Genomic DNA, 144,179 nt, shown 5'->3' on the forward strand with positions numbered 1-144,179 from the left:
GTGGCTTCATATGAGGCTACATATTTTTCCATTTCCAAAACAATTAAAAATATACATTTCACATTTCCAGCTAATTTTCAGTAATTCATCCACTACTCTAAATAGTTAAAACTCCTAGGACTCACAGTTTGTTTGTTTTTAAGTTGCAAAATGAAGGAGATATTTACATTCTTAGAATGTTCCAAGCGATATCTTATTTCTAGAATTCTGGCAATTCTGATACAAAAACACACAACAAAATTTTCTCATGTCTTTGCCACACCTCCAACTTTTGCTTGAACTCCTTTTTATACCATTGTAAACATTATTCCATAATTCAGTAAGCTCAAATTTAATCACGGTCCATTAATTTATTGTCTCCTTTGCTCCTTGGCTTAGTAAGATTTAAAGTAGGTAATAATCTCCAGCAACATCATGTGGCTACTCATATGAATTTATTAAGATTTAAAGTAGGCTATAAACTCCAGCTCTGTCTTTATGATCTGATTTCTTCTGTGAAAGCATGTCCTGCAATCTTTTATTTTAATTGATATAAATCAAATTCATTTTAATGTACGACCCACAATCTTTGATGACACAGTGGTGCAGTGGTTATCATTTCTGCCTTGCAGAGCTGGGGCCCAGGGTTTAATTCTCCTCCTGGGCTGCTACTGTATCTGCATGGTTTGTACATGTGTTCTCCTTGTGTTTGCATGGGTTTTTCCTGGGTGTTCTCATTTACTCCCAACAGTCTGAAGATATACTGTAGGTTAACAGGAGTGAGTGTGTATGTTTGTGTGTGTACTGTGTGGACTGGTGTCCTGTCCAGGATGTATCCTGCTTCCTTCGCAGCCCTGAATATGATGAAGCAGTTAGGAAATACATAGACGGACCTAGAATATTGATTTACTTTACCAGTACCTGAAAACTGGCATAAAGACTGTTGTATATTTTGTCCAAAGAAATCAGCAGGAACCCATTAATCAAGAGCAAAAAGCAGAAACATTATATTGTTCAAAAGTTCTTCATAATGTCATGCAAGGTGTTTTTAATGTGTTTTTAACACTTCTTGCAGCTTGCATAACATCATTCAGAATATCATAAAAAATGCTTCTTTCATGAATGGTTGCTATAAGCTTACAATTCTAAGAATTCTATTTGACTTTCCTAGAAGAACAAACAGAAAATAATATTGTCACTTGAAATGTCCTACAATATACAGTACTTACCAGTGTAATACACTTTATGAGTCCATAATAAATATTTGAAAAGAGGACAAGCTCCAGGTCCTATCAATCAGTCTCTAAGATCAGAAAATGGTCCACTAGACCAATAGTACTGAGCATTCATTGTGGTAACTCCACTTCACCATCTCCAATGGTAACTCACCAGCCAATGTGTATTTGGGGACATTCCAATTTCCTTTTCCATATAGTTAGGTGATTGTCCTTTGGACCAAACAGGATAAAGCCAAAATATCAATAAAACCCCTTCCCACAGATAATTTATTGCACTTTCTTGGGGTGTGTCTATAACTTCAGAATTGAATCTAAAAATTTGGTTGTGAAAGCACTTGCACAGTGCTTTTCAAGGATCACTGCACTATAGCAATGCAAATTGCCTCTACGTTATAGTATGTTAATGCTGAAAGAACATATAGAAGTGAATACAGTTTGACAGACCACAAATTCTTCTGCTTGTTAAGAGACAAAAAAGGTGAGACGAGGGAACAAAATGTGTATTATTCCATTAAAAGCCCTTTGGGTTACATACAGGAAGCCTGCAGGACTTTGGAAGAATTTCAGTAGGACACTGAATTGAGTCCAGCAAGATTGCTATAATTTTGAACATTCTATCATGTAAAAATACAAGATTATTTGGACTATTACATTTAAAAGCAGAACAGTGAATTTGTATCATGTTAATGCAATGTATATTTAAAATTTAGAAATACTAGTGAATGTTAATAAAAGTGTTAAATTACTTTTAACAGATTTACATTGGCAAGATATATTATTTTTCTTAATGCTAAGTGACCATTATATATTATAACCTTCCTTTTTAGCTTCTTTCATGAAGTATTAAAGAATCCTGAGTTATTATTCATAGACTGTAAATAAAAACTTCTTTCACAGTTTTTCAAAACAAGGGTAATAAGCATTGACTGATAAAAATGCTTACAATGCATCAATCTGTAAAAGAGCAACAAAACAGAACTAAGCAATTATAAATCAATGTCTTTCTTGTATCACATGAACAGTTATGGAAGGAATAATTATAACCAAAATGGTGAAGATTAATTGTATGAAAACAGGATTACATAGGACCATTAACATGGATTTAGAAAAGGTAGGTCTTCTAAAAACATTTGAATTCTTTGAAAAAAACAACAGTACAAACAGATATGCAAACCCTCTGCAGTAACAGTGGATTGAGCCTGTCTTTATACAGTAAAATAGTCAATGAGTGTCTATTATGTAAGTATCGTTCACTGTATGCCAGCACCAAGAGACATTAAATCTCATCATTAGGATCATTACCATCAGTGTAGGAAAAATCTATAAATCCCTCTCTTAAGACAAGCTGACAGGGACTAAAGTTTATCAGAGCTTGTATTATGGCAAGGGGTAATTTGTGGACTTTGAAAAGAAGGAATCTGTCAAATGAGGCACCTGAGTTTCTTAAATAAATTTAAGGATCACATTATCTGACTCACTAGACATTGCCCTGTCTCTGTCTTGTTCAGTTAAGTCATCATTAGCAATGGGAAAATCTTCACTTACAGTATATCACCATTCACTAGGCAGCCTACTTTGAAAGTGTACTTCTCCATGTTTTTGAGACTCACACAACTGCTTTCTGGGGTACTGATCATGGTGAAAAAATTAGTCAAGAAAACACATGATGAAACAGTTATTTTATAATGATCCCTTCATTTTCAGCACACTATTTAATGTTGCCTCTTTCTTCAACAGGCATAAATGTATACACTACATCAGCAACACAAGATACGTTGACAACACATATGACATTTTATAGGTAGTATTATCCTTGACTTTGAGAGTCAAGTCAACATGCACTATATGACGACAAATGAATGTACAAAGAATGATTTCCTCTTTGTGACAGAACCCACTCTTAAACAAGATCACTACAGGGATCTGATCCCCAAACTGCTACCTGACTTCCAGCCACCACTAACATTGTGAGCCTTTGATGTACCCCAAAATTCCACCTATTAAACCATTTCAGAATGTGGAATTAGTTACAACCAGTAATTTAACTAGTTATCACCCAGTTTGTCTGTTTACAAAAAACAGAGGCCTTTAATGACCTCTAGTAGCAGGTCAGTCTTTACCTATTTTTAGCTATTTATACTATAGTCTATCCCTAAACTTAGTTTTAACATACTCATAATCTTAGGCTAATCATAACTGAATTGCTATAACCTACAGTACCTTTTACACCTAAAAGCCAATGCACGATACACTGGAGCATGGATGGAAAAAAAACAGACAGACACTTTGCTGTGCTTTAATTTTAATATCTCTATCTCTAGAGGCAGATCTTTATGGTCAGTCCATTCAATTAATTGTTTTCTAAGATGTCACAGTCCTTATATTCATATTACATACATATTAAAGTCAAAGCCACAGCAAAAGGAACTATCTTCATTTACTAAAATGCATAATTTTGCATGCAATCAGTATGCTTTAAGGTTCAAGGATATGTAAATTAATGTTTTTATATTGAAGAAATATAAGTACCGCTCACTACTAATCATCTAAAAAGCAGGTTTTTGAAAGGCCTAAAATTTCTTCGCCTTCCAAGTTTAAACACATATGAGTAGTATAAAATGTAGTTTAAATACTGTCTTAAAAGGCTAAGGAAAGGACAATAAAATATTGAAACAGCAAAACCATTGCATTCACTGATAGATCTTTCAGGTTCTTTTTTCTGTGATTAAAACTCTGGATGAGTTTATGTATTTTTGAATCAGCTGTCTCATTTTTATTTCTATTGGGGTTCGTGGAGAATCACCCATTCACATACATAAATATAATTCATTTTTTGCACGGTACCCTTTTTTTTGTAAAATATCCACATCATGATTCATTATGCTACAATAAAATAATTTCTTCCTAATGAATTAAACAGGCTTGATGATCTAACCACATCATGTGCAATCTTTGTGTCACTTCTAATTAACATTGACATGCCCACTGAAAGTGACCTATGACAAACATGGGTAGCTCAGCGAGTTTTAATGATTGCAGTACAACAGGAGCTTCAGGATGTGGCTGTTTATACTGTATGTACTTATATAAAATCAGCACTATTCATTATCAGGTGCTGATCTTTCAAGGAACTGTTTATTGTATCTTTTTACCGATGTAGAGCAAAGTCCTCTTTATTAATGAAACACTTGTGATTTCAAATGTACAAGACCATTGAGGTAATCACTTAATTGTATGCAGCATACATGTTCATTGACTATGTGTTTTGCTTTTGCTAATACAATACACCGGGCTAAACACTGAGCGTAAAATGTACTAGGCCTACAGAATGAAATATCCAGTACTTTTACTTTTTTAAAGACTTGTAGCATATCAATTAACATCTCTTCTCAAAATGTATATAACCATATTCCTATTATTCCTATATACAATTATCTGAATACCTGAATATTCCTACCTTAAATGTTTTATAAAGGTCAATATGGTTGATTAAACCATGGAAATTAGCACATTCAGAATTTCATAAATACCAGTGAGTTTTTCATTCCATGTGTAGGGGCAAGGCATATTATTGCACTAAAGATTTCTTATAACCTTTGTTTTGCCTTGTCTCTGCACTTACACCAAGCTACATGGTTATTCTAAAGCTCTATCCAATGCTGAACCACCTAATGATATATCGTGCAAATGGGCAACATCAAGTCTATTTCTTCTCAAGACCACGGGTCCAAGATCATTGTTCATCACCCAAAGGAAGATCCACCAATGGGGTATCTGCAGGGTGGGTCCAGATCTATACCTGATAACATCCTGACCAATCAACAACTGTGATGTCACACTTTAAAAGCTAATTTTTTCTTGGTTAACTTACTGGTCCCTCTTCTCCCTACAACTGAACTGGTAATCTGAATTTTCCAACAATGTGACTGCAAGCAGTCTGAGTTTTCTCCAAAATGCCAGGCCAAAGGAGTAAGACAGCAAATAACAGAATTCTGTCCAATATATTGTTCTTCTAAAACAAAATAAATCTTGTATTCCGAAACTTATTGTTATTTTTGCCTGATCAACAAAATAAGACGGTTTGACTCTTTATAAGTCGACACCCTGAATGTCCAGGCATATTCAGCACCAAGCTATAGCTGGAACGAACCAAACCCTGAAACAACTACTGCTACTACTACTACTACTACTACTACATACTGTACATAAATGTAAGCAAACAATATTGAATTTAGACAATAAATCTAAGTTTACAATGTTTCTATTATATAAGAACCTGTAAATGTGGAGTCAGAGGACAATATTTAATAAAATCAAATTAATATTGTTACTTTTTTCATACAGCTGCTGAGCCTGAACTGCAGCTTGGCACTGAGTTGCTGCCAAGTGTTCAAAGCACTCTGAAATGCCACTCCAAAAAGGTCATCTCCACATTTTAATTAACATGGATTTGAGTTGATAACAATGTCATGGGAAAGAAAATTAAGTAAAACCTTGTCAAAAGCCAATATGTTTTGCTACCCAGCTGAGAATATGCTGATTTCCTTCTCAACTGCAAAAAACAGCTCTTTTAATGCCCATCTTCCGCTTCTGATAAGATAACTTTGCTTCCTTCCAGCTACACTACATCTTATTAAAGCTGCTTTGACGTAGATACAATATTGATTAAACAAAACAAAAAGAAAATGTAATTCAAAAAATAAATGCAGCAGGTACTTTAACCTTGAGAATCATAAAGGTAGAGATGCTTTTATATTTATTCAACAGGAGTGAAAACATTGAAAATCGAATGATTTAACTGTGATAGGATGTGCTCATTGTAATGTGGCAGAGCCGTAAGTTACACTGTGCTTCACAAACAACTCTGGAAGCAGCAGTTTTTGCTGGCTCTACCAAATTCTGAAAGAAAATATAGAGTGGATGGCAGACATTCTTTCACTAACTGTAGTAAGGTATTTGTTTAAACAAAGGTCACGTATGCAAACTGAAGGGGTTAAACGGGATAATTGAAAATCTCAGAGGACATAACAACATTCACTTGGCTTGATTGGTTCTCTTGTCTGCTCCTGGCTGCCTGGTAATTTGAGTAATCACCGCTTTCCTCCTGCACAGATTCACATTGATTTTTGTGGCAGGAAAGAGGAGAGCAGACTGATTTTTCCCTCTCTCTTGAGTGTCTGGATTCATGGCTTGCAAGCACCATCACAATATATCTTCTAGTATGATCGAGCATCTGCCGTGGATGCTGAAGCTGCTGGCACTGTCTGCTTTTACCCCGGAGCACGTTACAGATGGCAGTGTCACCAGCAGTAATGAAAGCCTAATATCCTAATGTTAGAAACAAGGGACATCTGCTGCTTTTGTTGACTTTTTTTACTTCTATATCTGTCAAAATCAGAATCTGCCGTGTTTACCTTTTAAAACGTAGGTTAGGGGAAAAAAGATGTGAAAAATACTGTCCACTGGGTGGGGTAGGAGTTTAAAAAAGGATAAGCCTTGAAATTGTTCTTGACTCTTATTTATATCTACAAAAATCAAATACATTTCGTGCTTATGGTTGTTTTGCAGATTAGCAGATTATTGGATTTGCATATGTTGTTTCCTATAATAATATCTATGTTTTTAAAGTATGTAGAATATCCAAAGTGTTCTTTTGAAAAACAATAACTCTGAAAAAAATAATTCAAAATGATTCATTTCAAATGAACATGAAACCTATTAAATGTATTTGTATACATATTTTTAGCTATCACATCATAGCATTTCAAAATACTATTTCTATAATCCTATTGTCTATATTAGACATTTGTAAAGATTTTCCACATCAGTTTTCTTTTCTATGCTTACTTTTAGTGTCTGGTATACTGGACTATGAAACTTATTCAACTGAATTCCTTCTTTATTACATTACTAAAATAACTAAATAATGCAGTGTTTCTACAGGGAAGCAATATTAATCACGCTGATAACACTTTAAAGTGTTTACTTCATTCAGCATTCCATTCAGATGCACATTCAAGTAACTGTCGTATACAACAAGAAAATTACTGTTACCACTAGACACCGAATGATGCCAGAGAAGAATTTTAATATTTAAAACCTTCAAAAATCTGTGCAATGTTAATCAGAAGTCGATTACCAAGCTTATAAACAATAGCTGTTAGTCACACAAGAGGTTTTAATTTGCACTCGAGCTTTAAGCAAAGAACATTTGTTTATACACAATTATTTTAAGCCAACAAGTAGGCTTATTCTGTGACAGAATATTTAGAAAGATTCATCAATTCTTCTGAAGAGGAAAAAAAAATGATACATGGTGGTACAACATTACCAACAGATCCAAAATGAATGTTGCTTGTTGTCTGCATCTTAAATTAGTTATTTTATTATACTTGGAAAACATAATTGTGAAGTAAATGTATTTAGCCTGAGCTTTTAATGCACACTTCAATACATAACTGCTTCATAATAAATAATTCTAATCACTTCACCCGATACAGGGGCGCGGGGGAGGATGGAGGTTATCCCAGTAAACAGCACATGCAAGGCAGAATACACCCTGGATGGGACATCAGTCCATCGCAGGCAAAGTTGAATATATTATAAACTAAAGTTCCAAGGTTTGTTGAAATGTGTACTTGTCAGGCCATCCACCTCTTTTTCACAGTGGCTTCAAAATGAGAAGAACAGCACCGTAAGGAGAATAGATGCTTTAATCAGTTACACTGGAAGCCCACTGATCCCTAGCAATACATAGGGGGTCGATATTGCATGGCAAGACAAGTATAACCGGGTCAATTGTGCATTGTCACTTGAGGAATCTCATTCACTGTTGTAAAATAACATTATCCATATTAGAAATAGTAATACTCTGTAGGACTTAACCTGGGCTACACACACACCTTAAAGATTTACAGTATGCCATTTTGTAGGAAAATTGTAGCTATTTAGGACTATAGTGGTAAAAAAAATGAATTTAAGTAATATTTGCCATTTCTCAAGTACCTTGTGTATCAGTAAAAGCAACACTGTTAATGATGTTTCACTGGGATACATCACATTAGAAAACAAATAAATACCATCCACAGATAATAGCTCTACTGATAAATGAATAAACAAGATAATTGCTTGCATCAGCTTATTGCTTTTGATTCCAAAGGTTTCCAAAACTCTTTGTATATAAGAGGTTCTACAGAAGTACAATGACCACTAAATAAAGTAGGGGTATCAAAATCATTCACCATTGTGGGCCAGATTTGATTTAAATGTATGGCAAAACAGCATACCAGCCTTTAAAATGCAATAAACAACTATTCAATTTCACTAGATGCTGTAAGAGTGTGTAGTGGGAGGCGCTGCAGTGAGCACCGGTAAAAAGTTAATGCCCCAGGAGAGGGGTCAGAAGCACCGGTGTTAGGCTAGCAGGGACCAAAAATACAAAAAAAGCGGAAAAATTAGCAAAAAGCAAAAAGAAAGTATTTCACTGTGCTGCGTTACCTCCAGGCTGGGCTTGCCCTATTTAACGGGGTCCAGCCTGGGAAAAAAGAGAGTTGCTTGCACAGCGGTGACGAGACTGGACTGACCCTATTTAGCGGGGTCCAGTCTAGTCAGCAGGGTGCGGAAGAATAACAAAACAAGAACTTAGTGCGTAACAAAAATGCATATGTACGCCTGCACCAGTGAAAGTGCGTGATGGGACAGGCCAAAAGAAAAAGAAAACCTTAGGCAGCTGCAATCCCCTCCGGGACTGTTAGTGAACCCCCCCCCCATTCCAGGTATGACCTTGCTTATCCCGTTGGAGGGTGACAAGTGTGCCTTTTTAGCACCCACCCAGCTGGGGCTCATCAGCTGGAAGCCAAAACAGCTGAGACTACAAAGGCGAGGCGTCGACCTCTACCAGGGCTCCGCCTCCACACTGGAGATGCCCCCCGCGTAATGCCACAATGCTAATTTAGCAAAACTGACTCATTCTCTTTTCTGAGTATTGGATGTATTTTTTACTTTTATGAACCATGATACATTACAGTATTTTGTACAATGCAGTTCTCTGCTCAATTAAAAATGATATGAACAGGACCTTTCATCCAACAGCTGGTGAAAATAAAGTGCAACTATACATGCCAGGCATATGTTATACAATTTACAATTATACAATTTTTTTTTGCCATTTACAAATTGTTAGTACATCTTCGATACTTCTCTTTGTAGCTGCCTCCCTTTTTGATCTCACTTTGTGATTTTTATTGTTGAACATCCTTCATATTTTAACATCATGTTCATAGAGTGTTACAAAATAAAACAAAATAAGGAATGCATTTTCCCTAGAGGCTATAAAACTTGCAATGCTGTAAAACCTGAAGTTACAGAAACGATTGAAAAAGGCTAAAGGTCAAAAGATATTTGCATTTCCTTGATTTTTGCTGCACTGTGCCATTGTTATACACAGTTTACAATTGTTATACCTCTTATTTGTCTCATTGACTATTGTACTTGTTAAACTAAGGGGGCTAATTATTTGATTGTACATCATTTTGTATACAATTATCTATTAAATGAATAAATGTAAATTACCAGAATCACGCAATAGTTTTCTTTTTGAACAGATCAGTACTTTTAATGGAACTATGAGCAGCATCGGGCAATTTTTAAGACAAAGCTTTTAATTTTGAAGTAATAAGAGTTTAATCTTCACTAAACAAAATGTTTTATCAACAGTTCTGAGGAGCAAATTACCTTTGTAAAATGAAGAATGGGTGAATATGTATTATGTATCAGGATTGAGATGCATGTTATACTTTCTGTGATTAGTGATCAACATCACCTGTAAACTCTGCTTGAGGGAATATTAAGTGCTTACATGATCATTAGTGAGAAATGTTTTCCTTGTTTCAGAATTAGTAAAGTTTTATTTTTTAAACTGGGAAACTGACTCCACAAAATGCAAGGTTAAGTGTTGTTGCCTGACTATACGCTGAAAATGCATAACTCCATTTGGTAGATAACAGCAATATGAAAAAAACATATTCCCTTGTACAGCTATTGCTGTTTCTCTTTGGAAAGTACTGTACCAATCGGCACAAATCAAGTTTGTTCGATGAAGACATACAAACTTTTCCATTTCTCTTGAACCATACAACTTTATTATTTTCTTCTTTTATGAAATTTTTAGACCCTTATTACTATGTTCGAGCATACCTGTAACAAAACAGTTCTTTCCGGACCCTATGCAGATGACACAATCCAGAATTGTGAGGAAACACTAGGAAAAAAGTAATGCCGGAAAACGTGGATGAAAACAGGGGGGGCGTGTCCATGCAGTGCTAGTGATCCAGGGAGGTGTGGCTGAGGCAAACAATCCAGCGAATAAATCCAGGGGAGAATCCAAAAAACAAGCAAGAGTCCATGGCCAGGTAATCAATCAAAAACAAGGAACTAAAAACAGGTGCCGGGTCGGGACCGGTAGGGGGAACAGGAGCAGGAGCAGGAGCAGGAAGCTAAAAACATAACGGAGCCAGGCGCAACCAGGTCCCGGGCTCGCACGATGTGGAAATCAGATGCAGAGCCACGATTGGCGACTGCGTCTGGCTTTTAAAGGGACAGGAAGGAGACTGGAACAAGGAGCAGATGCGGGGAATAATACAAACAAGGAAGAGCCGGAACCCCCTTAAGGAGGAGGGACTACAATCGTGACAATACCCTTTAAAGATCATAAAACACACACTTGATACAGTTTCAGTGAAATCAATTTTAGTATTTGAGTTTACTCCAAAATTAGTAGGAGATAAGAGGAACTGTGCACACAAGTCTTTGTTGTCAATTTCCCCCCCCATTGTTTTCAGGAAAAAAAAAAACATTCAAATTCAATCTACTGTATGAAAACATCAAACAGGGGCACTTCAATTGGATGAAGGTAGAGAACCATAGGGACTGCTGATCTTGTAAGACTTTTGCAGTAAAATGACCAAGGGCACTTGCTTCATGTGTAGGTTAAACAGGCCGAGACAGGACACTAGTTTAACCATGTCTGTTGGCTTTGACAGGACCCTACCATGAGTCATATGTTTGACAACAGTGATACTGAGGATCAAATAGTGAAGTCAGAAATTACTTCACTGATTTAATTCAGGGGGGGTTATAGGCTTGTGAAATTTTGCGAGCCCAAATTTTGCAACTTTAGCCAGAACATATGGATTTACACCCCGTGTATTTTATATAGTGTTTATACACTTTTACAAGCTGTGCCATGGGAATCTTTTATAGCCGAGTCATGACACTGGTTTAATGTCTCATCCAAATGATGAATTTTTTCTACCTTTCTGCCCAGTCTGCCCAGTCCTAATGAGGCACAACCTTGCTTCTCTTCTGAGATCTGATAAGAACAGTCAAGAAGAAGGTCATGCTGCTGGGTTTTATGGCGTCTTCTTAAATGTAACCTTAATCATATTATTAAAAATATATTAACAAATGTTGTGATGTAATGTTCAGTTAAACCATAAAATAAAAATATCATTCTTGCATGAATAATTCTCAAGAGATTATTTGACAGGACAGTGGTTATGAACTGTTAGCTTGAAATATTGGATTTTATATCTTGATATATTTTTTATTATAATTTATTTTATGTTTCTTTTCATTGTATTATTGAATCTGTCTACGTGTTTTGTTACAACATAAGTAGAGAGAATACAACAGACCCTGCGTTATAAACCCCTTCTGTGGTTACAGTACTGTTACCTATAAAAGTGTGATGAACTAAACTGTAGCAGTATCAGTGTCAGTAGTTATTCTCATGTCCAAAATGCGTAAGACACTTTTTGATTTTCTGTGACTAATTGAAAGTGTTATTTACAGTACACACATTGTTATCATGATTTCAGTTTTTGGTTGTAGAATTGTTATTATAATGCCATAGGTTAATTCATCATCATATCTGTACTTAGCTTTTCATCATTCCTGTCACTGTTCACAGCATACTGTAATTTACACAATTTTGTATAGTGTTTATGCAAATACGTAGAATAAAAATAAAACTGCAATATATTTCTGACACTGTTTATGAACATAATGTAAAATATATTGTCTGCTTATTGCGTTTAAAACATTTTAAAAAATACTAATCAATGTAACCTAGTCACAAATCAGCTTCTTGAATCACAGCATTAGACAGAGACCTAGCTTCAGGGAGGTCTTTCATATGAGGCATGTTTGTTTAGCTTCATGGTAATTTTCACATTCTTTTTCATCTTTGTCTTATTAGCCTTACGGTTTTTACGCTTTAATTAGGTGTATCACAGTAATCGCTACACCACCAATACATTTTGCTCTTCCCCTCTGTGTAATATGGCTGAACTTCTTTATGTCCTTACGGCCTACTTTTCAGCAGGAGCATGTCTCCATATTGAGTGTATCAAATCCAATCCTACGCTGTATTGTGGTTAGCCCCGGTTGGTCCTGTTCTAAGATTTTCCCTCCTTTTCTTTTGAAAAAGGCATGTTCTGTTACCCTGCTGGTGGCCTGAATCACCTCAATTTGTTCCAGCAATCAGCCAGCAGCTGCTCAATGTGGGAGGAGTGGGGACCACAAAACAGAGCAGTAAGCCTGACCTCAGTTTGAATGCAACAGTCCAGGCTTTTTCTACATGACCATTCGAGCATGTGCAAACAGATTTTCTGTAGCACAGAGGAGCCTAGTGATTTAAAGCAAGTTTTCGTCTCTCTTTTTCAAAAGAGTATAAAGCCAGAGACAGAAGACAGAACAGCCACAATCTTAGTAACATCTGTTACCTTTCAGACTAGTCTTGATTAAGGACAGTTTTGGAAAAAAAAGGAAGAAAGGGGGAGGTGTCCACAGTATTAGTTGAACAAAAAATACGTTTTTCTCCAGAACAGTAACTTAGGTTCTTGTTTCTTCTAACACATACAGTTGGATTCTTTCTAGTCCTTTTGTCATTCTAAATACTTAAAAAAATAAATAAGTCTTCTTGCTTTAGGAAATTTAAGAGTAACAAATCCTCATCTAATTATAAAGCTTAATAAACTCCATCCAAAGGGAATACTTATTTTTGGTTCCTTTGGGCGTACATTATTTCTGCTTGACAGGCTCAATGGCACATCTAAACAAATCTTTTAACATATTTTCACACTTATTACTTCACAGTACCTTGGGTATTCCTGTTGTTTCAATTTCAGTAGATGTCTGTAAGTGTTTGCCTTATGTGGAATAGTGTTTTCTATAAATTAAGAGTAAAAGTAGGAATCAGATTTTCAATTAATTCTGTAATCATCCAGCACACTATACATTAATTAATACAATTTATTTTTTATGAAATTATACTACAGACTAGTTATTCAGTTCTTTTAAAGGGCCACTATCAACAAAAACTAATTATACCATTTTAATTATTTTCATAAGCTATAACTTGACAATTAAAACGATCATTTTATTTAAGAAATAGTATTTATTAGCATTAGGATGTCAATGGATTGAATGTAACAATGATTGAAAAGACTGTTACTGCCTTAGAGCTAGTACTTTTTGGGCAACAAAGGACATGAATTGTTTCATTTTTTTCTTCTGCTTATTGTTCATGGATTAAGACAGCTCCTTCACAGACAAAAAAAACTAGCTTGAAGAGTCTTAACACTTACTGTCTGTGATATTCCAAGAGGAAAAAAAAACTGCTGTTCTGAAAGAGTCATGTCAGCAATTTGTATAAAGGAGCAATATCCTAAATATAAGCTTCAACACAGAGATCATCATATTAAGTGATAGTAAATGCTGTGCATCATCCTAGAAAAAATGTATAGACATTTTAACTTTTCTATTTAGGCGTTCTGAAGATTTATCTTACAAGACACTGGAATGGAAAAAATAAAATAAAGTATTGAACTCCAATCTGTAAAAATATTGAAAACATTTCTACATGCTTATACTCACTTATTCTTATACGCATATGTATATATATAAATTTAGAATGTTTTAGACATAATGTAAATGTCAAATTCCACTATCATTCCAATGTTATTTGTTGTATAAAAGAATTGTGAAGCAACTTTATTAACATTTCATATTTATATTCTTTAACTTGTGTATGGAGATCAATATTTTGTGGTCTCATGGATAATAGACTTCTCTTTACATAGAAAACTGGAGGTGTATGTTATATATTATTTGTTTTCTATAATAATACTATTTGTTGATTTTAGTCTGCTTGTACCCCATAGACCAAAAATCACTATTTTGGTGTTGGATGAGCTATCATCTGACTCCACTCAAAATTCTGCAAGGTGCAGATTCAACAAGTAGCATTCTAGATACTGCTTGAGATTGGGTGGGCTTGAGTTAATCATTTTACTGTGCAACAGTAAACCTCTGTGCTATAGAGCCCTACATTACACCTCCAATTGATGTTTACTGTTGACGACATGAAAGTTGCAGAGTAGAAAATGGAGAATGGTTCTACAATGTACATTTCAGTGTAATGTATGTACGTTTTTTTCCCGTTTGTACTGTATGTGTTAACCCAAGTGTTCTGGACAAATTTCCCCTTATAATCTCAATTTGTTCTGTTCCCTACTGATAGCTGATATGGGGTCGATGGACTGGCACGATTCGACTGCCATCATCTCTGTGGGTGCTACACAATGGTGGTGGTGGAGGGCAGTCCCCATTAACTGTGAAGTGCTTTGAGCGGAGTGTTGAGAAATGTGCTATATAAGTTTCAAAACACTTAAAATGGTTTGGACTCATTATATTTGAATTATGAGGTGTAAGGTGCTTTTCTAAATTGATGAAATGAATGTTTTTAATTGAAAATTCAAATGCTTTTCCTAACTTATAAACCACAAAAATCAAACTTCACTGAGCATTACTTAATGAGTCTATGACTCATAGGATGCTCAGTATTTCTGTGTTCATTATAATGTAATTATTTTCAGAACAGGAGTTTTCTGAACAGCACTCAGTGTGATTATAGATTACAAACAAAGTTACAGTACATCTACTGTTTAAATACTGTGTTCATGTGTGGGCATATGTGTTTTTTCCTATATTAGGTTTTAAAATACACTATTTGAAAGAAAAATAAGTGTTTTGGTTCTTGCTTTAACATTAGCTGGATGAAAAGTCCCAGACAAGAAACAGCACTAAAAACTTTTAGTTACCTTATTACTAAACAGATTACAAACTAATAAAGGTGATATGTATCCCCTTTCCTTTACATGTTTTGGTACTGTATAGACAAATATCTAAACTGGTATTGTGGCTCTAAGAAGTAATGTTTTATAAATTATTGTCCACTACCATTAGTATAATTTTAAGTTCACAAGGAATAGAAACATGGAATAAGAATATTTATTTAGGAATGCTTAATGAGTTAGGCATAAGAGGATTTGAAGGGGATTAAAGTAAAGAATTCTACCCAGCAGGAATGGTGGTAGAAGTAATTGAGCTTCTGCTTGTGTTATTCATAGAACAATGAGCATAGAGGAATACAAATGGGGAGATGAAGCAGTGAAATTACAGGTTTGATGCTAAGGAATGGGTACTGTATGCCTGTTGTGTTGTATTTGACACAAAGGGACAGGAAGGAGAGTAGAGGTAGAGGAACCTGCTGACTGAGGCGAAGGTGGGACACCAGATAGACCTAGTACCAACTAGGTGGCACCAAGAGCAGCCAAAAGCATAACACAACATGCAACAACTAAGCCAGATTGGCAGACTGGCAGAGGAGAGAGCAACAATTAGATTTCATATTGAGGAAGAGAGTGAAAATAGACTTGGGGCCTGAACTGGAATTTCCAGATCACGAGGGTTTTGAGTAGAACGTTTGTGGATGTGATGGATAGATGAAAGTAGATATTAACTCATACTGGGGACCATGGGTCAGTACAGAGAGAAAAGAGTCCTAGAATACCTGCTGTCTACGCTGAAGGTAAGGTGCTGGACAAGTCAGTGCTAGGAAAGCAGAGAGGAGACCAAAAGAACCAGAGCTGGAGGCATCAACTGTGATGTGATGTCTTTTGGGCCAGTAGGATGCCAGGGATAGAGACAGACAGAAAAAACAGCAGAAATTAACTTTACAGTGTGGAACTGGGGCTTAAGAGTAATTCAATTGAGTGGAGTAAGTTGTGGGCTTTAAATGGAACAAGAAACAAGAAAACACATGTAGAGGTGGGGATAAGAACAGACAACATTAGACATTTGGGTACAAAACATAAATACGACAGAAGAACTGACAGGTAAAGGGATAGGCAGTGCAAGGATCCTTGCAGCAGACTGGTACCCAACAACATCATCAATGACATCTCCAAATTGAATATGTTTTTGTCTGCTACAAAAGGAAATTCTTACAACAGATGCCTATAACAGAAGAGAGCCGATTCCAGTTTTCATTTTCAAGGACATAAAGCAGAACATCAACTAGAATTTTCCAATGCCCCTATTCTATTACGTCTAACAACACCAACTGCAAATGGTAAATTTTCCAACTGTAATCTTCACTTATTTGAATTTCCATGTGTTTACAATGATGAGCAATTAAAGTTCATGTCTAGTATATTAACCTTCCATGTGTTTGACCACACATGTTCTTTGAACTTGTTCTGAGTAAAAAGAAGCCCAGAGAAATCTTTTAGTGTTGGGTAATTAGAATTCCAGTCTTGTGCTGCAGACATGAACTGCTGTGTATTAAGATTCTTTTTTAATGCATTTCATAACAAAACAGCTTAGTTAACGTTTATAATGTGAGTGATGTTTGTTTATTGTTGTCAGTGCTATTTTAGTGCTAAGGTTCAACTAACTTTCGACTAACACAAGGATTACAACAATAATTACATTTACAACATTACTGTTATACATGGTAAAATGTAAATGGTTAAGACAAAGCAGAGCACAGCAGAAAATTCTGTTACATTTATTCCGTAAATTATTAAAAATTATAGAAATTGCAATTCTGAAATTTGTACTGTTTTGCCTTTTTACCTCTGTCTGAGAGTTAGAATATTTACCCCTGTTTAAGGCATGTACTGTAGAATAAGGAAGAGGTATCCTGAATTCTACCTACTCAAACTCCCTCTTCTATTTCCATTAAAGACATTGAACAGAAATCCTGTTGTGTCTTCTTCACCACTAGAAGGTGTAACTCACCACAGTTTCTTTCATCTTTTCTCATTCATTACTTTATTTTTTATATTTTGTGCTATTTTAGTCATCTATGAAGGACTTTAATACTGTATATACATCCTTAAGGATTTAGCTTTATAAATGCTACTATGAATGATCTCAGTGAATGTATACGTATTGTATTTACTCTATTGAAAAAAGGTTTGCCAGCTACAATGTTAACCTAATGACTAGGGTCAGTTCTGGAATTAAGGAAAGGACAGAGGCTCAGGTTATAGAGCTAATAGAACACATCTGTGTTACTATTGTTGTATTTTTCATCCATATAGCAATATTCTGCTTTTTGTAATAAAAAAAGCATTTGCATTAAAAGTTGGCGGTGGTAGGAAGTGGAGCATTTGGTGGTTTTAATAGAATATAAGGCATTTACTCTGACCTCTAGAAATGTCTCCACCATAGCAGGTGCTATTACTTACCTGTCATACAGATTTAATATTCAGTGAGGATTTCAGACATGATTGCTTGACATGCGAGTAGCTGTAATTGAAAATAAACATTTACAATAGTGCCATTATAAAATATTTGAGTAGGGAGCTGTGTCAGTGTGCATTGGCTGCAAATTAGAGCAAGTAGAGGTTAATTCCACACTGAATTATATTCCACTCTGAAATATTCAATTTGTAACATTTATGAAAGCACAAAGTAAACGACTCAATTACAAAGAAATGCCATCAAATTCTGTCGGAATGTTATATATATAATTTAGATTATTTAAAAAATTATAATTTCGTTCAGGATAAAGAATTAATATCTAAATAGGTTATACACTTCTTCATAGATAATGTACTGGGCATGGTGGATTAAAATATGCTGCTCACTGTTCAGAAGTACATACAGCCTGGTTTACAAACCCACAATTGCCTTTGACATATTTTTTACCAAAAAGTGGTGTTTTTATGCTATAGTTGTTTTTTAAAGTATTTTCTTCTATATCTAATAAGATTTTCTTTCACCATTCACGAGCTTGTAGCATCTGACTACTATTTAGATCCTGCTAAATACAGACTGCAGCGATTTGAAGGTATTCCTAAAAATCCCAGAGGTAGCAATGAAACATCATGAAAACCACACAACTACAGTCCCTCGAGGTTTGTGGCACCCAAGAAGAATGTTGTTCCCTGTAACAGGATGCTACAGTATGTGGTCGCTTGCGGTGAGGTGCATTTAGGGCAATATGCTACAGTGTTAATTTGTCCGCCTTATACTGCAGTGGCTATTTTTTTTTTATTTTGTCTAACTTGACAAGCTCGAAGAAAGAAGAGAAAGAGAATGAAAGAAACTTTCATTTTCTCCTAAATCTCCGAGCTTTCAAATGCAAATATCACCTCGCCAAGAGATAGATTGGTTTCAGCCCCACCTCCTTCAAGCCCTTTTCTGATTCCCCCCTTTTTAATTCGTAATATTCATTCTATAGATACTGACAAGTGGGAGTTCTGTTGTGGGTCACTTTGAATAGTACCTAGTCATACTAGAGTGGTAAAAAAGGCTTGTCTCTTTTTTATTATTAGTCTCAGCTGAAGTGGCATTAGGAGTTGAGGCGGCTGAGCATGATTTGCTCACAGCAGTCCGGAGCTCCAGAGACCATCAGTTCACTGCGCTGTGTGCGCTTCGCGTTGAAATCTACTCTCAGCAGCTGTAAGTTCTCAATGGAGTTAATAGCAGCTATCGCACGTATGTAAAAGGACACGGGCATTAGAATCACGCCGGATCGGTCTGTTGCAGCATCCGAGAGAATCAGAGTCTGGAGGTAAGGTTTCCAATGCGTTTCATTTCTTAGCTCGTTGTCTTATGTGCGTGGTTTGGATTCTGCCGCAAAGTGATTTGCGCCACAGAAATAATCCGACATCTGACAGTGGTCTGTACAGTATATAACCTAAATGAAGTGAATTTGGAAGAGCAGAGGAAACAAACCAACTATATACTGTATAAGAAGCGTTCAAGCAGGTACTTTATCATCACTAAGGTTTATCACTACACTCACGCATGTAATGTTAAAAGAAAATAATAATTACAGAACAAAAGTTTTGTTTGTCAAATTCATATAGTTAATTCAATCTGGAAAGTGAATCTAATACAAGAAGAAAGAGGACAAAAGGTATTTTAGAAAAGCCTTTCTCCTAAAACAGGTGTTCCCACTCTATATTTGGATAGTTGATAATGTTAGATTCGAACCTTCTCAACATTTACCACTGCATATCTACAATATCTTATGTTAACATATCTCTAATTCTTTCATTAGTATTCAGTGGAGAAGGTTAGAGCTGCAGTGCCTTTCGATGTTATTGACTCACGTTTATTCCCCCCTCTTTTTTGGGGGGTATGTAGAACATAAGGGGTAGATTCGGAAATAATACCCTTTCTTTTTGGAAAGAGTTTAAAGAGACACTTCTTTCTATATGTATACATTGTTTGAGATTATGGTTCAGGTGAAATAAGGCGCATACAAAATACTGCCAGGTGCTTACAGGCATTATAGTTTATAGGCGATATTTTCTTTTCTTACTCGTGTAAAGGAGCGAAGTACTGGACAGTGTTCTTGATTTTATAGGTACGCAGCCCGAATACAAGTAAGGAGACGGCAAATGGAAGTTCACCTTTAGATTGTTGAATTGTAGTCATCAGTTTCTCTCCTGCTTTATTCACACATGTGTTAAAACTATGGTGGTGCTGCTTTACAGATAGTTGATCGTTTCCCGTCTATTCCGCTACTATGTTGATTTAGTTTGGGAATTTAATATTAATTTTCTTTGCAGGTCTGATGAGATAGTCATGTTTTCAATTTGCTATATTAAGATCTGTTTAGAAATATAATCCTTATTCAAGTAAAAATCATTAACTTAACCTTATTGCTTACTGGTACGATTGCTCGTCGATATTTACGTTCTTGGTCATTCCATGTTAAGGCGTTTAATGTATAAATTTAAACTAATTGTGCAGAAGACGTTTTATCTCCTGTCAGGAGTGAAGTAAATGCCTAAGTCAATGTCAGAACAGCTAGTTCGCCTTCAAAAACCACGCTAGGGTAATAGGAGAGACAAAATGATGCCAGCCTTATTATTTCATTGAGAATTTAAAGATCTTTCTTTAGGGGACAAGAAAAAATTAAAAACAAAAAATACATTTTCTGAAAATATATTAATGGATAGACGCCAAGAGTACATATTATACACCAGCTTAAAAAGTAGCCATATTCCTTAACTTTAATAAGAAAACTATCACAACTTCTTAAATATATATTTTTAACATCAAGAGAGAACAGAAAAAGACAAGCATATTTACATTCTAAATATCTGATTTTATCTTCGCGCTACAAGTTCAAAATTCTCAACATTATAAATGTTGCGTTTCTATAGTGGTTGTTATTATTTTTGCCTTAGAATTTAACCAAAAGCAATTAGCTTTACTTCCACCAGGTGGCGCAAACATTAGATTTTTAGGGTAAAAGATGTTACTATTTATTTCTACTGTTTCTTTTTCTTACAAATCTTTCAACAAGGGGCCGTTAGTAATAAGATGAACACAATAGCTTAGAAAATGAACACAAACACCTGTTTAATCTTAGATTTCTTCAGTTATACAGCTGTCTTCAGCAGCCTGAGGGCAAGTTACTCTGTTTTATTACTATATTAGTTTGTTTTTATTTAATAATGCTATGCCTAAACAAAAAGTACACTAAGTAAGCATAATGTTCCACAATGTTCAAGCAGTGCTGAGATTGTCCTTTCTTAATCTGCATGTAAAATGGTGTACATTAGCAGTGGTTAGGCAACTCGTAAAAAAGCCTGTTTTCATTTCAAAGTTTGATATATCCAGCTGCTAAAATGCAACATACAATAAGAAAAAAAAATATTTTACTTCATTCTTTAAGTCAGATACAAGATATTTAACATTTAGACATTTATACTAGAATACAGATTTTTTTTTACTAGCACTAATTAAGTTTTAGGATGTCAATCATAGGGCATTTTGCCCTGATATTAGAAGATACATCATGTAATTAGGAGCTGCTGCAAGATATCATAACAATATTAAAGAGGATCATGCAAATTTATTCAGCCTTCAGTGTTTTTTTTTTCCAGCTGAGTTAATGAGTTTGAATGTTCATTCTATAGTAAAAAGAAGGAATGCTCATTTGTCCTTAAAGAGTTTTTCAGGGTCAACTGTGAATGTTTTGTTAAATATATTGCATGATACATGCAAAGCTATGCACCATGACTTCTACATTTTCTTGTCCATAGACTATATTTCCAAAATATTTTGCTTATTCTCTATCTTGAGATAAGGGATTTAAAAAAAATGTTTATTAATTATAATATTAGTATATAAAGTATTAAAGAAGTATTAAAATACAAGTATGTGATGGAACCAATAGCATCTGTTGCATTTTAATGCCTCTCCAAATACTGTATATATATATATTAGTCTGAAAATAGCATAATTGATTGTTTCATTTTTATCCTGAATATATCTTGGTCTTAAATATAATAATATATTCAGAATTATAATTTGAAAATTTTTAATTGTGCAAAACTTTTTTTTCACAGAAAAATTTGAATTGATATTCAAGAATAATAGTACTTTTACAAATTAATGTAAATAATTTTAAAAGCACACAATTTGGATGGTCTATTTGGATTATCAGAAAATATACATTGTTGAAACTTCATAGTCTAATTAAGTAGTCTAATAGTCATGACTTGCTTCCACATGCTGCATCCCTGGATTAATGATTAGATAACCAAGTAGTATATTCCGATTTGCTAAAAATATCCGGACAACTGAGTGTTAGCCTAACTCTTCTTCTGTCTTGTCAAGGAATTGCATGCAAGACTTCACGAGGCAATAAGGCCCATCTAGTGCAATGATGCCATATGCTCTGAGTCTTCTCCGTGCCTCCTTTGATATCCAGATGCAAAGTACAGTATGTGTTCTCCATTTACAGAACTCCCTTGTGGATGCTCAGGCCAGTTAGCAGTAGGGAGGGTCTGGTTTTCACTCATTGTGTCATATGGCAGTAGGAACTAATAGGCTTTATCTTCCTGTCGTGGTCTATTTGATTCATACACATGTTCAAAGTTCAGCATTGTGCATTCTGTAGTTAAGAGAGCACATTCAGTAAGATATCAGTAAGGGGTGTTGTGTATATGCAATGAAAGCCAGACACTAATTATTTAAAGTGCTTTTAACTGCCTTTAAGATTGGTAAACATTCAGTCCTTCATCCATAACCTCAGACACCTTCATATCTATATTGCAAAAAGATGTGGGTGGAAAATTCATAATCCTATTTTTTTCATTCTGAAAATGTCACTTTGAAGTAAAACATTGTTTTCATGCTGGAAAGCTAAAAACGAACAGTTAACAAACTAGTTGCCTCTTTAATCATTCTGATGATATTCACATTGGAAAAACACGTAATTAGAGCCTTTATGCACTTCCATATTCAGAAATAAGAGTTTTTGAGGTTTTTTTAATGAGAAGACTGTGAAAAGTTAGAAGGTACATTCATACTGCATTCAACACTTTTTTTCTATTAGACTTTGAACTTTTTTCAAATGCCTCTTAATATTATTCTATGTCCCTAATGCCTGTGATATGCCATATATGTATATTGTCATGGTAGAGTTCACATGCTTAGGATGACAAGGTCTAAGGTAATCTTAGTAATTTAAGGGAATAAAAAAACAATTTGCTTCTAAAAGTGGTGTTAGAGGATCAGCAGGATCAGCAGCCATATCAGCCCATACCCTGCAACTCATACCTGGCAACCCACTGAAGTAAAGCAGGTATGAGCCTGGTCAGTACCTGGATGTGAGACCTCCTGGGAAAAACTAAGGTTGCTGCTGGAAGAGGTATTAGTGGGGCCAATAGGGGCGCTCACCCTGCAGTCTGTGTGGGTCTTAATGCCCCTGTATAATGACAGGACACTGTACTGTAAAAAGGCACTGTCCTTCAGATGACATGTAAAAAGTCCTGACTCTGTGTTCATTTAAAATCCCAGGGTGTTTCAAAAAGAGTAGGGGTGTTACTGTACCCCGGCTTCCTGACCAAATTTCCCATTGGCCTTTACCAATCTTGGCCTCCCAATAATCTCCATCTACAAATTGGCTTTATCACTCTTTTCTCGTCCGTACTGATAGCTGATGTGTGGTGAGCATACTGGCATGCTATGGCTGCCATTGCATCATCCACTATGTGTAACGTGCTTTGAGTGGAGTGTCCAGAAAAGCGCTATATAAGTGTAAGGAATTATTCTTATTATTTATTATCAGTAGGTGGCAGGACATCTCTGTTGTGATAGGAATTTTCCAATGCCATTATATGGTAACATGGATCACTGTGCTGCAGCATGTGCTTTGCTCCAGAGAAGATGTTCAGACGACTTGAAAGCACCTTGAAAACATTTGAAAAAGTAAGCTTAGCCTGGTTCTCTGGATATATGACAATCCAATATTCTTATTTAGGAAACTTTTCCCTTATCAGCTGTTTAGTAACCTGCAAAGTCAATGTTAGCGAGGTTTAATAAGTATTTGTTTATGCCCATTCCACCCTGAGTCTGACCAATCATATCTGATCTCAGAAACTCAGCAGTGTCTGGGTTGATTAATCCATGATGGGAGACAACCGTTGAATATAAGGTGCAATATGCTACAATTTTGGTCAACATCTTATAGAAAGGGGCTGCTCTGGAATCAGTACAGAGAAGACTAAACAGATAAAGCCTTGGGTTAATGGATTGTCCTACACTGACACGCTGAAGAAACTGAACCTTTTTAGTCTTGAAAAAGTCTGTGAGGGGGTTTAAATCATCCAACAATCCATTTGTACTTGTTTCATCCAATTCAGGGTCTCAGGGGAGTATTGGGGCAGCAATATTATTCGTTGCACCACCATGCCACCCTGGACTTAATACAATTATTTAAAAACATTCTCACTGGTATCGACTTTAGAATAAACGAAAAACAAAGGACACAAGCGGAAACTTCATGAAAATGCATCTACCCCTGAAAACAGGAAGCACTTCCTTACCCAAAGGGATGTGAGAGTATGGAACCAGTTAACTCGCCATGTTGTTGAAGCTGATATCCTGGCTTCTTTTAAGAAATAGCTAGGTAAGATCCTTGGATCCTTAAACTACTACCAAAAGTACAAGATGAGCCAAATGGCCTCCTTTCACGAGTAACAGTTCTTACTTTATGTATAACTACAAGCAAGACAATAATCTGCATTACAATGTAAACATGCTAACATGCTCATACTAACCATATGAGAAAGGCATTGCAATATTTTAGACCTGAGAGTCTTAAGTTCAACATTCTTACCAGTAAAATGTTATTTGTTTTCTTAAAAAAATCTTAAAAAACGAAAACACACCTAAAATGTTTGAGGTGTTTTAATATTAACACAGTTTATACTTAAAGAAATTATGCAAATTATCTTACAGTTTACAAAAAAGACTGGTATGTACCCTCATTTATTATGATCATTACCTGTGTAAAACAGGTTCCTGTAAAATTGATATTAAGATAGGCAAGGAACTGGTGATGCCAGTGGAAGTAATACAAAGGCTCCTGATGCAGTGCCAGCATCCTTTTAGTTGCTAGTGGGACCAGCCAAACCAAATCTGTTTATGCCACTGAAAAAGGCTAGGAGAGAACAAGAAAAGTGGCCAAAACAGACATCTGTTTGTAAAACATCATAATTGGACATTCTTAAACAGCTAAAAATGAATCACTGAATTAAGGTATTTGGAAGCTGTACTATACTGTATATTGTTCCAAATTGTTGTCTCATTAACTTGTTTTTTAACTGTAGCATTCAAATCTTAATTCCAAATACTAACATTTGGTTAAAAACTTCAAAATACTCATACACAGAAAAAAGCTAGTCAATTTGATTTTCCTCCAAATGTATTGGGTGCTTAGAGAAACTTGTCCCCCAGGGGAGGTAAGAATTGCAGAATGAAAGCATATGTGGAGAATGATAGAGACGCCAGTTAGCTAGTATTGAAATTACAGGTCCTGGAATAAGTAAAGACCATTAACAATATCTGTTAAAAATGTAATATCTTTATCAAGAGTTTTCCTGCACTTCGAGTCTTACTACAAAATGTCAGTTCATAAATAATTGTACTGTACTGTATAAGGAAAAAACCAACAATGCAATGTCTTAAGGCAGAAAAAAACATGGGATAGACAATAATAAAAAGTTATTTCTGTTTTTTATATGAATTTGAAATTTGGGGTATGTAATTTAGCCTGATACCCTAAAGGAGGAAAAACAGTTGTACAACTGATCAAATGGAAGTGATGTGAACTTGAAAAGAATTATAGAACTAAATCAATCCATCCAAGTCAGTACTCAACCCGTTTTAAAACGTTACAGTAAACCTTCGGTTGAATAGACTTACAGAGTACTACTGATATTCCTGAATTTTAAACCGATGTAGCACTTTTACCTTTTTATTATCTGTGGATTTTACCATTATTGCAGCAAAAGCACAGTACAGTAGTTCTGATTTCACAGACAAATTTATCCTTTAACAGATTTTGTCCTATAAACCCAAAGTCCATTAAAGCAAAGTCTTTTAAACCGAAGATTTACTCTATTAAGATTGTTTACCATCACACCATCTAAGGTACAGGGTACCTTCACTATTTAGTATCTAAATGCTAAGGTTTCTAAATTGTCTGACTAGTGTTACAGTCAGTGATAGATTCCACTGTAGAGTTGAATGGCAATCTGTCTTGATACTTTAAAGGGGGGGAAGGGGGAATAACAGACCTGAAAGAACAAAAGTGAAGAAATGCATTCATTTGTTTTATGGAGGTGCTTTCAAATGAGTGTCTGCCTGTTAATGTTAATAAAGTTATTTCCAGTGAGAGTAACTGCATAACCTTAAACACCCCCCAGTATCTGAGGATTTGAACAGTGGCAAAATCAAAGAGGCTGACATTATCAGTTGCCAATTTAAAGCTAATAGTGCTGAACAATGAGCCAATTTTATACTCTTGTGAAGCATTTCAATTATGAAAAAATAGCTGGTAAATAAGGTGGGGATTGGGAGAGATATAGAGGAATATGCAGTACAGAATACTCTTAACAGAAATAGCCATAGAAATGTAAATTAATAATAATTGCTTACACTTATATAGCACTTTTCTGGGCACTCCACTCAAAGTGGTTTACAGGTAATGGGGACTCCGCTCCACAACCAATGTGCAGCCCCACCTGGATGATTAAGCTTTTTCCCCCATCTCTTCTCTGCTAATACTAATAGGTACTTCGTCTTTTATGAGATCACATCACCCCTATCACCCGTCATATTCATTTATTGTAGTTTATTTGAATGATCATTTTAGTTTTGTAAGGTACTTCCTGATAAATGATAATTACAGAGAAATTTGAAACATCATAATAGTATAGGCATCATAATGAAGAAAATGTCATCAACTGTTATTTATATAATTACTGAATATCTTTCAGGACATCTGGATTCTTATGCTATTAAAAAGTCACATGCATAGACAGCTCTAAAAATATATACAAATGTGAGCTCTCAAATATATTCTGTGTACCACAATCAGGCTGGTGCAAAACCTGTTTTAAAAATGTTTAAGGAGTGCATTATCAGGGGACAAAGCCCCTTGGAGAATAAGGAAATTCAAACAGACAGCATAATAGAATTATAACAGCGTAAACTCCTTCCACATTACATGACTATCTGGAGTCTGCCATGATTCCCCCCTAGGCTTGGTCAGATACTTAAGACTAATAAAAATTGAAGGAAGCAGCATGTCATGTAGCATTAGACAGAGAGAATGAATAATGCAGGAGAATAATCTAAATCCTAAAAATACTCCCATTCTTCCATACAATTTTGTCTCAAGAAAAAAAATGGGACGTAAAAAAACGAACAAAATCACCCTTTTAAGTTTGCCCACTTTATGGAAATAAAGGTCCAATGTACTGTATTCTGTCAGGCATGGGTAAAATTGAAAAAAGACTGAGAATATCTGAAGCTTGGGATTCAAGCAGGCTGAGCTATGTAAATCTCTTTTGAGGTTCACACTTTTAAATTTGTTTCCAATGGCTGAGAGTATGCTGACCAAACTCCCAAATTATCAGTTACTAAGTGCTTGTAATCCTGTTGTAAACCAAGCTTTGCAAATGAGATTAAAGGGATTAGATAAGAAATTGCCATACCATAGTCACCCTGGCTTTCTCATCCATACTAGTGAATTCAAGATCAAATCCTTTGAGAGGGTTGATGTGACTATTCTTCCAAGGTGCGGAAGACATTGTCTGGGGCCCCTGTATTGAGTATGTAGAATACCGAATACCACAACTATGGTAACACCCCTTTTGATGTGTGTTTTCTCTTGAATTGCAGTATTGTCATCTCCAAAAAATCTTCAGGGAATTAAAAACTTTATCTTTTAGAAACTAAAGGATCCGTGCATGGATACAAAGTTACCAACCCTTATTATAGAAAGGAATAAGATCTTCTAAGAAACATAAATCCTTGGATCATTTACTTTGATACAATCTGATAAAGCCCAGTGAGCAGTATGCTTTTCTCTTCTTCATATCATTTTAGGATGGTCTTGTGTTTCTATCAAGATAATGTCTTTAAATTGAACATGAGCAAAGAACACATTTAAAACCTGAGTGTTGACAGATTCAGGACAAAAGATAGAAATGCTTCTTATGAGAAGCAATACTTCTGTACCATTATAAAAGTAAGACAGAAGTAAAATTCTGGTGGTGCTCACTAGCACAGAATATCTGTACTTACTGTATGTTTAAGGTGGCACTGGACTTACTTGAGCTGCTTTTTTCTTAAGTTCAGGCATTTCATTGTTACATCAGAAAGTAGGCTAATCAGAACCTGCAAAACAAAAAGAATCATAAAAAGATCCAATTAAGATCCCTTGATCTCAAAAAGATCACAAGCACTTTTTTGATTTATAAGAGAAATTGGTCATTCTCAACAGGTTGTTTCCTCAACAGTACATGGTGATTTTCTTTTTCTTTTAACAGTGCATTATTTGCCAAAACCAATAAAAAGGAATATGATTTAAATATATGTACTTATACATCTATCTAAAAACAATAAACCAGTTATGAGTAAAATATATAATAAAATATATAATAAAGATATCTGGATTTCACTGGATATATAAATAGCCACTTAAAATATTCTGAGAGGTATTACTTGAAATTTTAGTTCTATTTTGTAGAGTGTGAAAAAAACACTGTTCTAAAACAATGTGACATGACCAGGTCATGCTGTAAATGTGTATTTATGTTTTGCAAAGAGTAAGAAATATTTCAAAGAATTAGGTGAATGTTTTAGAATTTTAAAAGGGTAATTTTGCTTTTTAAAAATTTTACATTTTAGAAGCATTTATTTATGTTTTCACACAGAAACATTTAAGAAATAGAACCGTTGCCCAGCTTCACCAAGATGATTACCTGTACTTTCTGTGTTATGAAGTCTAAAAATATTACACACAAATCTTGATACCAATTCACATGCTATAAACAATTCCACTCCATAAAACATGAGGATAACATGTATTCATACCGCTCTGTATGCATTTCAGAATCAGATCTACAATTAATACACTGCTTTGTAGGTATGCAATAGAAGGCTCTGAAGTTTATTTCCTTGTAAAAGGGGAGGCAACATACAGAAGACATTCTAATACCGTATGCAACATCAGTTTAGAGAGCACTCTAATGACTGTTAGCAAATGGTAATTAACTTCAGTAAGTTGGAGGATGGCTATAAAAAAATCATAAAAAGATGAATTGACCACTTTTCACTGTAGTATTCATTATTAAGAAATTTAAGACTACTGTCACAGCGCCAACACTGCCAGGTAGGGTCTAGATTGCTGTGGGGCTTGCCACCACTCTTCTTATGCCAGCTGGCATAGGTTGTCTAATTGTGATTATCTGCAGTTGATGTTATGGGCACGTTGCTCCTACATATGTTCTATTAACCTCAGGTTAGGAAAGAAAAGCTGACCATGATAAGATCGCAGCATTTTCTTGAAGTCATGCCAATGTGCTTGTACCATCGTGTGGTCTTGCATTGGCCTCCAGGAAAACTGACAATAAGGGATTGGCACATTGGAAAACAAAAACAGGAAAGAACCATTGGCTTGAGGACTTCATCAACATAAGTCTGAGCAGTCTTCCCTCAGTATGTACCAGCTTATGTTAAAGCTGGCTATTCCCTGTATTATCATTAACCACTACATTAGTTGACTTGAACGATGCAACAGTCTAATGACATGAATTGCAGAACAGAGGTGAATGTGAGATTGTCCTACAATGAGTAAAGACCATCCTCATTAAAAAAAAGTTAAAATGTGAAGCCCTTCATCACTACAAATTGAAGCAGAGAAATTACCTTTAAAGGCCTTTTATGATCTGTAACGGACTGGCATGTATCCTGAAACACTCTTGTTCCCATTGATTTGGGAGCCACCCTGTATTGAATAAGTGCTGTAACCCTGTATTGGATACATGGTCAGAAACTGGATGGATGTCCTTATATGATTTTGGGAAGTGGAAAGTGGAAACCGTTTCCTGGAACGTCTTGATGCATTACACTGAATGTCAGTTCAGAAGATATTGTGTAATTCTGGGGAAAAAAAAAACAACCTTCATTGCCCAACACAAGATCCAACTTTCCTTAATGCATCCTGAATATAAATTGAATTCCTGTTCATATATGGATTTATCCTTTATGGTCTCAGCCTTATATAAAGCACTAAAAGTTCTTATTAGTCTATAATTAATTTTTGTTAGTATTATCAAGTCATGCACTACCTCTTGAGGAATAGGCAGAACGCTGCAAAGTGCTACCCTTTTCATTGTGGAAATATTAAAACAATTGTTTCATCCTGGATAACTGTGGCACAACGTCAATTTAAGAAGGTCATGGTTCTCTGAAAGCACTAGGGAAAATCCTCCTAAGTAAAATAATGGAACACAATGTATTGTCACACATCATTCCAAGAGACAAGTTCCTGTTTTAAATATTTCCCTTTTTAATTGGTTATAATAGAAAGTTCATGGATTAAAGAAAACAATACTGCAAATATGCCAAAGCAACAAATGTAGTTTCCTCAAATAGTCCAATTAGTTTTAAACAACCTTTTAGTGTGATATACAGTGCCATAAGTGCCAGTGTATTAAAACCAAAGTACATCCATTGCTTTGAGTTCAATCCTCCAAATTAATTTTAGTTTAGTGATTACTGGTGTCACAGTAAAGTAGATAAAACATTTAAGCTTTAATTTGAAGACTGAAGTGCAAACACCAAATCATTTTCACTATAAATTAATTTCTTCAGATTTGATTAGTTTGAATCTTGCTTAAAGTTTTGATTCTTGCCGTGCAGGAGAAATTCATCAGTTCAGGTCCTGTGAATTCCAAGGCATCAAGAGGTTAATTTTCAAAGCATATCTTTGATGTTTGAAGCATTGACAATTTACTCTAAATCCAACACTAGTCAAAAACAGTACAACTATTGTAACTCATTTGAAAAATAATGTACTTGGTTTTCTTTTACTGCTGCTGGCCAGTTAAACTAAGCATATGCTTTACAAACTATTACCTAATAGCTAAATCCAGAACAAAACACTTTTGCGCACACCATTATGTAGGAAGTCAGTAGCTCCCAACTTCTTTCTGTGACTCACACATCTAATGTACTTTTGATAGTTGAAGGTATATCTGCTCTATTTAGATGGATTGAAAATGGAAGATTCCATTACCCTTTTTTAACATGGTTGAAAATGTTCATAACATTAATTTCAGTTATGATCTTTTGCAGCTAACAGAAAATCTTATCACACTGTTGTTCTGTAATAATGCAGTGCTTCTCATTTCATAGTCTTTAATCAGTATGCTGCTATACATTGAAGATATTGTTTTTTACTATATATTACAAATTCTTAGGTTTTATTGCGCAATATAGTTCAATTCCCTTCTATGAAGAAGTCCATATTTGTTCTCATCTGTGAACCTAATAAATCCTGCAACATTGGTATTTTTCATCATTACTTTAAATGACAATAAGAAAGAAGCAATACTTTGTATACCATGGTTTCTATCCATGTATTAGTATGTTAAATGTTTTGACTTTCTCCATTAGCTGAGTTTGGCACATTAACTAACAAAACCAAATTTTATTTAAAATGCTGCAATCATAACTATTTCTTAATAGCATTTAATAAAACAACATTTTTTTTCTCTCTCTATAGGTGCCTTTTACCCGATTTTCCCCAGTGAAGTTAAATTTGCATCATCCACCCCTCCTCACCCAGTGTGCTACAGATGGTCAACTCTTGAGTCCTGCAGATTTCCTCTGGGTCAGAAAAAAAAGCCTGCTACAACTCCTGCAAATTTTTCCAACGCTCTTGTTCTTTTTGTAGATTTCTTTAATTTCCTTAATACTGTAGCAAATGAAGTCAGTGACAGTAAACATCCAGACATTTCTGGGGATTGTGACCCTTCTCCTTTCCCTGTGGGAGGCAAGCTGTACTGAAAGCTCAAGCTCAGGCTCACATTTACACTCCCAGCACTCAGGTGCGACTCTGCGGAGGGAAAAGCGGAGTTGGGTGTGGAACCAATTCTTTGTACTCGAGGAATATACTGGCAATGATCCACTTTATGTTGGAAAGGTATGTGGACTTTCTTTTTTGTATTTGAGTATCTGAAGTGAGAAAGGGCATTTGTTCATCCAAATTAAGTGGATGTTAAAGCCTAAATAAAACATCTAACTGGAACAGTGCACGTGGCAATATCTATGGAATGTTAGCATATAATCATATGGAGAGGAAATGAAGGTAATGGATTTGCACCTAATGCCAGGGTAACCATTGTCAGCACTGGAATAATACATCTATATAATGTATTAGCCTTCAGATAATTTTATAGATATCATTGCCTTTCCATGCCTGACTGTGTAACTACAAGAATGAACTACTACACATTGGCTTTGGCTCCTGGGTTTCATGTTTCAAGTTATGAAAAGAAAAACCCGCAGATTCATACTGTCCCATGACATGATGCAATAGAGTAGTCTAAAGTAGCACACATGGTTTTATGTCTTACGTAGTAGCTTGGCTCGGTTTTATTTTACGGCAAATGCAGATAGAATATTAAAATTTGTCTTTACTCATAATAGCTGCCATGCCAAATGATTGCCAAACTATATTGTAATGGACTACACTTTTTGAAAGCAAAATGGTTTTGGGATCAGTCCATGTGGTTTAATTTTGATTTCCTACACAAACAGCAGTGTTTTGTTTCAGTTCTAAAAAGTTATTCTAAATCTACTTCAATACCAACATGCAAGCAACAGTAAAATAATCTCAGATGGAAAGCAACCCCAGTTCTGCATCAGTGGAGTTCAATCTGTTTTTCCTGAGGGAATTGCTTCATTCCACAATTCAAAACCAATGACTTGACGTACTTGCACTCATGGAAACAATAAGACGGTTTTCAAATTGTTTGTTTTACCAGTTTAAAACAGGTGGAAAAGAATGTTGATTTTATAGTAGTTTACTTTACACTAGTTAATATTAAATATCCTACTTCTCATTTAGCACTTATACGTTTTGCTTATGATATAGATATACGGCATATACTGTACACTATATACAGGGTTTGTATGAAATTTGAAACATGCCTGTTGTTGAATGGTAAATAGGAACACTAATCCTAACTTGAAAAATAGTGCTCCTGATATGCTCCTAAAATATATATATATAGTTATTCAATGAGGTATGCCACATTTCCTACCAAAAACAAAACATTCAAACTGAACATTGTTGAAATTTTTATTATGAACAAATACCTTCCAAACAGCCTGCCAGAAGAGGTCCCACTATTGTATTCTATCCAAACAGATTACTCTCTAGTGTTAAGAGGTTATTTATAGTTAGACACTTTATTTTAAAAAATGCTCTAAATAACGTCTTATATCAGCACCATGAAGAACTACGTTCATGAATTCAGTTAATGCAATGCTGGTGCATCAAGTAATTTACAATCTAAATTAAGGAACATTATTTATGAAGTCATGATTGTGTACAATTATTTATCAGTCAGCATTTAAAAAATGTTCTAGGGACTTATTAATGCAAGTGCTTAAAGTCTATTCACAATGTGTATGAAACATTATACAATAAGAACTGGTTTTGCACTTGTTGGAAATATTACTGCAGCAATTAAGCTAAACAGCAAGCAGTAAATAGCCTATGGTGTAATTTACATCATACATGCTAAAAAGGGTTCTGGTTGCAATTTATTGTTTTGAAAACGTTTTTGCAGAGTCAGCAAAATTCTGTTAGTTGCATTACTAGCACCAATTCCAAAATAAAAAGGGGTTCATGGTGAGGCACTGAATCACTAGAATTTATGCTATGCATCAAAATGCACTACTCATTATTGCAACATATACACAAAGGTTTGAGGAAAAATGCCAATCTATTTTATAGCAGGTGAAATGACATTTTATTGAACAGTTATGACAGCCAAATTCATTATGTTTAACTTTTGTCAAACATGGTGACCAACAGAGATTTTGTGGGTGGGGTTACCGTGAATCTTCATAAAAGACTAATTGAGTATGGCCACCATCTGAAGCAACACGAACTGTAATGAGCAGCACAATGTTTAGTGTTGTACTGAAGGAATATTGATACATCTGAATGAGTCAGCCAGAACTGAGGTCTCAAAATTTGATTTATATGTGCCATGCAGTCAGGTAGATATCCGTTACTGCAGTGGAGTTCTGGAACAGGATACTCACTCAGACTCCCCATCGATTGGTTTTCTGAACACAATTAGCATATTGGTCTGCATGTCTGTCAAACTCGCAGACATCCATTAAGATGGTCATGATTCATTGCTAAAGAGGACTTGACCCTAATGCTGATGAGCCACCTGACGTGTTCCTCCAACATAATGATGGCATGAAGGCATTGTTCTCTTGAGATACCATGCCCTGTTTATCCTTTGTGTCTTTCTTGATTTTCACCAAGCTTGGCATTCAACAGTTACATCACATCACCAGGACACTCATCACTTTTGCTCCCTCTCAAATGAGGAGATGTTCTGTTAATACAACTATTAAAGTCACTTTAGTGCATCACTGACTGTTATAACAGATTAATCAAAATTCCACGAACACTTAATCGATTTTCAAATCTGTACACTTTTAAAAATATGTGCAAGTAATTTTAAGCGTACATAAAGAGAATAGTATCTGCTCTGCAAAGATTAGTAGTAGGAGGATGAATTACCTTTTTTCAGATATAACATGTCCTCTTCACTTACAGTAATGGGAAGATCTTGCGACCAGTCCCTTTCAAGTCACCTTATCATAAAAATAAAAATCAATCTGAATAGGCTTTACAATTAAAAAAAACAATAGAGTCAACTCATGACTAAACTGAATAATAAAAACTAACATAAACTGACTGGAAAAAGGCCATGCTCAAAGAGATGTGCCTTGGAGGAATACAACCTTAGATGAATAAAAAAGGCTGTGGTGTAATGCCTTATAGTTATAAGAACCCTGTTTTTCTTAAAGAGGGGTATCTAAAGTTGTCAAAACAGAGTATTATATAAATGTGTTTGTCTGGGATTATTAATATTTTATATGCTTTGATATGCCAGTACCATGCTGAACGTAATTGAAAAACATCCTGTTCTCAAGTAACTTGATAAAACAGTGGATCTTAAAACTTATAAAATGACTAGAAATGGGTATAATTTACTGATGTGCAAATGTTATGTACTGTGGTAGTGTTATTTTGAAGAAAATGGATTGTTGAGTGCACTACACCTAAAAAATAGGAACAGAGCTAGATGCTAGGAACTACTGCCACCAATCCACCATACTACCAATCCAACTTCCAGGAGCACTTGGCTAATTGTACAACGCCTTTTTGGAGCTTCTGGTCACATAACTAAATTGGCATAGCCCTGATCAGAAGCATGCACATTTACAATCAGTCACATTGGAGAACAGAATGTTCAGTGATAACAGTAGGAATGTTTTTGGTTAATACTGGACAAGAAGAGAATTACCTATAGCATTTAAATATGTCAGTATGGTTTGAGTTTGATGAGCTTAAGCAAAATAAATTATCAAATACATCATAGCTAAAATACAATACTTTCAATAACACTTTAAGGGAACATCTCTAAGGGAATAAAAAATCTGTCTGATAATACACTGAAATGTGTGTATAAATAGTAGTAATACCACTTGAATTTCAAGAAAGAAACATCCTACTTGTCCTCTATCCTTTTGGCTATGATATAGGTATTCAATCCTATACAATAATATTTCTGACCTTAAAGTTTAAAAATCAAGCCTTCAGTCAAAATGTACATTGAAGTAAGGTACTACAATATGCATGATCAATACCTAGTATAAACAAGCATACAATATTGGAGACTGCAGAGAACAATGTAAAAGGAAAATAGGGATTGTCAATCAATTGTCAGATCAGTGATATTGTTTGGCAGTAATTGACAATGATGTACATTCCTACCCAACTCATTCCATGGATCTTTTTTTTAAAAAGATTTGTACATAAGATTTGTTTAATGCAGGCAATTGATCTGGACTAGTGCATTAGGATTTGATACCTCTGATGTACAGGGGCAGACATTATAAAATTGATAGCAATGCTATTAATGTAATGAAGTAAAGTAATAAAGGAATGCTAACTTAATGATGGCATTGAACATGTATATTTTTCTATCACAAAAGGGCATACAGAACTGACATATCCAAACTAATTCAACTATTTACAGTACGAATGTCAGAGTTTGTACAAGTTTGCAAAAAAGCATTGTAATTAAGAGTGTATGATTCAAGAAATATAATTGTCAGTGTTTCTGAAGGCAGACTTGGGTAATGCGTTGATTCTGACATCAAAGGTACCAGAAAAGATTTATTTCTGAATTGCAGATAATTGTTCATATAATAATACATATTGTACATTGCACATAATGTCAAATAGGAGGCTGGAGCAGGTAGGACCCTGTGTGTAGCAATCTCCCGTGGTGTCTGGTCAGGAGGTAGATAAGGTTCTGAATCAAAAACTAATCGAAAACGAGAGGCAAAGTCGCGGTCGATTATGGTTGCAAGGAGTCAAAAGCCAGCAAGGACAGACGAGAGAAACGCTAGTCTTCAGGAGAAGGAAGTTGTAGAGCAGGTCGGGGAGGAAACCTAAATAGTGAGCGATGTCCAAGAGGAAAGTGAGGGTTTAAATAATAGAGTGTGTGCGGTGCTGCTACGTGGACATTTACGTTTGGAGGAGCACTTGCATTTTTGCATGCGGTTCGTGATACATATTTGGTGCTAAGGTGTCATGGTACACATGCATTGCACACATACCAGCCCAGAAGGTAGTATGTTCTATGATTAATTTGCAAAATATCACAACTGACAAAGAGGAGAGGGAGCAGGTACTTGGGATGTTAAACATTATTGGTGTTTGATGCAGATCTCAATAATAATGTGATAACCATTTTACACTTGTTAACTGTGTTTGGATAACTATTAGTACTAGTTATAATCCATTGCCCTTGTTCCCCATAAGGCACTATAACAAGACAAAATGTATCTAAAACACTTAACACACTGTTCAGTACTTGGTTTGCAGCTAGTTTCAGGTGGTCAGTGCAACAGAAATTATAGTCATAAGGATTTAAACAGTCCAAAGATAACTGCCAGACTATGGTTTGTAAACCTTAAGAACAAATTCCTCAACAATTTGCACTCCAATATTGGGCAGCAAATTGAAGTAACCTTGGTCACAGAGAACAAAAATGCCATTTTCTGTAATTGTTTAATCTATCAATGCCAGAGAGAGCAATTTGCACACAACTGTTGTCGACTGAAATGGTTTAATGGAAGAGGAGCAATTGCTTAGTACTTTCCCATTCCAATCAGAACTCGTTGGACAGGCTAGTCTTGCTATCCAGTGCTTTAGGGACACCATCATCAAGCAATCCTCTATTCAATGTATATACAGCCAGGTAGACAACTCATTTTCCAACAGTTCTTGCCCCAACATTGCCAGGATTACATCAACACATTCTTGTCTGTACACAGTGCTCAAGTACTGGGATTGCCACTCATGACACTAATAAATGATAAATTATTTCATTAGGCTTAACTATGCTTCGGTGTGTATCGGTCCACATTACAAATTGAGTAAAACTCTAGCACCTTACATTTTCTGTTTGTTGTCAACACCTTACACAAAGTTCAAAACCATACAAAGATTTGATCATCTACAGTGTAAAAGTCTAAACACTTGTCTACAAAAGCACAAGGATAAACTATGCAAGCTGAGGTGATTGGGCATTATATTAAAGGTCTGGCTGTGATAATTGATTCATCTAACTGGATAAAGTGATTTGGTTACAACACATAGAAGTGGTAGACCAATGTTTTTCCTTCCCAGGAATTAAGCAATAAAGCATATCATTTTCTCAATAATGTTTAAGAGGGAATGGTTCCTTGTGCTTAAAAAGCTGTGGAGGAATGAGTCCTAGAAAGTGTACTTGCTGTATCTTGCAGCAGATAGAGGTCCCTTGTGCGTGAAGTATTTAAAATTATTGATCTCCCTGCTCTTGGAAAGTACTGTCAATTTGTACAGTGTTTAGATTGTCTGATGTATGCAATGAATGCCATTAAGGGATCTGACCAAGCATTCATTTGAATAAGACCTAATCATGGAATTCTTCCTCTCTCTGATGGTAAAAATCTCATCTGATGTATCATTTCTATGATGTTCTCTCTGAGAGATTTGTGAACCTCAAATCAAGTACTGCAATTCCTTGGACAACAATTTGAAAACAAATTGTGTCTGACTTACGATTTATTAAACATTAGGATACATTCATGACTGGACCATTAAACCTAAAGTACCCCTTTGAAGCTAAGCATGCCAGACCAGCAGCAGTCACTGGGCAGGGGCAATATGCTGCTACTTCCCACCTCTTCCAAGCAAGAAAGATGGAGGTTGAGGAGGGAGAGAAAAAATCCAAAATTAGCAGTAACGCTTCAGGTAGCTTTAAAAAGCAATGAATAAACATAACTAAATTGTTTCCCTTAAAGGCTACACTCTATAACAGAATATACTGGATACTGTATATACATATTTATAACTTTATTTTCCTTGATCTATTTTGCTTATACAAAACCTGGAACAAATTGTGACTAACATCATTTGACAGGGTTCAACTGACATTGTTTTTGGTGGTGTACCTATTAAATTATTGTTGAGCTTTTGAGGCTGTTTAAGCCATTTTTTGAACTGGGAACATTAGTTTCATGGTGACCTGTTACGAAAGCATTAATAAAATACATTTCACTCCAGGACTTTTTCTTTTCTGCTCATGGGTAGACCCATCTCCTTTCATGTGTATTAAATCATTGTTAACTCTCTGAAAATTAAAAGTAAAGTCAACTGCTTAATTGGTAAGGCAGCACCAATATCTTAACCTTTCATGCATTTGATTTAAAATCTCAATCCTTTATCTACCTGCCTTGGTCTCCAAGAACCATTTATATACTTGATGATGGCTGATGATCCAAGTACTATATATAGTAATGTATAAATGTAGCAACGCAGTTGGATGTGTAATGTTTTTTGAAGTTTCAGCAATAAGTTGCTTAAAATCAACCTTCCTGTGGCAATTATTTCTTCAATTGAAGTCTGAGGATAGTTTTATTGCAAAATGGAGCCAGTCTCATTTTAACTCAATTTTGTAGTTTTTTTTCCCCCCCAGTTTATATTTACCAAAATGTAGTTTCAGCTATTGCTTTTTTTAACTGAGGATTTTGTATAAAAGTAATGTATAAGTAAAATGCTTCTAATGATCACAATTTAAAGATTATATAATAAATCCACACTACACTACTTGTGACCAGAGGCAGTAATCCATGTTGGTGATACAATCCTCCAAACATTGCTAAAATAGGCAGATTTTTGCTAGGGTATTGCAATGAAACCTCAATTTCTCAGGTCCCCTCTGGGGACTTCTGGGTTGCTGGCTTCTTGGACAAGTCATTCTATGACTTGAGGTGGATACTTAAGGGCTGTTTTTTGAAAATTATTGTTTTAGCTAGCTACACGTTTGAAAATGTATGAAAATGAAGGTTTTGAAACCTTTTTTTTTTTTAATCACGGTCTTAAAACTTCCTGAACTAGCTAAGTACACGTTGAGTACAGTGACTCTATAAAAAATTTCTAGGAAAAAAACCCAGACTCCAAACCTTCCATCATCTTTCCCCTCTGAAGTCGGCCCTTGCTTATTGGAATTTTTTTTTATTTTATTTTCATTTAGTAGTGAGAGCCCCTCCACAGTTTGAATATTAAGGCTTTGAACATTCAAGAACACAAATAATATTGGGTTGTTGGTCTCGGGTTATGATTTTTTGTTTGGGTGCAACAGGTACAGTACCTAGTTCAAATCCCAGATAAGCCCATTTGTGCTCTTTGCTAAAGGCCAGGACACCTCCATTGCTCACCTAAAATCTCAAACACTGGTCTCAACTAGGAATCCAAAAATAATAATGGTGGTTGCTGGAGACTACATTTTTTGTTTGGTGTCTAGCTGGAGTTAAGGTAACTGTGTTCTACACAGAACAAATTCAAACAACTCAGACAGAAATGTAGAACAGGACTAAGGCTCTGTTTTCTCAGGAATCTTAACAGCAGTGGCAGCAAAAGATGAACAACTAAAAATGTTATTCTGTCAGCACAACACATGAATGTTGTGATGGGCAGAAGAAGGCTTCAGCTTGCTTGCCTACTGGAATCCTTTCCATAGCAAAGACATCTGTATCTGAAAGGCATCTGCATAGAGGTGGCAAATTGCGTATAAATTAGATGTGTACCACTCATCTTGATGAACTGTAAAGAAATCCCAAAACATTTAAACAAGAATGTAACCCAAGTAAATCACAAATAAAGTTGCATTTGGAGTAAAGACCAAAGGAAGAACCAAAGGGAAAAACTGAAGATCAAATAATTTAGTGCTTATACCTAAATACAAAGATTATTAGGGACAGATTAGCTGAGATAGAAAATACCACATTAGCAGGTACTGTAATTCTGATGTTACTGAAGCATGGCTGACCAAATATGATGAAGATGAATAGAACAATAGTGAAAACACTGATTTGATGAGATAGGAAAGAAAGTGAATGAGAAGGTGTGGAGTGCTGTATATCAAAAAGAGTACTCAGGCGCATGAACTAAAGCTAGAGTTATCAATAATTTCTGAATCAATAAAGATCTGATAATTAAAAAACATTCTTAGTGTTGTGTTAGGAGTATGTTATAGGCAGCCAAATGCAGATGTTGATTATAATTATATACTATATAATCAAATGACAAATTTCAGTGCTAAAGAGTTCTTTATGGGAGACTTCATCCCCTCATAGACTGGGAAAATCCCAACTGCTGCAGAAACTAAAATGGTAGACATGACATTGTTAATGCCTGCTTTCTTATCAAGTCTGTCAGAACACCTACTGCATAAGAGAAAATGTTAGAAATCTTGGTTTTTCAAACAATTTAAAATGTCTTTGAGGCAGAGGTGAAAGAACAGTTGAACAGGCAACTTATCATAATGTGGTACATTTTGAAACTGTACAGTTTAATTCAAATTACCAGACAGCAGGAATTAAGTTGGTGAAGGTTTAAGAAAAGGAAAAAAAAGAATGGACATCTGAATGGCAAAAATTTAAACAACTTTCTAACCACTGTCCCAAAAGTGAATAAATCAATATTGAATTTTGTATGCCAGGAGGTTTAACAAATTGATTAGGAAAAATATAATGGAAAAAATGCTTTACACATGATTAAAGAACAAAAACAGCTAATTAAAGAAAAGGAGTACAATGAATTGTAAACACATGTAAAAAGGTTATTCATAAAAGCCAAGACAGAATTTGAACAACATTAAGACAAGATTCTTATTACAATTCCAGCTAAAAACGTTTTCAATCCAAGGTCTTCAGCAATTTCATTAATCATCAATCAGGTAACTTTAAACTTTTTTTGGTAAATAAAGTTACAGTAAATTAATTATATATACACATTATATCTAAAATAAGTATACACAGCCTTCAGGTTTTACCTAAAAGTGGAAGGTCACGCTATGTCATCTTCTAATTGCAGGGTACACCCAACAGACTTAAAGTACAAAAGTCAGCCAGAGATCTCCAGGACTTGCCACTAATGTAAACCAATTAAAAAATCCACTTTATCATTCTCTCTATAGAGAGATACTAACTTTGTTGCATATTCTGGTCTAACTGTCTAGCTTCCTTAAATATTATCAGTATAAAGAAATTAAACATTAAACAAGAGGGTTCAGTCTTCACTTAGTGATTCACTTAAATAAAGTCTTCAATCATTTTTCTGGCTTTTGTCAATGTTTTGTCTGTTCAGTCTAGATCAGTTTCTCCTCCATTCAAAAGCAATTACTCATAATCATTCTGGTCATTTTCCTTTTAGTCTCCTAGGTCTAAGTCTATCTCTGTCCCTGCCTTCACCCCTACCTTTACCCTCCAATTCTTAAAAACAAACCCAGGTGACTGTTTCCAGATTCACTTCCTCTTTCAGGGTACTAAAGATTTGGAGACTTGTAGTTCAGTTGCTCTCTATTTCCATTAAATGCCCTTTGGAAATATATGAATAATGTAATGATAAATTGATAGCCATTTCTTTTTGAAATTATTATTTTCTTTCAGTGACATTTATTACAAGTAATCCAAGGACAAACCAGTTATACAAAGCACTGTCTATTTGACAAAACATTTTTTTACTTTTTACTTTAATGCTTTGAATATGGCATGGGTCAAAAACATATTATACACAATTATGAAATTTGTGTAAGGAATAATATAATTTTTCTGTTCATTTACTGGCTGCTAAAGACACAATTATGTTTAAAGATTTAAAAATATATATTTTCAAAGATGTAGCTGATGTAATTTATGAGCTTCATTTAATTTGTTTAGTTTGATTTTAAAGCAGTTTATGTAAGAAACATTACAATTACTTATAGACTGCACTGAAGCTTGGCTAATTAAAGGCAGTTGAAAATGAATGAATCTAAATTACTGTATCTAAAATAAAAAACTAAAAATAACCAAAAGTAAAAAAAAAATTGTAATGGCAGCAAAAAGCTCTGTTATGATCTTGCTCATTATTGTTTTCATCACTTTCTCCATTCATGGTAGTCCTTGGAGAGCTTCTCGTACAACTTACTCAGCTTTGCCTACAATTTGACAGACATTTGCACAAAGACTTTGGCTGTTATGCCCCTTGTTAATTCACAAAGGTTTTCCTATTATTCTGCTTAATAATAATGTGAAATGACTAACTAAATGACTAATGAAATGATTAACCACATCATCTCCTGTTTATATGCATCTACCTAGTTATCTGGAACATTGCATGACCCATTATAATTCAGAAGTACATTGATCTCATAGTAGTGCAGTAAGGCCTACATTAAAAGTGAAAACATTAATTTAGCTGTGAATAAATGTGAATGTGTTTTGAACGACTTTGACAAGGGGTTGATCATTGCTTTCCAGATGGTTTGTCCTCTGTTATCTGTGCCTTATGATGTGTTATTTTTGCAGTATACACTGTGATGTGTTCAAAACCCATAGGGGCTTAAATTCCCATAGGAAGCTATGGAAACTTCAGCACCTAATTGTTTTGAATATACTGTGTGATCTCTTGCAGTAGATGAAGTGGGATTCATTTAGATTGAATTAAAAATATCATAATTTGGTCTAGAAAAAGGTAAAAAGCAAATTGAGGGAAAAACAAAATGTAAAGACAAAAAGAAAAGAAATCCCTAAGCATGTCCTCCAAACATGCAATTCCTTTTAAAATTAATAATGCAGTATGAATCTCACAACTGTTGGTGAATTACTTTTGATAAAAGGTAAACTGATGTCCCAGAGGCCTTAAAGTTCAAAAAGCTAGGTTTTAGCAACCCTTGAAATATTAAAAGCAAGACCTGAATTTTTCACGTGCAGTTTTGTTGCATACTGTATAAATATAGAAAGTTTTGAAAGATTCATATACAGTATATGTGTGTACATATCTCTTAAGAACTACAGTCAAATGCACAACTACTCAGAAGCACATTTCCAATGTTTTTTTTGAAGTTTCTGTGGGTTAGTATTTGTACTGTCCACCCAACTAATTCTCCTGTCACCATTTGTTCCAAAGAAATTTCAATCTTTTCAAAGACACTTTTGGAACATTCTTACAATTCCTACATTATTGTAATAACCATTTATTCACATTTCTGGTGTTTCAGAATAGCAGAAGTCTGTCGTTCAAAATCCCAAATCAGAAAAGAGTGTAGGATCCATGCCATCTAAAGAATATGCTTATATGAGATTTGGGAAATTTTGCATGAGGCCTAGTTCCACGAGAAATGTAATTTCATTTTTCTTTTTCCGTGTTCCCAATTATTTTTCTTCAGCTGCCTCTTTTGTATGTTGAGTACTTAAGAATAATTCATTCCCATTCATTCCAGAACAAAAACATACCTAAGCCTACAACTGTATTGTCCTGTAAGTGACACTATTGTTTTGAGTGCTACAGTATGTTTGCATGGAAGCTCACGAAGGGGAAATCATAAAATGAAAACACAAACTAAAATGTTATTTTCACAACTTTAATAGGATTTAAGCAATGCAGTACATTATTAAGCATGGAATATCACTGACCGATCTACTTTCTTTTTAATATAAAGATCCTGAGCAAGTATTAGAAATATAAAAATGTTTAAATTCTATGGAGAGCTAATTTAAAATTCCCACAATCGAAGTAGCTCTTATGATGCTATGCATATTTGAACCCTTTGCACCAGAAATTACACTGTCTCTCTCAACATTTATATACTGTATAAGTGATACAGAGATCAGGTGGGGTTTTAAATGCTGCACAGAGGATCAAGAAAATGACATTGCTGAAGAAAACAGGACAATCTACTGTAAATGTGCTTTTTTTAGTCTTCGCAAATATTTCAGATTTTATCATCTCTCAAAGTTGAGCTCCAGGATGTTAAACCAAACAGAAGGTATGGAATATCAATACTTACTATGACATGGAAAAATTATTGTGAATATTTAAAGACTATTTAATATTTATTTAATTCTCACTTGACCTTTGGAAATATAAAATATCAATATGTTCTTCCCAATATAATAAGATAATCTTGCGATATTTTTTCATAGGTTTTGATTTCCAAATAATTTTATAGGGGGAAAATCAGTCTTGTTTCTTTATAAATTTAGCACAACCTTTATTCCTTTTGGTGATTCATCACTGGTTCCTCTAGGACATATTTTAATTTTGATAATAATTCATCAGCTATCCCTTGTGGACAAGAATGATTGTCCTTCTTGAACCTGAAGCTGACTGATAAGAACAACATGGGATCTGCATGCTCTTTGGCAGGTTGAGCAAGGTTCCGATTATAAACTGCACAATCCAGTCTTTATAAGCTCCCTTCAGAGCTTTTACTATATTATTTTAACCTCATCTGGTTGTATTACATATATATTAGGACACTTTCAAAAATATGTTTTAGATTTTTTGGGGGCATAATTGCAGAAAGCTCCTTGTCCAGGTCAGTGTCAAAGCAACCAGATCAAGGGAGATTAGCGAGGAAGACAGGACTGCTAACACATGATTACTCTCACAGGAGTTTTACCTTGATGATTCTGTCATTATGCTTTCTAGTGACTGGCATTTAAAGGAATATATCATAGAATAATATTATACAATGAAGTATATTAATATAATATATCTTATTATATAATTTAAGACTGATTTAGTTGTAAGATGTTATAGCAGAAACATTACTGTATATTTGTAGAAGATGATATTATAGAAAATCATATATTTCACATACTACATTTTCACTTCCCAGTTGCTTAAAGCAACTTTCATATCATAAATGTACAAGCTCGGTTTATTTCAGGTGTCATTAATATGCCGTATGAAATTCGCCAAAGCATACAAACCACAAAAAACACCCACCCACAATTTACCTACCCTATAGGGTGCCATTGATATACTTGAATTTTAAATTTGTGGTATTTAATTTGACCTTGTTTTATTGTTTGTTCATTTTCCCATTATTGCAGGGAAAGTCTAGTACTTCTGATTTTACAGACAAAATTAACTTTTAATAAATTCTGTCCATTAAATCTGAAGTTTAATAAAACTGTATTTGTCTGCTTTTGCTTATTTGAACTACAACTTCCAATCAACACTAGTAATATCTGTGACTCTCATTCCAAACAAGGAGGAGCATAGACTGCATGCAGAAATCTTCCAAAAGTGTCATCATCATGCTTTGCCAGTCCAAAGTTTAAACAGCAGAAATAAGAATAATATGGAGGAAAGATCCAGCTTTTTACAGGCAATAGTGAAAACTCCCAATCTTCCACAGTGACATTTTCATTTAAAATTAAGACCAGGTTGTAATTTTTGATGTTATGTTGTATAGGATGCTGTTAAAACTGATATACAGTATAAGACTTCCTGCTCCAATAAGTACTACCAAATGAGCTATTTGGCCACCTCTCATATTCCTTTGTTCACCGATTCTTATCCAATAGCAAATCAAGGAAACCCATCTAGCTTCTGACAATATTCATATAGCTTCTGATTCCTGTTACATTCCGCTATAATTCAGAATCATAGCAACAATTTATGGAGTATTTGATCCTGTACAGAAGCCTTTATTTTGATGGTAGAAGATATTGCTATGTTGTTAATTTTGTTATATATTTTGTAACATAATCCACCCTTTTCATTTCCATTCTTTCCATTTTATAAAGCAATTCTAGATTTATCAGAAATATTGGTACCTGTCAGTTTAATTAGAAATTTTAATCAAAATTGGCAGGGGCAATCATTTTGTGAATATCCAAGGAGGTTTTATTAATTGTCTAGTTTTCTTTTAGTCATGCAATTTCAATGAGTGTATTACGGAACTTTTAATAAAATAGTTTTGTGAATTTCCCTTTTAAAGTTCAGTCTGCCATTTTCATTATTTTGAAAAAGTGAAATCATGAGACCGAAACCAATTTCAAAAGACAGTGAAAATAGAAATAAATTACTGCAAAAAAAATACAACTCTAATTATTGAATCGCTTTTATAATATTTATGATGTAAATAATTGTCACTAGGCTGGGGCCATTAAAATAATTGTGTGCTCAGAATGTGAATAAACAGAATAATAATCCTTTTAAAAAGTAGTTACTTTTTTATCATAATCATTTGATTGGATTTTATTTAGGAGACTAAAAAGAAGCAGGAAAAGCCTCTTAAGCTTCTACTGCAAAAGATGAAGAATTACTTCTGAAAATTAAAATTAAAGTAAGCCTGGAATGGCAATTATTAAATATGTACAATGATGCTTTTGTGTTGGTAGACACAGTTATCTAAAGTAATATAATGTGGTTAGTTTTCCACAGCATGGCATTGCAGGGTCCCACTGTACTTTGAAGTGAAACAGTTTTGCTTCTTAGGAAACTGCAGTGATAGGCATATAACTCTGTTGTGGGGAATTCACACCTCCACTGATATCTTCATTGGCTTTTTTGTTGTAGAATGGAGAGTTTATCACAATCTATTATGGAAACAATTTACATGCATTAATTTACAAGTGATGTAGTTACCATCTGTAATTTTCATAAATCTACAATACCTTCTAGAAAACAATATAATAGTTTTGACATCAAAAGATTTATTTAGTATATTTATTGGTTATACACTGGTGAATATAAGTAGAAGCCCCTAGCTATGGGGCTCATTATACTCTATATATATAACCTAATATTCCTCCCTTATAAACATCAACTCATGAAATATGTTGATAACGTGATAATTTAGGCTGCCAGCTGAGTAGGAATCAATCAGTAAAGACACTCAATATGAGAGTAGTGTGACCATTATAGGCATGGCATCTACAGTTTATGCCTCAGCTGTCATTATCCATCTGTCACCAGCTTTTCCTTGGTGGTAGTGCCAGGTTTGGGTGGATCAGCCAGTGTACACTCATGTCATGGAACAATAGTCATTGTGACTCGAAGGTCTCCAGTGAGCTTCTGGTGGCAGCAGCAAGAGAAATGTTGTTCAAATGTAAATCAAAATAAAATTGCCTTTGAAAGCACTGTGGAGTCCACGGTTTAGAAAACTAAGAGTAGTTTCTGAAGTGTTTGTGTTGTGCAGTTTCACCTATTCCACTGCCTTTTGTATTGGTCCAAGAGTTGGTGTAGTGAATCAAGTTGAACATCTGGCGATTCCAAATGAAAACACGTAAAGTGACTTTCCCAGCTATGAGTGAATGTTAAGAGGATTTTATTGCAGCTCGAACAGAGAGCATACATGATTTACATCCCAAGAAGTATCTTTTAAAACACCCTGAAACAACTCATTCTACCTTGATATAAATAGAAGATGGAAAAACATGTTTTGTGAGACATGGAAAATTCCAGTATATTATTGTGTAATTCCCTTACTTCATAGGCGTGCCAATGCCTGCAGATCTCTTTGTTATTTTCACATTTCTTTTTGCTGTTTACTGTTTGGGTGTGGGTACTTGCTGTCTGTCAGGATCTGCTTCACTCTAATGCAAGAATATGTGTAAATAGGAGAGCAATAATGCAAGTGTTAATTCTTCAAACAAAATAAATATAAAATCCAACAGCTGCTTCTGCTTTTATGTGCAGTTCTGTAGCTCATAATGTTGTTGTCATTGTCATGGTGTTGTCCAGTCAGAATCTAAAATTACTGACAATACCCATGAGCAATGTTACATCAGTCTTTAGGCATAGCTGATTCTTCTCTATTGTTGACACTGAGTACAAATTATAATATATATATTTTTTTAAACTATGATTAATATCCTCCAAATGAGGTTTATTTTCAAATCAATATTTCATATGAACACTAGAAAAATCTGTCATGTTATGGCTGATACTGAATTACTTCCATTACTCCATCCATTTTCTACCCATGCCTTCCACCCTTGGGTGGCGGGAGCAAGGAGAATACACCCTGGATCAGATGCCAGTCCTTCACAGGGCAGACACACAATCACAGAAATGCACACGTACTTAGAGCTAATTCGGCAGTAAGCCAATTAATCTACCAGTATGTTTTAGGACGATGGGAGGAAACTGGAGCACCTGGAGGAAATCCAAATGAACAAGGGAAGAAGATACAAACTCGACACCCCATTTCCAGTGATGAACCCAGGACCACAGTGCCGCAAGGCAGCTATGCTAACCAGTGCACCACCATGCTACCCATTCAATTATATTTTTAATCTCAATATTTGATACAGTTAAAGACACTATAAAACTGTTTATTAATGCATGCAGTAGATTGTATAATGAATAAATTTTGAGTAAATTTTGTGCATTTCTCATGGATAAACAGTATAACTGGTTACAATACTAATTAAAGTTTTCTGAAAAAAATATTTTATTTGAGAGATTTTTGCCAGCATTACACACCACAGAACATAATTTGCTCCTGATTTTTTTAAAAGAAAGTGTATACTGTATGTTTAAGGGTACACCAAACAGGAGGCATTGTGAGCATGGGAAAGAGAAGTCTCCTTTAAATAATGGATTATTCTGAATCAGACATTTAGATAATATTTGAAGTCTTTAAAAATCACTGTGTTCAATTTTTTATTTCTACTAAAGAGAAGAAAAACAATTAAAATTAAATGTGATAATGTGATGTACATAAAAAACAATATTCTAAATAAAGTTGGAAATATTATTTATAAATGTATATGTATTTCAGTCACATCCCAGCTTACATATTTTTGAATAGATTCAGTGTGATTGAGAAATTAGGGTTCTGTATGTACAGTAAAATATAAATTATAAATGCAACTGTTTCAAGAAACACTCTTGCCAGGACAAGGATCCAATTCTCATTTGTTTGAGGGTTTTGTGGTCAGTAGTAAAAATATAAATTAGCATTACTTTGTTGTTAAGAAATATTCCTTGTTTCATAAGACACAAGATCTTGAAATCATCTGACTGAAATAGCCATTTTCAGAAAACCTCACAGTGATATCAATAGATTGGAAATGTTTCAAAGACACAATTTGCAGTACTACTGCATGTTATCAAGTTAGTTAAAAAATTTTTTAATCTTGCCTGATGTTTATCTTAGTTGGTTAATAGTAGAGAAATGTAGTATAATTAGTGATTTTTTGTTGATCTGTAGGAAAATCAGGATTCGCAACTGGAAATGTATCTATAGAGCTCAAAGAATGAGAGGGTTGCTTAGATTTACAGTATGACATGGAAATATAGCTTAGTGGGGAGATCAAACATAATGCTTCTCTCTTTTATCTTCTTCTACAGAGGGTAGTTTTGCAGTAGTGGAATAAAAGTTTAAATTGGACTTCAATAACTTTTGTGCAGAAACACTGAAAAAGTACTTTGGATCTGTTACGCTTAAAGATGCATGCCAGTTCTAAATTTAGATAATTTAGATAAAAACTATTGAAATACTATTTAACTTTATTAATTGTAGTATTTAATGCTAATTTGGATTAGCTTCTGTAATTATTTATTTTCCTGATATTCATACATGCTTTTAACTAATATTAAATATTGCCTTAAAATAATCATAATTATCAATACTTTCATAACTATTCACTATACAGATACAGATGGTGAGTGATAGTGTACTTTCTTACTCCAGCCAGCAATATACTGATGGCATGACAGATGACAGTATTATCCTGTTGATAATCAGGATCTGAATCCATCGGTTTCCAAAGTCCACCCCCTTGTCCTCTCCATGGAACCTGGACAATGAGTGATATAAGATCAAAATACGTAATAGCGTGAAGTACAGAAGGCCTTCTTTAGTTCTGAAGACACAGCAATTACCTGTTAGAATACAGTAGTTAACATCAGGCCTGTTAAGATTTCTGTATGACAACTAGCTAGTAGTGAGCCTCAGGATAACAGAAGGCAATCATGCTCAACTCTGAGAGATATTCAATAAGTGACTACCTCCTTTATGTACAGTATTTTTCATGCTTGATTTTCACCAGGGTTGATGTTTAACAGGTTAAATCACCTCATCACTTGTTCCCAATCAACTACATATAGTTATCACTAGGTTATTTAGTGATTATACAATAGACGCTCAACTAAAAATGATGCCAAAATATTTAATTAATAACCAGAATATGTATACTTCAGTTTTTCTTAATACATCCATACTGTTCATATATTTAGTGCTATTTTTACTGTATATTTTACATTATATATGATTAACTGTGTGTAGTTCCTCAACTTATTTGCATTGAATACAACACATAATTGTGTTATCTTATCTTATTGCACAGTACACACCAAGGCCGAAACGTTAGAGTGTTGCTGATCTTTAAAAGTAAAAGAAAAAGTCATATTTCTCTCAAAATAACTTTTCACATTTTTATAGATGACTTTTAATATGTAAACTTTTTACACCATATACCTAATCTAGATTATTTTTAGTATTTATTTATTGCTTTTATTTACTGTGATTGTTTCCAAAATTATTTTTAAATATCTGATTAATTCATTTTGATGCATTGTATACTAACTGGGAACAGCTACAATGATTTCTTTATAGTTACTGACATATGGTATATATATATATGTTACACCCCGTCGGGGAATCGAACCCCGGTCTCCCGCGTGACAGGCGGGGATACTTGCCACTATACTAACGAGGAAGACATATATATATATATGTTTGCACTTTTCCATGAATCAAGTAACTTCAATCTATTCTGCTCGAAGGATTGTTAGTCCTTTAAATTATTCATGAAATAGTAGGCCTCTAGGGTTAATTCAGTTATCACCACAATTATTAAAGATGACCAGAATGGCTTCATCACTAGTAGACATCTTCATTATTACCCTCACAAGTGCTAGAGCATGTATTATGCTGATAATAAATGAAAATGTCCGGCAATGTTAATTGAAATGGAGCCTAAAGATTGTTTGAGCTGCTAGGTATCCTGTTTCTCACATCCTCTAGATTTACTTTTCTTGAGTTCCTATTTTGGGTGCTATAGACAAGCCCCACAGAGTCATTGATCGAGGATGCTTGGGAGTTTTACTCTGCCTTTAACCTGGATAGGTGACAATCTGGCCATATGGTTGAAGTGGTCCAATGCTCCTGAGAGAGGGGCTGCTGCCAGGACATTGATGAAAAGGTTGGCAGAGGGTTATTGTTCAACAGAAAATGCAGAAAGGAGAAGGTTAAAAACTGAGGGCTTTCATTGTCAACTCCATTACATGAAAAAATACATTGTCAGTTTCTAATTAGTGAAATATAGTTAACCTTGGCATATCTAAGAATATAATTTATTAAAGGGAATACATCTCTAACACCATAAGTCAGCAGTAATTAATTTATTTTATTGATTGTTTGTGCTTATCTACAAAGAGTTGATTATTGCAGTGATAGACATGGTGAGTCTGCCAGAGGAAAACAGTGGAGCTGTTAAACAGCAATGATAAGTTCTTTAGAAACCTCCTTTAGAAGAATTTCTCTGAATTTCACATTGGCTCATTTTGTCCAGAATAATATTTCAACTTAAAAAATGTGATCAGAATTTCACACTGTATCCTAAAACCATGGATAAGGGTTTAATATTAAAATAACTTCAATTAGTCAGGTTTCCTAGATAAAACTACACGAGACACCAAGTGACTGACCGTGCATTACTACACTATTTTCTTACTGTGGTGCCAAAAACCACTGACTGATTTCATGGTCTTGGATTTGATGAGTGTTTACATGGTCATACATCGTTAGCATTCCTGCCTCACAGCACTGTGGCTCTGGGTTCAATTCCTGGGCTGCTATCCATGTGGAGGTTTTACTGTATGTTCTTTCTGTGTTCACCTGGGTTTTTGCCAGGTGCTCTGGTTTCCTCCCAGTCCAAAGCAATTCTAGTAAGTTAAATGGCTTCTGGGAAAACTAACCATTATGCGAGAGTGTGTGTTTTTGTCTGAGTGCCCTGCAATGGACTGGCATCACATCCAGAGTGTTTCCAACCTTACACCTGTTGCTCCACTATGACCCCATGTTGGATAAAGTGGTTAGCTAATTGATGGATGAATTTAATTTCTTTAAGCTTGTGTTTTTTGTACCCACAAACAAAACATATCCATCAATAAAATAATGAAAGCAGCTTGTCTTCTTTTACATGCATATTCATATCAAATTGTTAGTTCTTTAATTTTTCCTGTCAACACCACTTCTATGAAGTAATTTTTAACATATGTTTGTTAATTAAAATTATGTAAAAGCTAACCCAGGCCTTGCAATTACTCTACTTTGTCAGCCATCATACATGCAAACAAGCTATTTATCTTCAGTTTAATGTCAGCAATATGTCTGGCACCCAGTCTTTTTTGGCTCGTGTAAGATATTTAAAATACTCATTTCAACATGTTTGCCTATATAAGGCAAAACGAATAAACCAAAAGAATTTCAAACAACCTGTGATTACATTTATTAAATCTAAAAAAAGTGTCCAGGAGTTGAAATAGAATTTATCCAAGAAATCTTTGGAAAAAATTAAACATTTTAGTTTTAAAGGCTTTGTGAATTATTTGGTTCTAGTTGTCCAGGAGTGCTCATTAAACCTCTTCTTCCAACACAGAAAATGACTAAGGCTGCTACCAGTTTTATCTTGTTATAAGCCTTCTCCGATTTGTTGGGCCTAATGAAATCCTTTACCTCCAAGTTTTTATAATAAAATACAGGTACGAAAGTTTAAATGCAACTGGAGATGTTAGGGGATACTTCCATGATTTTTAGTATCTTTAGATAAAAAGACAAAAGCTACCTTCAATATCAGGCTGTCCATGATCTTCCTCTCTGCTACGCCACAAGCCTGACCTGGGTGAATAATTTCTCCTAAAACAGATTTAAATCTCAATGTTAAGCATTTGGAAACCAATTTCAGGTCACAAGCCAGAAGTTATCCAATCACTTTTTAAATAAAAATGCTATTCTTTAAAAACAGCTAAAAGATTCCCTGCTAAAATACCTCAAAGATTTGTTAAGCTCAAAGGGCAGATCCAATCTTAACATCTTACTTGTTCTAGTGGTTTTCAAGCTCTCAGTTAGCTCCTCCATTGAGAGGTCTTTTGACAAATGTGTGCTATCAGGATTAAGTTTCTAACCACATGAAATTTCTCTCCTATAAAAGCTCAGTTATCTTCAATATGTCTTCTGTCAATATTCTTTCAACCCAGACATACAGTAAGAGCCTCTCTAGCTCTTTCAATCTGCATTGGAACATAACTTTTTTGCCATCTGTTGAGATCTTTTGTACTGTAGTTCACTTGACTTCCTTAACTTCATTAGAATCCCACCCTTACGCCTTCAATTTAAAATGTCTATGTAATCTTTTTTTGTAAGATTTTTTCCAACTCTCTATGCCTTAATGCTTTTTGTCCCCTTTCCCACTCTTAAAGTCTTAGTGTGCTCCTTTACCTCATCCCACCACTGCACTCTGGTACTAAAAAGGTCATAGGATTGCCATTCTTTATAACTTTCCCTGATCTTACTGGTTACTTCCACATCTTCTAAGAGTGAGGTATTCAATTTCCTTTCATCTTCTAGTACTCCTATCTCACTAAACTGTGAAGATCTATGAAAAGACCTTCTCTGACTGCCCTAGGAACTGCTTTTATAGGGAGCTAGAGTCCAGGTGCAACCAATTTAGTGATTTCCCTGTGAGAATCCAAAGAATGTAGTTCTCCTAAATGGGAATTCACCCATGTCTCGGTCCCCTTCTTTGCTACAGTGACATACAAAATTGTATCAATACTTTGACTACATTTTGTTAAAATATGACTAGCCATGTTTAGCTGAGAATTACCACCTAATATGGATATGTCTCTTAACCCTAATGCTTTTTTCATTTGTTTGGTGCCACATAAAACAAAAAAGAAAGATTCTGTATTATGAATTCAGGTTTCTTTTTGAAGCCAACTGGAATCATTTTATAATCACTTATAAATGGGTAAAGGATAAGTAAATTATCAACAATTACATTTTACTGAGAATAAAAACATTTCTTAATTCTGCACAATTAATCATATTGGAACAAACAACACTGCATGGAAAATAAACTTTTTATCACATTAATTGGAATATTCTTATATTCAGTGTTTATGTGTACAGTATGTGTTGTACTTAGTACTAAAATGGTCATTAATAATTCTCAGTTCTTGGAGATTTTTGCAAACAGATCCTTATGTTAGAAATGATTCCTTTACTTTGAAAAATAAAGATCTTGGCAGTTTCTGCTTCACACAACATTGGTCATTGCTTTAATTTAAAGAAGTCCTGAAGATGAATTAATTTACTATTGTCCATGTGTAATGCAAAATAAAATCTCATCCCCTTTTGTGTCCTTTATTACTGTATTTCTGCATCACATTGTAAAGATGTCTTTTCCAGTTTTGATTGACAGCAGCTCTAGTTTGTGGCATTTCCCCCCTGATTCATTGGGGTGAAAATGATTGATTATATTATGTTCATAGAAAAACAGAATCTACTGTAAAATATGTCTACTGGGTAGTTCCACTGGTAAAGGCAGAGCTCTGTTACAGTATGTGTTTGAACCTTTGTCATGTCACTAGTTGATTTTGACTAGAATTTCCCAAGCTGCAGTGCAATTGGATTAGCACATACAAGTGTGAGTCAGCTAGGGCTGTCTTAATTCTAAGCAACACAGCAGCCCCTGTAGGAATGCAATTGAACCCTTAGTATGATTGCTATGGGTTGCACAACATGGAATGGCATTAAAAACGCATAGTTATTGGCTATTCCAAATTGTGTGTATGTCACAAAAATACTAGTTGTTGATGGGATTTTTTTTTAAATGGCTTTATAAGCTGATTAAAGTTGTTTGCACAAGAGAGCAATTTAATAAGTTCATTGGGTGAGGGCATGTTTTTTTCATTGTCTTTTAGAACCTGTAACCAAATGATGCACCCAATTGCACAGGGCAGTCCTGTTTTTTGTAAAGAACAAGCTCAGTACCGAATGCAATAAGGATTTAAATAACAAGCACATTTTGGGATGTTATAAAGTTCACATTTTAATGTAGTGAGAAGGAACAACATTTATAATGCTCTTTTTAGGTAAGGGCAGGGACAGAAAAATCATATTTTATTTTGTAATCATTCAACTTGGAAACTTTACCCCTACCCAAACCACTACATAGAAAGCAAAAGGAAGAATTCAAGCTTTATTGTTATCCTCTGGGGGAAATTTGTTTTATGGCATAGTGCAATACAACAATACACGAAGGAAGACATACATTACCAACAGAAAAGATAGTACAATAAGAGAGTTAAAATAAAATAGCTCCTTTACATTGTTTGAGCTTGATATTGCAGCAGAGATGAAAGATTTCCTGAGTCTCCTACTTTTACACCCAAGGACACAGAAGTGTCTCCCAGATGGGAGTAGTGTAAATTGACAATGGAGGGGGGTGAGAAACACACTCCGTAATGCTCTTGGCCTTCTTTACAACCCTCTGTTTGTAGAGGATATTTTGCTACTTGTTTTCACTAATTTTCCCAACCTATTCCCAAGTAATGGTACTGATGTTGTCAAACCACAAAGTGAAGACATTATGTTAAGACACTTTCAAAAAGAGTTAAAATAATTCTATCTGCACGACTTTCCTAAGAAAAATGTTTTTTGTTGTCCTTTTTTATAAATGGTGTCACAACATACTGTATGTCCCTTCTCAGAATTTTAATGACCAGTCCCAAGTACTTGCAGTATTTGACAATTTCTGTAGTTTAACTGTTAATTACCATAGATTGGAGGTGTATTTTATTTTTCCTAAAATCAGTGACAAGTTATTTTATTTTATTATTTTGTTTTCAAAACATTCAACTTAAGATAAGATCACTTTATTAGCCATATACAATTTCTTGTGTTAGGAATTTGTCTTTTCACATACCCCAACTTGCTCTCCATGAGACACATAGGCAGGGAGAGAAACTTGGGGTCAGAGCACAGGGTCAGCCATTTATACAGCTGGAGCAGTCGGGGTTAAGGGCTTTGCTCAGGGGCCCAACAGAGTGGGATTCCTCTGCCAGCCACAGGATACAAACCAGCAACCTTCCAGCCACAGGCACAGATCCTTAGCCACAGACCCACTTTGATTTTACAATCATTAGTGTACAAAATGTACAGTAGGGGGACAAGACAGTCCTGTGGTGATCCAATGGAAATGTAGTGTATGTCACATAACCATTTTCCCAATTTGATCTGTTGAGACCTGTTTGCTAAGATGTTTAGTACCCAACTTATCAAGTTGCTATTTAGACGGAATGTCTTTTAGGGTTTCTGTGCAGGCTATGGTGGGTTTATTCTGTTAAAAGCAGAGGAAAAATCACATATTCTTATAGCTTGTTTAAGTTAATTCTATGTGAAAGTGATGATATTTAACTAAGGAAAATGGTCTCTTGAAATATAAAAGTATACTTACTGTACACTGGAAACTAGTTATGGTGTGGCATGATATTGCAGACATTTTGTGAAGAATAGTAAATAAAGTGCACAATTTATATTCTAGAATAAATCTGTCTTTGGTATAAACATTAAGGTATAGATAAAGTTCATACAGTATACCGCACCCAACACCACCAAGAAACCTTCTCTACTTGTAAATGTTAAGTACATTACTGTATATGCTTGATGATTTAATTGGGATGTACAGTATAGAGCCACCTGATGTGATAGAAGATTTGAAATTTACATGGAAAATAGATGGATTGATCATTTGTACAATTAAAGCAAAAACATTGACAGTACCATATTTAATGGGTGTTATTCAGTGAAAATGTGTTACATTATGTGGGATGTGCAGCTTTGGGAGACTGCGAAGGTGTCTGGGTTACAACAGATTGGATCTTGGCCAAAGAAGAGCCACACACTCAACACATAGCTAAATGGATAGTGATACAGTTGTAGAGAAAAGTGGTTCAGGGACGCCAAATATGTAATCATAGTGGCTCTCTGAAGGCACCAGTTCTGTAGGGTTTGGGCATTTACTGAGACAATTATTAATTGTAGCAGTAAATCACAAAGTTGATTCTTTTGATGGCTTTAGAATCCAACCATGCGACATAACTCAAACAACGCGCACACACAGGTACTAATACACGAGGATACATTTATTAATACATAGAATATGCATATAAACCTAACAGATCTTATCGAGAGGGTTATCAGAATACAAAAGATATATATTCAATCAGTTACAAAGAGTTACACATCAAGAGGAAATACGTTCAGTATATCATTCATTAAGACCGTTTCGTAAAGTGAACTTGGTTACAACTTCTACATTAGATACTCAAACAAGTACATAACTCTTAGGAATTAAATTGATATCAACTGGTTGGGATAACAATTGAATTCTCGAGCTGTAATGCATTGAAGTTGAATACTCATCCAATTTCTGGGGATTCAGATCTCCTGCGGGCACAAAGAAACAGTTGCAGGCTGTTGCTGTCCAATCCGCGCTCTCTGGCTCGGTGCCAGGCTGTGCTGTGTGGCTTGCGACGGTGTGCTGCTGATGCTCACTGTTGGCTTTAACCAGCAAAGTTTGTGCACAGGAGAAAAGATGACTGTGGGTCCCAGCAAGTCAGGAAGAGGACCAGTTCATTCCTGATGAAGAGCTAGTTCTGAATAGTGATTCAGCTGTCCACAGTTCCGACCTGTTCACGAGGCCTGCTGCTGGTTACTCTCTGGCAACCTCCACTCTAGACTCTTAGAACAAAGGAAAGTTCTGGCACTCGGACACACTGGCCGTTCCGTGGTTGTCCGGGCTGAGTCTCAGGATGGTCAGGAGGCGCGCTGCGAGAATGTCCTGCCCTTGGGAGCCTTCTGCTCCTGGGCCGTCCTGCCCTGGAATTCTCCTTTGAATTCCCTTTAGAATCTTGTCTGAATCTTGTTGAATCACCCAGGCTCTCTGTGTTGCCTGTTTTTACCTGGAGGAACTTCAGCTCATTGATTGGCTGAAAGTTCCATGGGCATCAGAGTCCCACGTGGGTTACTCGGCCCTACCAGTCCCTGATTGGTTGATCAAGGTGAGATATGAGTCACTTAGTCCTGACACTTAGGAATGCAATCCAGATGTCCAACTCGCACTCCCTAGACAGATAGGCGCCAATGGGTGACCATTGATCATGATAGCCAGGCTTAGCTAAGTGCATCCCCCTTTGGGAGCTGTCCTTGGACCTTATATCACCTTGCATGAATGGTTTCTCTGTGGCTGCACCACAGAGATGAACAGAGAAATGAGGCCTAATTTGGGAAAGCTCAGAAACACTTAATTCTGCATTATTATTAAGCCTCACCGCTACACAGTGTATATATACAGTACAGTACATATACATTTTTAAAGTGAAAATATGGAACAGTTTAAAGATAGCTTTTAATCATGATAGTTACTTTGATGTAATCCATGTGTTTTATAATGAATTTAAATACAGAAAGCAAAAACAGATATTCTGTGATTTTACACAGAAGAGTGATGAAATGAAATCCACTATCTTCAGGCTTAATCATTTATGTTAAACTAACTAGTGTGATTATCACTTGGTAAAACATGTTCCTTTATATGTAACAAGCAACAAACTGATTGTGAAAACAAGTGAAAATATAGGAGGATATAGAACTATTAAGATGTGTGGAAAAAAAGGTTTCCACTTTTATATTTAACTTTAATTGAAGATGGAAAAGTGAAGCAAATATTACAATGGATCAAAATGATGTCCTCCTATAAAATTATTTTACCATGTCCAATGTTGATTATTTTCACATGACAGTGGTAATGTACAGCATCTAGTTTCATGCACTGGAGACAATTATAAAGGAGCCAGTCCTAACGTGCTGTCTGGAGCAAACCAATTTGAACTTAATTATAATAATAGAGTAGAGGAATGAATTACTGTTTTTTTGGCCCTTTTTTAGAATAGCAGGGCAAGTTACTTTCTAAAATATGCAATACTTTCCTATATTATTCTGACCCTTGTATAATATCTCTAAATCTCTAAGACAAACCCCAAATAATTCAGAGTGCCTTCTATTTACTGTAGGTTATTACCAGGTAGTGGTAAGCAAACCAGCACTGTCTTCATAAAAAAATACATTTCTATGAAGCTATCTTATTAAGCGTGTTTCAATATGATGGAAGACAGACAGTTGAACACTAAATTTGTTGAATGCAAAACAAGCAGTATTTGTAATTTGTAACATAATTGGTCTTGGGAGCTGACAAATGACATCATTTTGCAGGAGGGATGTAATGATACACTTAATTCATTTTATGTATCATGTTGCAATATGCTTCTCATGATAAGCTGGATAATTTTCTGGAAGGTGTAATTTGTGAAAATTGCCATACACAAAAGACTGTTCTGTTGAAAAGCAGCACCATAAGGAAAATAGGATGGGGATGTATCCATAATGTAGATGGAAAGTCATATTACGATTAAGACCTTTTTAATACACATGGTCCATCTTAATGGAATTAAAATATGAAGGCTACTCTTTAATTGCACTCGTAAAAGTGGACTATCTAGTTTGTGGTTTGAGTGGAGTACTTTGACACAGATGTATTTCAAACACAGCCTAGCCATTAAGTGTAAATCAAACATATCAGGTTATATTTAAAGTAGTTCAAGTAGGGACTGTAGCTGCATCAGCATGCATAGGCTGCAAAGGAAGAGGTAACGGGCTTATTTAATGCTGAAAAAAAAGAAAGGAAACACAACATTTCCCATTGGCCCTTACCAATGATGGCCTCCTAATAATCCCCATCTATGAATTGGCTTCATTACTCTGCTCTCCTCCCCTCTGATAGCTGATGTGTGGTGAGGGTTCTGGAGCACTATGGCTGCTGTCACATCATCCAGGTGGATGCTGCACATTGGTGGTGGTGGAGGGGAGTCCCCATTACCTGTAAAGCGCTTTGAGTGGAGTGTCCAGAAAAGTGCTATATAAGTGTAAGCAATTATTATTATTATTATTATTATTATTATTAACATTTCGGCTGTGGAGCCTTCTTCAGTTGTGAAGAAGGCTCTTCACACCTGAAGAAGGCTTCACAGCTGAAACGTTGTGTTTCCTTTCTTTTCAGCATGGAATAAACCCATTATCTGTTCCTATATTTAAAGTATATCTTATTTTTCTGCCAAACTAAAGTTGTCACACTTGTTTGAAGAAAAAAGAAATCTAATGTGACAAAATTAGTGTGACACTATTTGAGTCACACTACATTCTTATTCTCAAAAGAAAACTATAGGTTTAACATTAATGTCTTAATGTCATGTCTTAAAATAGAAAATGTTATTGGATGTGGCCTGTTGCTTTTCTCCCCAAAATTGCGGCTTTCTGATGCCATGCAGGGATGAAAGCAAGCTGCTCCATCTGCTACAGTCCACAGAAAATAAAAAAACTTCTTAAACATGTCTTCTGCTTTCATAGACTCTAGCTTCTGTATCCCATATTGTTCAGCATATTGACGTAATGTCATTAACGTGTATTTTTCATTTGTGTCAGAGCACTATAATGGGATTCTATACTTCAGCCACTCTGAGGCTACTGACCTAGGAAAACAAAGCTTCATGTTCAGCAGTGGTGGGCTCCTAATTACAGTATGAATTTTTAAATTCTGTATTTAAGTGAAACTCAGTTATTCGGGAATGTGACCTGTTTTTTCTACAAAACTGCATTTTTCTAGTTAGTGCTATTGTCTCTCCTTGTAAACTATAATTTATACATTTTTGTATTTTTATTTTTTACCTGCTTATCAAGATTTTTTAAAATGCTGGATAATTAAGAACTTAAAATTCAGATCTTTATTTTCAAAAAGTATGCCATTTTAGAAACACAGAGCACTGAGGGGATATGACATCATGCATTCTCCTTCAATTAAATCCCTAGATGTACTAATATCTTTGCATTCCTGATCACATAACTAACACATTGTTCATATATATTAAAATATATACAGGGATAGAGATACAGATGTTCACGGTGATACATCAGTTTTTCCATATTTAATCAGGAAAAAGGGCAAGTGGAAAAGTAAAATATACTGTAGAATCTAGAAGAATATAGTCACTTCTTTTTTTTCTGATGTAAATATTTGCGAATAAAATATACAAAAAACTGTTGACACTTCTAATGCTTATTTTTCACTCTTAATATCTTTGCATACCTGAACAACTTGGTATCCAAATGTGTTTGCTTATATATCTCAGGATATATATCTGAACTGATTGCATTTTGAGTACTACAAAGATGCTACAGATGCTAATAAGAACATATTAATAATGTATGTCTTCAGAGACCACAACTTTTAATTTGTTACTACGGAAAACTGATTTATCAGGAAAACAGTGTACATATATCATTTATCAGGCAACAAAGTGGGCTGTCAACACTCTGATATCAATGTCTATATATTATATATATTATAAAACAGAAGATACCCCTTTACTTACTGTATACAAAGATGCAAGTGAATGTAGAGATCAGATGAAGACTAATGAAAAATATTGTTCTTATGCCCAACCTCTGTAGTGCTGCTATTTTCAAACTTTTGAACAATGCAGTGTGTTGTCCTCATATATTTTGTTTTTTTAAAAATATAAACAATTAATTTTACACAGTAATCTTCTGCTGATGTTATTATGCCTTTCTGCATCATGACATTTTTGAACCTCTTTTAAACTAAGCTTATCAAAAGACACACTGTAAAACTGGCACTCATAGATTGTGCTAGACATTGTACATTGGAAATTGGTGTGAAATGGGAAACTATGAAGCACTATGTTATAACAATTAGCTGTAGAATGACTGTATCACTGTATCATAAACACAAACATTGATATTACATTGGAATCAAGTTCACGTTTCTCCATTATTTGTTTCAGGGTTCAACCACTTAATATTAAAATATATTAAGTACCTGACATGTAAAACATATATCACTTTAACACTGAGTACAAAAGTGTGTTATTGTATAAGTTAATATTGAAAAATAACACATATACTGCATACATTCTCTATTCACAACCATACTGTGTATCATTAAAGTGATTATTGAATAATATGAATGATGAAAAAGAAATGTATACTAAAAGTATAAATTAAATACCCCACATCATCCTTCACCAATATTTTGGTATAACATTACCAGAGGTAATGTAGCATAGCTCATATTATGTAGTATTAGGGAAAAAAAGGCATTCTAAAGCACAGTTTGTGTCATCAACTCTTGACTGCGTTCTGTCTCCGTATAAATGCTGCATAGTTATTTGTTCAGAATGACAATTTTGGTTCCAAGGTGGAATATTTGGCTCTATTTTTTAATTTCCAAAGGCTTAAGTGAAATCCATCAAAACTAAAATAATATAGTGATTTAATCTTAGCCCTGGTTGACAAAGAAGTCTTTGACACAAAAGAAACACATAATTTGGCACAGTCAGGTACCCATTTAAAGATGAGAGGACATGGATTGATGGACATAAAGACTGAAACCTCTCACCACCTAAGTGGCTGCTTCAGGGCATAGTAATTGAGGCAGACTAACAGGAGGGAAAAACTCATTTCAGGCACCATGCTGTGCTTGCTCTTTGGGGAAACAGAGATCTGCAGTCACCAATGCTATCCATCTGGAACCTCTTAGATGCTCTAAAAACTACAGAAAAGAATAAAAACAAAAGCAACAAATACCAAACAATCTATACATATTGAAGGGAATATTGTAGAAGTGGCATGTATACTGTATTTTTCATTCCTTGATCTCCACCAATTAAAAACAGGACAAGAAGAAGCTCCTCTACATATGGAGCAGAATAATCTTTACTGGGATGTTTAAAAGACAATATTGAAATTACATATTTTTTCATTCTCATAAACTACAGGCTGTCATTGCTGTTCCTTTCTGTACAATCTCTTTCCCACAAGCTAACCCTCTTGTTAATATTGCCTCCCATACTTTATTTATAGTTTTTGTAACAAAATCAAAGTCAACCTTGCGATCATTTCTTCTTTTACCTCTTTAAAGCAAGTTGAAGCAACAATATATACTGTATTCTCCCACCCTAATGCAACATTTGGTAGTGTTTACAATGCTTTGAGTGCCCCTCACTGTTGTAACATATACATATAACATATATAGGAGGATAATAGATACAGTATATCCTATTGCCCCTTAAACAACAAATTATCACTCACAACGTATCCTTTCTTGATTTAACACACATCTGTTGTAATTTAATTGTGCAGTTTTGGACTACAATGCACATCTCAGAAACTGTTAAGTGCCATCAATAATAAAAAATAAAGATTAAAGAACATCTTATAGAATTCTTATAAGGAGCTTTTTTGCTATAGGTGACTAATCTAGCCTGTAGGGTGCTTGTGGGTGTAGAATTTTGTTTCAACTTTGATCAACACTGTGTACAAAGTATTTTGAATGAAGGGAAGTATTCTCTTCTTTAGTGCTGAAATGTGAGTTTGATGACTTTCATCAGAGATATTTTAAAAGCCCTTCAGCCTTGTTTTAGTTTTGAAACCACTTGAGACTAATACTAAAAGGAGCATGCCAGCTGGAAAGATATGAGAAAGTGCACAATGCTCCCTCTCAAGAATGGAAATGCAGCAATCTCTTTCAACATACTCAAGAATGCATTATCTTTACTTTTCAGGTAACGTTAGCATGGGATTTTAGCACAATAAAATATAGATTATTGATATTATAATTAGCATATGCATGAAACATGATGGTACAAACAATACTATATACTGTACACATTTAACAGAAATTACATTTTCTTATTTCTAGTTTTTTAAAAAGAAAAATGCAATTTTTAAGTTTTGTGCCTTGTTTCTTCATTTCACATGACAGAAATGGTACAAATGAGTAGACATGGAATGTGAAGCTGTTGTGAAAACAAAGAAAAAGTGAAGATCTTCTTACATTACGTAGAATTCTAATTTTTTAATGTTCTTTTTACAAAACTCCATAATACTACAAAACATCTCCCTATAATTCAGTGTCTTGTTTGCACAATTACTGTTTTCATTTCACAAAACTGAAACAAAAACATTTTCTCTACTGAGAGTTAAAGCCAATCCAGATTATGTTTGAACTTTGAGCATTATGGATACACTGTAGTTACACTCAAACCAGAGAAACATCAGTTGTCAGTAGATTGGATAGGACAACATACGTAAGAAACAAAGGGGAAAGGCAATCGACAGATTACTTACAATTGTATGAAGTTTACGGGTTGGCATAGTGGCACAGTGTTTAGCATTGCTAAAGTGCTGAGGGTTTCAATTCCGGACCTGAGGTACTATCTGTGTGGAGTTTTTATGTTTTCCCGTGTTCGTGTGGCTTTCCTCCAGGTGCTTCTGTCGCCTTCCATAGTCCAAAGACATACTGGTGGGTTAATTGCCTTCTGGGAAAATCGGCCTTGGTATGAGTGTGTGCCTGTCTGTGTGTGTGTCCTTCTGCCCTGACTGCCTCATGAATGCTGGCAGTCAAAACTATGGGGCTTCTAGGAAATTTACTAAAATACTACTAAGAAGAGAAAACTATAGTTCAAAATGTATATCAGCAGATGCATTTTAATGGGATTGTTCCACATTTATACCCCTGAAACATGTACTATTTTGTAAAGGAGGACGCACTTTCCTCTCTGAGATAACTAGGGTAAGAAACATAGGAATAGCAGAAGCGAGAAACTGACTGACTGGGAGGCCTGAACAGAATGAATGCATAGTATGTCAGTTAACACAGTTTGAAGAAAGGATTTAAAATATGATAGCCATGTATCCATTAAGCCACTTCACAAGGAAAGATAATCTGGGAGGAATACTGCAAGATGCTTTGCAGACCACATTTATTTGAATAGTGTTTCAGGAAGAAATGGGTCATCTAAATTTGCATGTAGGCCACAGTTGATGCACTGATTTAATCTTAATTCCATTCAAATGTTATGGAGTGAGCTCAACAGAGGAGTGGGGAAGAAAAGTAAGTGCAACCAATATAAATGTTCTTTTAGTATGTATTTGACCACATTGAATAAACTACAGTGCTCTCATAATGTTGGATGACACAGTAGAATATGCACAGTACAGCTGTGATGCCTTACTAGGGTCGTATTATGCAGTTACATTGTATAAAAGGTTTATTCTTTTGCAATTCCCTTTAATTTGATTCATAAATATTTATATAAATAAATCAAAAACTCATATATTTTTGCTCTAAATAATATTTCATAAATATTCTCATTGTAACACGAGTTTAAATTTAAAAAAGAACTGTGTACATACCCATCAATGATCCCAGTCTTTTAAAAATGCCCTAATAATACTCATGTTTTGTTTTTTGTTTGTCTGTTACGTCTATTGTTTCCTTATACCTTAAAATTCAAACTGAAGTAAAAGTAAGTATATATAGAGATATTTGCTGAACAAACACATGCTATGATTGATTTTGATAAAGCATATAGTAAAGAGCATGTGGTATATCATTACAAAGTTCTAATTATGTAAGTGCCATGTATTGTAGAAATACAGAGGACAGGCAACATGTTATACTTCTAATCAGGGAAATGTTCTTATATTGTACTTTCTGGTATTGAGAATTCACTAATTTATTATTACTATTATATTATTTTGGATACCTTAACTGCAGTGCTTTAGAATTCTTTTTAACTTTTTATTAGCAATCTATTAAGTATCTATAAAACACTGATAAGCAATACCTTGATATTAAGTGTGACCAGCGCACAGGTGCATTCTAACATGCAAAATTAAAGGTAGGTCATGCCTAGTGATGATTACTCATAATCCCATAGACCCACATCCCTGCAGGTTTAATAGGAAAATTCAAATCCTCTGTGGCTAAAAACATGGGTGGGAGTTTAGATCAGTGACATCAATTCATAATGTCATAAAAGTGTTAGCCAAAAAACAGAAGACCATTTGGGTTTTCACAATATATGTTCCACCACCCTGCTTTTCCTAGAAACAGCTGAAATAGACTACTAGCAAACAAATGCCCTCTCCTTGTACAGTACATCTTGTAATCTTTTCATGTTTCTTAACACTACAGGCCTAGCATAATTAAAGCAATAACAGTCAAACTGAATTTGTTGTGCAAAATGAGGTGCTATTTTCCCAATAAAAGTTACTTTATAGACATTCAAACTTTTAAACAATGTCTTGAACTTCCACTTCAAAAGTTAAACGTCTTCAATACCAATTATATTTTACAAGGGAAACTCTGCTTGATGTGACTCATTTCATGCATTTCTTTTTCAAAAAAAGCTTCAAATTCCTTTGCCTCCTCTGCCTTCTGTGTTATCCGAAGAGTCAAATTGCATGCTACAGCACCTGACAAAATAAATTATCCCTACCTACTTTTGATGGGGCTAGCATTTCTCTGTGTTAACCTTGTCTCATATCCATTTTTCAACAGCTCCACTCTGATGTTGACAAAGGAGATGGTAACGTCAAATATGTCCTGTCAGGCGAGGGAGCAACCTCCATTTTCATTATTGATGAAAAAACAGGAGATATTCATGCAACTAAGCGGCTGGATAGAGAAGAACAGGCCTATTACACCCTGAGAGCTCAGGCTGTGGACAGTCTCACAAACAAGCCAGTGGAACCTGAGTCAGAATTCATCATTAAAATTCAGGACATCAATGACAATGAGCCAAAGTTCCTGGATGGACCCTATATGGCTGGAGTTCCAGAAATGTCTCCAGTGGGTAAGTTACAATTCTTTGAAGGTAAAAACCATAGTTACATACAGTATGTGTTTTGTCATCTCTTTTCAAATACCCTTCCTTTTCCTTTTGTAAATATATTTCTTCTGTCTAGGGGTTTGTGGTTATACTGCTTGTGGTACACCTATAACAGAATAGACATAGATAATATTATTTTTCAGATTTCAAAACCGGTTTATGTACAATATTTAAGCCTATTGTCATAACTCATGAACTTGGATTAATTTAGCTGTCAACTATTTTAACTTTGTTTGAGATCATAAGCACACAGTTTCTTAGTAATTGTTATTAAGATCTGTGTTTTAAAGGTGTAACAATTATCAGTTATCATAATACTGGAATTAACATGGAAAATTATAAAGACCTATCCAGCTTTAAGTTATCCAATACTGAAGAATAGAGTCAACCAATTTAACAAAAACAGACAGAAAATAAGTTTTGTACCATACATAATTATTGGAAAAAGAAATACCTTCTCTGAGGGAGAGCACAGCTAAGATAATCTGACAATGTTATAAAAAACACTCTGAAATAACTAGGATAAAAACAGTAGTGTTAGAAGAGGGAAAAACAACAAAAAACAGAAAATAGCATCAGTACCGGAAGTTTAAATCTTGGATTTAAATCTGATTTAACATATGAAGCAGAACATAGAGATTTATTTAAAACAGAAAAATGCAGTGCCTATAAAAAATATTCACTCTCCTTGGACTGTTCCACATTTTATTGTCCTTAATTAAATAGGTGAGAAAATATGGAACAACTGTGAATCTGACAGAACTGGCCGTCCTCCTAAACTGAGTGTCTGAGCATGAAGAATTGTAGTAAGGGAGGCCACCAAGAGGCCTATGGAAACTCTAAAGGAGTTACAGTCCTCCATGACAGAGATGGGAGAAACTGTGCATCAGACAACAATAGCATGCACACTTCATAAATCTGGCTTGTACGGAAGGGTGGCAAAAAGAAAGCCTCTGTTGAAAAAAAAAACATATCACATCTCGGCTGGAATTTGCCCAAAGGCATGTGAGAGACTCAACAATTTGGAAGAAGATACTATGGTCTGATGAGACCAAAATTGAATATTATGTTTGGCGCAAAGCTACACTAACACAGCACATCACACTGAGAGCACCATCCCTACAGTAAAGCATGGTGGTGGCAGCATCATGCTTTTGGGATGCTTCTCTGCAGCAGGGACTGGAAAACTCAAAGATAGAAAGAAAATTGGATGGAGCTGAGTACAGAAAGATCCTGGAGGAAGACGTGCTGCAAGAGGACTGGGATTTGGAAGATGATTCATCTTCCAACAGGACATTGATCCAAAACATACAGCAAAGCCACACTGGAGTGGCTTAAAACCAGAAAGATTAACATCCTGGAGTGTCCCAGTTAAAGCTCAGATCTCAATCCAAATTCGCATCCGTGGAATGACTTAACAATTGCTGTTCACAAACGGTCCCCATCCAACTTGATGGAGCCAGAGCCAATTTACCAAGAAGGTATGGGCAAAACTTCTAGTGTCAAGATGTGCAACGCTGATAGAGGCATACCCAAAGAGATTCACAGCTGTAATTGCTGCCAAAGGTGGTCCTAGCAAGTATTAACTCTGGGGTGGGGTGGTGTAAATACTCATGTATTCAATTATTTTCTGTTTTTTTATTTTTAATTAATTCAGCAAACTTTCTTTCAATTTTTTTCTTCACTTTGACATTATAGAGTTCTTTGTGTTGATGAGTAGCAAAAATTATCAGTAAAATACATCATGGTTCAATTAGTTCTATTAATCATGGTTTTATTTAAACAATATAATGTGAAAAATTACAAGGGGGGTGAATACTTTTTATAGGCACTGTGTGTTTCAGGTCTAAAGCAAATTCTGTTTGAAGGATAGGCTTTCATTTTAAAAGTATATATAATTCTCTGCAAAATGTACTATGCATAAATACACAAAAGTTATAATGTTAACTCAGTGTGTGAACTTTGCATTTAGTATTTAGTGATATTTTTAAAATGTATACATAAAGGGACTAAAACTTTAGGTAGAGTAAAATTCAAGTTATAACACCATCAATTTTCTTGTGAAGATTTACACTGTAGCAATAAATTGGATATGTACAAAATGTGATATTAACACAAGCACTCTTCTACCTGTGAGATTCTTTCCAGCTCTTCATTGAAGAATTTCAGGGAATCAGCTTCAACAACATTGCTAGGTCATCTTTCAGAATTGTAAATACTCTGGATAGATAACTCAGAAATTAATGATAGTAGGGCGATGTATGAAAAACATCCCGAAATGAAAGATCCCGAAGACCAGTCCATTTGAAACAAGACCCAGCAGTGTAGAAGAGTTTTATGAGAATTAAAACTTTAGGATTAATATTTTTTACAAGTTAAAATTTATGGTTAATTAAAGCTGAATATCATGAGACAATATTGTAACGCTTACGGCCGACAAGAACTGTGTGTAAGAGCCGGCGTACCAGAGCAGGTGACGTCACCGCCCTTCCCTGTGATAGCAGGACTACAGCTACTGGGCTGTGGAGAGATCTCTCTTTAGCTCAGGGGGCCAGGTCGCTGCAGAGAGACGCGGAAGTCCCGGGTTCGAGCCTCCAGTCGGGATGGGGCCGACCAGATGCGGCAAGGGCGCCCGCCTGAGCCCCCGTTGCGTTACAGTATTATAGTAATTAACACATTCAAAATGTACTTCAGAGAGTTCATGTAAATCAGAAGAAATATTGTTAATTTGGAAGAAGAATTATGTGATTTGATTTCAAAAGAGAAAAACATACTGAAAAGGGGATTGGGAATGCAAGTATTTATAAATTACAGAGTGAAAACTACAAAACGTTTACAGTAATTAACACCTACTATATTTCTATCATTTAAATAAGAAACAAAGTTTCTTGTTCAAATGGTTAAGTAATGCACTGAAACATGTTGATGGGCAAAATTACTTTAAGCATATGTGCATTGATCAGATGGAAATCTTTTCAGACAAATTAATTATTCAAAACATGTTTTATTTATCTCAAAACCTTATGGCATTATGTATTTTCTAACAAGAGGCAGGTGACAAAATTGTTAGTGGGTTACTACATGCCAACTTTGAAGCATGATTTTAAAACCCTTTCAAACCAACTTCTGAATGTCTCATGGAAAATACTTTTGCAAAGTTCATAGACTCTGATTATTATATAGCTCTTTCTATTTGTACAATGAACCATTGGCTTCTGGGACTTAATGGGTAAAATATTGACACTTTTGGAGGACCTACCATTATTTACAGTTACAAGATATGTGAATACAAATGTAATTACATATTAATGACTTAATCATGACTTATTAATGAATATAAATGTAACTGATGTAATTACAGTAACTGTAGATCCTTTTTCCAGGGTGATGACTTTCTGTCCTCATTGGCAACCCCATTCATGAATTTCTTTATACTTTTGTAGTTGTTGTTTGTAGTGGTTACTTTACAGAATCAGTTTTTTAAAACATCAAAATAAGTCAAACTGAATTTGCAAATACGTGGGCTGTGGCTGAAAATAGTATAATTCATATGTTAGTCACAGTATCAAAAATAAATCTTGAAAGGATAGACATGTGCCTCAACAGATAACAAAGGTGTGGGTTGCAGAAATAATTCCACCAATCTGTCACACATGACAATCCCACCAAGTTGTTGCACAGAACTATATGATTGCACCTCACTGAGAGCATATTTTTATACTACCGTTCAATCATACATCATGTCTTTTTTGACAGTTCCCCTTACTCAATACTATATATCCCCTTTTCTGGCATCACACAAATGACCAAGTGAGTAGTTTCTAAGATGTTACAATAAATGTAACATACTCATCCGAAGCAGTTATTTAGCAAAGTCTAACAAAAAAACAAATGATGATTGCTTAAATCATTACATTTCAGTCACAATCTATGTGATATTTCTGGCACTAGCAGTTGTAAATAATGTAATGAAAAGTAATTATGTCTGCACAATGCCTGCTGTGTATTGCCACATTTGTTTAAAAGAAGGAGTATTTACAGTAGCACATTACAAGAAAATATGTAAAATCAAAAAAATAAAATGTAACCAGAGTTGGGTAATTAACTAAATAACACCTACATGTAAAGTTTTCTGTTTTCTGTTCATAAGAAAGAAATATTTGTGTGGATTAGTCATTACACAGAATGCGCTGTGCCAAATGACAATAATGAATTTAAATCTAAGTCTGTGTAAAACAAGTAAAATATATTTAATCAGTGATAAGCACAAGTAAATGAAGCTTCATTTTATAGAAATTATGTGTATTTTAGCTACATCAATATCCATTGACCTTTAAATCATGGCTATGAATTTTAAGCATTAGGGGCAGATTAAGTACATGGGAAGAATTATATTTTGGAATAATATGAAAACAAAGAGCATTAGTTTAAATAAAAAAAAACAATCTGAAGATTTTAAATCCTGAAATAGTTTCAGGGTGCATACTGTAAATTAAATTAACTAAACTATTAAAAGCTTTGTCGTCATTTGTTCAACCCTCATCGTCTAAGGTCATTAATGCTACAAATGTTAGAAATGATATTGCTTTCAAACTGATATTTTTTTATTTCAGACTAATTTATTTCACTTCACTTGGTTAAATCCAAGTTAACACTCAGTAATGAATATACAACATACAACTTTATTACTTTTATAATGAAAGCATAATATCTTTTCAATACAGCCTATATGCCCTTCCTATAAAAGTATGAATGAAATAAATTATTTAAAGGGTTAATTTCTGCATTAATTAGTGACTGTTTCATAGTTGTCCTTCCATCGGTAAATCTATCAAACAAGCCAATAGACCTATAAGGATGTTAAAAAGCTCAGGAGGAACATAAAATAGAGGATTACAATGGCCATTGTCATGTAGATTTAACTTTCAGAAGTATTCACTCCCTTCCAATGATGTCTCGGTTCGCTAAAATACAAAATGTTGTATAGTATACACATTATTTTAAAGTGCATATATTTAATCAAAAGTTCAATTCACAAATTGAACAGTGTTATGGGTGAAGTGAGCCATTAGGTAGAAAGTGTGTTGTAACACTCAGACTGCCTAGATCAGTCTGTAACTCCAAAGTGAGAAGCTGTGCAAGAATACAGTAAATAGTTAGGCATACCACAATGAGACTGCTGGCAACTTTGAAAAAGGTACAGAGCATGGATGACAGTGGACAACTTTCCATACAACAATATCCTGATTATTCTATAAAACTGGCCTATATGGCAATATATCTGTATTTGCAACTGCAATGACTTGCACCATATTTTAATTTTAATAACAGTTGAATGAAATAGCAAAGTAATTGTAACTTCCGATAACAGTCCAGCTGCAATTAGAATTGACCCGAGGCCTGAAATACATCCACTGTAATGAATAACTGGAATGGCACTGAGTGACCTTACCTTTATGTTTAGGACAGTGAATACAAATCAAGGTTACATCATCCAAAAAAGAATAATGAACAACTGTGGAGGACATTTCACTGTGAGGGTTTTGTTTTTGACAAGATCACCCAGTCTGCAATTCCATAATATAAGAAATGGGCATGCTCTGATGAAATACTGGCTTCGCTGAAGTTGAAGGACATTGCACACATTAAGAATTATATCATGTGAAGTACTTGATGCAGATGTTCTGAAGGGTCATTTGCTTAGGAAATAGTAACCATTGATCTGTGTGACATATTGGATATACTGTAAATCAGTGTTTATTCAATGTATATGCTTCAGTAACTCCAAACTAATGCATTGTCTGATTTTATGAAATGTGCTCATCACCTATGCGAAGACAAGAAACAACTGAATGCTGTAAATGGTATCTCTTATAAAGGTTGTGTCAAAAGCCCATCTTAAACAGAAATAATTAACATATTTAACATGTGATATGCATCTGAGATTCAGCTATTTTAATGTAGAAAACAATTTATTAGGTATCTTATTAGGTATAATTTTAGTAGGTAGTTTCACTTGGCTTCAAATAATCGGAACAGCTTAGGTACCTCCATGTATTGAATAGACTAATATAAATAAGATGGATTACTTTACTGGATTTAAAAGATGAATAGTACTGTATACTAAGATCAATAACGAGGCATGGTAAAATCTCTTAGAATAGAATTGAGGAAAGAATATTTCAAAAGCCATAATGTTCACCTCCTGTAAAGTTACAGTTTTGATTTTGCACATCAAAACACAGTATTTTATGGTAGCACTTTCAGAATATTTTGGAATTGCTTTTCAGGAAACAACAGTCATAAAACATCATATACAAGAACATGTAGTAAATGGTTCTTCAGCAAGGAAAACAGGAAGGGAAGGGGGGTTACATAAACTAGTTCGGAAGACAGGAGAACGTACCCGGTTTTGTTTCACAGTTTTTGTGACAGCACAATTATATCATTTATTTTTTTAAGAAGTATATTTTGTTAATGTGCTTTTCTTCCAGTGTTATTGTCAGATGCACTGATTTGCAGCTGACAACAGTTATGTATAATGACAAAAAACTGATGTTCTACAGAAGGTCACCCTGCAACTCATAACTGGCAACCCACTAAAGCTAAGCAGGTGTAAGCCAGGTCAGTACCTGGATCGGAGACCTCCTGGGAAAGCTAAGGTTGCTTCTGGTCAGGTGTTAGTTGGGCCAGCAGGGGGTGCTCACTCTTTGATCTGTGTGGGTCCTAATGCCCCAGTTTAGTGTTGGGGACACTGTACTGGAAAAAAGCGCCGTCCTTCAGATGAGACGTAAAACCAAGGTCCTGACAAACTGTGGTCATTAAAAATCCCAGGTTGTTTCTCAAAAAGAGTAGGGGTGTCACCATGGCATCCTGGCCAAATTTCCCATTGGCTTTTACCAATGATTGGCCACGTAATATTCCCCATCTATGAATTGGCTTCATCACTCTGTTCTCCTCCCCACCGTAAGCTGATATGTGGTCAGTGTACTGGCACACTATGGCTGCCGTCAAATCATCCAGGTGGATCCTGGATGGATCCTAGCACCTTTGTTAAAACTGGCTGTTTGTTCTCCACTACCTGCTGCAATACTCCTGTCCTGTGCCCTGAGAATACCTTAGAAAATCATATTTTCTGTTTTTTTAGAAGACAATAACAACAACTAGCATTAAGAAGCAACTAAAGAGACTAGTGTATCACAAATATAGACTTCAGTAATATTTGTATGTGTTAACAATTTTGAGGAGAATATCTTTAATATTGCATTTGTATTGGAATGTCTCACATTTTACAATCTGCTTTCAATCATGCTGACCTCCCCAGGCCTTATAATGTATTTTCAGTATCATTAAAATGATATCAAAATGTTTCAAATGGTGCATATCTAAACAGTATAGTGGCAAATTGCAATATTATCAATTTAAATACTGTAAAATGGTCTAAATATACTGCAGACTTGTATCAGTTACAATGCCACTTAGAGTACATGACAAAGCTGTCCAAATCACTACTCCTCAAAACTTTGAATCTGGCCTCTTTGCACACATTAACATTAACATGTATTTGCTTTTAAATACAATATGTTTTTCAAGCAAGTTTGAATATTTTATAATTAAATTCTAAAATAAAATTGTTTATTGTCTAATAACTATACACAACTATTCACAATAACTATACACAATCTAATAACTATACACAATTAAAACATATTTTAATATTTAATATTTTGTATTATTGCATTCAATGAAATAGCGCTAGTATGCATACAGTATGATTAGCACAAGAAAACACTAATGGGTTAATAAACATTTAATAATGTTTCAGAAAAACCACACACAGCTACGGTACCTTAAGGATTCACTGTGCCACCAGGCAGTTTTACGGAGTAGTGCAGTCCTGCATCAAATTATTTAAAAAATGATAACACACTGCAGTCCATGACACCACAGTGCCTACCACAGTATACCCCCTGACACCTTGTGTATTCTAGATGCTTCAGCTGTACCATTGTCTGTCTTGTTACCAAAACAAAATGAATTCCACACATTTGTTTTTTACTGTTTGCAGCAGTTTCTTTACTATAGGAGAACAAATCTTAAATCTAAATTATATGTGCTCCTTTATTTTATTTTCACATACTGTAACATTTTCAAAAACTGATTGAACCTCCTCAAATCCCATATTATCTACCAGACCCGTCAGAAATTCCTGTGAATTGGCCAAACCTTTTAACACAACTTACCACCCATAACTGCATTACAATACTTGAGGTCCTTCCTTCAGTATTTGAGGATGATGTGCCAGCAATATAGCTTTTGCTCTATACATCCGAGAATTTAGCAGATTTCTTCATCCTTATACCTAAATATTTGTGTAATTGTGTTCATGTGCTGAATTTAGGAAAATGAAAGCACCCACATTTTCTTAATGCAGTGTCCTCCTCTTAAAATAATTAGTTTTATATTCTCTGCCTGTGACTCATTGTGTGTTGGATAATAATTTCTATTTCTAGCAAAAAGTATTTATTGTACTTAATTATGGTGATACATAAAATATCTTTTAATACTCAAATCTTACCTTGAAGAACTGATGATTTATTTAAAAAGTTTATAAATGAAACACAAAAATGCACGTTAAATGCGTAAAAATCACAGTTTTAACACATTAAACAAAATAAGAAAATAATAAGGGCAAAATCTGAAATGTAATGCAACTGTAAAAGTATTTTTCCAGTGATGTACCCTCTTTCATAATTATAAGGAGAACGCCTAATACCCTGTTTCCTAAGGACAAGAAACAAATATCAGCGTCCATGGTTGTGATTTAACTGTATGAATATTTGGGGCCTTGTCATTCCAATTATAATTTGCATCTTGTAATTACAGGAACTTCAGTTATTCAAGTGACAGCCACAGATGCTGATGATCCCACATATGGAAATAGTGCCAGAGTTGTCTACAGCATTCTACAGGGACAGCCATACTTCTCTGTGGAATCAAAGACAGGTAAACCATGGGTCATTGAACATCTCTTCATCTTGACTTTATTAACATTAGAGCTAAGGGAGCTGGTATGCAGAATTCCTCCAGGACACCAAAATATGTTTTTTTGTTCCTTTTGTCATTTGCCTTTTATGTGCTGGATTCTGCATAAGTCTATGATGAAAATTTATAAAACACCTATAAAATATATTGAAGAACATGTGTAATAGAAAATAAAATTAGATTATCTATTACAGTGAAACTCTATGATGCATCAGAAGGTTATTTAGATTGAATGAGCGCTGATATCTGCACTTCTTTAGCAATCACAGCAGAACGACGTTAAATTTGCAAAGCCCCACATTCAAAGGCGGCTCTGCATTTTTCTGAGTGTGACAAAAACTTGCATCTGACATTAACTTATACAATTTTCTTTGAGATTGTTCAAATGCTTCATAATTGTAAGTGTTATTGAATTCAAAAGAGTGATAAACAACGGTATATTTATTATAATTTAACTGTCTTACCAAATATGGTTATTTTGCCTTACATTAAACATCTCTCTAATGTAGGTTTGCAGATTTGATTCGCTTTGCAGATTCACACAAAAAGAAACATTGGAAACAAATAGTAGTGGAATGTGAGTGCTTTGGCTATGAGTGGTCACATGTGGTCTGCCAAAAGGAGTATTTATTATTCTATACTTTCTCTATAATCTCCTAGTAAGGTTTCAATATTCTCACACCACCATACGCCATCTGCTCTCACAGTATGGCAAACCTATTATTCCAAAAAGTTCAATGAAGACATGAGTGTGTTTTTAAACCATCTCTGTACTTCTGTTTGGGTAAAAACCCTTACCAAGCAGTGTGTCCTAAAACTACAAGGGACCTGAATGTGGTTGTGTAGAAAAGGAAGGTTGTAAGGTTAGCAGAGAGCAACAACTCTGGATACAGTAAGTTGCATGGAGATATGAACTTCCTCAGCTTTCACCATTCAAAGTACACATTTAATAATATTATACACTATATGTAAATGTCATACACAGTTCAGTATAGATGTGGCCTATGTTATATCATTTGTGTGTAATGATATATGTAAATATTTATTACTTCTTTAGCCTTTTTGACACATCCCTATTTATTAGGAAGGTGTTACATGAAGTTTTTCAAACACAATTCTAGTCAAGATGTACTGTATAAACTTCTGTACCTTATCTTCTTAGTACCGTTAAGCTCTTTTGATAATTCAGAAAGCAAAAATGTTAGACATTGACAATATTCCTTTATTTATACCAATAAGTCAATAAAAAACAAATTTACATTTAAAATGATGATCCGAAGAGAACACTTGTACAGCTGGGATAAATTATTTTGTAGAAAGTTCCAACCTCAGTGCCCCACCTGGGATTTGAAACTTTCTGCTTACAAGCTCAGGGGAGGTGTTGATTATGAAACATTATTATTGTTGTAATGTCTGCATTGTGTATGTTTACTTTAATATACACAATGGTGGCTAACTGCTCCAAAAAAAAAATCACTTCTTTCTGAAAGCAGAGCCATAAAGATATACTTCTAAATATAACAAGGAATTGTGCAACAAAACAGTATGAAATAGGGCAACAAATCTGTATAAATCTACTTAGATACATTTTTGCAATATAGGTTTTTTAAAAATTTGGTGCTGAATTATTCTCTCCTTTCATTTTACCATAAAATTCAATTTTACCATTCTTTGCACTGTTCATATCATCATTAGAATGGGACAGTTTGCTATATTTGCTGGCTGCTTTCAAAATTGTAGTATCATTTTTGCACTTCAAGAAAGAAGTCTTAAGGCCCTTTCACACTTGAAAGCTTCTTTAGATTGCTATTTTCACCCTGAGGCAAACCTCTCAAGATTACAGGGTTGGAAAATCTCAACCTGGGGTGAAAAACAAAATATGAATGCTACAGGGTTTAGTTTACCCCAGATTGGGAATGTGTATGACAGCAGACACAACACAAAAGCAACAATTATCTTTTCTGTGCACCACATGTTCTGTTCATATTTCTAGCTGCCATCAGTATCTTTCCAAATGTCATCATAGATGCATTCTGAAGTAACCTAAAAAAATATGTCTTGTTTTGAGAAAACTGTGTTGCCAGATACTTGAGCCACTTTTACAGGGATAGACTGAATGCAATATAAGAAAGAGCCATGCCGATATCACTACTGTACAATGACCTATTACTTCCCTTTCTGTATTTGATTTGGGAGGAAAATAATAGTATTCATGAATTTTGTCTAAACCTTGGGATTAACTTCATTCATTTTGTAGAGCAAGGTGAATGCAAACAGGCCCAAACAGGTAAACCCTGGCCCAGCCAGAGTAAATTTGACTCGGGATTGGAGAAACTAGTGTAAACTAAATTGCTAATTTCTTAGATGCTACAATTTACGTGCATTACAGATTCAAATGTGTAATATTATACTTTCATGGCAACAACTGTAATTAAGGGCACTTGTTAATATTAAACCCCAGCCCCATGTCAATACAGTACAGGCCTGGTTCAGGGATTGAATTCAAGGTAACCTCTTGGGCATCAAGTCTGAAACACTGGATTTCTTAGGGAGTACACACATCACAAAGAAATATAAAAAACAAAAAAAATTCAATTTCTTTCTTCAAATGTCATTTCTCAAGTAACACATGTAGGGACTCAACATTTTTACTATACCTTATTGCAGTCAGTCCTGTATCATTAATATATTAGTCTATAATGTCTGCGATTAGATATGTCAATTGTTACAGAAAAATAATGGAGAAACTTTGTATTATAAAATTTGTTTTAAAATTTGTTAAAAGCTTAACGTTTCATCTGGAATCATAACATAGTGTGCACAGAAGTATACATCAAAACTTTAAAGGCAAAATCCAAATCACAATGTGCAGTTCCAACAGTCATTCAAGCTGGGGTAGGACCTAAGAACAGGAAATTGTTAAATGGTGCCAATCCATAAATTTGGAGACAAAACATAACCAACTAATTACAGACCAATAAGTCTGATGTCTATTGCATGTACTGTAAGGCAGTGGCAACATTGATAATACCTATACTAGAAAATCACATTTATAGGAATAAAATCCTTGGGGATAGTCCACAAAGTTCATTTAACAGGCTACAAAAGAAATGGACACACAGAACATACAATATGGTGGCTTTTTAAAAGGTGAACTAAAGTTCGTCATTAAGATTAAGACTCAAGTTACAGGCACTAGGCACTACACTACATGGTAAATCTTAGTGTTTTGATTGAGAATTTGTTAATACTGTAGATCAAAGATTACACATAAGAGGTGAATGCTCCCTTTTGAGTAATTAGTGTAGTGCCACAGGTATTTGTACACTACATTTTCTTATTCATAGCAATAATTTGTATTCTGGTATAGTAAACAAATCGAGATCGTAGTTATAAGCAAAGTAAGATGATTAACAAATAATTAAGAACTTTAGAACTTTATACAAGTTAAGAGGCCTACGTCCTGACCACTCAGAAGAACACCAGATTGCTACCAAGTATTCAAACTCTTATATAATACCTTCAAAGTCCATCAAAGTGATAAAGCTGTCTTGCTGTATGAATATTGATACTGAACTACAAAATTAATTGGAAACCTATCTCCCTAAACCTAAAAATACATACAATAACCAAGAGAGGCTGTTTTTAACCAAGGCAGACTTTAAACATGAAATCTGAGTTTCCTAAAAACAACAGAATAGCAGGCTCTCTTAACAAGATTCCACTACTTAACTCATATCTGGTCTTTGTAGATGCTCTGGACAAGGAGCTCTCACCTTCTGTCTCCTGTCCACCTCTGTATATTTCCCATTTCTTTTTGTATGTCTGTTTTATGCTGGACCGATGATTCCTGGACACTTAATCATTTACTCAGGACTTAATTAAGGTAAACCAAGGTAAATGTTACAAATGCTTTGATAACTGAATCTAAAACCCCTATATCTCAGCAGTCAGTATCTAGATTAGGTTTAATAAAGTGATGTTATTATTATTATTATTATTATTATTATTATTATTATTATTATTATTATTATTATTATTATTATCAATACAATACAAAATGGAAAAAAGAGAAGAAAAGAAACACAAAGTTTCAGCTGTGGAGCCTTCTTTGCTTCTTTTCTTCTCTTTTCAGCATGGAATAAACCTTTACTTGTTTCTTTGCAGCCTATATGTGTTGACTCAGCTACCAACCTGTACTACTTAAAAAATTTGATTACATTGGCACATCATTTACATCTTTTTATGCTTTTATATGCATTCTTATATACAATTATAATATACAAATATACAATTAGAAAGGTAAATAACATGTTGAATATACAGTTGAATCAAGAAAAATAGTGTTAACAATTGTATGATACACTAGCAAGACATCATTTTTAATATAGTTTTCAAGTTTGTTCAAGGTATTGCTGGAATTAGTTCAGAGAAGAGCAACTAGATACAGTCTAGGGACGTGGAAATGTCCAACATCAAATCCTGATGAAGGCTTCAAATTTTGACAGGTTAGACAGCTTCTAATAAAAAATAGAGTAGACAGAGTTTGCAGTCTGCAGGTTGCAGATGATGTGACACTTCTTTGTTAAAAGTCAAACTTTTTGATTATTTTCATATTACATTCTAACATTCATTTCATACACATCCATGATACAGTAATTACTGTAAATGAGAACATCATTTAGCACATTTTCATGTAGGAACACCTGCAATGAAAGCAGCTTGTGCTATTTAATATGGAAAAAAAGTTAATGTATCTGTCCATGAAAGAAGCCGCTGGTGGCCAGTAAGATTTGAAGCAAACTGAAACCTGTCCTGGGAGTATAGAGCACAAGACAGAACCACACTCTGAATGGGTACACAAAGGTTATGTGCATACAAGTAGACAGGGAAAATATAGAAACGCCAATTCACTCAACCAGCATGTGTTTGGAAAGTCCTGAAAACTCACATAAACATGGGAAGAAGTGTTGCTGAGAGCATTGCCAACATTTCCATTCCCCAGAAAACAAAATGCATATTAATAAATCATGCAGAATTTCACCACAAAGCTCAGTATTTTACATACATTAGTTTTAAATATAAAAATAATTAAGCGTATTATTGCATAAATAATCACTTTTTCTTCTTTTAGGGTTTGGTGGCAGTACATCCAATTTTCTTTGTAATAATTAATCTCTATTTACTAACAATACAATAGCACATAAGTGTAAATCACAGAAAATATGAATCACTCTAGTAAGAAAAGAAACTGAACATGAGTGAATAATAAGCATATTACAGTTATGTTTCTTTTTTTATGAGTAGCAGTATATTTTTTATTGATACAGTCATAGCTAGAAAAGTACAGTACATGTGTAAAGTTTCCTCAGGTTTATGTGACTTTCTTCCAGGTACTCCGAGTTCGTACAATACTGAACTATCCCACGTGTGAGTGTGAGTGCATTTGTTTCTGTGTGTGCCTTGCAATGTACTGGCATGCCATCCGGGATGCATCACCCACATGTCCATTGCTTGCCAAGATAGGCTCCAGCTCCCCTGCGTCCCTATATTGGATAAAGCACTTGGACCAGGGCTGGATAGAAAGTGAACCCATCCTTCCTGTAAGCAACTTGTTGAACAATGCTCTGAATTGTACAAACAACTGTTTTAAATAACAGTATGTTATACAGTCTGGTTTGTTAGTATACTGTATGTTTCACTGTAGAAGCACTGCTAATACATTTAGCAAAACAACACAGAATAAGACATAGAATTTCATTACTTGCTCCAAGGCCTACAGAAGAGAAAATAAATTATATGTTCCCGTGTTTGTCTCTGTGAATGGTATCACTCCCTTCTCATTCTTTTCTGGGGATTCCTTATGATGACACACATCCGGAAAATAGGTTTAGCAGTGGATTACTGATCCATGCACCACAAAACAGATAAGTACAAAAAATCAACATAGGCATACTGAATATGTTTTTGACAGCTTTTCAATAAAAATCAACTGTTTAGCAGCAAGCGGTGTAATTAAAAAACTCTTCTAAGCTAAGAAAGAGACAAAGGAAAACAATAATATAAAGCAATTTTGGTTTTCCTCTTTAGACCACTTTTATCTTAACCTTTCCTGTTAGTACTTCTAATTAAATTCTGCCTTGACGTTTAATCAAAATCAATTGCTTAATCGTAGATTCAGCTAAGTATTTATTACTTGTACCTATTTTTTTTCTGTGGCATATAAGGTATAAATTAAGATATTATTTATGATATTGTGTTCTTACACATATTTAATATATATTCAACATGTTGAAAAATACAAAAGACATTAGTGCTCATTATTTTAAGCTCTTAAGAGGCTTGGGTTATGGATCAATGTTCTGCCTTCTGATTTATTGCATTATTCTTTTTTTTAACTTATTAACCCATAAAACTGCCTATGTTTTGAATGGCTGCCATCAATAAATGACCAAATAAGGACTCTTCTATAGATGTTATGTAAGATAACATTTAATTTACCAAAATAGGTTAGCAGGTTAGGAAGACTATATGTCACTTACAGCTTGCTAATACAACTTGTCGCTGTTCTGCAAGAATTTCTTTTTGGAGCTCTAAAATCCTGAAAACCTTGAAAATAAAAATAATGCAAATTATCCAATTAAGCACTTTCTGCAACTACTTTAGAGCTTTGATTCATTAATGCAAAAAACACAAATTAAACCAGTTGTCATACAGTAAGGTAAAATGTCTATATACAAAATTATCACTCTCTTTCATGTGCTAATAAAAATTTAGATAAATCTAAAAGAATTTATTACATTTAACATAGATATTTAAGAAAAACATGCTTTCCATTGGACAAACCTGATATTTATTAAGAGGGGAGACATGAAATTACTCATTTATCTTTGCCTCACAGAAAGATTTAATTAATTAGATGAAAAAAGTTCAAAAGACTGAATAAAAGGGATAGATGCCATGCCAACCAAAACTGGGGGCCAAGTTCAAATGGGGTACTGTAATGGTCACATCTTTGCATTGTAAAGCTACTCAAGCAACAGATGCAAAGCTTCCAGTCTTAACCACTGTAATAACAATTCCATCTAAATTACTACATACTGATGCCCTTTAGAATGCTCCAATTGAGAACTGCATTTTCTAATTCATTTAGTTTTAGTGCAGCAATGTGTCAAGAGGCAATTCACATACAGAAATGGAGTGACAGTATCGTGGGAAAGCTGTTATTTGACTGTGTATGGGATGGATTCTGATGAACTAATAAAGCAAGATTACCCTGGCCAAAAATTGTCTTGCATGTTAACCCCAAAGGTGTGAAATTATTGTCATTTATTTTCCCCAAGCAGGAAAAATAATAGAATACTTCTACCAGCTAATTTGGTTGATATGACAGGTTCATGTTTGTGTTCATTTTGGAGAGATTACAAGCAAGTATGTTTAGCATTTTTATTAGGTTCCTTCTCTGGTCCATCTGAAATAAATTACTTCAATAATGTATTGACTGAGTATTTTAGAAGGGCCTGACAGCATACATAGCAATCAAAGGAGTTTAAATGGATACAAATCAAGAATCAGCTATGGGCTGAATAAAAAAAAAACGTTTTGCAGGGTGGAATAAAGCATACTGCCTGTGTTTCAGATTGAACTGATGCACAATACGGGACATAATCAAATTAAAGTTGCTTCCTAATTTAATAAATTATTTAAAGATGCATTACAATATATCATAAAATCGTATTATTATGATATCTAAAGTGACACAAATACATTTAAAAATAATATATTGGAATACCATGCATTACATTCCATTGTTGCTTATTGTCTTCTGCCTTTTCACATTCCCATGTGACTCAGCCTTTGTTTAGAGTGTTGATTAGAGTGTTGTTAAGTAACCAATCACTCCAGTGTAAACAAATTCTTTAAACAGTGCTTAAAGTGGAATTTCTATAGAATTATGCACATTTACATGGATTCACTAATGTTTCCACCACACGATATGAGACATTTTCTTGTTTTGTGCTTTCTTTGAATGTTTTGTGCCCTTTATAAGCTACAAGAAGCACAGAAACTTAACTGAGCTCCTCAGAACCATAGGTTAGTGAGAAACTGACTCTGCAAAACAGTAGCGGTATCATAAATTCACTGTGGCTCAGAAATAATTGCTATTATTGGTTCTCAGACAGTTTGCTTCTGCAGGTTAAGTTATAAAAATCAATCTTGAATGAATGTTTATGCTTATTAACCTCTGTATTTCAACTAAGCTTCAACCCAGGGTTCTTTATTTGTTCAAATACTGTAAGACTTAAAGATAATACTAGAATAAAATCTACAATTAAGAGAAAATAAAATCACAGCTTGACAGAGCATTAATTTGTACCACTCTGTATTTAGATGCCTGGGCTGATTAATGTAAAGAACAGATTAAAATTGTAGAAGTAAAGGAAATTAGACCTCACTTGCAAAACATAGTAAATATACAGTATATCATTCATCAACTGCTTCCTCCAATTCAGGTTTGTGGGGGAGCTGGAGACTATCCTGGCAAGCAACTGGCACAAGGAGAGTGTACTCTGGCCAGGACACCAGTCCATTGGAGGGCAGACACACAAATACACCATGGACATGCATACACTCACAACTAGGTCCAGTTTTTTTCAGAAGCCAATTGACCTAAAGTACCAGTGTGTTTTTGTGCTGTGGGAGGAAACTGGAGCACCCAACAAAAACCCAGGCACACACAGAAAGGACATATAAAACTCCATGTACATACTGTAGCATCCCAGGAATTGAACCCAAGCCCTTAGTGATGCTTACCATGGAGATGCTAACCACTCCACCACTATGTCTCCCATATTGTATATACAGTATACTGTACAGTATGTAAAACACATACAGTATGTACACATGCACGTGCTAACATATATTCAAAATAGTACCCTGACTTATATGTCAGAGGACCTCAAAAAGTATTGTGTGACAGATTTTTATTGATCAAGCAATTTCATGAATATTTTATTTTTATAACATTTTGTTTCAAAAAGAAACAAAAAAATAGGCCTATTCATGCTGGGGTAACAGCTCCATAATTTCACATTTTAAGTACAAACAGTTATGCATCACATGACAAAACTGGTTTTACTTCATGTTAAAGAAAATTTCCTCCTTGCTGTTTGGTCACAAATATATCACCTGCGTTCAGGCATCTCTCCCAAACCGCCTCTTCTAGGCTAGTGTCCCAGATCACTTCCACTATGTGTGCTTCTTCCTCATTGTCTCTATTCTCTTCAGAACTAATGACCTGTCTTTTTTTCTCCCCTTTCCATAACTATCAAATGGATGGCACACCACCAGTTCTCCACTTAACTCTCTCATCCCTCGCTTCTTGACCCCCACCAGTTTGGCATTCACCCAAAACACACTATTGAAACTGCTCTTCTCTTAGTTACCAGTGCCATTCAATCAGCTCATCCTTCTTCCCTATCATCAGTCCTAATCCTCCTTGACCGCTCTGCTGCCTTTGACACTGTGGATCTCACTATCTTTGTGTGAACACTTGCTGACCTGGAAACCCCTGCCACCATTTACACTTTTTTTCTTGGAAAATCATATTTACTGGGTCTCAGTTTCCTCCCCTGCCCTCACACACGTTCCAGTGGTGTCTTCCAAGGCTCTGTGCTGGATTTTTTCTCTCTTTACTCCTGCTCCTTAAGAAGTGTGATCACTGGCTTTTCATTTAAACCTCTTTTAAAAAGAGCAGATGATGCTCAGATCCTCTTCTCTTTTTGAGTCTCTGAGACAATTTTTTCTTCTATATTAATGCTTCTGTCCACTCATCAAGTGCACCTTCCTGGATGTGCTCACATCTCAGACTGACACTTTCTTAACCTGGCGTCCTTTTCTTTCATTTATCTTTTTTCCCCTTCTCCATTCCTCTTGACTCCATTATGTCTTCCCCTTCCTCTTCCAAGTCATTCAGTGACATTCTTGTCTCCTCTTTCTCCTCCATTCCTAAACTTTCCTCTTCTGGTGCACTTCTGGTATTCTTCTCAGGATCTGCCCCTTCTTCCCTAACTTGCCTACACAACTTCTAACTCACACGCTCAGCTGAGTAATACAGCTTTGAACTGCTCCTAGTCAGTGATATCCTAACACTTAACTGGCATATTCTCTACATCTTTTCACTTGTGAGACATACATGAGGTATGTCCCCACTTAATTAACCAACTTTTGACATCTCCTCAAGACAACACCTATGACTTCTCTCACATAGTTGTAAAAGTTTACCACCAACTAACATCACACAATACAATCTACAATCTGCTCAATGACATTTCATCTTTATTGTAATAACCTAATAATAATCATAAATATATATATATTTTAAGTATAATAATTATTTTTCTGTAGAAAAAGTATTGACTCCAATTGTATTTTGCCACATTTTGTGTGTTACAAATGATAAACACAATAGACTTACATTTTTTCCCCTTTCATCCAGACAACATCCTCTACTATATCAATATGTTTAAAACTCTGGAGCTAAAAAATAGTTAAAAATAAAACCCTGAAAAATCATAATTTAAAAAGTATTCACCCCCTTAAAATGAACGCTGCTTAATGAGCTCATTTGCCATTTGCCTTCAGAATTTGTTGATTGCAATCCACCTGTGTGCACGTTAATCAATCAGATTGAACACTTTGTGAAGTTAAATACACTTGTCTGTGTGAGTTCCCAGGACTGGACATTGCATACAAAGCAAAGACAAAAACAAAATAGTTTCCACAACAACTAATAGAGCTGTGGACAGACACAAGTCTGGCGAGGGATATAAAAAGATTTCAAAGGCATAAGTATTCCACAGACTACTGTTAAATTAACTATCAGGAAGTGAGGGATACATAAAACTACTCAGAATCCTCAGCAACCAGTTTGTCCTCCAATATTTAGCAGCCTGGCAAGAAGCACATCGGTCAGAGAAGCAAGCAACAGCCCCAAAACAACCCTCAAAGACCTTCAATGTCACAAAATTGAGATTGGAGAAATTGTGAGTGAGTCAACAACAGCTCACAAACTCCATAAACCTGGGCTATAAGGTAGAGTGCTGAGGAGGAAGCCATATTTGAAAAAAAGCTCTCATGAAGTCCTGTTCTGAATATCCAAAAACTCATGTGGGAGCCTCTGAACTGATGTGGAAAAAAATGTGGTCTGTTGAAACACAAATTGAGTTATTTGGCCTATGTCTGACAAAAGAAGAGCGCTACTTAACACTTAAAAAACACTATTCCCATACTGAAGCATGGCGGTGGCAGCATAATGTTGTGGGGTTGCGTTTCATCAGTAGGGAGTGGTATATTTGTTAAAATAGAAGGCAGAATGGATGGAGCAAAACTTGGAGCAGTCTGCAAAAGATTTGAAACTGGGACGGAAATTCATATTTCAAAAGGACAAGGACCATAAACACAAAGCCAACGCAACCCTAGAGAGGCTTAAAAAGAAGAAGGTGGAAGTCCTTGAGGGGCCCTGCCAAAGACTTACTTTAAATACCATAGAAAATTTATAACAGGAACTGAAGGTTGCTGTACACCACTGCTCCCCCTGTAATCTGCAACAGCTGGAGCAATTTTGCAATGAAGAGTAGGCAAAAATTAAACCTGCAACATGTGAAAAGCTGGTAACAACATACTGTACCACAAAAGCCTTGAGGCTGTAATTGCTGCAATAGGGGAGCAACTAAATATGAAATGTTAAAGGTTTTTCAGTTTTCTATTTTTCACAAAAAAATTTACAATGAAAATGAGTATGGCCCATCAAAATGTTAAGTATGTTTTGTTAATCCTGCTCAAATGTGTTGCAATTTAATGTTTTAACACATTACAATGTGGTGGAGGTCTAAGGGAGGGTCAGTGCTTTCAACACCCTCTGTACTCTGCATGTTGTTTACAGATCAATAGACATTGTCTTCACTGTGCTTTGAGAAGCACAATTATTAGACTCACTATCATGTAGCATATGAATTGTTTTAAATCCTTAAAACAAAACAAACAGAAGGACAAGAATTATATACAGTATATTGATCTCCTATTTAGAAGATTATGCCCTCAACGTGATCACTTTTTATAAATTATGCAATTCATTTTTTTCTTTTTTACAGCTGTAGCTGAAGTCATATTATTTTAGGATATAAAAGCACTGAACATAAAAATGTGGACAGAAGTATATACATGCTGTAGACAAGCGTTTTCAACTAGAATGACCTTCACTGACCATTGCCGTGAAATCTTTTCTGACGGCAGCCTGTAACAATGGCTCACACAGGTGCAAGCCAACTCAATGCTTCTGTGAACAGCCACTTTAATTGGCATTCTGCTCACAAAAAATCAAGAAGGCTGTCCTAAATGTACATGATGAGAAGTATTTTTTTCAACATTTCTGTTTCACTGGCTTTAACTGATGTGTGGTTCTAGGTTGTATGATAGTATTTTAAGTTCAAATCATTATATTTCTTAAAATAAACAAAAGAAGTAAAAGATACAATTACAGAAGAACACAAAATAAACCAAAGATAAGACCAAATTCTGTAAATGTTTAAGACATTAGCAATAAATGAATAGATTCAAATATATTAGCTCCAGCCCAAAAAATGGAATTTCATCTTGTGACCCACATACTGTAAAACAAATACAGTAAACAAGCAGCACAGCACTTTCAAAAAGGCCAGGGGTTATTTCACAACACCTCCTCATGTTACATGATACTTACTATGTTTTAAATCTAAAAGTGTCAGCAACTCATTCTCTGATCCTTACAAAATACTGGCAGCCTGTACTCTAATGAGCAATAAATCAGTACCACAACATTCTAGCGAAGGAAAATGAAAACAACTAAAGTTATTTTATGGACAGAAAACTATAATAAATCCAGGACAATCTCAAGTTTAAAAAGAACTATCAGCGGGACATCCTCTAAAATACTTAGGTGACTTCATCAGCATCTTCATAAGTGTCCAGTGGTGCAGAATTTACCAATAAAGCTAAATCTGACTTTTTATTATGTAATTTAAATGTTAGTAATGTATAATAGTTTTTGGATTGTATTCATGGGACATGTGTTAATATTTTTTTTAATGCTATAGACATAGTTGTATTTTCAGTTAATTTACCAATTGAACAAGAACATCTATAGCGTTTACTGATTAGGATACTCTTTTTAATTTTTATTTTTAAAAAAATCAGTTCATGAAATTTATTTCCTTTAATTTTTCCCCCTGGCCAACAACCTTAACAGTCTTTGTTTTTAACACATACCATCACTGTAATTGCTGCATTGTATTCAGAGAAGTGTATGTGTATGTTATAAACAGTCAATATATAATATTACAGGTACTTTTATTTAATTAAAAACAATTGCTGATCGATAAACTATATAGGGTCAGGAAGTTGAATACAATGCATTAAAGGTGGACACATAAAGTATAATGGAATTACAGGAATTATCTCAAATAAGTGCTTTTACTGATTAATGGATCCTTGATTATTATTGGTTGAATTAAAAGGGATATCAGGATGTAGAATAAAGGGAATATATTATTTAATATATAAAACCTTTTAAGCATCATTTGTTTATAAAATGTGTTTAAATTTTCACTTTTTGTTTTTTACAGGAATTATTAGGACTGCTCTTCCCAGTATGGACAGGGAGCTGAAGGATCAGTATCTTTTGGTAATTCAAGCCAAGGACATGGTAGGACAAATGGGAGGATTATCTGGAACAACCTCTGTCACTGTCACTCTCACAGATGTTAATGACAATCCACCACGCTTCTCACACAGTAAGGATACTGAATTTTACTATTGCCCCTTTACTGATGCTCGTTAAAATTCTAAATCAATACATTTTATTTTGTTTATTTGTTCTATGTTTCATTAAGGGAAGTTTAATTCTGAGATGTTTTTGAATCCCAGAAAAGAGGCTGTGTTCTTTACATTGTCCTCTTTTGCTCAAACTTTTTAAGTGATGTACCTGTAGCTCTTTTATAATCTTAAAAAGTTAAAAATCTATAGCACTCAGTTCAAGTTAGCTTATACTGTATGTAGTGCAGGAATGTATTCTTATGGCTGATGTGAATCCAGTATTCCTATTAGATACTGGATACATGCCATTACATGTAACATCTGTAGCAGTGTTTGGTGATGTCAAATGAACTGCAGACAGAAAGACTCTGAATTTAATTGTCCTTGTGAAGGTGAGTGTAGTTTGATTTTTTTAAAAAACTTATGAGGATGCATATAATAAAACTTTTGTAATAATACTACATTAACCTTTGTTTGCAGAATGATGCCTTTATCCTTTTAGACATCATGTTTTCATGGGTATCAAGGGATATTAAAAAGGAGATTATGAAATTTAAGTTTTTTTTATGATTTTGTTTCCAGGTGACCATAACATTTTTATGTTACAATTCATCACAGTATGGACTATAGAACGTATGGCAAAAAAATGTAAATGAGGTATATGATGCTGTGAGTGCAGCTTTAAACACTGAAAAACAGATCTGTGCTGATGCATAACAGTGTCGTATCTTGACGCAAAAGTAAAAAGTTAAAATAAACTACTGGGTTAATCTAGGTAATACTGCTGAGTAGGGGGCTCTTTTAAACTGTAATAGCAAGGTCATTGGACAGAATCAATATTTTATTATCACCCACCATGTACACTAGTGATTGCTAACTCAGTTTGCTACTTTCCATTTGAGATCCCAGCAGGCTCAGGATCAAGGGATTGAAAAAAGGGAAGCAATTTTGCCATTTAAGGTGCAGCCATTCCACGGTGTATTAAAAAGCCATCAAAAAAGATTATGCGCTGGCAAACAACGTTAAGTAAATTAGCATTTTGAAACAAAATGGCTAATCAAAACACTGCATAATATCAGGCTGCTGAAGTGGAGAAAAAAAGCTTTAATAAATGTCTGCAGTTGTGTTTGTGGATTGTGATTATGACTTTCTGAGTGGGGAAAAAGCATGTAATTAGGTTTTATAGGTAAGGAAGAAGACTCATCAGACAATTTGTTGAATCAAGGAGAAAAATATGCCTTATCAAAATATTCACTTTGGTTCTTGTTTAAAGGATTTATTTCTTTATGAAGCTTATCTAATTTTAACTTTACATCTGAAAAATCCTGATTCTTTGGAATTAGCTCTATGTTATCAGTTATAGGTATTCTGTATAGTACTGGATCTGCTCTATCACCTGGCAATTGTTCTCCCAACGGTATCTATTGTACTCTTTCTTTTGTAATCCCCATTATTAAAAAAACATTAAGAACTGTGAGAAGGAGAAATAAATTGTACAGTATTTTTAAATTTCGAGGCCAAACATAATTCCTCCAACGATACTGAAGTATTTAATGACTTTTTTAATACTTCAATTTCATAGTAAATTGTATATACTGTGTACGCACAATTATCTTGTGAAATGGATCTAATTAAGAATAGGCATTGAAAAAGCTTTTCTAATAATGGTGCTCATTTATTTCAGAAACATTATTTTCAATGGCAGAAGTGCCCAGCTTGTTTAAACCTGTTTGTTGTGACATCTAAACAGACATTTGAAGAAAGCCACTTGGAGACAAAATCAGTTCAATCAGCAAAGTAAAAACTAAACAGCCTAGCTGTTTAGAAAACGGTTGATAAGAGCAAGAAAATTGCCTCATCAATAACCATGTTGGGTTTTGCAGAAATCTATCGATATAAGGTGCCTGAGTCTTTGCCTGTAGCATCCATGGTAGCAAAGATAAAAGCTGCTGATGCTGATGTGGGACCAAATGCTGAAATGGAATACAGGATTATAGATGGGGATGGCCTTGGGATGTTCAAAGTTTCTGCCAACAAAGAAACTCAGGAGGGAGTCATAACTCTTCAAAAGGTAGTGTACCCTAAAGATGTATGAATTCAGAGCATTTTGTAAACTGTTTTTTTTCTTTTCATAAAATAACTGTTAACGTAAATCATTTTCATTTCTTAATTTCAAAATAAGTTCATAAATAAGTTTGATCTCTGTTTATTTAACAGTTACCCCTTTCAAATTATCTAGACAACAGTTGTCCTTTACCATAGTTTTAAAGAATGTCTTATAGTCTTTTTGTTTGTTACCGATGTTCATATTAATTTTATGTAATTTTTCAGAATGGTCACTAAACATAAGAAATTCACTACAGGAGGGGGATATGTTAGTGAAATTGAAAATTTCTATAACAAATTCTGTACAAGGGTGTTGGGAAAACAACACTTAAAAACAAACCTGGTAGTTTGAGAATATTTTTCTTTAAATGTTAATACTGAACATAAATATCAAAATTGCACTTCTTTGAAGTTGTAGCCATTAAAATAGGCTACAAACTCTTACATTATAACTGGTTTAAAAACATTATTCAATATATAATAATTATTTGGAAGTTGGAAGGTAGAGTCCAATTTAGAACAAGCATGCTGACTGAACTAGGAAATTGCTAGGTTTTTTATTACTCATTTTACAGAAATACACTTTCTCTCGAGTTGTTTGTAATGTGAGATTTTAGAATTTAACATGTTAACTCTTCACACTGAACTTAGAAGCTTAAAAGTGGAAGGAATTGAAGCAATAGCAGTGATATTTCAAGAGATTGACTACTGTATATTAATGTGCTCAGTTAAGATAATGTATCAATGCTTTTGTGATTGCCTGACCAATTAGCACATGGCCTGATCACTTCCCTGTGGAAACACTTGAAAAACATTATGTCACATATATTCCTAAATTGAGAATTAATAATACATCTAAAAACTGACAATCTCAAAAAGAGTAATGATGATGATATGTGCAGGACATCATATTCTTCAGAATATGTACAAGTATTCAGTATAAAAATGGCTATTAACTACTGAAAGAAGAAACATAATGCATTGTTTTTATTAACAATGTGGAGAGTAGCTAAGGATTGTGCAGCTTTTATGACTTTGAAAATGTGTGATTGATATTTAGAAGCATATTTTTCGCTTGTATTTTTTACAGGGGCTTGATTTCGAAACGAAAGAAAATTACACTTTGAGAATTGAAGCTACAAACAAAAACATTGACCCTCAGTTTCTGAGCCTGGGGCCCTTCAGTGACATAACAACAGTCAATATCACTGTTGAGGATGTGGATGAACCACCAATCTTTACATCTCCACTGAACAAAATGATTGTTTCTGAGGCGGCAAAGGTTGGCACTATCATTGGAACAGTATCGGCACATGACCCAGATGCCTCTAACAGTCCAATTAGGTATGCTAGAGAAAATAACCTTTTATTCCATTTTTCTTAATGTATTAAGTAATGTGATCATTTAACATGAGCAGCTCTCAGGTGAAGGGAAAACATCTTCATAAAACATAGATAGATCATTAAAAGATATTTCATCCTTCTTACATTGATTCTTACATCTATATTTTCTTACAGTAGATATAATCTTTGTGTTATTACAGTTGGTCACTCCTTGATATGATTATACAGCCGTCTTCAAAACTGGTCTTTAAAATAAGACAGTCTGAGTATTCTGGAAGAATCAGGGGACTCAACTAGACATTTTTTACACAAATATTTTTCAAAATACCTTTGTATTCTCCATCCATTCAAAATTATTAAGTGATTTTCAAGTTTGATTTCCTTTGAATTTTTTTAAGAAAAATGTAGATTTAAGATTTTAAATCATGCAGTAGATAATGTGCAGCAGAGGTGGTGATGAGAATAACAATAAGCACTTTTTGTAGTTAACCGTATTTTTTTAAATGGCATTGGCATTTCATTTGGAGAATGGAAAAAAGTGGAATACATCAGAACACAGGAACACTTACAAACAAGAGGAGGCCATTTGTCCATCTAAGTTTGGTCGTTAGAAGATAAGTATTCTCAGTATCTCATCCAGCCATTTATTGAAAGAAGCCAAGATATAAGCTTTCAGCAACATAACTGAGTAGCTACAAGCCTTAAAGAGTGAAAGTGGGAGAAGTGAAGCAAATTATACATCAGCGTAAAAACTCTGAAAATTGGCAGCTTTTTTTAAGTATCTGGATTTTAAATTGCCTGTTTAAAACTATTTTGTTATAAAGTAGATTGCACTGGGTTTGTTGTTTATTTTGCGACATTTAAATTTAATTCAGTTAATAGGAAGAAAATTGACTCTCCTCAAAATACTGTATGTTCCACTCTTTTTGCAACGCGGTTACCCCACTGCCAAACTGTTTTCTCTCTTTTGTCTTACCTGAGCAATTCACTTCTGTCTCTTTTTTCATATTGCAACCATCCCGGATGTCTGGTGCTTTGTGATCATTTGTGCATTCAGGGTCCATATGTCAAATCAATATGTTAGTGCAATCTAGCAAAATAGTTAATCTTCCAAAAGCACCCAAGCTTCATCCCTGTATTTTGGACATATGGTTCACTAAATTATATTAATTCACTAAAGTATCCACAGAAAAAAAAATCATCACTTGGCAATATTAGTTAGACATACAATAATTACGAAGAGGAAGAATGAGAAAATTAAGCTCTGTATAAAACAAATACAGAGCCATATTACTTAAAACCACATGGAATAATCACTTTAAATAAATCAACAGCAGCTTCTGTAGACTTCCTAGATTTCTAAAGCACCAGCACCTGAAGAGCTTAATTCAATCCAATTAAACTGATAATGAGCAGATTAAGGTTCTTAAGAGCTGGATTTGAATGAAAAACTGTGGACAACAAGTGACCTTAGACCAGGATTTGATATTTATAATATTACAGAAAGTCTCTTAAGTGTCACAGTAGATTTTGTTTCCTCAGAATAATCTTAGATGCCATCAAAGGATATGTAACCATGAAATTAAAAAAAAGTACTCCAGACAACTAGATTTTCATTTGTATGTATAATTTGGCTACTTTCAACTACTGTTTGTTTACAAATTGAGACACAAATACAATTCATCACCTAGACTTCAAATTGAAAACCTTGACAAAAAGCTGGATTTTATTAAATTACATTTTTTCTCATCATTCCAGATATTCAATAGATCGTAATACAGACCTTGAGAGGTTCTTTAATATTGATGCCATGACGGGAGTCATTAGTATAGCGAAACAGCTGGATAGAGAAATGAATGCAGTCCACAATATTACCATTTTTGCAATGGAAAGTCGTAAGTATTACAAAACAAAGATTTCATTTGTTTTATATTCTTTTCTTTTTAATACTTAAATAATCAATGAATAAATCATTTTTAATCTGCTCATTTTGAATTAGCACTATTTGGTCTAAGAAGTGATACCGTATGTATGTCACATGTTTGTCTTTAATTCATTCAGTGTACTGTAATTCAATAAAAATATAAAATTATATACTGAACATAAAAAGAAACATATTACACATTGCCTGTATGTTTATAAAAAAATAAACTTCACAGATTTGGATACCGAAGAAATGTTTTTGCTGTTGTATGCATTGATAATTCTTGGCAGATCTTGATACTCTTGGGAAATTTTGTCTATTGCATAAGCTTTAAATAATTATTGAGAAATTATTTGGTAGAGGTGATGAGGTGGTATAATCTGTTGAATGTTAAGACTTGTGAAAATAAAAACACAAAAAGGAACAGTGCCTTGAAAAAGTATTCAGACCCTTGCAATGTTTTTTTGCATTTATTTGTTTTGAAACTTGCTGTCATAACACTTTTAAGCACCAATTAATATTTGTTATACACTCAATGTACTCCACACATCTGGAAAAAATAAACTAAAAGAAATAAGTAAATAAATTGTTAACATGAAATAAAAATGCAAAAGTAATTGTTGCATAAGTATTCAAACCCTTTGCTGTGCACAAAACTACATTGATGAGCCACAGTTAGTTGACTGGCATCTGTCTTTGAGCAATAGTAGTAGTTCATATTATTATTTCAGAATAAAGTAAACCCGTGTTTTTAAAGTCCCCCAGTCAGGTAGAGAATGTCATACAAAAAGTCAACAATGAAGACCACGAAGCTTTCAGAAAAATTCAGAGATATAATAAAGGCAAGGATTAGGTGAAGGTTCTGTATTTAGGTGAAGACCTTCAATATTTATTTGAGCATAGTGAAGTCATTAAGAAGTGGAAGACAGTCAGACACCTCCTTCACCAAACTGAGCAGCTGGGAAAGAGGAAGACTGGTTAGCGATCCCACAGTGAGTTTAAAGGCTATTTACAGAGTTACAGAGTAATGATGAGTTTTGTGGCTGAAATTAAAGAAAATGTTCATGGGTCAACAATATCTTAGTCATAAAAAGGGCCTTCTATGGAACCTGAGATGGAAACATCCCAAGACCTGCCTGGGGTTTTCAACAAAGACCTAATTGATACTGCAAATATGCGGCAAAAGGTGTTGTCAGACAAGACTTTTTGGTTTAAATGCAGAGTGTTGTATCTGGCACAAACACATAATGACTGAGTGCATCACTCTGTCAACACCATTCTTACTATTAAGAATTGGGTTGTAGTTCTGCTTCTCATCAGCAATGATTGGGAAGATTGATGGGAACATACTGTAGGTGAACAAAATACTGGCAAGTCTTGGTGTGGTCCTAGTCAAAATCTTAACTTGAAATTTATTGAGATACTGCAGCAATCCCCAAGTAACTTCAGAGATTTTGAACAAATAATTATTGGAAAATAGCCTTAAATTGCACCAAGCTAGTGTGCACAAATTATAGACACTTGCCAAAAAGGCTCTCAGCTTTGAATTGACAATATGTACTTCCACCAAATATTCATGGGTCAGTTCTGATTATTTATGCAGCATAATACCTGTATTTTTTACATTTGTGGTGATAATTACTGTAACTTATCTTAAATATTAAGGAAATATTTGGTTTAAGGATATAGGTATTGAATAAAATATTAAGTTTAAAAATGTGTATGCCTCATTTTGTAATTGCATAAAATGGAACACCATAGGAAGAGTTTGCAAAACATTGCATGCTTGGCTTAACAAAAGATCATGTCATCTAGCCACCTTTATGTTGGTGATGGAAATCCTCTTGAAAACAAGATTTTGTATACACTATTGTGGTGCAGACATGCAAGAGAAGACACTAATTCTTGTGTACAGCAGGCCAATTAATGAAGTAATGGTCTGAGCTATAGATGTCTGCTGCAGAGCTCAATTTGATGGCAACATGATTGCATGACACTACAATGATCATGGTACAGTACCTCTGTTCCTGCAGGTTCATTCTGACATGTCATGGACTAGGGCAGTGTCCCATTAGATAGCATCAGAAGTCTTTTGCATAGCATATATCACAGATATTTCTACTGATGATGGCCACTCATGCCACTAGCCTGTCACTTTCAGAGTAGGCCCCCTGTTGATGAATCCTGTTGATGACATATGCTACTCACCATAATGAATTCATTTATTTAATGTACAGTATGTTCAACAGAATGTCAGTGCACTTGTGGCAACAAGATCTTGTTTTTTTCCTGTTAATGAAATTATTGCAGTTAGAAAAAAAATCTTTTCAATCTCAGTATATTAAAAAAATTGTCTGTTTGAAAACGGTTCTACTAAATGTGAAAATGAGTTGGTTTAATGACAAGATGCCACAAAGACAAAGACACACACTCACACATTCGGCCAGAAGCCAATAAACCTAAATGGACCCTAAGTGTAACCAGAGTATGGTTACATATCTATCTAGTTATAGTACACTGTACAATTGAACTTTTTATAAAAATTACATTATTTTGTTCAAGGGTCCTTTAAAAGATGCCAATATATTTTGAAAATGGAACACAAGTAAAACCAGGAAAAGAACTGCATATCCAGATGTCTGTGAATGTGTTACTTTATGTGGCCTCTAGCAACTGAGTAAATGATTTTCTTTGTTCTCTGTAGCATTAAACAATCACTTTAATGTCTCAGACAGCATGCAGTTTAGTGCTATCTCCAATGATACTCTGGAAAGAACAAATTATAATTACAGATGCATTTCTCCTCCTCTTTCACCCTACTAAATCAACAGCAGGTGTGCTACTATTACATCCAGATGTACAAAATTAATTTATTTGAAATCTTTTCTGAAAGCAGTATTATAATGTTTCTCTTTTATTTTAACAATCGATTACGGTAGTAGTTGGTGTGTCTCAATCCTTGTTGCTGAAATGTCATAATAAGCTGTATACAGTATATACAGTATATCTAGATCTACACATGTACTGTATAAGCATCTCTTTAAACAGCTGCATTTAATTTGCATTTAATTAATATTTGCTCCTTAATGAAGGTTTAAGGTGGCATAATTACAATAGGATTTTCATACTCTTTTTTGTTTCATCATCGGTTTTCTTGATTCCTATAATTTCACTATGCCTTATTAAACTGCACCATTAAAATACTACACTGTAGTGTTTAGTTTTAGTTGAACAAAATAGTAAATTTACCCCAGTTTTATTTCAGCGTTTTCTTACCTTTGTTGCTCAAAAAGGATTTTTAAAGTATGCCTTGTTCATTTTAGGATTTAGCTATTATAACATATTAAGCCATAAGCATATATTGTGAGTATGTTGCATACAATCTTATATTATTTTTTATGCACTTTACAGAAGATCCAACACAAGTTGGAAGAGGGGTTGCAATCATCATAGTAATGGATATCAATGACAATGCACCAGTATTTGCCATAGAATATGAAACGTTTCTATGTGAAAATGCTCGACCTGGACAGGTACTTTTTAAAACTATTTTCTACACTATTGTAATATTACTGGATTTGAATAATTAGGCTAAGTTACAATGATAACGGCTACTGTTTTTCATTGCATTTGCAGGTTTGCTAAATGTAGAAATCCTGGGTTCTGTTATAAAACTAATGCTTTATCCCTTTCTCTCTGGTCAAGGTGGGTTTTTGTCTTTACATAACTCTACATTTAATCACAAGTGAAGATCACCTTTGGTTCAAGTGCTGAACAAAATTACGCTAGTCCAGTGCCACACAGCAATTAATGCAACTAATACCACCATCATAGGTCAACAATGATGATTTACTAGGAGTAAGAGTGGTAAAAGCACTCTTAACATAATGGTAGATTCAGTGCTATGATGCTGTATTTTTAGGTCCTTATCTGAGAATGCATATTTGAAGAATATAAGACAGATATTTCCAAATGATTAGTGATTTAGGTCAATTAAATTAAAATGCCAACTTTTTACTCATTCATGTAGGAAATGTAGTATCATTCAACTGACTGCAACATGAAAATGAAGTTGGATATACTACCATATAAACTAAACACATCCTTTGAACATTGGATTTTCCATACATATTATTTCCATGCTGGATATTTTTGTGGTAAAGTAGAGGAGTTAATTATGTAATATTAGCACCACAGTACCACAAAATTATATTACAAAAATATCATTTAAAAATAATTTTTAAAAGCTGAAACTTGAAATTCACCTTTTCCATGTTTGAATTCCACATTACTGTGTGTAAGGTCACCGTTAATTTCTTTGTGTACAAAAAAGTTAAAAAACAGCAAATGTATTTGTTTTGCAAATGTCTAATAGACATTACAGTATGTCTAATAGATCTCTGATAGTCTCTGTGATTACTCCAGTTTACCAGTTTGATGTCCAACCCCCGATTCATTGATTTCTTTTTCTGATAATGTAAAATCCTTAAGGTTAAATGTTAAATTAACTTAGATCCAGAGTTTTCAGGATTTTACTTTGGCATGTTTGTACAGTATACAGTATAATTGCAAATAAAACCTTTATCACCACTCCTCTCTGAAATAATTTGTTATTGTTTCTACAGGAGGTAAATGTGCCATTTCTTAATTTGCTGTTTCAAATTTCATGTTTTCTTTTCACAGAAAAGTATTACTAATTCTGGTCATATTTTAAACACTGTAACATTTATGAAAACGCTGTTTCTAGGAGTGATCATCAACAATAATCGGACAAGGGGACAAGAGACTGATCATGCCTTCCTGACACTGATTTAAATTGTGCTTGAATTCAATAACCTGTTTTTTTTTTCCTAATTAAGTCACTCATATTAAAACATCCTTTTCAGGAGACATAACTTTTACGGATTGTTAGTGATTCTTCCTTGGCTGCAATATTAATTTATTTTCCCTACAGTATAATATAGTGCAGTAGTTTCCAACACTCTTGCCAATACATAGATGCATGAAACGGATAAGTGAGTCACTGCTAAAACTAAAAGTTTGAAATTGTGTTATAATAGTTCTGTATTACACAAAAAGTCACTTTCACTGTTTCTCTTATAGTCATGAATGCACAGAATCACAGCCCTGCAGTATTTCTTTTACAAGAAAATAGTTAACAAAATAGGAGCAGAAAGTGTGCCTATCATTGCATAGCCTCTAGTTTCTCTGATCCATTATATACCGTACTTGGATATTCACAAGCAAGCAATAGGAACACCATATTGTGTGCTTATTGCTTATACAGTGTGTGTTTGTGCCCTATGACAGACAGGCATCCCATTCAGGTAGTAATCCTACCTTTTACCAGCACTTTCAAGATTGTCCCTGGATTGCTGTGACTTTTATCAGGAAAAGCAACTTTCTGATAATGGGTTGAATTATAGTACCCAATTTTCACTATCTTCATTATTCTTTTTTTGTAGATTCTTTTGACAATATTAAAGAACTATGCCTTGAATGACAGCTCTGCACTATTGTGAAGATTTCAAAATAGCATATAAGAGTGTAGAAATAATAAAAGTAACATTTTTATAATGCTAAACCCACACATACTGTACAAGAGATAAGAAGATTTTCAGGAAGAAGATTTAAAAATTAAAGAAGATTATGTAAACACTTTCTTTTAGGTCTTTTAGGAACTAACCTAAGACCCCAAAATTCTATTACTAGTGACACAGAGATGACCCAGGGCAATGCATCAATTAATTGCCTAATGAATTTTTACTCTTTGCAATCTAACCTTCTTAATTAGATGTCTATGCAATTCAATGCAGGCACTAAATGTACCAAGATCCATCAAACCATCCTCAATGCCCTCCCTCTCCTCCAACTTTGAACTGCTTGCTGCAGATCCACAAAATATTTTAATTGGGTAAAAAGGTCCATTTAAAAAATAAACAGCTTGGTTTTCTAGCCTGATTGGAAAGCAGTGGAGTGGATGAGATTTGAAGATGTAAAATGGTTTCTAAGCAGGGCTCTTGTCTTAGGTGGAAAGCTCCCTAAGCAATAAAACTGTCTGTGCAATAATAATTACTAAAGCTTTTAGGCCCTGGTCACAGCAAATCTGTATTTACTTTTGAAACTGGAAAGCAGAGGTCCCTGGGTTATCTGTAGGTACTCTTTTTTTCTTGTCTGGCAGAATCAACAAAGTTCTCAAACACAAGGATGGACAAATACTTCCAATTGATTCCCCACTTGCATCTTGGGTAGCTACAATCCATCTCTGTGTATTTATATAATCTAATGAATACATTTCCCTATTCTTTGTTGTTAAGGTCATTTTACTAAACATCAGTACTGAATAACTACTTCCGTGCTGAAAACTCTGTAAGGTAACCTAAGTGAAAGAAAGTCTGTGGTAGTATTAATAAAATCTACTGATAATTTATTAGCTATGAAATGATAATTCCTTGTTTTTCACTGATTAATGAAACTATATCCCATGAAAGCTGTGAAAAAGACTAGAAGAGCAATTGAACATTAAATAAGTGACATACATTTATATTGTGTCAGTGATTTTAAGATGAGGATGCGTAAAATAAATCTGTGTTCAGATTTAACTAGAGATCCACTCTGATGAACACTTTCTTGCTTGAGAGCTGCAGCAATAAAATGTGTAAAAACTGCAGCTTTCACCACTCATTATGACAATTTTTAGCACAGCAGAAAAACAGGAGTCTCTATGGTTACAGTTACAATTCCTGTATGTCACGTGTTTTTAGTTTTTACTGTTATTTTATTTTTCACAAGAATATCAGACTCACAGACTCTGAGAATTGAAATACTCAGAACTGATGTTGATTACAAAAAGAAAAAAAGAACGTTTGCACTTTTAAAACTGTTGTTCAGTTGATTTTGTAATATGCTGATTTGATTAAAATGACGCCACCATTATTTAACAGTTATGGTCTCTTACTCGTTATTGTGATAGTAAAATATCTGTTTAAAAAAAGGAGCACAAACACTGAAAAAAAAAGATACAATAGATCCAAATTACATAATTTACTTACCACTGGTATTATATAAGATTAGACTGAAGCAGTTCTGTATAAAATGTATAATATGTATTAAAATACAAAAATAAAATAGTACTCTTTATTTAAAAATGTATAGTATTTAACTTCACAATCTGCAGTTTACAATAAAAGCAGGTTTAATGTTTTTGTTATCAATAAGGTATCTCAAAATCTGTGTTTATCCCAATGACCCAGAATGTCCCTCAGTAAATCCCATAGTTCTTCAAAAATTTGTCCATGTCCTGTGATCTTCAAAACTGTATTATTTTTCCACTTGAATAGTGTGGATAAACAACCATGCATTTTCAATAACTGTCTTGTGCATTACAGTGTTGTGTTGAAAGGATAGGCATGACTAAGGGATTTTGTATTGTGAATTACAGCACCGTGTATCTGCATAGCTTGTGAAAAAAATACTAACCAGGTATAAAGAAATATTTGTTTAGTGTTCAAATTGGTCAAGGAAACTAATCCCCTTTTAAATATATTTTTGTTTAAATACACCAATTATTTAAAAGAATGCAATCTTACCATTTTTCTAAAATAATTTCGAACTAATTATTAAATGATACAAATTAAAACCTTCAAAACGCACAGATCAGAAACACTTTCCTTTTGGTTATGAGAAACGTATAAGTCAGTAATTGCTAGTGTTGTCATCACTTTTGTCATCACATGTGTCTCCAAACAAAGATACATTTCAAATTGAATGTACTGTAGGTTTGTCTTTTTCTATATTTTGGAGCGCTATGGGATACACATTTCTGTTGATAAAAAATCTGGAAGAATAAACATCCAAATAAAAATAATTATATATATACAATATAACTGTTTGTTATGATTAGCATACATTTAATGTTTTTCAAAAATCCATTAGAGTGTATTTGTTCTGCACTAGTTTCTGTAGGGATACTGGGTCTTTATGATGGATTAAGCTACTGTAAGCTTAAAATAAAATATTTCAAATATTTTGTCAAATATTTTGTCATTTGCAAAATATGTATTGAAAAGGATAAAATGCTGATAAAATTGAATTAAGAATAAAAAATGAGGCATTATTACTAATATAATATAATTATTACTAATATTATTACCAAAAAGAAATAATTCCATTGATAATACCTGTACTTTAAATTGGTCTGCAAACCTCTTAAATTGAGGTACATTTTTCTAAAAAAAAATCACCTTCTGTAGCTCACACTGCTTTGCTGACACCATCTAACTTTTGTGTATTTTAAAAATAAGACAACCACTTTTGACTTTTTTTGTATTGTTCAAACGCCCAATCGATTTTTCTGAGCTGTGACAGAGGAATTGAAATTTGGAAAAGAAACGCTTTGATCACCTCTGATATTTGCATACCTCAGACACAGATATGCAAAGCAGTCGTTTGTCTGAAATGAAAATGCCATCATGACTTTAATTTGAAATTAGATGCTTTCAATGTGTGCTGTCTATTGGTTAATGATGTAGAGAGGGCTTATCTGCCAGGGCTACAAACTCCTGTTCTTTACTAAGAACAAGAAATAAACTCTTTCTTAATTAAAAAAGCTTAAACACAATTCAGTTTGCTTAGATCAATAGGAGTCAGCTTAAGATCATTTAGGAGGTGCAATATGCATTGAAGAGACATGCAGGGCTTAAATGGTAGTAAGCCTAGATCCAAATGTTCTGTAGGTTTTTTAATCAAACTTCTTATTTGTATCAAGGGCAAGCTTAAGGTATTTCAAGTGGAAACCGTGAGAAGTAAAACATCATTCAGTGTCATTGTTTAGTGATCTTATTTTATAATAATGATCTAGATTATAGTATGATTAGTAAGATCCAGAAGCATCAAATTAAATTCAAAAAGATTTACATGGAATTCTGGATGGGGATCTGGAAGATGGAGTTTATTGTAGTCATGCAGAGTATTATTGCACATAGAAAAAAAACAGAGACTACAAATACAAAGTGAGAAACATTGGGCTTATGTTTACCTATGAAAAAGTGTTTATACATCATTTACTGTATGTATTCTGGACAATGGGGGAAAACAAACTGCTAAAATACAAGTTAAAAGCACAGATTTTAAAAATTGAACTGTTATGTTAAGTTTGTGCAGTGTAATACATCAATAAAAATAATGTGTGCAATTTTGGTCATTGTGTTGCAAAAAAGTTATTGCTCCTGTGAAATCAATCCAAATACTAGCAGGTGGATACTTTCTCTGACTTAAATAGATGTCTTACACTGACAGGCTAAAAGAATTTAACTTTTTAGTCTTGAGAGTAGGGGACCTGACCTGGGTATTCATAACACTCAAGGCATTGACAGTGTCAACCAATGGACTTCTTCTGAATTACCAGTGAAACAAGAACCAGGAGGAAAAAGTGCAATATGGAATTACATTTAAATCCGAGCACAAGAGGCCCTTTGTTACACAATGAGTTGGAGTAGTATGGAACAAACTAAGCAGTCATATAGTTAGAGATGATACCATAGCTGTGGTAATTGCTGCATCGCTGAAATAGATCTGCATATCAATTAGGCATGCAGCCTAACAAGCTAATAATGTCAATTGTTTTTCAGCCATTTGTAAGCTTTTTAACGTTTTTTTAATGGATGGGGACTTGTAGATTTGATTCTATATAATACAATTGAAATGCTGTAAACAGAGATTTACTTAATCCATAAATATGAGGTCTTCACAGCCTTAGAATGAGCTATTCTTCAACAATAATACCTCTTAACATGAAGTAAAAGTTTTTATGGCTTCGCTCTGCAAAACCTAAATTCATAAAATTCCTTGAGATTCAGATTTATTATTTAACTGAATTAAAATATCCATATAAATCTCTTCAAAGTTAAAGGATTGTGCCTTGCAAATCATAGATCATTTATTGTATATTATTAAATGTTTCTGTTTGCTCACTCTGAGTCTGGACTTTATGCTGTCAGAGAGCAAGCAAGCCATGCCATAAGTTACTGTTTGCTTTGCAAGACATTTTCCAAGAGATGCTTAGAGAAGATCTTATTTACTGTACATACTGTATTTATAACACATTCAGAATTGTGCTTCAAAATGCAATGAAGTGCACAAGCAAAATAGAACATAATCATGGGAATGTGACATAAGTGATAATGTTTTAATTTATGAGCTGGGGTATGCAAAGGTATATTATGATGCGTATAATAGGATACATGAAAGACAACAAGATATAGGCACACAGAAAAGAGTGTTTTGTTAATGCACTCATGAATATGTGTCTAAGCAGGCAAAAGGACGGGCAATGTATGCAAAAATCCCAACAAAACTTCTTTCTGTCATAAGTGATTTTGCCTCATTTGCCTTACTGAGAGACAAAAATCAGCATTGTTCCTTATGGTGCCAGTGGTATTTATTTGAATCTCATTCAAAACCAACACAATGAGGCTACTACAATGCTGTAACAGAGTTAATCATGTCATGTCTTCCTCCCACAGCCATTTAAATTAATCATATCCTCTACCTTTTTCCCAGGTGCTACAGCTCAGACTTTGCTCCCTGATTTAGTTTGATTTCTGACATACAGTATGCTGTATATTTCTTGTTTTTCAGGTTATCCAGACTATCAGTGCTGTTGACAAAGATGAACCACCCAATGGTCACAGGTTTTTCTTTGCCCTGACTCCAGAGGTAGCAAGCAATTTAAACTTCACCCTGAGAGACAACAAAGGTGTGACTTTAAATATTCATTTCAATAACACAACTGCCATGATGCCTTTTTTATACACAGAAGGGGTCCTCATTTCACAGCCATTTACTGCTGATTCTAAACAAAGTTCTTTTGCTGGCTGGACATTAATTAAGGTCTAATCAGTGCCAAAGTCATTTTTATTCTCAAATTAGCTGTCATGGCTGTAAAACCATTCTTTAAATCACTGGGACACCTAGAGGAAAACAGAAGGGGCTCCAATCATTTCTTAGTGAAGCTTTTCACATTCTGCATTTGAACCACTTTATCTGAATTAGATTGAATGGCAGACACAGGCTGAAATTTTCATAAGCCTCATGTTGTGCAAACACAGTCTGTGCTTTGAAAAATGAGGCCGTGCACAGTTCAGAAGTGTAGCTCTTGTGTTTGATAAAGGTGACCCCGTGACAGTATAAGTTTATGCAATAAAAGAGAGATGATAATGGAAGAAATGATGCATGAATGCCACAAATCAGTCTATGTAAAATACAACATTTATGTTTTGCAAAGGTTCTCCATCAACAAACACACTTATTAAAAACTGATGAAAATAGATTAAAATCAGTTTGCTGTATCTCAACACAAAGCCATGACATTCTGATTTTCATTTTTAAGCAAAAATTGCACTTCCATACTGGGATTTTGAAAATCTAGTTTTATAAATGACTATTGCTTAAGTAAAATATCACTTATTTGTAGACTTCCAAGTCATGGGAGCCTATAACGATTGTTTAGATTTTGTTACAACTGATTTGAAGCAACTCATATTTGAAGACAAGCAATGAGAAATTAATTGTCTTTAAATGTATTACACAAATTGAGGTCCTACATCAAACCAATATGGGAGCATTCCAGTATTTTCACAAACCCTTCCAAAATCATTGAGCCTTTTCAAAACATTTTTTTAAATGTTTACACCTGAAAACTTGCTATGCCTGCAAATAGTTCATCATGCAAACTGCTCTTGCTCAAAAACTGGCTATTGAACTATGAAATGAAATAAGCATAAATTTAATAATGATACAGAAGTATTTGAAAATTCCTGCATACAGCAAGATAACTGCATGACCACCTTTTCTTTTTTACATTGTTAATATGTGACTTGTAAGATATTCCTATTGTTAAAAAAAATATTTTCAAAAATGGTAAGGATCATTCTACAAAACATGCCATCAACATGTAAAATGGCATGATTGTTTTATTCCAAGAATACTTCACAATCCCCATTTTGTTTTCAAACCTCAAGCTGCTGCTGTCATGAGAGTCCCTGCACTGATTAAAACTAGACTAGTATTGTAAGCAATCAATACACCATCTGATTTGCACCTCACAAATTGCTGTTATAATGTCTCACCTATAGCAGGTCTACAGATGATCTCTATCTATGAAGTGGCATTGCAATTTAAACTCAAAATTAAACTTTGCTCACTTAGGCCTTTGTCAGGGGTTCTGGGAGTGCTAACCTTACTTTCAAGGTATCAAACCTTTCTAACCCAAAGTGGTCAACTGACAATCTCCTTTTTTGTCTCAAGCCGTCTTGTCTATCAATACCTAAACAAGCTAAACACCTTGTAAACAAACAGAACCAGGTATCTAACCCTGTATGAAATTATTCAAACAATTTACACAAATGAAATACTGAAAATAATTTTCTCAGTTCCAGTTTTGTCATGGTCTTGTGTCCATTATCATTAAAAGACCTTTCATGGAGTACTCTGCTATGTTTACTACTTAGCAAAATGTGGCCTCTTGTACAAACTGTTACAAAAGTCCAGTTAACTCAAAACATGGTACTGATCACTCTAATGAGAATGGAATTACTATACAACAAAATATGATTCCGGCTTAAATTAGGGTAAACTCCAGACAGCCATTTTTCTTCTATTTTTGGAACACATTTAATACCAGAAATGTTTCCCTAACAAAAAAAAGATGTGTTCAAAAATTCAACTACAGACGTGGACATTCTAGTAACGATGCAGTTAATATATAGCAAAACTGGTTTTCTTCATAACCCGTAATAACCTCATAAATGAAACTATCACTTGTGAATTGTTGTAAGATGGAGATCAGACCCAGATCAGCTTTAGAACTGCACCTCACAAGTCACAGTAATATTTGATATCCCTGGATCTTCATCTACTTCATGAAATGTTCCCCATAATTCTATCAGTTCTTCTAGAAAGTCTGTTAGATCTATACACTCCCAAACTAGCCAGGAATAATTCAAGTAACAATATAATTAACATACATAACAGCCTCCGGTTTACAACAAGTTGGCTGCCTGCTTACCATTTCATTTTCAAACCTCAAACTACCACTATCTTAATAACTTCGACATCGGTTGACCTACAAGGTTTCATCACACTAAATATTACTTCAGATTGTAACCCACATGAGGAAATCACACTTTCTATGCCCGTAACAGCTCAACACTTTCTTGGTGAAGCATGCCTTATTCTTCTAACTACACTTCTTCAAAAATAGTTTGGCCTTCAAAAATATTTTGGATGGAACTTTCTCAGAAGTCTTTAAAATTGCATACAATTTCCTAGTTCTTTTAATTGTTTGTGCTCCCATGTTTATTTAAACATGTAAATGTACAATGATAACTTTCATTATACTCTATCAGATCTCAATAAATGCACCAGGAATGTGCATTCAAAGCTGTTGTCTATCTGATGTCATTAAAAAAATAACACTGGTTAGAGTTTCTATCGCAATACACTTGAGGAAGATCTTTTTTAGCACCTTCATGTTATGTTAGAAACTTCATTACAAACAATACTACCTTATGGCCTGTAAGTTTAAAAGCTGATTAGCATATACGGCTGATGATGTATGACACAGCATTTATTAAATGCTCTTTATTTGATCATCAAGTGTATTTTTGGTGTTATTTCAGGAAAATAATAAAGACCCATAAGTAAGAGTGTAACAATTTGCTAGCTAATACACAAATAACTGGATTTGGAAATTTTGTACTTAAAAAGGCATTTACAAATAATAAATGTGATGTAAATTGCATATAAAAACAACACATATAGTCTGTAAGATGACAATATTATGCATTGAAAATGTGCTATAAAATTAACTTAGGTGAATTCTATTTGAGCTGAACAATGTTCTGAGAATTCATCTTCTGAAAAGTGACAGAATATGCTGGGAAAATTGAGCTATGGGTCAGATCATTGAGCTTTTCTCTATGTAAGATTTAAACACTTATTTGAAACTGATTCAAAAGTGAAGGGGAGTATACATTTTACAAATATTTTTCCTTCTTTCCAAGTTTATAAATGGAAAATTCAAACATAGCCTATATTGATGAACCATTACCTCACCTCAGAATTCACACTTACAAACTCAGCTGTTCTCTTTATGACATGCATGGAACAATATTTTAACACACCTACTGTACATCTGCTTGTGTTAGGTCTCTTGGAACTAGACATGCCTCTTGTCTTCATAGGAGATAGACTTCCTCATTGTGTCAGGATTGGTATTTGCAATTTATTTGACAGTATGTAAAATAGTACAGTACAGTATAAGAGTTTGTTTTGACATGTTTGAATCTGTGTGGTGTGATTGTAATCCCTTGATATACAAAAATGTTATGATGTTTTGCAGTACAATGATGTTGAACTTTTTCAGTGTGCATTTTTAACAGATTGAAAAGAAGATAAATTAGGAGATAGAGATAAATGCAATTACAATTTAGTGTCATGGAAAAGTTGCAGTAGTTGGCAAAGGCAAGCAAAGCCTTTATTTATAAAGCTGCTAAACAAATAATAATCATATTATGTAGATGGTAAAGCCTATCAGTTTACCCGCTAAAAAGGAGGAAAACTGAAATAATAAAAATGATTGAAACATTACCTGAAGCAAGTACAGTATAGTACTTGCTGCTTGGACATTCCCATATTTATTGACTTTTCTTTCTCTTTATTTAGACAATACAGCATCCATTCTGACAAAACGAAATGGCTTCAGGAGACAAGAACAGTCACTCTACAAGCTACCTATCCTGATTGTGGACAGTGGAAGTCCTTCACTAAGTAGCACTAACACCCTGACGATAAAAGTTTGTGACTGCGATCAGGAGGGCATAGCACAGTCTTGCAATGCAGAAGCATACATGTTGTCAGCTGGACTTAGTACTGGGGCCCTCATAGCAATCCTGGCTTGTGTATTAACATTGCTAGGTAAGCTCTCTTTCTTTGATTCTACTACTGTACTGTATATCTAAGTTTTCGTACTGCTTTATGATCATAAAGCATGGCAAATAAATGTTCTTGCTTAATTTATGTCTGTACATAAAGATGGAATAAAATGTATTTTTTGAGTAGAAGAAATTATAGTACATAACTTTTGTAACTAAATCATCTGCCTGCTCTGAGACCGAGACTGAGAGTTCTGAACCCTGATGTCTATCTTCTCTCACATTCACATTCACAGGCGTGCAGGATATATGGATTATATTTTTACACTGACAAATTGCAAGGAGTTATTTTAGGCCAGTAAATCCGACCCTGGGGCCAAGTCAGCCATGGTGCAGAAATTGCTGAGTCCAATGGCTGCAGAATCAGTGGGGGATATAGAGAGCATATCTTTTTAATACAGATTTCTGATAATCATATTGCCTATTTTTGATTCCTCTGAGCAGTGATTGATAATGCACTGTCTATTCAAATACAATTAGATCAAACCTAGTAGGCTTTGAAGGTTAACAGTGATGCGGTTAAAATAGTTAAAGGGCCTTGTTTTAGAACTCCCTTAAATATTTTGGGGTCTCTTTTAAGAACTTGATTGTTCAGATACTAATTTATTATATTGCTGTATCTATTATTGCAAAATAAATAGTGTATGCTGCTTCCTATCTTTGCTCAACCTGTATCTAATATGCTTACATATACAATTATTCTTGTAATGAATGAAAGAACACCGGGTTCTGAGGTAATCTAAACAATTGAGAAATAAATCTCAAATTATATCATCTGATACTAAGACTTTTGCCATTTTGGATTATGTAGCATTGGATTCTATAATGTTTTACCCTCAGGCTATGTATGGGTAGGGGTTTAGGGAGATCAGGAAAACCTGTCCCAGACAGAGTAGAACATAGATAGCAAAGTACAATGGACTTAAGGGATCTTGTCTTTCAGAAATGGAAAGCAAATGCCTGGCTGAATCAGTTGTATGCTCTTAGTATTGCTGGGAAATTCAGAAGCAGCCCATGAAATAGACATGACTGCTTCTTTTGCACTGTAATCTCATACCGCAGGTGCAGAAGTGTTGCAAAAGCAAATGTCGTGAGTATCAGCCAGCCCAATTATAGGATCTGACACCAACAGCCTCTTGTTGTTTGCAGTCGTGACAATGTCATTCAGTCACTACTGCCATTGCCATTTTCACGGGCGGTTTACTGAATCCAAGGTGCAGCTCTTGTAGCAGTGTCATTGCAAGGACAACAGAAGTGACATTCTGCAGACACCATAATCATGAGCAAGAAAAAGTATGGCTTAGTCATAAACCGAACATGTTGTTTAAATTACAGGAGTTCCGCATGACAGATATGATCAAATCCAAAGACAAAGAAGTAAAAAGAAATACAACACTACTTGATAAATAAAACTTTTATGTAAGTGATAAAAAGTGATGTGTTTAAAAATGCACCATAGAACACCCATCAAATTTAGACATATTTTGAAAGAAGGGTTATTTTAAAACAAAGAAACTTCTGTTGAATTGAGAGTTATCAGATTTGTGATTATTGTAGATCAATAACTCAGCTTAAATTGTCAGCATTAGCTGATTCAAACTGTCATGCTAGATAATAGAAAAACAATAAAAGTCTGCTAGCAAATGCCAGAGTATTTTTGAGGATTTTCAATAGGTTTTCTATATCATCATGGAATGTTTTATTTACTATTTAGATGTTTCGATTTTTTAGTCTAAAAAATGGAATATGACTTGAAATATGCAGAGAAAATGAGCAAAGAAAAAGAAAGATCTTATTCTATGACATACTATATTCACAGACATTTCTGAGATATCCATGTGTGTTTTTTCTGTACTTTTCAGAGATATCCATGTGTGTTTTTTCTATATATGTTCATGCAATTAGTATAAAGACATATCTTACAAGTCCATGCTACTTTGTCTTATTTGACCCCTAGGAATGTTTTTCTCATATTCTAGAAGACAGTTGTTACATCCCAGTGTGTGGTCTAGGTGTGTTTGTTGTTATGTTCCACACTTCTGACTTTGATTGTTCTCCCTTCCCCATTGGCCCACCATTACACTATTGTTTCCGTATGACATCATCTTCAATTAGCTTGTCGACCAATAACAATTCTTCACTATATAACATGAATGTTTTCATAAGGAAGAGGCCTTTCGTTTGACTTTGTTCCCGCTCCGCTTTTGGTTTTCGCTTCTCTTCGCTTTTGGATTTGCTTCGGTTTTATTGGTTTGTTGTTTTGCTTTGTGTGTGTGTGTGTTTTCGTATAGCTTCGGCTTTGTTGTTTTGTTGGTTTCTGTTAGTCTCTTTGTACTTTTGTTTGTTTGTGTTATCCTTATTTTGCCATTACCTTGTCCAAACTTGTTATTGTATCAACATCTGTGTTCTTTTGTACCCTGCTACTTGTCTACTCTCGTTTGTATTCATAGTTCACTTGTGTATTTGTGTGAACTTTTATGTATAGAGTTAGTTCAGGTTGTTGGGTACATTTTGCACACATGTAGTTGATTCTTGTATTAGTCACACTAGTTTAGTACGGGTGAGTGCCATTTGTCTTGTATGGTTTTGGGTAGTCAGTGGAGGTTAGCTAGGGTGTTGAAGACACAGAAGACCGTGTGTTTTGAGTTTTCTTTTGTTAGGGCTTTGTTCAGGTTAGTTTTCCCTCACTTTCCTAGCCAGCTCCATTTTGTTTGTTATTTTCTTTTCTTTGGCACCATTCTAGTTCCCTCATCCCGTGTGTTATTGTGCCTTATTTCGTACCAGTCACCTATTCAGCTGAAAATCATCACTTTTGCACCGACCCTTGTTATCACAATTCCTAAGTCCCTCACCAGAACCCACCTGCTTCCAAAAATTATCCTAAATGTTACACCCCTTTACCCCTAGACACTTGAGGTCAAACACAGTTTTAGCACAAAATTGTTTAATTCTTGTGCAGAAACTCAATTTAATACTTCTAACATATTGATGAAACATTTTTCAGAAATAAATGTGAGATCTACAGATTTTTTTCAAATAGGGGAATTGTGTACTTTTTTCTATAATTTCATGCAGGAAATAGGATAAACATAAACTTAATTATGTCATTTTCAAAACTCTTGTTCAAAGGAAGTAAATCTGGAATTTAATCTGTAGGTACAGTATATAAGTTTTCATTTCTAAAAAACATTCAAAAATACCTCAATTTTCTATTTGGTCATGAAAAGTAATTGGACTGACTTAATAGCAAGATTGCCATTTAGTCAATAAAAAGGAAGCAATTATTTATTCACCAAATTTACAGCAATATTTAGATGTGTCTCATCTATTTATCTTTGACTATATTGTCTGGAAAGTAACTTTTCTCATTTTGATTAATTTATCTTATTAAGACAACTTGCATGAATACAAAATATAGGATGATGTACAGGTAGTAATAACTCACATTTTCATGGCATCAGCTGATCATTAGATACTATATTGGCCTGCTAGCTACAGCATGGAAAGTAATTGTATGCTCAATATACAGTATCTGCAAGCCAAGGAGTGGCTAAAGAAAAGTTGCTTTGTCTTACATGTCCATAAGGTATTTCATCTTTCTCATGTCAGAAAATCTGGCACATTCACATATCTTTTGAACATTATTCTTTGGTTTTGGAAATACAATAAATACTCATAATTTAATTTTTAAGTTTGTCCTGTGTCTGATTTTAGGAAAAAGGGGCGTTGTCACATACTGTAAGAACTCTTAACTCTGGATTGGTCCAAACCAATAATAAAATGAACATCATAGAATTAAAAAAAAACATTAATAATGTTTAATGTTTTGTTTGTGCAAATTTATTGAAGCTATGATTATCATGTGAAAGATATATAGTGTAACTATATATCAAATTTGAAGTTATTATATTGTTCACAAAACATATTTTATGACAAAAAACAGCTTCTCGGAAATTAACATATTCATTTATGCTTTGTATGCAGAGCTGTCATTCTCCTTGCATAATACCTACAGAGTAGCTTTATTTTATAAGGTGTGAACCATGAACAAAGCAAATTACAGACTAAATTGAAAAAAAAAAACATTTTTCATTAGCATTTTTGCCACCAGCAATGTGGAATCAATTTGAATTACAGCCTAATTAATGTTTTGCCATAGGGTGCACTTTTTATCTGGATGGGACTTACTTATTGCTGAAATTTATTTTTCCCATACTGTTTGTGACAATTATTATCACAGGTGCCACCATACTCCAAATCAATCTATCGCTCAGTCCAAAAATAGTGTTTTTTTTTCTTGAAAACAGACATGTTGTTTTTTTTTCCCAATTAATTTAACAATCATACCAAGACAATCTGGATATGGGTTGCAATGGCTACCATATAAATCCACTGTCTGGAAGCAACAAAATGACACCCAACATCTTTTCTGTGTCTCAGAGACAGAAAATAAACCACAAAAAAAACACTAAAAAATATAAAATCAGCACAAATGGCATCATCTTGAAAGAAAGATTCACGAAATTATAACAGCTGTAATTTAAACCATATTCCCCATTTACTGGCCATAGCAGTGTGCATAAGTAAATTTATACAAGGGTAATTTGTTTTTAATTGTGTATACAGTTTGTACTGTAAGTACACATATTCCTTGTATTTTCCATCTTAATTTGGAAGGACGTTCAACCATTCTGTGTCTGATTTTTCATGTTGTAAGTCATCTTAACTTTGCTTTATTCTCTTCCATTTATCATTCTTAATATAAATGAACAAAAAGCTGAAAAACCTTATATGATAATAAGTCCATTTCAGTCAGATTTTATGTTGCCTTCTTCAAAATGTCATCATAGAGTATTTATATTTATTACTCAGCTCTTGAAATACTGTAAATCCAGCCATTAGTTTAAAGTAGTGGTCTGATTGTCTCTGTGTTTCAGTGTTGGTGCTGCTCATCGTCACCATGAGAAGGAGAAAGAAGGAGCCACTAATTTTTGATGAAGAGAGAGACATCCGGGAGAACATTGTGCGCTATGATGATGAGGGAGGCGGGGAGGAGGACACAGAGGCTTTTGACATGGTGGCACTCCGCAATCTCAACGTCATGCGGGACACCAAGACACGAAGAGATGTGACGCCGGAGGTTCAATTTTTCTCTCGCCCTGCTTACAAAACGCTCCCTGACAACGTTATTTTTAGAGAATTTATATGGGAAAGACTAAAGGAGGCAGACATAGACCCCTCTGCTCCCCCCTATGACTCCCTGCAGACATATGCTTTTGAAGGCAATGGCTCAGTAGCAGAGTCACTTAGCTCCTTGGAGTCCCTGAGTACAGATTCGGACCAGAATTATGATTACCTCAGTGACTGGGGACCTCGCTTCAAAAAACTGGCAGACTTGTATGGAAACAGTGAGAGCAACATATTCTCTTAGCCTTTGAGTTAACTTTGGAAGAAAAAAATAAGACATTGAAGACATTTTTGGATGAAGGGGTAAAAGATAAAAATATTGAAAAAAAGAAGGAAAAATGTTTTTTTTTAATCTTTAAGGTTTGTGCGTTGATACCTTCGTTAGAATTTTCAAAGAGAAACTCAAGAGAAATTTAATACAACAATTAAAAGCTTAGACTTTACATGCTACACACTTGTTTTAAGCCAGCCTGGAGAAATGGCATATCATATAAAGAGGCCAGGAACTTGCCAAATGCTGTCGAGATCCTCATTCCACTGCCATGCTTAATCTGAAGAACAGTATATTATTTAAGAGCTCTGGTACATTTCCTGCATTTGTTGTTCTCCTCATGACATCCAATGTTTAGGTATTCTGTCTGTAGTAATTAGATGGTACCGCAATTTACAAGTTGAGTGATAATTCAGAGTGTACACTTTGATCAGTATAGATGTTTATATGAAACCTTTAAAGGAATCCTTAAAGGAATATGTTAACATGGACTTGTAGGCAAGAGAGTGTTTTTTTTTAAAAATCAATGTTTCCTGTCAAGATCTGTAAGCTAGACACAGATCTAGTAAAGCGATTGCTCTGTTACTATGTAAAAGAGATTTTCCACTTGCCATATTTTAATGTCAGATGGGAACCAGCTGTAAAAAGCAACTAGCAGATTTTATCTGTTTAGGACTTTTCATTACCTCTTCTGATTCTTACAGGAGAATAAATGGTGTTTTCTTTTGGTATGCTATTGGATATGTAGTGTAATATTAATTTTCAGAACTTATATTTGGTTATGGGAAGCTATATGGGAATGGTGGGTCTCACTGCCAAAGTATTGCAACAGATTCTATTGGATAATATAACTATTCTATCACTAGAATACACATTGAATCCATGATTAAAAATCAGAACCTAAAATTAAGAAAGAAATAAACACAATAAATTAGGAAAACCACTGCATGAAAATCAGGTTTTCTCCTGAAACACTTCTAATTTCGTTCACTCTCCAATACCTGAATTACCTATGCCCCAAATTTATTTATGATAGTGCATGATGAATTCTTATATCTTGAGTTTGATGGCAGATTATTTCAACAAGTTATTTGCCTCACTATTTTCAGTTTTTACTTCTGTTGTTAAACATGTGGAGAAGTCTGGTAGAAATCACCTAAATTCCTGAGATTAAATATTGAATATTTCGTTTAGTAATGCTTTGAAATAAAATACCACCGTAAAGTTTTAAATTGAACTTTTTTGTTTGATGGATAATTTATTTAATAGCTTACTGTAACAGTGTAGTGTTTCAGCATGTCAATATAATTTCAAAGACATAGACATAGACAAAGATATTATCACTTCTTTTCAATTCCCTGGGGATAAAATGGAATGCTGAAAACAGTAAAAGGGGAACTGGTTTGTTAATAGGTCAAAGAGAACTGGAGCTGATTTGATGGACTAAAAAGGTGAGCAACTCTTCAGAATTATATTTTTCCATAAAAGAGAGTAAGGTTAACTGTATTGAACATGGGGTAAATGAAGCATTTGGAGTGGGAACAGTCTTTTCTGCTGCTTTTCTGAAGAAAAATAACAGGGACTGTATTTTATTTGAAAAAAAAATATCTGTGCTTTCACAGAAAGCTGAAAGACCTTTAATAAATTATGTTCCATGTGTTAAAAAGTTTTAAACGTCTTCACAAATTAGCAAGGTATTCCTTATGAAGGAGTTTTTTAAGAGTTTGTAAAACATTTTCCTTTGAATATTCACTGAGCAGTTGTAAAGCCTTGCTCCAAAAACTAAAGGCACTTTGTTTGATATTAACTCAAGTTGATGATACATTTTATTTCTGCTGAATAAGGAAAATTGTGATTTTCTGGTGCTAATCATGTCTTTAACATGTGGTTCTGAAACAATCAACTGTGTAAAGATTTCTGCTAAAATGAAGGATGCACATCTTCACAGATTTTTCTCCTTGGATGTCATATTCCTTGTCTTTAGTTGTTTTTGCTTCCCTTACCTGATGTGTGGCCAACTATCAAAAGAAAGAAAAAAAGCATTTATTAATAACAGCCTTTTAACTTAACCAACTGGGGAGTTACAGTAAAATTAAGAAAAGACAAGGCACCTCACCAGATAACCTTCTACACTGCCACCTCAAGCACTTTTACAATCATAAGACAATACTCATGCTGATACAACTGCCAGAGGTTCTTGTTTTTAGATCATCACAAATGTGTAGTGTGCTGTGAAGCAGTGATCCTTCAGTAAGTCCCAAGGGAAGACTTATCTAAACCTAAAGTGTCTTTCATAAGGATGAGAGATTCATCACTACAATATCCATAAATTCTACATGAGGTAATTTAATTGATTCTGTGTTGTGACATTTTTAAAATACAGTGACTTTGAAAAGAAAAAAAAGCATTTGGAATTTAAACCAGTCTTTATAAAAATCATTAACAACCTTATTGGGATCAACACACTGGCTTCATTGTTTCTTTTTTGTGAGGTGTATCTGATGATTTGCCATCTTCCTGGCAAAGGGAAAAAAGTATTACAATATACAAAATCTGAAACTTTAAGTCTTTGAGCTGCTTCTCCCAACTGGCTTAGATGTACTGTACTTCTTGTAGGAATCCACTTCCAAGAGTGATGCATTATACCCAGGTTCTGTACTTTTTTTATAACATTTATTTTCATAAGAGAAATTTAAGATGTAAAAACAATACAACTGCAAAAAGGAAATTAAGATTCTACAAGAGGATGTGATCACATATTGTTTTTTACAGTTTATGACAGATTTAATGTGATTCAATCTCACATAATTCTTACATTTCTGGAAAATATTTTAGTCATTCTTTTCATAAATGCATGAATATAATTCATATAATCTTAAGAGCAAATGTACAGCAACTTAATTATATAACCTTGTTATGCTTAAACATACTCTAGAGGCCAAAAGAAGGTTAACTTGACCAGAAAATAAGAAATACACTTTTAATTAAGAAAATAAAGAGAGTCTTAAATACCCATTGAAGGGGTATCTCAGAGATACTGTAATTTCTAAATTTTAACCAGAAAATATATATACTATATCTATATATATATAATTGGTAGTAATTTAGGTTATAAGTACTTGAAAATACAACACTGTACTTTATATTTAAGGTTAAAATTTTATTAAACATTTAATCCATCTTTAATTCACCTAGAAGTGGTGGTGTGATTGTATGATATAAATAATCCCAGTCCCTCTATTCAGATACTGTGCAAGTTAAAAAAATGGATTTGCTATACTGTAAATTTAAAATTATAAAACTATAAAAAAACTAAGTATACACTTTCTGACCAAGCTAACTCTGGGTAACCTGAACATCAAGACTAGGCAGGGGTATTATAAAAAAAAATCAAAAGGGTGAAGCATGTGCAAAATGTAAATCAAAATGTGTCCATTTGATTACCGTCAGCATCAGCATATTCCTAATTAGAATTTAAATCTCTTGGTCATGTCTGCAAAAGCTCTAAGCCATCATATTAGAAAAACCAGTACTAAAGTCTCTCCTGTCTTCAACCACCTCTCACCTTCACAAAGGCCATTTCCTTCTTCATTTCTTCTGGACCCAATAACTCTTGTATTGAAAGAAACATAACAATGCTACTAGACAAAATATGATTTTATAGTTTCAAAATCATTATTAAAGGATTTAATTTTCATCAGGGGCAGAAGGCAAGAAGATTTATGTTTCACAAAACATGGAAAAGGCTGATAGTTTTACAGTGCAACACAAGTGGTCCACACATGTTAGGCCCACGGGAACTGTTTTGTAGGCCACATTTCTGCATTTCTTCATCCCTTTTCAATGTCATACTTAAGTCTGAAGAAACATTATTTTCTGCTTTATATAATATTCCCATAAAAATACTCAATCTGGGAGATGCCCTCTGAAAATCCTGCAGCTTCATGTTTAAATATTTTCTATTGCTATTGTTAATTCAATTTATATTACTTTTATTAAATATAATATTCTCATCGATGCTACAAACCCAAGTCTTGGATTAAAAAGTCCTGGTTGTGAGAATATTATATAAATTACCAGGTATTCTTTCAGATATTCTGATTCAACTCAGAATTGGGCAGTGCTTACATGCCTGTGGCCTTTAACATTTTCTAGCAATAAATGGGGCTGAAATATCACATTAAGAACTCCTCTTGAGTCTCCCCCAATCCAGCAATGTCTCCCATATTGGAAGATGAAATGCTTAAATATAATCTGGACAGTAAAAAGTAATATCCCAGTCTAAACCAAACTGATGTGACAATTGCAATCAAGATGCTATTTCACAAAACATCTGTATGCTTTCTACTGATATTCTGCTTCTGTAACTTTCATGTGTTTGCAAAACTAATTCATCTTAGAAACCAAGCATGAGAGTGCAATTTGACAAAGAAATGTATTCTAAACAAAACAGAAAAAGAAAAGATAATAAGAATGGAGCCAATCTACTGTACATTCTGTCAGTTTGATTATGGTACTGCTTATATGAAAGTGACCTTCATTTTGCCAGCACAGGTTGGGAGTTAGCTTAATTGACTAATGAAATGCCATCTGTAGTGCTGTTTTTGTAGACAATCATACATTCATGTTTCATAGTATTTTTTTCCTTCATTTGTACTGTGCATGCAGAGTTTTGTATTAGAATTAATTTTACATATTTACAGGTATGTTGCTTTACGTCACATGCATACATTTCAGTAAAGACGTAGAATTGTTTTACCTGGAGTGCAGATACATTCTTGTTTTATAAACTTCAGGAAAAAGCTTGGTACAGTATATTACTAATATAATATTGTAACGCAACGGGGGCTCAGGCGGACGCCCTTGCCGCATCTGTTCGGCCCCTGCACCGTCCGGGGCTCGAACCCGGGACTTCCGCGTCTCTCTGCAGCGACCTAGCCCCGTGAGCTAAAGAGAGATCTCTCCACAGCCCAGTAGCTGTGGTCCTGCTATCACAGGGAAGGGCGGTGACGTCACCCACTCTGGTACGCCGGCTCTTACACACAGTACTTGTCGGCCGTAAGTGTTACACTCTCCCCCGCTTAAATCGCCGTCCCCGGCGAAGGGCTATCCCACCCCGCTTCTGACACCAATGTAACGCAACAGGGGCTCAAGCGGGCGCCCTTGCCGCATCTGGTCGGCCCCATCCCGACTGGAGGCTCGAACCCGGGACTTCCACGTCTCTCTGCAGCGACCCAGCCCCGTGAGCTAAAGAGAGATCTCTCCACAGCCCAGTAGCTGTAGTCCTGCTATCACAGGGAAGGGCGGTGACGTCATCTGCTCTGGTACGCCGGCTCTTACACAGTACCTGTCGGCCGTAAGCGTTACAATATATTAGTAATATATCACTAATTGCTAAATATTAAATGTTAGCAGCTAGGAACTGTGTTAAAAATGAACATTTGTATATTGATTTTTTCTAAAACCTGGCCCTGATTTAAAAAATTCCCTAGATTTTGTCTTATTGTTTTCTCGATAAATTAAGAAAAACAGAGCTCATATTAAAATATAATTTTATATTCATTTCAAATTAAATCTAGCTGTATATTATTTGCTTTAATGTTTAATAGAACATTATTTATTTTTCATTAATCAGGAATGAACACTACAATACAACAATGGTACAATAAAAGTGAATTTAATAAAATCTAAGTTGCAAATGTCATATGTCTTAAAACAATTACAATTTAAACTAAAATCAATAGAATTCAGGTGTTGCAAATACGTTTATCACATATGTTTATTATTTCTTCTTCTTTTCTTCTTCTGTACTGTATTTGTCTTCAAGCAACATTAGATAACAAGATTAGAAACAGTGAGACTCACTGTATATCTATCTTGATTTGTCCAACTTTTTTATGTAGTCTGCAACCTAGCAACCTAGAGTCTTTCCAAATGTGGTCACCTGCCCTATCCACCAAACCTACACACTCAAATTAAACCAAGCTAAAAGTACCAAATTTGATTTCAGACACTCAGTGCGTGTGGTTTTGCAATTTAATAGCGCATGGCACTTCAAAAATCAACATTTGACTGTTTACTATATGATACTTAATTTACTGATGGGCTCTTGTCTCTGGTCTAATCCCATGTGAAACAGTTTTGCAGCAGAGAAAAAAAACAGTTCTCATAGATTGTGAGATGCTGTTAAGCCTCTAAACGCCTTTAGTACGGTGCATTATTGCTCTAAACAGGTTTTGTTTTCTTATTGTAAAAGTTTCATGTCCGCACCACAAAGGTGAACTATTTTGCAGAGTGGATTTAAAAATGACATAATAAATTTACTTACAGAGTACAGTTACAGTTAGTGAGAAATAATTCCCTTACATTTCTGAGCTATAATAAAAAAGCTTTTTCTAAATTGTATTTTCTTATAAAAGAAGTAGACAGATTTCACATGAACATACTTTAAGAACTGAAAGGTGATGTCAACAATAAAAAATAACATTTGTACTTTCATGCATTCTAACAAATTAAATTAAAATGTAAGTAAGCAGAATTGAAGTACTGTTTACTAATACTCAAACTCATTACACAACACTATTTAAAACAGAATATATATTCTTCTTTTATAATTATAGGATTAAGAGACCATAATATGAAATAATCCACAAATAATCATTTAACTTAACACTGACATACATTAGGTCATAAAGGGCTGAAATCCTTCTGGTTGTTTAATCTATCTTGAGTTTTAAAGCATATTATTCAATGAGTGAAGTACAGTATGTCCTTTTTGGTCAATCTTTGGATAGAAGCAAGTGATGGATAAGTGACCGGTAAAACCATCAAAAGCAGGCACTCCAGTACTGGACAACCCTTAATTATCTCACTACAAAACAGGTAAAAATATCTAGAAGAAAATGCAAATATTTAATACATGCAAAAACTGAAAAATTAAAAACAGTAGAATTTAATCTCATATACAGTGGATTTACTTTGATTAATAAAATTACCTTTGAGTAGGGAAACTGAGTACAATTATTTATGGTTTTCTTTTGGGTTGGATGAAAGACTTTATTAAATTGCTATGATTTAAAAGAACTTTGAAATATAGTGATAGCATTACTAATATTTAGCATATCAGCAGACATCAAATATAATTTTGGTTTAGTAGTACCAGTTTGCTATCTTTTAACTGTCCTAAGCTGCATCATTTTACACTTATGTACAGTAGAAAACTATTAGTATGTTAACAGTGTATTCAAGCTGTTTTTTTATATTTTGTAAGATGTATATGTATTATATATAAGTCCACACTTCAAGTATACTATAAAATTCTAATTATGGGTATATATTGCTAAAGGAAATTGTTATTTTTTTTCTGTGTTCTGTGAAGACATTATACAGTATGACATTTAATTTTACCCATTAATCAGAAATTGTAAGTACAAATCAACTGTCCCTTACATCCTGGTGGATTAAACATCTGTACTAACTTTGCATTCTGACTCTGTTTACTACAGGACATTTTTAGGTATGCAACACATACAGTATTACACCCATCTGAATCAGAAAAAGGCTTATTCCTGATATTGGCTGTGACAACCCTTAGCCTCTGAAAGGTTCATAGACATGGGGTGCAAGACAGACTACACTCTGGACACCAGTAAATTGCAGGGCACACACATACACATCAACAAAGCACAGACACTAATTGACCTAATTAAGTCAGCATGTTTTTGCTAGGAGAAATACAGCACCTGGTAAAAGAAGAACATGCAAACTCCACAAAGAAGGAGGAATCTTCATTTACACTATTGTAAAGGTAGTAGGAGATGTACTGACAATACATTGTGAGTGCAGTATACTTTTCTCTCTGCATACAACTTCTCACATATATTCTGAATCCATCATTTCCTATTTTTAATTATATGCAAAAATACCATTAAAAATATCATACGTGTAGATGTTTTGATGGCATCTGAGCCACAGTGCATTCAATTTCGCTTTCTTTATCAAACTATTATGTCTTTTGTCTGGAACTATACGCATGCTGCACAGTGTTGATTTGTTTGATGTGTACACTTTAAGCTTAAAATGCAATAGAGGTGTTAAAATAAAACATGCAGTGCCTTGTCCATAACCTATTCATGAAGTGAAAATGTATATATAAATATATGTATACTGTTAATTTAAACTTAAAGTAACTATTTTAATATTTTTACAATAAAATTGATTACTGGGGTTAGCCAGTTATGCTACACTTCTATGCTCAGTAAAAATTAACTCTGTGTTTGTCAGTCTGGGTAAATTGTTAAGTTCATCATCTGTACCACAGGTGTGAGGGGATGTTGTTTTTAAATAGGGGTTGCCTACCTGTGTAGGCAGGTTGCTAGAGTATGAATCTCAACAGGGAGCCATGTTTCATTACACTTCTGCTAATGTTAAGTTTTCTCTCTAATTCCACACTGTCTCTATAGCTATGGATGTCCTTTACTTTTGAACCCTTAAAACCTTTTTATCTTAAAACCTCCTGACCCAATGTGGATAATTGTTTATGTTGCTGATTTATTTTGCATTCTCACCAGAATATTATTATTAATTAGATTACAAAGTAAGAAAGAAGATGCCACTATCAATTTGAGTATCAAATTTAGCAGGTTTAATAATAAAGGATGATAGTTATGAAGAGCATTATGGTAGTCTCCTTGCTCTTTCTTGTTCTTGTTTCTTTTCCAACCTTTGTCTTTGCAACATCTGAAGAAATGTTTAACACCATCACGTTGCCCTCTGGAATTTCACTTGACTGAACCCAGTAAATAAAACCACTTTAAAATCTACACAGTTCACTAGGTTTCTTGTCAGGCGTTTTGGGGATATGTAATGTGTTTGTATTTTTATTGTATTGGTATAGGGTTGCTAATATTATTTTCAGCAAATATTGGTAAAATGTGTAATATACTAATAGGCTTCTACTGTATGCATTTGTCAGTGAATGTTTTTGAAAAATGTAGTAATAAGGATTACACTAGCTTTGTAAAATGTACTTAGAAGTTTGTAAGAAGACACTTCCTTGCTGTCACTGATCAATAGTGAAAAAGTGGAAAGACTGCAAGTAAATGAAACGAGTTAAAATTCCTCTTTCAATTTTATTTTATGTACTTTCCATTATTAGATTACCTCCTAACTAAAAAAATGTTAAAGGTGATATCTAAAAATAAGACTTAGTGGATTAGTGGATTTGACCCACTTTGCCTAGCTTAATTGAACCTTGCTTCCAAATTGCAGCTATCAACTCTGATCTTATCAGATCTCAGAAAGCAAGCAAACCTGAACCTAGTCAGCAGTCAGGTTGGAGACATGAAGGAAAATTAGACTGCTGCTTGATATCGATTTATTGGACCAGTTCATGGCTCTCTTCCCACTGGAGCAGAAACCCTTCAACAATGCACAAATGCAGTGCCCTCCAAAAGCATCTGGACAAAAAGTTTAAACTGGGAATTTCACTATGAACTCTCAAACTATTTTTTCTTATGAAAAATGAAGACTGATTAGTACAATTCCTATTTCAGTTTTTTGGTCAAATTACAATTTCAATTAAATGAGCTAACAAATATTGTATAAAGGGCTAGTGAAAGTCATACTTTAGAGTTTAGTGTTAACTCATCTGACTGAAGGGATGGCAGCCCTGAAAATAAGGTCAGAGCTGTCACTATCCCTCTCAGTTACAAGGAATGAACCACGAAAGGTGCTGCAAAGGTGAAGATGCACAGGAGGGAGATATGCTAGAAAAGATGTGTGTTGAGTTGTGGACAGCAGGCTAATATTTATAGTTAATATATACAGAGCAGTAAAAGATTACAATTTGACCTCTCCTCAAACTTTGTTTAACAACACTATTTAAGTAGTTTATTAATTACGATGGAAAATGCTGACATACATAAAGGTAAAGTGTGTTTGGTGTTAACTTGCCTGGTTGAGGAAATGACAGCTCTGTCCATAATAAGAGCTCTAACAACTCCCAAACAGTATTAAAAGAGCCTCAAAACACTGATGCACTGGAACAGAATTCAGCAAATAAGCGGCAGTACATCCACTTAAACGTAGATCACTTTGTTATGCTGTGGTGACTAGAAAAGAATAACCTGAGACTAATAAATCATTTTGTACTTCATTGCAATGCCGGCAGGTCAGCACCCTAAAGTGAAAAGTTTGCCTTTTGTACAGAGAAAAAAATATTACAAAAGCCCCATTCTGTAAGACAGGAAAATGATTTTTTTTTCCTTCTGCTATGCACTATGTATGAGATAACACCTTTCTTGTCATCACTACTACATTTTACTAATGGAAATAGCTGAAATAGGTGAAAATATCATTGCAAAAGTAAAATGTTGCCAAAATATATATAATCCGTTCCAGGTGGAAATGGCATCTGCATGCCTGAAATATTAAAAGGAAGAAAGGAATTATTGCTTGTTGAGATTTGCTGTCGATTGAATGGATAAAGATGAATTTTTCATGAAAACCTGAAACACTGACCCACTGACAATATCTCTGAAGTCAGTGACCAGTGGTGCTGCTATGGTGACAGCAAATTGGAGATTATGGAAATGGGGAAAGAAAAACAGAAAGAAAATAGCCTTAATTCATAGGTATATTGGGTCTCAACCAGAAACCTAGAACAATTGGAAGGTGGGGGGTGTGAGCGGGGGAAGCTTAAATAACAGAAAAGTGATGGGGGGGGGAGTGGTACAGATGCAGCCATTCAAAATGAGCGGTACAGACACGTACCGCAGGTAATTGGCTGCGGTGTCGCGTATCATGACGTAAGATGACGCGGGGTACCACGGTACATGATTGGTTGACCGACAGGGGCACTCGTGGTCCGTTGGTCTGTCGTAGAAAGACTTACTGTACAGTAAACGTCTTTACTGTGCCCGATGTAGATATTGAATTTTACCACTGAAGGGAAATCTTTGTAGCTGAGCATAAAAAGAATAGGAGCATACTGTAACGAGTGTGAAGGCCATAAACTATGTTAATTTTGGAACATAAACATACAGTATATAGCTGGTCTTGGTACTTGGAAAAAAATACACACCAGTATTCCATTTCTCTCTAAACATTTTAAGCTTCGAAGTCTTTAACTAACGTGATACCGGAGTCAACAAGCATACTTTTAGAATTTGATTAAAAGGGAATATAATATGGAATCGCGTATCTAAAGAATTTAATAATGGTATGATTATATTCATGTACTGCGACATGAATATAAAAAATGACTTAGAATCGATCATGTTGCGATATTTTGAAATATAAAAGTCAATTGATTGTCCATAATATCGCTATTCTATTTTTTCGAAGAAATGTTTGTTAAAAGAAAAGTCCAGCACCAGCTGGATTCAAACACACAACCTGCCAGTTGTTAGTCAGGCACGTAGACCAGTAGGCTACAGGGGAACTCGCATGAACAGGGAGGTGAAACAGCCCTACACAGCCCTGTCGCAGTACATGAATATAATCATACCATTATTAAATTCTTTAGATATGCGATTCCATATTTTATTGGCAGAAAAGCTTAAAACTACCACTTTTTCACACACTATTTCACATGCTAGTTAAATACTTCGATGCTTAAAATCGTTAGGGAGAAATGGAATACCGGTGTGTATTTTTCCTTTAAAGTACCGATTCCTGGAATCTGACTGGCTGACACCCTTCTGAAGTGGTTCCATCAAATCTGGTATACGGAAAAGAAAGCGTTGATAAATACAAGTGTCTTTTAATACACTCTTTGTTGTGCTCTTGAGGATCCTTGTGATATTTTGAGCTCTAGTTGAATGATAAGTGTCGCATTTTAAATCATTTTCATAGTTAGAAATTATGAAACGCCCTGTTAAAAGCAAGGAAGTTTTTATGCCCGTTGAAGTAAAACAAAATGCCTGACAAAGTATGGCTTGGACAGATTCCAAGTGCTTGTACAAATGTGCTAAAGAAATTATACTTTGAGTATACAGCTTGTCCAAAGTCATGCATTATTAATACTATTAGTAATATCTTCGGTAAAGGCTTTGATGCATAAATATTTCTGATAAAGGTAGGTTGTGTACTTTTGTCCAAATGAGCAATCTTGCTTTCATAAAATATACCAATATTTTAATGACTGATGATTAACATGCTGTAATACACAGTTCAAAATTAAAGGCTCAAATGCTGTACATGAGAGGTTAAGCTCCCCCTGGCGGTTTTACAAGGTGAAGCCAGATAGTTTCCGGCAGAGCGTCAAATGACGTGCGATTAACCACGTGACACTGCGTGATACCGCGTGATACCACGACATGCCCACCGGGGTATGCCGCGAAATACCTCACCCATTTTGAATGGCTGCATCTGTAGCAATCGTTCCAGATTCCAGGCAGGGTTTAGAACATCAGGAGAACTGGTAAAAAAGAGTATACAGCATGGCACGTGTAGGGACCTGGTTGTTTTTCATGGAGAAGTTGAGATTGAAGAGTTAATTGTTCAAAAAGAGGTGATAAAGTGACTTGTATCCTGTTTTAAACGATGTAATTTGAGGTTGAATCCAGGAGTTAGATAAGTCTAAAGAGATGATGATGCACAGAACTGTCAAAAGTAGGGTCCAGCAGGGCTTAGTGTAAAAGATGTTTGTCTCAGACAAAACTTAAATGCTGAATGTGAAGAATGACATGGATTGAGTTGTGGCAAGCGGGCAGCCATTTATATGCAATTGTGCAGAAGTGCAAGTACAATGTTATCTCCTCCTGAAACTTCATTTAACAATGCTATTAATTCTAAAACTGTAACTTAAATATGATGAGATAATTGCTACTGGGACTCTTGACAGGTACTCCTTTTCCTGTACATTGTGAGAACCCTATAGCATCTCAACCACTAACTTTCATTTAGCAGTACTCTTTTAATTGACAGAAATGAGGGGGGTCTCCATCAGGTTATCAAGTGAATGCCCCCCCCAACCAGTATTTCAGGTGGGTAAATAACAGCCTTTCACAACACCTCAATAGATCACTCAGGTCAGCTCTGTCTCCCTAAAAGCCTGCTTTGGTTTGCCAATGCTCATTTCTCTTAATCCAAGTCCATCTGAATGGTCTCTCAGCTTGATTATGGACTATTATTTTCTGACACTCGAGGATCAATAACTGATATTTCCTGAAGTTCAACTCATGTGCTTCCTCTATCCTCTCTTCCAGGGGCATTTTCAATTACATGGGGGGTACCTGCTTTGTACCTCTAGTGCAAAGGATGATGTCTGGCCTAAATTTCATGGTGGCTATTTCCTCTAGAAACCTGAGGTGCCTTTTAAGGTCTGCCCACATTTCCCAGTCTCTTGCTGTTGTGATGATCCCCTTGGCCTTTGCCATCTTTACCACAACCTCTCCTGACCTGACAAAGTGGGTTAAACAAGGTCCATGGGTAAGATGTTTTAGATTTTTCTTTGCCATCTAGTCAAGTTGTTAACTGTGTCAGTATTTGGTCATGTTGCCACCTGAATCTTCTATCTGACAGACCTTCTTGACAGGAGGACAGCACGTGCTCCAGACTAGCTCACCTTCCACACAGTGCACAATTAGGGCTCTCTACCTCCTCATGTGTGGAGCTTTCTTTAAGGTACAGTAGTTCTGCTTCCATGCCACTTTCAACAGCTTCCAGAGTCTGTGCCTGAGCCTCTTGCAGGCTTTATAAACCTTGTACCTTAAACCTTTGCCCAAGCTTGTGCTTATCATGCTCTAGCCCTTTTCAGGAAATCGTTCATCTCCCATCAGGTAGGTTCTGTCACTTCAAATAGAATGGTGGGTTCATCTGGCTTAATAAGTTTGGCCATTTCCTTTAGATCTTCCTCAAGTCTATGGTCACTGTGGTCTCTATACACATATTCTTCCACCTCTTCCTTTGTAGCCTCCAGCATTCCAAACCTTTTACTCCCCCCAAATTTATATATATTGAAAGGATATCTTATAACTTAAAGCTCTTCCTCACCTTCATCCATTCTCTTCTACAGTGTATCTATACTGTGGTACTCAGCTCAGTGCAAGGTCTAGGTCAAAGTATATTATTATTAATAAAGCCAATTCAGTTCTGCCTTTTTTGGTTAATTAAACAAATTGATACTGTTGAATCTCTGTTTTTAGTGAGCAAAGGTATTCGAACAATTGACTGACATTTGTCACTTGTTGACCAGTTTTTTGTTTTTTGATAATGTTTAATGAGAAAGCAATAAATATCAGGTCAACCTGTTTTTGTTTTTTATTTTTGTTGTCTATGATCTTCATTGTTTTCTCTGAAAGTGAAAATATTAAAATAAAATGTAATTCTAAAGCTGAACAAAATAAAACAATATATAAATATCAATCAGCTATATGATTGGGTTGGGCAAGAAAATATCTGCAGTTGATAACAGAAAACGTGTGAGCTATCAAGGAATAACTTACAGTGAAGGTATCAAAATATAGTCTGCAAAAGACTGAGACAGCAGAATTATTAAAGCTGCAAACTGCAATAACTAAAGTTCACATCAGTACTAATAAGCCAGAGTTTGTTTCCATTTTATGACAAGATAACCATGATAAACCAAAGTTTAACCTGTAGAAAGAAAGGATCTGCAGATGCTCTAAAAAACACCACCTCATCTTTGAAGAGGACTGGAATAATGTCATCACTATGCATGACTGTCTCTGCAATTAACCAGCTCATGCATCTTTTTTTAATTATGATCAAGTAAAGGTCTATTCCATGCTGAAAAAAGAAGAAAGGAAACACAACGTTTTGGCTGTGGAGCTTTCTTCGGGTGTGAGCAGCTACCTATTTGAACTTTTTTCATCATGTAACTAATGATATAAGCAGCAGAAAGAATTCTGAAGTTTACAAAAATAGTCTGCTATGTACTGTAGAAGAATGTCCAGATTTAAATCAAATTGAACTTGCCTTTTACATGCTGAAGTAAAAAAAAAGATGAAAGAACTAAGCAACAAAATTAAGCAACAACTCAAAGTTGTTAAATGAATACACAAAGGCCTTGATGAGCTCAAGTGGTTGCAGACATCAACAAGTTCTTACCTCACGGCTGTCGTAACCAAATGATGAACAGTATTTGTATTTTAAATCGATGCTTACTTACAGTAGATTGACGCTTTTCATTTATGTTTCTGTTTTTTTTATACAACTTAATTTATCATTATTATTTAATAACATTATGATTTTAACCAAAGTGTATACAAATTTTCTGTTTTAATTATACAACTTAATTTATCATTATTATTTAATAACATTATGATTTTAACCAAAGTGTATACAAATAATTATATACATTTCCAGATGGGAAATACTCTAAGAAATAAAAGCTCAAACAGCTCAAACAAAACCTCATGTCTCATGAGATTTTATAATGGAACACTTGCACTGAAAAGTATAAAAAAGTATTTGAAAACTATCAATAACGCATCAGTGAGCATGTCTCATGGCAATACCCTTGAGAGTCCAAGGTGAGATACTCATAGGTGTCAAAAATGTCCTGCATGCTAATATAGTCTACAAATAAAGAAAGAGAACAATTTAAGTAAAATTCAAAGACAACAAAGATTTTATTAAGTTATTTCAGAAAAGGTTTATCAATGTAAGACTAAATATTTCAATAATGCATCATTATTTTGCATTATGTTATTTATATTGAACAATTTTGAGGCTTTATTGAAAATACTACATTGAAACCCTTCTTTAAAATGAATCCTCAAAACAGGCTTTTAAACCAAAGTAAAGTGTAAGTTCTTTTTCTGTGTATTTATCCAAGATGATAGCTTAAACTCAATCTGTATGCCAGAGATTTTCCAGTGCTATTGATTTTCTTGAAGAATTAAATATAGGATTTCATAAATTTAACAAAATAGCTTTAAGAAAAATCCAATTATCCCTTACAAGCTGCTGTAAAACTCATTAAAATCCGGCAATTTACTTCAGTCACTCTGACTATGCAAGCAAAAGCCTTTTGTGCAGTGTTAAAGACTAATACAAAAATCCAGGCCTTACAAAAAATCTTAGTGTTAAACCAATATGCTTTTTGTGTTAAGCTTGGAATCTTTGAAGCTGAGACAAGATGTAACAAACCTCCTACCTTTAATTGAAGGGCATCTTGGAAAAAAAATGAAAACCCATTAGCAATTTCTTTTGGAAGTTTTTGTGGACAGTTATTTAATGGAAAAATCAATGAGAAAACGCATAAGTAAAATGAAGCCTGTGCTTTTGATGAGGCTTTTGATGAGCAGATTGTATCTTTTATGAGGTGTGTGCCTATATAGGGATTGCACATCATGAATACAGTATTCTGTATTGTTTTTCTTATAAACATGCTAGCCTACAATATTATACTTAGTAGAAGGCTGCTTCAGTGCTACTTAAAGTGTTAAATATAAATAGATGAATACACTTGGATTATTATTTAAAATGTTAAAACAATACCATTAAGCCTTAAATGCACCTCATGATATTATGTTTAGGAGGTTAAACCTCAGCTATACTTAATTCAGCTGGTGAAGCATTTTCACACTTCTCTGCTTAATCTGCTGTGCAATGAGACTACTGGTTTATAATGGCACCTAGGTGGGTTCTGCACATCAGTGCTGGTGAAGTGAGTAAAGTGATGGGTAAAGTGATTCGGGATCCAATAAGATTAAAAGTTCTATATACATTCAATGAATTATTATAATAATTATTATGTTTCATGCTAACTTTTGTTATGACTCCTAAAATACACCATCTAGCCTCCCACAAACAAAGCAGCATAAACAAAAGTGTTATATTCTCTGTGCCCCCTTTTTAGTTAATGACTTTTGCATGTCCACAAGGATTCATATAAAGGATATGTGTTATTACTCCAGAGAAATTGTAAGCCATCATCATCAGCCATCCATGTGTAGTGGAAAGATGGAAGCTAAAGCGAGTTTAAGGAACTGGAATTAGAGTTATACTTGATGGTCACCTTTTGTTTTAAACTTTTACCTTTGTCGATGTTGTGAATTGTGTGCATATTAGAGTTTTTCTTCAATCATTTTCTCATGGGAATGTGTGTGAGGCTCTGTGTGGAGGACTGTTGTCTACTGCAAGGACATAAGATTCGCTTCTGTCTTTTTTATTTTTAATAAAAGAAAGTTGTATTGCTTTCTTATCTCTTTTTTGACTGCCAGAAAAATATCAGTTGCAAAATATTATTTTGTATTTAAAAATAAATGGAAAAGGTAGTGTGTGTAAGTAGTGACTTTTAAAAGCAATTTTTTTCAGACTATATTAATTCACTCTTTATTGTTTCCTAAACATATCAGAAGATATACCTTCTAGAAATAAATTTGTATTAGTTTGATAAATATTAGATGTAATTAATGTAGCTAGCTTCCATAGGCTATAAACAAAAGTGAATGTAAATAATGGATGTGGTCCTAAGCACCTGCATTAGTGAACAGTGAAGAAATAAGATAGGAAGACCCTGAAGCCTATCACAATGAGTTTCTTATACTCATATAAACCCTTTCACAAAAATAAAACTTGGATTAAATACATTTTTAATCTGTATATATATATGGTATTTACTATTCATTACATTCTAAAAGAACTGTGAGATATTCTATGTCAGTACAGAGTGGTGTTACCAAAGAATGTGGAGTTACTACTGTATGTGGGTGGAGAAATAATCAGCACAAAAGTACATTTTCCATAATATAAATGTGATACCATGTAATCATGAAACAAAAATCTAACAAAAAACAAAAGATTCTTTAAAAGTAGTCTGCAATTTGTAACACATGTACTACAAATGTAGAATCACCCAGCAGTTTGAAGAGAGAGGATTTGCAATTATTTCCTTGCTCACACTCCAAAATGTTGCCATAAGAAGTGTCTTTATCATATAAATTGACCCATTGCCGTTTTTTGAGAATGGACAACAGGGGAAAATTATGTGACACCATATATACTGATGGAAAAAAGAAACACCACAATCCTCCACACTCTGGCCCACACATCTGCGTGGAACAGGCTGAAGAGTGACTCATCTGTGAAGAGCATCTGATGCCACTGTTGACGAGTCCATCACAGCCTCTATCTGGCCCAAACCAGTCAGGTGCTACGTCTAGGAGGTTTGAGCAGAGGGACTCTGACAGATCACCTTGATCAAATCCAGCAACATGGAGCCTCACTGTCCTGTCACTAATGCGGGCATTGTGTCTGCCGGCAGCTTCAGCAGCAGTATGGGCAGCAGATCTGAAACAATATCTCAAATGGACCAGTCTGATGTGTCGGTCCTGCTCTGCTGTGGTCACTTGAGCTTGGACGGTCATCTGTCCGGCTGCTCTGCTGATACCTTCTCTACAGTCGGGACACAGTGGAGTGGCTTAATCCATAGTGTCTGGAAACGCTGGCACATGACATGCCTGCCTGCAGCATACCACTGGCCCTCTACCTTCTTCTGGTGACTTTCGAGGCATTATGGAATGCACAGAAAATTGACTAAGTGTGGCCTTTTAATTACAGTGACCTAGGCTTTGAATTATGGGCTTATTAAAGGTGACCTGATCAGGCATTGTTCCACCTGGATCTCGCTGGGTAAAAGTGCACCTAACAAGCTTTCGTGTGATTGGCAAGTTGCAGTGCCTCACTGCACAAGCTGTATTGCTGGTCAGAGGGTTTAAAAGAAATTGACAACTTTTTGTGAAAGTACATAAGCTATAACTACAGTATTCTCATTCCAGAAAATGTTGCGTTTCTTTTTTCCATCAGTATATAAAAAAGGCAGACAGACTAGTTTTCTTCAGAAATATAGCCTCTTTAAGATAGACTATTTTAACACTTGTCAAAAGTGTTTTAAAAATCTTCCTTACTTGTTGGTTTGGCAACATCAGTTTAGTTAACTGTAATATTTTGGGATAAATTATAGGCTCACTACACACCACTTTCTCAGAAGTAAAAAATAAAAAATATCATTTTAATGGCCCCCGTTCATTATATGATCAGGAAAAATGCCATTCTGAATAACATTTTGAGGTTATAATAAAAAGAGCTGGATTTTAATGATGAATTTTGAGATTTTTCAATTTAAAGCTTAAAAATTTTAAGAAATACTGTTAGTGTACAGTACATCGTACAGTAAAACAAATTGTTTTCACTTCTGCTGTACTCTATAATTTTGTATGTCAATATACTGGATACTATGGGCTACATCAAAAATAAAAATAAATATATATATCAGTTCTTTAGTTATTCAACAGAACTACACTGATCTCCTGAGAAAAGCTTTAAGATGCCTGTCTAGTTCACTGGATCTGTCCATGATCAGGCTTAACAAACAATAAAAAATATTATGTAAGCTAAGAAAAAAATAGCAACAACTAAAAATGTCAAAGTTTTTTTAAAAAAAATCACAAATCAAGAAAGAACAATGTAGAATGAAAAAAAACATTTTGTAAAAGTGAAACTTTGCATTGAATGGCATTGATAAACTGATTGTCTCCATTAGTTATTTAAAACAGACAGTACATTATAACAGCAATACAAAAAATTATTTAAAAAATGAAAATAATACATGTTATTCTCATTTTCTTCTGCTTTAGGCTGCATGAATACAATTGCTAGGACCTATTGCTTCACTACACGAAAGGTCAGACCTGTTTTGTTTAAGTATTGTCCATTTAAATATGTTTTTCTATAAGCTAGTAAAGTCACATGGTAAATGTTTTTTAATTTATTTTCTTGGTATCTGTGTGTTTTAGCCTCAGAGAATGTTAAGACCCTCCAACCTCGTTAAGATGGTACAGTAGATGCATTTACAGGCACTGATGTTCTGAATATTTCTGTCAGCTCATCAAGCTTGTGAAAAGAAGAGAGAATACATATAATATTATAAAGCATGTTACAATTATTTCATGTCATGTTACAATTAGGCATGCATAATTGCCTTCACAAGAAACAAGCATTTGCCATTTAGGGAAAAATTGTCTAATAAAACATCCAAGAAAATCATTAGACCTGATTAGGAAGAAGACATTAAATCCAACACTTCTAAAGTCAAAACATTTCAATCCATTTTCATTTCTGGTCCCAAAAGAAACAAAGCACTTCACACAGAGTGATGAGTACTTCACTCATGTGGGTGGTTGGCATGCTTCATGTTTCACCATAGTATCAGAAGACGGCACAAATCAGTAGAAAACAAAACCAAACAATCATGAAGCTGCTGAAAAACAGTGTGAAACTTTCCAAAAATTAGTGGATGAACATGACTTAATCCCAGACAGAATTTATAATGCTGATGAAACATATCTTTTTTAGATTTGTCCACCTGCATCTTTCCTGACAGGTGTAAATGAGACTTGTGCAGCAGGATTTAATACTGATCAGGTGACAGTTCTTATTTTTACCAATGAGTCACACAGATTTAGTCCTTTAGAGGCTGGAAAATATACACGACCTAGAGCACTCAAGGGCAATATGCATTTAGCTGTGCATTATATGGCACAATCAAATGCTTGAATGGATAAAAATCTTTATTGGCTTCATCATTTCTTTCTGTCTTCACTAAAAAATAAAGTGTATAAAAGAGGAATTACAGAGAACATCAACTTTATTGTAGTGCTCAATAATTACAAATATCTCCACTCCAAACCTGAAGAGAAACTCTTGCCTGTTATAGTTTTCACAGTGTTTTAACATATATTGTATTTTCCTTAATTCAGAGGTTCTCAAATTTTTCGATGATGGAACCCTTTTTCTGTCGAAGCTAATGTCGCGGTTCCCCAGCAACCTTTTTTCTTACTTTTCAGGATTAGCCATGGCTGCAAAAAGCATTCTAGGACTATTATTCAGAGGCAACTTACCCAATTATTAAGGAAGAAGCTATCGATTGCTTTTGTTTTAATCGTAAGCATTGTATGAGCCCGGTGAGTTTATTTCAGTCATTTATTAATCACATGAGGCTAGCAGCCATATCACCCTTCAACTCACAACTGGCAACCCACTGAAGCTAAGCAGGGCTTAGCCTGGTTGGGAGACCTCCTGAGAAAACCTGTGGTTGCTGCTGGAAGAGGTGTTAGTGGGACCAGCAGGGGGTGCCCACCCTGTGGTCTGTGTGGTTCCTAATGCCCCAGTATAGTGGCGGGGACACTATACTGTAGTGGGCGCTGTCTTTCAGATGAGACATTAAACCGATGTCCTGACTCTCAGAGGTCATTAAAGATCCCCAGACATTTCTCGAGAGCAGTAGGCGGTTATCCCAATGTCTGGGCCAAACTTCCCTCCTCAGCCCTTACCGTGGCCTCCAAATTGTCCCCATTTAATGATTGGCTTGCACTTGCCTTGCAATGACGTGGTGTTCTGTCAAGGGTGTATCCTGCCTTGCGCTTGTTGCTTGCCGGGTATGCTCTGGCTTCACCGCGACCTTTACCAGGAAAAGTGGAAGTGAAAATGGATGGATTAATCACATGATAACTTGTCTACAATTAGCACCCCTAAAGTTCAATAAAGCTTAATTACTGAAATACTCATTGATAATAAAAGAATCAAAGTTCTAACCACCAGTTTGGCCAAATTAAGAGAAAACCAAAAGAGTTTTTTACAACAATTTTTTACATTGTTAACAAAGGAAAAAAACTAATAGATTTATAGAACCAGACAACACTTTCTGTGGTCTAACCGGGCGCAAATAGGAAAAGTTGGTAGAAAAATGACTAAGTAAAACACAGTGAGACAACAAAACAGTGAGGCAGACACAGAACAATCTCAGTGTGATGAGCAAGTTTGCCTTTTACTTCTACAATTTTATTTTATATTTGGAGATATGGATGTGAGATGCAGTCTCATGTTCAACTCTGCATCCAATCTGTTGCGATACTTCGTTTTTGTGGACATGTATGACGAAAATCTGGTTTTACACAGATAGGCGGTCACAAATGGGATAAGAACAGAAAGAGCTTTCTCTGATAATACTGGATATTCGTTTTTGGTGCTGCACCAAAACTCTGCCAAATGCACTTCATTAAAAGCTGTTTGTAAGGAAGAGTCTGCAATCAGGTAAATGAACTTCTCATGTTCTTGTGACGTGAAGTCTCAAAGTTTTTTATTGTTTTTCATGTTTCCTTTTTTTTGTTTTCCTCTTGCAGTGGTAGTAATTTCTAAGCGATTCTTCTAACTTCTACTTCTATTTTCTCTCATTGAGAGAGTTTTTGAGATGTGCTGGATGGCAAAATGGCAAACGTTTTTATCTCCAAACAAGATAGAAGAGCAGATGGAAGAGGAAATTTCATCCGACACCATTGACGTACCCTCAGGTTCTAGCAGCGAAAGCACAGAAAATTTAAAGACGACATTTCAGAAAATATGCTTAATTTTTCTGACTTCTTGGAGCCATGCAAAGCCATCATAACTCACATTTTTTATTGATAGCAAGTTTTTATTTTTCTTGTAGCCTATGTGAGAGCTCACGGAACCCCGGAGGACATTCCGCAAAACCCTTTGAGAACCACTGCCTTAATTAAACCATTGGTCGCAGAATTCTAAAACATGAAGGATATCTACAGGAGTTCATGAAGCAACATGTAAATAATGAAGACATTATGTAACATTTATCATGCAATATTGTACAATAAAGGATGTCCTTGTGAGTGCTGCACTTGTGCAGAATATTCTGAAATGGAAAAAAAATATTATTGTTTTGTGAATAGTGCTGAAAATTGTGTAGGATATTTGTAGAATAATTTTCAACTGAAAGGGAATTTGAAGGTTTTATTGTGCAGCACAAGGAAAATGCAATGGCAAAATGATAAACCTGCTTAAGAATGTGACTACCCATACCCAGTAACAAAATTGGTAATGATGACATTGACAGGTGAGTTAATGTCGATGTACTGTGGAATTTGAGGTTTCCTGCTTGCTTACCGATGAGCTCTGAAAAAAAAAACAGAAGACAGAAGACAAAATTCAAAGAATAAAAATGCTAGCATCATTTTATTCTTTACTTCACACACTACCAACTGTGAAACATGCAGAATTTACTTTCACAAAGATAACTGGAGTTTTTGTGCAGACATTTTCAAGTTATTCCAAATGATTCTACAGCTTAAGCTAGTACCTGTGAACTAACACCTTCGTCCTTGGATGTTCTGCACACTGATCATCCAGAAATGTTTCCAGATGCAGTCAGGCAGTAGAGTATAGTTGCTGCAATATACTGCAAAGCTGCCATCCAATACTGAATCAATCTACTCAGGATCTACTGTGCACAGTGAGTGTTAAATAATATTATTTTTTTACAATATGTGCTCAGTTAGATTATTCAATGTAGTTCTGTTTGATCCTAGTAATCTGTCTATTTCCATCATCCAGTAGCCAAGTGGTTTTCATTGCAATGCTTTTCATTTCAATGCTTTTCTTTTCAATGCTTCTCATTGCAATTACAATTTTATTTCATTGAAGTGTAGTGCTGGTGCCCTGGGTTCAATTCCTGAGGAGTATCTTCTCCTCATGTTTGCATGAGTTTTCTCTGCTCCCACAGCCTAAAGACATACTGATAGCTTTGGCTTCTGGGAAAACAGGCCCTGGACTGAGGGTGTGCATGTTTGTGTAAACATGTGCCCTGCGATGGACTTGCGTCCTGTCAAGATGAAAGAATAAATATCAATGATACTTAAAAAAAAAATGCATATGATTCTGTAAGGGGTAAATTCCTTGATAATGTAATATTAATGTAATATAAATGGTGTTAATCATATCAGTTCAGTTTACTGGAGCTGTACTCCAATGATGGACTGGTCGCACCCTGTAACACCTTTCGGTCTGACAGTGAGCCTCTGCCAAACCACTCTGTAATATGACACGTGAGCATGTTCTCAATAGAGCACCTGTAAAATGCAGTAAGGATAGTTGATAGACCATTTTTTTTCCAACTGTCTGAGGAAGTAAAAGCCCTGTTGTGCCTACTTTGTAGCTTCACTTACATGCTGGGACAACGTTAAATCACTAGTAATGAAGATACCCAGGAACTTGAAGCTGCTAATTATCTCTAAACTACCCCTTTGATGTGAATAAGGATGTTGTCCATGCACTGCTTTCTAAAATCAATTACCACCTCTTAGATTTTGCTGACATTGAGGGAGAGATTATTTTCGAGGCACCACTCCAACAGGTTCCTGACCTCATCCCTGTAGGCTGTCTCATCATTACTGGTGATTTGGCCAATAATGGTAGTATCATTGGCATATTTGTAGATGGAGTTGGAGCTGTGTCTGGCCACAAAATCGTGGGTAAAACAAGGATAACAGCAAGGGCTAAGTGCGCAGCCCTGAGGGACACTTATATTAATGATTGGCATTGAAGAAAGCTTTCCATCAACCCTCATAGATTGTGGTCTGCCAGTCAGGAAATCTACAATCGAGCTGCATACTGTAGATAAGTCCTGATGCCCAAGTCATTAAGCTTCCTAACTAGTTTGGTTGGAGCTGTAGTATTAAAAGTGGAGCTGTAATCAATTAATAGCATTCTGACGTATGTGCCTTTATCATCCAAATGAGCCAGGGCAGTGTGAAGAGCCAATGAAATGGCATCATCAGTGGACCTGTTTTGCCGGTATTCAAACTGCAGGGGGTCTAAGCACTCAGGTACCATTGTGTTAATGTACCTCATGACCAGCCTTTCAAAGCATTTCTTTACAGTAGACGTGCGCATTACTGTAACCATTAAAACACGTTGCAGTATTTTTCTTTGGCACTGGTATATTAGTAGTTTCCTTAATACACACGGGAACAGAAGATAGTAAAAGTGAAAGATTAAAAATATCCATAAAAACAGTGGCCAACTGGTCTGCACATGACATAAGGACCCATCCAGGAATGCTGTCCAGGCTGTTTGACTTTTGTATGTTCATCTGTGGCCGGGAACACTGGTGCCGGCAGTTCTGTAATTATCTTCTCAAACCGAACATAACATTCAACTCATCTGGGAGAGAGAAGTCAGTATAGGTGGATGTAACACTGCTTATTTTAGCTTTATGGTCTGTTATTGTCTGAATACTCCACCACATTTGGCAAGCATCAGAAGAGGCGGTTTGTACAGTATATCTAGTTTGTTACGATATTGCCTTTTAGCGTTCCCGATAACTCTCAACATGTCAAACTTTGCCTTCCTATAAATGTCCAGATTACCAGATTTAAAGGACTTTGATCGTGCCCACAGCTTATTATTAATTTCATTATTAAACCATGGTTTCTCGTTAGAAAAACATTCTCCACTTCAGCTTCTGCTTGTAAGCCTGCAGGAAAAGCACTAACAGATGATCTGCCTGTCCGAAGTGCAGGTGAGGGATAGAGCGGTAGGTATCTTTGATAGTCGTATAGGAGTGGTCAAGAGTATTTGCACCTCTTGTTGTGCAAGTAATATTTTGAAAGAACTTTGTGCAGGTTGGCCTGATTAAAGTCTCCCGCAACAATAGATACAGCATAAGGGTAAGCAGTTGTTTATCACAAGACATATAGTACAATACTGCCAGTTTTCTTACCAGATAAACTAGACCTATCTACAGTATATTAGACAGAGAATACAGCAATCCTTGATGTCCTTCTGATGGCTAAACCTTCCCCTTAGCTCATTCATCTTGTTCTCCATGGATTATACATTGGCCAATGAACACCTGGGAGTAGGGTCTGGGAGCCATAGCATTTCATTCTTTCTTGACGTCCTTCTTCGTCTACCGTGCTTCTGTGTCAGCCGTGTTCGCTGGCTCTGCGCTGAGCCAGGTCGGAGGTCCGTATTCAGAGGCAACAAAGACAGTTGATTTATATTCAAACAGGATATATCCGTGTTTAAGTCAATGATTCTCGATCCACTGTTCACAAACACTTGCCGATCATAAATAATTGCTGAAAAGGCAGACTAGATACAAAAACCCACAACACAAAACAGACAAACTCACACAGAAGAGGAGCAACATGCAACACATCGCCACTCTCTGCCACCATGTTGAAAAAATGGGAGGTGAAAAATGAGAGGTGAAAATTATAAAATGGGAAGTGAAAAGGCTTGTCATAGAAAATAAACTGAATGCTATGGTACTCAACACCTCTACTTCAACATTGTATAGCATAACCCCAGTGTCAGTCATTATTACACAAAAGTGTGGAAAACATTTTCCACACTAAAACTGAGAAAGTCATCACAACAAAGATCATTAAAGATTAGAATAACCAAAACATATTTCAAGGAAATCAATTAGACTTTTGAGCAGTACACGATGAATATTCAACAGTGTTAAAGTCTGACAGAAAGTAACATCTAGGATGCTAGATTAAGAAAATTACTGTTTCTTCAAAAGATTCTGTATGAGTACTTTTGACCTTTACATCTAAAACAGCACTATAAATTCCAACAGTAATCATTATAGTGTAATGATAGATAGGAAATAGAAAAGAAAGGACCATATGGTTAGTTTTTGACCAAATTCTCAAAAATCATCCCTATAATAGTGCTGTTCCACAGAGTAATCATTAAATTTATTCAGCCTGACCTTTGTAAGGTGTCACTCAGCACTTTTACAATGGTTAACCCAACACTGATGTCAGAGGTGATGATTTCCAGACAATCGAGGCAATTCAGTTTGCTGAACAATTGGGATTTACATCCACAAGGCAGTAAAGAACAATTTCATTTTCAGAATATTTTTTCTTGACATTCAAGTCTTTCTTTTTAATACATTTACTAAATGTATTTAATTATATATTACATAAAATATATAATATAGCATATACTTTTTCTTCAGGGAATACTGTAGTTGTTATGGACATTCATAAAAACATACAGTGCTGTGAAAACGTATTTGCCCCCTTCCTGATTTTCCTCTATTATTGAAAATTTGTGACACTGAATGTTTTCAGGTCTTCAACCAAAATCTAATATTAGATAAAGGGAACCTGAGTAAACAAATAACTCTTTTTCTTTTTACTTATTTCATTTATTTAATGAACAACGTTATCCAACATCAACTGGCACTGTGTGAACAAGAATTGTTAAATCAACCCAATTAAAGAGATAATTTAGAGCCAGCTGATTGAACACAGCAGGGCTTGATTACAGCTAGCCCTGCTCAATATAAACCTCACTTATTTTGACCCTTACCATCAAAGTCAAGTTGCCAGCACACAGATTCAACAAGCACATTATGCCACAATCAAAGATATTCCTGAAGAGATCAGAAAAAAAAGTTGTTGATATTTATCAGTCTGGAAAAGTTACAAAGCCATTTTCTAGGGCCCTGGGACTCCACTGAACCAAAGTGAGAGCCATATTCTCCAAATGGAGAACACTTGGAACAGTAGTGAATCTTCCCAGGAGCGGCCGACCTGCCAAAATTTCTCCAAGGGCGCAGCGTAAAATAATCCAGGAAGTCGTAAAGGGTCCTTAAAAAACATCCAAAGAACGCAGGCTCTTGCCTCAGCTAAGGTCCGTGTTCATGACTCCACAAACAGAAATAGACTGGGCAAAAATGGACTTCGTGGGAGAGTAGCAAGGCAGAAACCACTGCTAACCAAGAAGAACATAAATGCTCATTTCTTTTTTGCCAAAAAGCACCTGGATGATCCTCAAGCCTTTTCGGAGAATGTTCTATGGACAGATGAGTCAAAAAGGGAACTTTTTGGACGACATGGGTCCCATTATGTCTGGCGTAAAGAAAACACAGCATTCCACAGTAAGAACATCATACCCACAGCCAAACATGGTAGTGGTAGTGTAATGGTGTGGGATTGCTTTGCTACCTCAGGACCTGGGCGACTTGCCATAATTGAAGAAACCATGAATTCCGCTCTGTAACAGAAAATTCTTAAGAAGAATGTCCGGTCATCTATCCGTGAGCTGAAACTGAAATGTAGTCCAGCTGTTCTGTCCTCTGTGTAGTTTATGCGTGGTTTTTACGCATCTTCTCCAGTCCTGGCTGTCCCAAACAATGTGGTTCCCTAATGCTCTACCCCTACATTAATTTCCC

At 34.8% G+C, this 144,179-nt stretch overlaps 1 protein-coding gene across 1 annotated transcript; it reads left to right on the forward strand.

The window, feature by feature from the left end:
* The first annotated feature begins 18,696 nt into the window (after positions 1-18,696).
* On the forward strand, positions 18,697-121,622 carry cdh7a (cadherin 7a). The gene is made up of 12 exons (XM_015354629.2): positions 18,697-19,146; positions 31,684-32,103; positions 67,107-67,401; positions 76,324-76,443; positions 90,144-90,311; positions 92,217-92,404; positions 93,530-93,783; positions 95,542-95,678; positions 99,119-99,240; positions 106,346-106,463; positions 110,432-110,683; positions 115,638-121,622. The coding sequence occupies exons 2-12, from the start codon at positions 31,885-31,887 to the stop codon at positions 116,129-116,131; spliced, it is 2,367 nt and encodes a 788-aa protein (XP_015210115.2). The 5' UTR covers positions 18,697-19,146; positions 31,684-31,884; the 3' UTR covers positions 116,132-121,622.
* Positions 121,623-144,179: the final 22,557 nt, after the last annotated feature.

Source organism: Lepisosteus oculatus, chromosome 6, assembly GCF_040954835.1.
Source record: "Lepisosteus oculatus isolate fLepOcu1 chromosome 6, fLepOcu1.hap2, whole genome shotgun sequence".
Classification (NCBI taxonomy): domain Eukaryota; kingdom Metazoa; phylum Chordata; class Actinopteri; order Semionotiformes; family Lepisosteidae; genus Lepisosteus; species Lepisosteus oculatus.

Excerpts from the sequence above, each read along its gene's own strand:
- cdh7a (XM_015354629.2), top strand. The coding sequence starts at position 31,885 with ATGAAGTCAGTGACAGTAAACATCCAGACATTTCTGGGGATTGTGACC. Across the intron at positions 67,402-76,323 it reads TCCAGAAATGTCTCCAGTGG|GAACTTCAGTTATTCAAGTG; the intron begins GTAAGTTACAAT and ends TTGTAATTACAG. Across the intron at positions 99,241-106,345 it reads AAAATGCTCGACCTGGACAG|GTTATCCAGACTATCAGTGC; the intron begins GTACTTTTTAAA and ends CTTGTTTTTCAG.